The sequence below is a fragment of the Copadichromis virginalis genome, linkage group LG17 (genome assembly GCF_057382275.1).
Source record: "Copadichromis virginalis isolate Kocher_CV1m ecotype Utaka linkage group LG17, C_Virginalis_male_GT1.1, whole genome shotgun sequence".
NCBI lineage: Eukaryota > Metazoa > Chordata > Actinopteri > Cichliformes > Cichlidae > Copadichromis > Copadichromis virginalis.
Window position 1 is genome coordinate 40,696,443 of NC_140634.1, and position 142,930 is coordinate 40,839,372.

The following is a 142,930-nucleotide window of genomic DNA, read 5'->3' on the forward strand; positions in this document are numbered from 1 at the left end:
TGTCCGAACTAGTGGACTGGTCCACCAACCGTGCACCTCAGCAGGTTCAGACATACGGTGAGTGTTCAAGGCAACTGAAGTAATCAGACTACAAAAAGATAACAGGTACTGATAGAAAGAACACTTTGTATAAAGTTTAATGTTCACAAAAACAATTAATAGTTTCATGTTGGGTTTTGCTATACCTGCTTCACACTTTCATTGCCTAATCGTAACATCTACTCTTACCAGAAGAAGCCTTTGTTGCTCTTTGTGATACTAGAAGATAAAACTCACAGCAAGCAGCGTTCAGCTCACTGGTCCAGCCCTTAACAACCGTCTCGTGTTGCCTTGTGGTCCCTTGGGAACTACCCACAAATACGTTACAGTTTCAAATATACAAGCAGCAAGTCATAGTGTTGGATACTTTTTATTCACCAGTTAACTATTTCAATTCACACTGTGACCAAAAACTGCAAATATTTCTCAAGGTAGAGCTAAAGAAGGAGCAAGTGTATATATCATTAATAAAATATAAGTGTGCAACCATGTCTTCAAAAATATATGGTCATAAAATCTAATCATTTCAAAGTGACGATATAACAATGTCTACATGTTTGTGTGTGCATGCCTACAAACCAGATCATGTTTAATTCTGCAGACACAATCCAAATACAGACACAGGAAATGAAAGGTTTTGGGTGGATGAAGCTGATCAGCCATACCATGAACATGTAGGGACAAGTTTTTGAATCCAGGAACAATCAGTGAGCAGCAGAGCAGCGCCACAGTGTTGATGAAAAAAATACAAAGAAGGTCAGAAAGATCTAGAGAACGCACGAGAGAGGAAGTGCATGAGGATAGCAAGGCACCTGGGGTCAGGTAAGACAGGTTCATGGTGGGGGTGAGATTATATCAGGGCTGTGAGCCCGTCCTCGTTTGCAGGGGACGGAGGTGGACAGATGAGGTCAGACAGAAGTCTCCATGACTGCAATAGTTGGGATCTGTACTGAGAGTAGGGAGCCGGCAGGTGAGCCCCCACAAAGGTGGAGGTATGTGCTAAAGACACGAGGAATGAATGCTGGGTTTTCTTCCTGGATGGGCAGGATAACATGGGCAGGACATTTGCAGAGGAGGGACGGTGCAGGCAGGAGGCAAAGAGGAAGACCAGAGTGAAGATTGATGAATGTAGAGGAGGACATGCAGAGGGTTGGTGTGACAGAACGAGACGACAGCAGTTTGTTTTTAAAATCCAAAGTCAATCCATTAACCAAATTTTAATAAGTGAGAGTAACAAGAACTTTAAATGAAGTGTGTTCCTGTGCGCATCATTAAATGATTGAAAACAGCTTATTTTTCCTCTAATCTTTTCCTTATCTGCATCTCAAAAAGAAATACACAACTTCCTTCTTGCATGACTGTTCACAGAGAATATTTGGTCAGTGGCTGAATCCTGAACATCACCGCATAATCACCTGTTTCTTACACAGTAAGTCAGAATAGAACTAATCTCAGGGGCTTTCTTCTTCTTTCCTCTGTTTTTCTTTACAGCTCAGTCTTCTCATCGCTCGCAGAGCTACTGGCAGCTCCACCCTCAGCTTCACCCCTGGAGGCAGAGGGCGCGGTGTCTTTAGGCTGAAACGCCAGTGAGGCAGAATTGATGCAGTATCGCTTCCCTGTGGGTCTCGGACCGTCGTCAAACAGGTGTCCCAGATGAGCTCCACACTGAAGCAGAAAGGAAGAGATTTACTCCTGATCCTGATAAATGGCAACGATATTCTCCACATGACTTTATTTGCATCATTTTGGTGAAAATTCAGTCGCCAAGAACAGAGACTGTTTGAAAGCAGTCTGATTCTGATCCGGTGGCAAATGTTATGCTTTCTAAAAACCCTTCAGCTACATTTTGTTGAGCCTGGGTCACAGTGAACGTAACGACTGGTGAAACATAGAAACATGAGTGCTGTGAGTCACGTTTTTGTGAGTCATACTGAATCTTGGCAAACGTTGATCTGAGAGAAACGATGTGTTTCTGTCTAATTGAAAATAGCGATCAGTAACAGTAACACAGCCTAAAATGATTCAGTGCATGAATACATCTAAGTTTCATCCACTTTAGTGCCCAGTGGGTAGCACCTCGGGCTAACAGCTTGTGTCCCTGTGTTTGTGTGGCTTCCTCCCACAGTCCAAACACATGCAGTGGGGTTAGGTCACCTGGCCCACAGGTGTGACAGTGGATGGTTGTCTGTCTGTGTCAGCCCTGTGACAGACTGACGACCTCGTAGTAGAAGAGTAAACAACAGCTGTTGATGACGAGTTTACCTGACTGCAAGTAGCCTCTACTCTGTGCATCCCATAGGAGAAGTCATCAGCCTTAGTAATGGATTCCTCCTTCATGAGGTCGCTGAAGGATGGCCAACCTGTAACCATGACAGCATCACGTCGTCTAGTAACAACACGCTGCATCATCATCTGTAACATTGTAGCTACGTTTGTCTGTCGGAGTTACTGTGAATCTCTTTTACAGAGTCGGTTGTTTGTTTACATGAAGTGAAACTTTGTTTTCTATCAAACCAGCTCAGAGCTTTTAGTCAGAAGCAGATTTAACGATATTTATTTTCATATTCATGGACCTGAAAACTTTACAACAATGCATAACAAAAGAGACATCCAGCCAAGTGTAATGACCATCACTTCGACATGAACTACGACGCACTACAGCCACGTATGATTGTGTTGATCCACAGTTTAATTCTTTCTGTTCAGCAGCTGTAAAATATTCATCTTGTTTGTCTAGTGGAAATAAACTATAATAACAGAAGTGTTGGACCACACCGTATTGTTATTGATGTGTTTATAAAAGTTGTTCCAACATTTACAAAAGACTGATAAACAAGTCAGAAACTCCTGCGGCTACACGTCTGCCTGTTGTTGACCGTGTCCCACATTCAGCTTGTTTCCTGCGTGCTGTACAGTATCAGTTTAAGGCAGTAAGAGCTCGTTCTTAGCACACACGTAGTTTTACATACAGTACATTCAAATAATCTTTTACATTTTTAAAATGTGAAGTTTAACTTACCTGATCCGGAGTCAAATTTAGAGTTGGAACTACGAGAGAAAATAAAAATGCCATGAAGAAAAATACTGGTTTGTGTCTTATTCGCCATATTATTTTAAACTGTAGTGGCGTGCTACGTCTCCTACTGTCAGCTGTTCTACTGACCTTTACGTTTTTACCCCACAGCCATCAAAAGCTGATGGCGTACTGGCGACCTCAAGTACAAGGTCAAGTTTTCAGAAATTCTTGTGAATGTGACAACTGAAGGAGGAAGTCACCTGGGATTTTCACATTAATACCAAAGTTACATCTACTGAAACTCTCAGATGAGCTTGACCAGAACTATGCTATGATTTCACCTTTATCCCACAGGTGCCCGTGTACAGAGGCTGAGGGGCAGCAGGCGAGTACGTATGCACACGGCAGCACTGAAGCACTGCGCTAACAGTCACACAACAACAGCAGGGCAGTCTTACCTGAACAGGGCCGACCCACAGACGACACAGGCGTAGGTCCCTTCATCTGTTTGATACGTGAACTCTCCACTGAAGGCGCTGTGGAAAAGAACGAAGTGAAACTTCACGACACTGACTTCATTTAGCTGTGATGCACTTCAGTTCGGACCTTTCAGCGCACTGAGGCGACTGTTGTTGGAACTGTGTAAATAAAACTGATCCCAGTCCTGTTCATGTAACTGAACAACAAGAGGATTGATTTTATCTGGTAATAACTTAGATCAAGTAGTAAAACATCACCATAAATGATGTAAGCAATAATCTGTCAGCTGGCAGCAACTATAAGCTGACAGTTTCATGATTTAGTTTCAAATACTGAACGGGTTGAAGTACGGCTTCCAGAGTAACTTCTGTGATTACATCGACCAGGTCACAGTTTTTACATAATGAACCTCAGTGGTTTATTTTGAAAAACTAACTTGTACCTCTCAGTTCCTCTTTCCTGGGTCACATGGTACTGCATTGGTGTGAGGCGCTGTCTCAGCTCCTCCTGTGTGAACCTCAGAGGCCATGTCCTTTTAGTCCTACATGCTCCTGAGAGGTCAGGCACAGAGAGCAACAAGTATTAACTACACTGCACACCGTCATATAAACAACATGAATACATCTAAGAGCAGGTGGATCAATAAAAAACAGATTGTGCTACAGTTGAGATGAATAAGCTGGATTGTTTACACCTCAACAATCAAAATGTTCCAAATGGATTTCTACAAATGGATCATATCCACCTGAGAAGCTCTGTATTTATGTACGAACTGAAGGAAAGGTGCAAGGCTTTTACGGAGATGCTCCTCTGGGTTGACAGAGAACATATGTGCATGTTGGTAAAACTGGCTGTCCAGGAAAACAAAAAACACACTGGCACCATTTCAGACTGCAAGAATCTACGAGCAGGATGTGGTGCAACGTCACAAACAAAATCACTCAGTGCATGCAAGCTGCAAGAAAGCCAAGCGGTGAATCGTTTATCTGTTAGACTAGCAGGTCAGAGACTAAAGACGAGTTACAGTGGTTGCACTCATTTTTCAGCCAAATCTAGGACCTGGCAACACATGAAGCAGCTCTTACAGGATGAAGTTTACTGGAAAACACAAACTGGCACCAAGTCTGTGTTTGTCAAACATCTATCAGTGCAAAATCTTGGAAAAATGTAAAGTCAGGCTGACACACCAGGAGTGTTAAAGTTTTAGTGAGGCAAAGCAGAGCAGGCACACAGCACCCAATCAGTGGACCTGAGGGAAGACTGCAGGACCTCAGAGCTACAGGCTGACTCTTGGTTATTAGATGCAGCAGATTGAAGCCCGACATGGATGTTGGAGAAACGTATTCCACCCAGCACTAGAACCAAACACCCCTTAGCAGGGTTGCAACCAAGGACTGGGCTGTATGAAGAGTAGCAGACAGAGGGTGAAACAACATCACGAGCAGTTACAAACGAACAGAGTCTCAGATGAGATGACCTGATGACCCAGCAGAGAATGTCAGACTGCTACAGTACGAGACTACAGGCAACATCTTCTACAATTTAACAGTCGTTTACAGCCTTAAACATTCATGTACATATGAATTCTCTGAGAGAGGTTATCACAACATGAGCAGGTCTGCCTCGTTCAAGTACGGGATAACATCAACGAGGCTATCACGTTATAATTCAGACTTTCATAAACACTATCATTACAGAAATGTTAACTTAAGTAAAGAACTGTGCAAAACTCGGTGCAACGACTTATTGAAACATGCAAACATAAATGAAATACATCATATACGGCACAAGTGACGTGTACAGAGTGCGACCCCCTTTATTCTCCGCACATCCTGAACGCTCTTAGGCAGTTAATGTCTTGAAGCAGTCTTCAGGAACCCGTCTCTACACTTATCAAAGGACATTACGAGGCTTTCTGGATGTTGACTCCCTTTGATTACGTGATCCCAGACTCCTTTGTGACCAATAATGTTCCATCGTGTTTGAGATCACAGTCGTGCTGCAGACTGAATCCAGTCAGAGGCTTTTCAAAAGATACTTGATGGGGATTATAATCTGACAGTACTTTCCTGCCTTCATTATTCTGTTAGCTTTGACAAGACGGCCAAACACCACAAGTGGACAAACCGCCCCAAACAATGACACAGCCTCCCCCACGGTGTTCTGCAGATGGCTGTTATACCTCATTACTAATGACAATTGAACCAAATATTTCACATTCAGATTCCTCGTCCATGACGCCGACTTCATGAACCGTTACTCAATGAGAGCTTGTCGCTGATTTTCAGCAGAGATCTTGTGTAATATGGTTTACCTCAGCGTTTCTGACACGCTGCTAATACAAAGTGCATCAATGCCTTAAAACTGGTTCTTTACCAGGCTGTCCGTCATCTGTAGACACAATATTGGATTAGATCTTTTTTTACAGATGAACTCAGTGCTGTGAAAACAGATACAAGTTTTCTGAAAGTGTAGAAAACTGCTCACAGATGTTTTTAATGTCAGGGAGGCGCGTGTCGTTCCTTGTAGTGATATTCAGCTGTTGACAACTGTCGCGCAGCCTGTTAGTAGGCCCTCGATTGTGCTTCTGCGGAAGGTTGAGGAGATGTTGGCGTTCAAGCCAAACCTCCTAAGCCTCCTTTAGAAAGTATAAGCGCTGACACACCTCCCTGACTACACTGTCCATGAGTCCTGGAGATGTCCTTGATAATGTTCCTGTCGAGGAACCTAAGCACCGCTGATGTGGGTGGGCAGGTGTTCTTCTCTTTGGTCCAACATCAACTTCTTTGTTTTGCTGACGTTGAGAGAAACGGTTGTTGTCCTGGCACCAGCTGTTTAGTGCCTACACCTCACCTCTGTAGATTGTCTCATCATTGTATTACAAAACATTACAAGACATCCTGGTGTGTTCAAGCCGTCTTTTACATGTCTTGATGCACGCTCAATCATCCAAGTCAATCCCAGAAGGTTGATTCTGTTCATCTGGATGTTTTCAATGGAGAAACGTTTCAGCATCATCATCATCAGGTGACTGCTTCAGTCTCACCTGGCTGCAGGTTTCCAACCTTATAAATAGGGCTGCCACAAACGATTATTTTGATAGTCGACTAGTCACCGATTATTTTTGCGATTAGTCACTAATCAGATCATCATCCATTGGACGTTAAACGTACAGCTTTTTGCACCAGCAGCATCTGCTCTTATATAACTATCATTAGCTTACAGCTTTAAGTGTTTAAGGTCTGTGCTAACTAAAAATAAAGACAAGATGATAGTTTATTACATTTTAATGAAATTTGCAGATTGTTTCGGTGAAGTTTAATAAACTCCTTGCTATCTAAACTATAACAGGACACTGGAGTATATTCTGGAGCATCTCACACTTCTGATAATCAGCTGTCTGCTTGAGGTTTATTCAGCTGTGTAAAAACTATAACTTTAATCTCAGCCAAACCGATTTACTCAGGAACAAATAAAACACTGAAAAAAGCCAAACAATAACATTTTAAGTTATCTAAGTGACTCATATATCATGTTTAACCTGTATGGAGCCCCCCAGGGGACATGGGAGAAAAAAAAATTACGGAGGAAAAAAAAAAAATTAGGGAAGAAAAAAAAAAATTAGGGAGGAAAAAAAAATTAAGACGGACTTTTGCGAGATCTCGCAAAAGTTTTAGCCACATTCTTCGGAGGCCGCCAGCTCGAAGCCGACCGGGAGGTCGAGGCACGATGTGCCGGGAAAGCGGTGTTCCTCCCGGCTGTAGTAGGTCTCGACCTCCCGTTAGCTTCGAGCTAGTGGGTGTCAGATCTCCAAAAACGTCGGAGCTCTTTTGCAAATATGTGATGTCTTGTAAACCGAGCAGGTATCTGACGTTTACACAACTACAGTCACGCCTCAAAATATCTTAAAAGTGTATTTTGTGACCCAGAAAGAGTAATATTAAAACTAACAGCTGCCGCCATTGTTGGAAACTGAGCTGGGCTGCGCTATGAATTCTGGGACACAGCTGCTTCTTCTTCGGGGTTTAACGGCAGCCGGCATGCTTGTACATGCAGTGCTGCCATCTTCTGTTTCAGTCCGTTATTACACTCTTAAATCCTGCTACTTATTCCTGCGTCTTTTGGGATTTTACAAAGCTTCAAACGACGCGTCGACTATTAAATCAGTCGTGGACGATTTTGATAGTCGACGTAATCGTGACTAGTTGACTAATCATGGCAGCCCTACTTAAAAACAGCACATTTGCATAAAGACTGAAACCAGCACCACTGGCTCTTAAACAGGTCATTATTTAGCTCAAACCCATCCAGCACACTAGTCGCGGCTCTACTGTACGATCGGTACTTTAATACTTCAAGCCCAGTTCTGGTGACGATGTTTCCATCAGTGGGTCCTGACACATTAAAACCACAGCACTTCAGTAGCCTACTTATCATCTCTTTATAAATGCTTGTGTTTGCAGCTGACACAGCTGTATGCATGGTTTATGTAGCACTAAGGTGTGTTGATATTTTTGGTCATAATGTACAGTACGTATACGGTATGCTTTTAAGCACTGGATTACATTAGATTGATTGAAACACACAGCTTCTTTGACTAAATAAGAACCACAGCCAACGTTGGTTATATGGATGATTTTACACCTAAACTAACAGGTTACTCTAGACGAGCAGCAGGTACCTAGAAGAGCAGCAGGCAATGCAGGGTGGCAGACTGAGCTGCTACCCTGCCTGAGGGCATGATGCAGGGCCACAAAAAGGCCACGTCTGACGAGGACAGCCATAACAGTCACACTGAAGACAGAGAGAGAGAGAAAAGAGGACTATCATATTTGGATTATTTTATTAACCCCAGAAAACATGCATGAATGGGATCTACTGGCTGTGATTCATAAGTTAAACTGTTTTGAGGTAAGTTCTGTGGGTAAATACTGCTGAACACCAGCATGGCTGCATTTAACTATTTACTATGAATTCTTGTTGAAACAGCTGTTTCGTGGCTGCAGGAGCTGATCCATGTCTCTCTATCACACACACACACACACACTCTCTCTTCTAATACATTTTGAAATTCATCTTGTAAATTGTGCGTTTGTGTGACATATGTGTGTTATAGGTAATGAAATACTTTTTATAGTACTGTGTGAAAGTGGCCTGTAATGTAAAATGGTTACATTATATACACACGTGTGGAAAGCACAGAGTTTTGCTTCAGAGTGGATAAGGGACAGCATTACATACGTCCATTCAAACTGTAAATACAGGTTTCAGCTTAGAGCTCTGGGTGCTCCCAGGAACTGCACACCCAGCAGTGCGAGAGCAGCCACGGGGCTGGTGCTTCATGTCGGGAACGCAGCTACACGAAACCCTCCAACTGTGACAATTCGTGAGATTTTCACCAGATACGTCATGATGGCGACACCTTCGGCCACTAGATGTCAGTTAGGTGTAGCACCGTGGATTACGTCACGAGTGGGATTATGTAACACGCACCACATTTACCGATATTTGCAGCAAGTATGCACTCAGTAGGAAACGAGGACACGCGTGTTAAAGTTATTCCACACTCCCACCCGTCTCTGCCCGCCGAGCATATCCCCATCTTAATATTCGGTCTTCATTTGGAAACTAAATCGTTTCAGTGTTCGCCCCGTTTTTAAAATCTGAGTGTTTTACATTCGTACAGTCCCCGATGGACGAAGACATTCCCGGTTTACTAACAACGCGGTAACGTACCAGCGAGGAGCAGCAGCAGGACCGCGACGCTGACGAGCGGCTGGCGGCGGAAGGAGCTCCCCGTGCCGGCGACTCTTCGGAGCATAAGCCAGCTGACGTCATAGGCAAACAGCGGAAGGTTATCGGCGCAACCAAACATGCGTCCGGGTAAAACGACCTGCACATGTCCAATTATGGCCACGACTTCACTCGGCGACTCCAAGCCCCTCCCCCTTCACGGTCCCGCGAGCTACCGTTCCATAATTCCAACCACGGACGGTATTCCCGGTTTTTCCGGAGTTGTTAAAGCGGCAGCTTTGAATTAAAATAAATAAAATGTATAAACTCTTTCCGTCTCGCGTACAAACGGCAGAAAACACACACACGTGTACAAATATAAAAACTAATAAACCTTTAATATGAGCAGTTTGTACAATTTACAAATCGCATTAAAATGTCTGAAATTATTTGCAAATCCCAAAGTCGAACCACACCCATACAAGAGAAATCAAACTGCATATAATGGCATATTTGAGTTATATCAATACACAGGGTTTACATAAAACATCAGGTGTATGCGTTTAAGCAGAGGAGCCATCACATGAAACACTGACATGCAGCCCCTGTAATCACTGTGGCGGACACGTACAAAAATAGATTACACTGATGCACTAACAACTGGCTGATTTCTGAAAAGTCTTTATTTATGTTGTACACGTCCTGACAATATAAGGTCATCCCTGATGGAGGAAAAGATATTTAACCGGTCCAGCGACATAAGAATATATCAGCTCGGTTGTCAAAAATTAAATAAATACAAGCTTTTGGTTTCATATCAAAAGAAACTGCTACAAAACACCAAATCTCAAGATGTCACGCAGAACTGGCGTTACTCACACTTTAAACAGTTTCTCCATTTGTTAAGCCCGTTACATTATCCAGTAATGCATCACCAGTTCAAAACAATGAAAAGAAAGGGGAAAGGTTTAAGGCACCGTTGGGTCGTCTACTGCAAACTGCTGCAGCAGCCGTTGAGCATTTTAAGTTTGCGCCATCTGTTCAACTTCACACTGCAAAAAGGAAAACGCTCATTGTTCAGACCACCTGGAATCCTTGGCCTCCTTACAGTCTCTGGAATATTTGGACATTAGTATTCTAACCTGTAAAAAACGTGATAGTGCTTTAGAGACAAACCAGTGGTTGTATCAGTACAAGAGGCTGACAGGTGAGGAAACACGATCAGTTCTGTAGGCCAGCATGTAAAGACCACACGCTGGCGCATTAACGACCCAACACGTAAGAGGGGAAACAAACAAGAGAAACAAAAAGATTCGGGTATATAAAGGACTATAACAAGAGACGAGAGCTCCAGGTGAATGTTAAACACTTTGCTATAACAGCAGAGTACTGGGGCGCCCCGCGGGCTGCTGTCCCCCAAATCGAGCCCAAAGAGTGGCTGAAAAACCAAACGCAGCGACCACGACGCGACCACGACGCGACCACGACGCGACCACGACGCGACCGACGCTCCGCTCTTCCAGCTAAACCTCGTGCATCCTTGTACTGCCGAGCGCGGCGTGAAAAATGTGCGCCGAAGGTTTACTTTGAGTACAAAGATGTCGTAAAGCTCGTGCTTCACATATTTACAGCACAACCTAGAAGCCTGTCTTTACTAAATGGTACTAAACAGGTTAAATACACTGTTGTACTGAAAGTTTATGTCGAGGCACGCTCTGCCACATGCAGCCGTACATGGCCAAACGTATTCCATTATAGCAGGACTTTATACTACGAATAATAGAAGACTGGAGTCTCTGCAAAAACCTTAAACATCCACAAGAGCTTTGCTTACTTCTAAAATCTGTGACGTTTCTAATATAAAGAGTATTAAGAAAAAAACAAACACTGCTGAACATCTTCTCTTGCAAATTTCCTGTTTTCAGAAAAGTAAACTGAAACAAATGAAAACGCTCTGCTGTGACACACTGAAGGCTTTCCTGTTATAAAGCAGCAACATCAGACTGGTGCTGTGACGTGGGAGGAGCACACGGTAGGAGGTTCAAACACGAGCCGCCCTCACGAGAAGCCCGGGGAGCTGGCTGAGCGGTGATGCTGCAGGTGGGCTGTAGTGTTCGTGACACTTGTGGCGAGGCCAGAGGCCTTGAGCGGCGTGCTGCAGCCCTGTGCCTGTGGAAAGCGCTGGTGATAGCGGTCCAAGCGTAGATACTTCACCGTCACCAGCTTACCTGTGAAACAGAAGCAATCACTGCAGTGCTCCTCCATACATGAGCCAACCCATCACAGGGTCATAAATCATGAATATGAGCGACATGTATTCCCATAAAGCTGATTCTTTCAATGTTTGTGGCAAACTGGACCTCTAGCAGATGCGTAGCATACGAGGGTTCACCTACAGGTTGCATTTACTTCACTGTCGGCCACGTGCATCGTCACTCAGAAAGCTGGAAAACTATCACGTGAAACGCCTGAAGGACGGGTTTTTGTCCTTCGAGCATCTAAATCATGTCTGTTGATATTTTTGTTAAATTGGTACTGCTGACATAAACCACAGTGATTTGTAGACAGTGTTTCAAAGAGTACAGATTATTGCTTTAAATGTGATTATTTATTAGACTTGATGTTTTGGAGCCTCTGACGGATCCTCCAGCAGTGGTTTTTCAGTCTGGCGCTCGAATCAGTTTTAAATTTTGGTTTTAGGCACAAAAACACTTCTCGACTTGGATCAGACGCAGTTCCCTCTGACAGGCATCCAAGCAGCTGCCATTTTATTTTATTCAATTCTTACTTACAGGCCGACTCTGGAGTCACACTTTAACTTTCTTATGCGTGACACCAGACCGATTTTATTGATAGTATGCTGGTGTGTTTGGGCCTCCGTGACAAAACCATCTCACACTAATAACTTCTGTTTTTAGCCTAACATGTAGCCAGTCTTTGTTGAAGTTCAGTTACTGATATCGATGTTAAAAATCCCCCAAATTAAATTCTCTCTTTTCCGTTTCATAGCCCTACCTTTAATATTCAACACATATTTTAGTTTAATGTTCAAAGTCTTGAATGAGTTCCATCCTTGGATCGCTGTTCCCCTTGTTACAGACCATCCTTACTTACATGGCTTATATCATTTTGTAGGGAAATCCTGCTAAAGCCCAGAGTGAATATCAGAGGCTCCTCAGTGTTGAAGCACAACGTGTCCTGTTTGCTCTCATTTACAGTAGAAACTGATGTTAATCACAGGGTTGACAAACATGTTCCCTTTCTGTGCTCTTCATGTATCACATGAGTAATGATGGCTGTGCATTATAAAACCTTACGTGAGGGTTTGACATAGAAAACTATTTTTTCCAGTCATTCGTATAAAATTCTTCCATGTTTTTGGTTAAACTGAACATGTTCGACAGCAGCACCTGAGCTGTGAGCAGAACTGTTCTAAGGGGGAGATAATCTCGCATCTATCAGAGGAAATCAATCAGGTTATTTGGACGCTGCTTTAGACTCTGTGTGAACTCAATGAGGAGCAAATGTGAGCTGAACATGATTGTATTTCACAGCACGTCACTGAACTTGATCCAAACATCTCAGTGGTTCCTTTAACTGCAGCACGGGAGTAGCATCATGGAGATGATCAAAACTTTGAAAAGCAGCTGTAATCCTGGCTCCTGTTCAGCAGCATCAATACTGGCGTGGACTCTGGCAGCAGCTCCAGCTGCACTTACAGTCCACTTTCATTAGGAGAGTTTTGGGAGATTTACCTACGGTATCTATTTGCTTCCATCAAATTCAATATGATCATTTTTTCTTAAAACTGTATATTTTCTCAGACATTCGCTATATTTCATGTTTTATTGTGAATAACATATCATGTGTGATTTACCATCAAACCAGGAGCCATGAAGCGCCTTGAAGGCTTTCCCTGAGTACTCTGCAGAGAGACACTTGACATAGACGCAGCCCTGTGAAGATAAAGGAGGCGGGAGTGACACGTGCAGCTAACAGCATTAAAGCCAAACTGTGGGCAGGCACAACGTACCTCTCGTGAGGTCTTGTCCACAGCTATATGGACAATGCCATCATTATCGCTGCATTTCTCCAAGATGGCCTCACGAATGGCTAGGTCCCAGTTCTCCCCCACCTCCCTGAAAACATCAGGTAACAAGAGCAGAAAGTCACGTCTGTAAACACTGAGGACAGAAGCATCAATCGTTTGTCACCTCTGTTCCATCAGGACAGAAGGGCGATAACAAACGTGTAGTTCTTAAAATGATATAAAACACCAGCTTCCAACAACTTTCCACCCAAAGCAGAGCTGCTGGACAGGACTTTGCTAAATGTGCAAGGAAATTGTTGCTTCAACCTTTAGCAGGAACAAATAACACGGAGCCAACAGGTCAGCAGACGATGCTCTTAACACGGGACTGCATTTCCCCTCCAACATCTGGACTCTGCAGAAAGTTGTCTGGGAACTTTTGGGAACTTTAGTTCTGCTTTTTATAAAATCGTCCCAGCTTCCACCTGCAGCTGGATCACTTCCTGTCGGACAGACTAGGCAGGCATGCCTCACTCTCAGTGCATCGACACCAGTTCCCCCAGGACTATTTACACTTTCTCCTCCCTGTTCACCAACAGCTGCACCTTTAGTCACCAGCCCATCATCGGGCTCATCTCAGGTGCAGACGAGTCCATCTGTAGGAGGGAGACTGACAGCCTGGTGAACTGGTCGAGTCTCACAACAGCCTGTTTGTAGATATGGACGCCTGGATATGCAGACTCACTGTTTGCAGCTTTAACTGCTTCAACTCTTCTGGCAAGGCTTTCCACAAGGTTTAGGTGTGTGCTCATAGGAATATTTGACCATCCAGAAGAACATGTGTGCAGTCAGACACTGGTGTTGGATGAGAATGCCTGTGAAGCAGAGGGTTGAGGGTGGGGTGCCGGGGGAAGGTTGGCTGTCCCAGCTGACAGCAGTCATCTAATCCCAGTAGGACGGCGGGGCCTGGGAGAGAGAGTAGCGACGGGCACGGAGAAAACGACGAGCGACTGAAAAGCTGCTCCGTCAAGAAACGGTAAATTAAACAAACACCAACAGCAGAGTTGCGTGTCTGTGGTGCCGGCTTTGGGGACTGGGGGCGTTACAGCATGGTGTGCAGTTCCCCGTCTGCTTCATCCCAAAGCTGTTCTCTTGGGTTGGGGTCAGGACTCCAGTTCTTCCACAACAAACTCACTCGTCCATGTTTTTAATGACTTGTTTTGTGTCCTTGGGTGCCGTCATGTTGGAACAAGAAGGGCCCATCCCCAAACTGGGAGCACGAACCTGTCCAAAATGTCTTGGTGTGCTGAAGCACAAAGAGTTCCTTTGACTGGAAGTAAGGGGGCAAGGCCGACTGCTTAAAAACAGCCCACCTCCACCAAACTGGACAATGCAGTGAATGAGCACCGTTCTCCATCCATTAAATGGTTATGGTAACATTAATATCCTAATATTACAATCCATCAACAATTGTTTTCCAAAAAGTCTCCATCACATCCCAACGGTGCTCCATAAGACTGATCTAGTGACAGAACATTAGAGTACAATGAGCTCTGTGACACGGAGTCGTATCCATGTCAGCAACAAGACTGAAGCAGCTGATGGCTTTGAAACGATGCTCAGCTGGTACCAAGAGGCCCAACGTGTGGCGATAACATCAGCCCCACACCGTGTCACTACCACCAGCCTGAGCTGCTGATTACAGGGTCGGTCCGTACTTTCAGAAACAACACATGTTCATCTTTTCCATTTATAACGTACTTAGTCTTGAAAACGTTCTAGTCCTCTACCCTGGGACATCTTTAGTGATGTATGTGATCCTAACAGATCATCAAACATGTAGAAGAAAGAACTTACATGACTGGATCAAACATGTTCCTGATTTTCAGACATGGGGTCAGGCTGTTGGGAGGTGAATTCCTCCGGTCCAACGGAAACGCTGAAACAGCAACATGATCAAACTGTTAACGGGCAGGTGATCGCAGTAAGAACATCTCCATAAAGTTTACAGACTGGTTAACGTGCCATTAGGTCCATCAGCATTTAGACAAACAAGTGGCCTGAAACGCCATCTGATCAACTAGACGCTCTTTAGTGCGTTACCTTTTCCTTGCCAGACTTTGGAGGAGCCCTTGTCACAATTAAGAGAAGGCTGGATCCACCTCCAAACCAGGAAGTCTGCTCCACCAATCCTCTGAGTCTCTGTTCGAATCCTTGATTCATTCGCTGAAAGAAAACTCACGGCTCGCTCCCAAATCTTTTTCATTTTCCTCCTGCAAAACAAAATCCCCAAATCATCAGTACCCCAACTGGGCACAACCCGGAATTTCTCTTATACAATATCCCGTCCATGATGTGGGATACAGACTCATGGAAATGTATCAAATACCTAGAAACAATTAAAATCTATAATTAAATCCAACAAATAACCCCCTATTCCACCCCAGATTAAATGAAGAAATAACAATAATGCACGTCAGAAAAATACCTTCCAAAGGTTACACATAGGGGTGGGCGATATAAACGATATACATTTGGCCAGCGACAGATTTTGACTACACCGCTCTATCGCGATAGCGCATGTTGATGATGTCATCAAGCTGCGCCTGTTTTGGTCGAAAGAATCGCAGCAGCTACAACCATTATCATCTGCAAATGATGGCGGGCGACAGTCACAGCAAAGAGATGAAGCACTTTTGGAATATGGGGAAAGCCAAAAACTGCACTTCCTCCTCTTCCGTAACATTGATTCATTAATGCTGAATCCTCTGCAGCTGCTCTGTTCCCATGTTGTTGCAGTATATTAAACACTAACCTCGTATTGTGGATGAATGATCTCCTGACTGAAGTTTGGCCCGTGTACAGCATCCTGCTATGCGACTGCATTTGTCCCTGACCACCAGAATCCGTCACGTTAACTTTTATCGAGTGGAAAAAAGTTCACCCTCCAGCTTCACTGTGTTTGTTATGCTAACATAGCTGTGTCGCTAGCAATCACGTAGCACAACATTATGTACCAGCTAGTCCAACTTCAGTAACCTGCAAACGTCACTGCTGTTTAGTTTCTGTCTTCATTTATAATGGCACCCAAAGCGCTTTACAATGCCACTATGCATTCACTCTCACATTCACACACTGGTTATTTATGTTGGAAGTGGCAGCAGAGCTGTACGATTTAATTAGTTTCAGAAATCTCTCAGTCAGAACATGGTATGAAATGTTTAGGTGGAAACTAGCGAGCTAACTTCCTGTTAACTTCTAACTCCGTTAAATTTAATAACTTCTGTTTTCATGGATGCCTGGATGTTAAACTTAATACACCTGGTAAAGCAGCAACGCTGATCGTTTTATTAAAGATGAAAGAATTTAGACAGTTTTTAAACTCTCAGTGATGCTGCAGTGTTCGTTTGACTTTGGGACCTGAAGCTGACGGAGTTTTGGACCCAGATTACTCCATGAAGCTCCTCCCTACGGCAGCCGTAATGCTCTGACGATCCATCAAGCTGTGCGGCTTATCAAAGCTGTACTAAAACATTTTTAACAGATTTCTGCCAAAATCGGTCCGAGGTCAGTAAGCACAACCAGAATTCATACATAAGGCCCACTCTCGATTTTTGAGAACATTAAAGGATTTTAAGTGTGGAAAATACGTTATACAGAAGAATATATCGCGATACATATCGTTATATATCGTTACCGCACGTGCTTCAAATTATATCGCAAAATGAGTTACATACTAGTTACACAGTAATTCTACTTATTGATACCTTTCACAAACGGAGAGTTGAGTTTCAATCCAGCTCTGACGTCTGGACAGAAATGTGAAATTTCCTCAAAGACCAACGATGTAAAGTTAAATCTTATAACGTACAAAAAGTTCAGACCCACCTCAACCAAAGAAATTAAAAAATAACTAACTAAATAAATAAATCAGTAATCTGATTACCCGAGGAAACTGCTTTGAGGTCTAACACTAAAGATGGGACTTACCGGTCCTGCGGCTGAACCAGCGAGTCTCTGACGTGCGGGATGGGCAGGTAGGGCTGTAGGTCCTGGTTCTCTTGGCAAGCCTCACCATGAGTCTTCATCACATCTGGATAGGAAGAAGGTACCAAACTCATAAGCAAACACTTCCTGTCTGACATCCAAGTGAATACGGTGCGGTCCTTACCGATGATCCTCTCCACCATGTCGTACATTTGTCTCGTCTCCGCCTCGTCTCTCCTCCAGCGATACTTCACGTAGCACACCACGCTCCACACACAAGCTGCCGCTGTGCAGACAAACACAGCATTCACAGGTTCAAACAGACCAGCTAAACACTGCCTCCACATCTGTATCAATCTAAACTCTGATGGATGAATCACTGAAGCTGGTGCTGCTGACAAGAACGTATTCAGGGTATATTTAGTCATAATATTCGTTTATCCTTGTTTTAAGGAACCATTTCTTATCAATCAGCTGACAACAGAATGTCACTCCTGCTCACCTACAAACTATTTGATCTTTCTGTTTAGTGTCAAAGTTTTTATATCATTTATTGAGAAAAATGCATGAAACAATCATCACCTGTGTGACCAGAAACTTGGTGGGTTTTGCTTTAATAACAATTTGGCCCCATTTTAGTGTCTTTGTAGCAGACCACACTTTAGTTGCCAACAGCAGCTACTGCAGCAGACCATCAAATGATGGCATTAACACCACATGGATCTCACACCTGGATGGGGTTTGACTGATTTCCAAACATCAGTCGAAAGACAAAATGTGTGTTCCTTTACAAATGACTAAAAAATAGATCCCATTAAAAAAAGAAGCTGTGTCTAAATCACGACACACTGCAAAGACATGTTTGATAATTCCTTCTAAAAATGACTCACGTCAGGTGCTCGCCCCTCATTCACAAACCAGATGCAGAAACTGCCCCCGCTACCATGAGGGGAAGGCTTTCTGAATCATCTCGTGAGGGACAGCACCCACCTGCACAGTCCTCATTATAAACTCCATGTTTACAGTTTGTGTAACGTGGTTTATTCACCGACTGCAATGAGGAGGACTCTGTTTATGATGGTGAAGAAGGCTCGGCGGAAACGGCACGTGAAGGACATCTTGGGATGAGTGGACTCCAGCCGAGCGATCTCAGACACCTTAGTCACCGGCTCATCCGGCACCGCTCCCACCAGCCTGCAAACACCGGCACAGAAAGTGAGTGCACGTGTCGCTCTCACGGAGGCAGCGAGGAACTCTTCAAAGAGGCTGAACATTACCTAATGCCATATTCCTGGCCTTTTTGGATGATCCAGTCCAGAGAGTCATTAATTAAGCCTTTAAACGATTTATTTTGAGCCTGCACAGAAAGAAGAGACATGATTCTCATTTATTTTAAGCAATTTCTTCTGATTCACTTAAAGAGCCAGGTGCTATGATGTTTATACATGAAGACTCACATGTGCAAGCACATACGAGTAAGCTGCATTAACCTGGTTACTCCACATGGACAGCAATCAGACTGCTGCCACACTTCGATTTAACTGTGTGATAAAAGATGGAACTGCTGACGTTTCCTATTGAATGTGTTGTTGTGTGGATGTACCAGTAAATACAGCGAGGCCTCATCTATGGACACACTCCGGTTTGGATGATTTGGGTCTCCACAGTCATGCTGGCCTGTAATCACAAGATTAAACTGATGATAATCTCGCTTTAATCCAACTTCCCCAGATCAGCACACACACAACAACGAGCTGATATGAGCGGACAGACCACACAAATGTCACAGACATCTGTTTGTGCTATATGTTTCTGTAAGGACAATAATACAGCCTGTTAGAATCACCACATAATGTCCCATAATGATCATTCTCTGTACTCTGTGTGTGTCTGAAAATTTACTATTAAATCAAATTTCAAAGGAAGTTAAACGATGTAAAAAAATGGAGCAAATATGTTAAAATCTTGTGTTCACATTAGCTGATGTGGTAACTGTGCTGTCATAAATCTGATACTGTGAAATAACCGTTTCCATATACAGTTAATAAAAATTAAAATCATTACCAGCAACAAAGGCCAAGTGGTCATGAAGACTGAGCAGCAGCTTTTGGATCACATCCTTCTGTAAAAAGAAACGCCCGATTATATTAGAAAGTACCAACAAAACTGCACTGATCTGCATATTTATTCATTTTACTGACAAAATCTCTGCAGAGAAAAAGGCCATTACACGCAGAGGGCGTGGCCAAAAAGCAGCACGCCACTCTGAATCTTTCGGTCAAACACAAACACAACAAACATGTTGGGGATTTAAGTTCTTAAAAAACACGTTGTGAAAAGAGTCGACATCATCCCAATGAGCAGAGACGTTTCTGGACAATAAAAAGGAAGAACGACTCTGGGCAGCAGGAAGAATTTCATGGAGGTCACGTTCATGTTTCCGGTGGGCAGTGTGGCAGTGGGAGCTGAGACTAGACGTGGGTTTGTTTTTTAAATCAGTTTCCCAATTCAAATGGATTTTAGTTTGAATAAAGCGTTATTGATTCATTGAATCCTGAATGATTTTCAAGTATAAAATTTGCCAGAATCTCAGGTCAAAGTTCATAAAAATATTTCAACAATCACCAAACGAGAGCAGGACACAAAGACGTAAACACAGAGCGTGGATCGTTCACCCGACGGCACGTCTCAGTGTACCCACAGACCAGTTTACCATCAAAATCTGTTTGATCCTCAGTTACTCTGACACAAAGGCCTCTGCTGTGATGCTCACACCTCTGATCAAGTCTCACAGTGTCAGCTTTGTTTTTATACACAGATATAAACATGGAGAAGTAAGAATAAATGATCAGAATCATAATACTTCTGAGTCAAAACTCCGTGACGAGGCCCAGCTGAGGAGGCAGAGGAATCGTTTCAGAGAGCCGACTGACCCCAAGCAGCGTCTAGATGTGTCTGAGGACAAATAGGATTATTTTACTAAGTGTATCTTCAGAAATGGTGCTTGTTTTGAGCCACGAGCGTACTTGTTGGTGCCAGAAAGTATTAGCACCAAATTTACATGCGTTTTTCTACCTCCACTCAGCAGCCATCTTTAATCCACTGTGGGTAGTTCTTATTTGAAGCATTATCTGAATAAACAGTAGATTCATGGTCATGGTGCCATGTCATCAGGTGTCAGGCAGGTTATCTGACCTGCAGTTTAATAGTTGGACACAGGCCTCTGACAGAAATCGCTCTTCATGAGCTTTTTTATCTGCTGTTTGTTGCAGCTTGGTCAGCTTTAGGCAAAACACTACGTAGGTTGAGATATTCTAAAATAGAAAGCATTGAAGTAGCACTTTTCCACGGTGTTGTTTTGTTTAAGCTGGGAAGTGCAGATACCCCACTTTGCTAATGACAGCGAGTCAACATCTGTCAGAACTTTAGGAACACTGCTGGCGCAGTGCTGTGAAAACATGTTGGCCACCAAACTGATGTGTTTATTTTTGCATGTTTGTTGTGCTTAAATGTTTCAGATCTTATATGAACAAAGATAAACTGAGGAAACTGAAAATGTCATTTTCAGATGATGACATCATGTTTTTAAAAAGCTATCCAACCTACACTGTCACACGCTTGGACACGCCTTCTCATTTAATGCTTTTTCTTTATCTTCATGTGTATGTATGTAGCTAACAAAGAAGTGTAAAACAACTCAAAACATGCTTGAGATTCTTCCTTTGCACATGCTGGTATTCTCCGATGAGCTTTATGAGGTTGTCTGCAACGCTAACAAACTGTGGACGGCGTGCAACTTTGAGGAGTCTAAAATATAAAACACATTTAGAGTTATTTATCAACTTTCTCTTTGCTACATAATTCCATCTTGTTTCATATATTTGATGTCTTCAGTTTGTATCTACAATGAAGAAAGCAGCAAAAATAAAGACAACATTAAATGAGAAGGTGTGTCTTCTGATTGGCTGTCAGTGTGGTTCTATGTAATATGTAAAACTGCCCACTAAGCCTAATAATTGGTGACGCCATGATTTGCAGCAAGAAGTGCAATCGAGCATGTGTGATAACTGCCAATGAGTCGTTGCTATCACTCTACAGGACTTCTGCAGACTTGTTTTTCATGTAGCCACCAAATCTGTTCATTGTTTTTACGGCCTCGATCTTTTTGGTAAGCAGTGGTTTTAGCTTCGAGCTCTCGTGGACGGCATTTTCACCCCATCTCTGTCTTATTGATGCTTCCCTCAGGGCACCAGTAAACCCACTGTAGCGTTCGCATTGCTCACCGCCGCTGATTTTCCTGCTGTTAGGGCGCAAGAAGCCGCTGCAGTATTCTTGTGAACAATAGGTGGCAGCATATCATGACATAAGTGTTGCTATAGGAAGGGAAGAAGTCACAACTGAAAGCAAAGACTTTCCCCGAGTGCCCATATTTCAAACAGCAGTAACAATCCCCTCTGCATACATGTCCATCAGAATGGGACGCCAACCTTGGCTAGGTTGTATTATTAATATTATGAAAACATATAGCTATGTTTTCATATTCAGATGACACCCAGCTTTATCAATCCATGAAATACGACGACAGGTTGTCTTAAAGACAAAGACCTGGGTGGCCTCTAATTTCTTGCTTCTAAATTCATTCAAAACTGGCGTTATTGTACTCGGCCCTGAAAAGCTTACAAACATGATGTCCAACCACATACTTTACACCGACTCTAGTAAAACCTTGGAGTTGTTGTTGATGAGGATTCAATGTGCAAAGTAAACAAATATGCAGGACTCCTTTCTTGCATTTGTGCAATATTTCTAAAATTAGAAACATCCCATCTCCGAATAATGCTAAAAACTGGCTCGTGCGCTTATTACCTCCACACTGGATTACTGTGATACATTATTGTTCAGCTGCCCTAAAAACTCCCCTGAAAGCCTTCGGTTGATCCAAAACGCTGCAGCCAGAGTGCTGTCAGGGACGAGGGCATTGATGATCATCTCTCACACTGGCTTCATGGCTCCAAGTTCATTCCAGAACCTAACTGAAAATCTTTCTCCTCACATACAGGGTTTAAGACCTCATAACAATATCATCTCAACAGAGCACTTCACTCTCGGACTGCAGGCTTACTTATGGTTCATATTTAAAAGTAGAATGGGAGGCAGCGCCTTCAGCTTTCAGGGCCACCTCCAGTTTGGCACAGACATCCTCGCTACCGTTGAGATTAGGCTTCAAACTTTCCCCTTGGATAAAGCATCTGGTCAGGGATGGATCCGGTCACCCTGAACCCTCCCTTAGTTACAGTGCAATAGGCCTAGGTTACTGTGGGCTTCCCGTGATGCATTGAGTGTTTCTTGTTCGCTCACTGTGCTTACACACCTCTCTGTATGTAATCATTATTTATCTATCATCGTTTGCTCTTTTCCACAGTCTGTCACCCTCCCCTGGTTGTGCCAGAGGTTCTTCCTGTTAAATGTTGTTTTTACTTTCCACTGTGTGCTTGGTCACGGGGGGTTGTTGGGGTTGTCTCTGTATACGGTAGAGTCTCTACCTTACAATACAGAGCACCTTCAGTAACTGCTCTTGTGACTGGTGCCATACGAATAAAACTGAATTATTGTTGAATCATAAACACTGTCCTGTACTGAGGCAAGTGAGACTATCTGATAACTCTCCGTTTCTCTCGGTAGGCCGTCCACTCCTGGGGAGTTTCATCACTGGTTCAAGTTTTCTTCAGTTGTGGATAATAGCCTTCACCACAGTTTGCTCCCAAAGCCTGGCTTTGTAACCCTCTTCAGACTGATGGAGGTCAGAGTCTTTGTTTCTTACCTGTTCATACGTTTCTTTAAGTTGTAGTTAATTAATGATTAAACAAGAAGGCAATTACTTTTCAACATATGGCCCATTAGATCTGTATACCTGTGTTCAGATCAAATCCTCATTTATCATCTTGTACCAACTTGGATTATCTGATATCTAATGTCACAATTCAGTTGATGATCTGAAACGTGTGACAAATACACCAAAAAAATAAATAAATCAGCATTGCAAGTTACTGAAATGGTACACACTGTTAATCTAACCATATTTTCTGTGCTGTACATTTGAAAACCTCTTAACTTAAAGAGTAGGGGGAGCCTGAAGAAAGTATTTACTTACATTAGGTGTGTCAAACTCTGGGGGAGGGCTATTAACTGAAAATGAAGAAGAGACAGACAGTCAGGACAATTCTCATAAAAGTTTCCAAAGTACACGGATTGAGAAAAACATCCATAAATTACTTTTTCTGTTAAATATAAAACTGTTAGTGTGTGCATTCGTAGCTTTTGCACATTGTGCATCATTTTAAGTGTAACGTGATTCTTTTGATAGTCACATAATCCTTTTATCTGTAGGGGCACAAAAAACAACTCAGAAATCGGTGGAAGTGAATTTGGAGCGCCGTCCCCGTCCGACTGCTGTTCTGTGCTTGGGCAGACTGACTGTACAGATTCCTGCCAGTCTAAAAATGCTCATCTTTGGATCTGTTTGTATTTGGGAATCTCTCCAACTTTGGTGTTTGTTCAGCAGGAACATCCACTCAAAATACACAAAGAATAAACACTTGAATACATTACCAGGCAATAAAACAACTGCATGCATTACAGTCCCTAAACGTTAACACTCCAAATAGGCAGTTCGCCCAGATACTCACTGACGTTATCCACCTCCATGGCTCCTGAACCCCTCATCCTGAGGTACATGAGGCCCAGCAGCACAAAGAAGAGACACGCCGCTGTGAGCAGGAACATGGACAGGTAGTGAGCGCTAAAACTACCTGAGGAAGCTAGCTCTTCCCTTTTGAACTGCTGGAGAAGCTCATCTTCGGGAGCAGACACGTTTCTCTTGAGCGCTGCGTGGCCGTAGGAATGGTTGGGAGCAGGGGTGTGAGTAGAGTGGTTGCGCCTGTACGTCTGCGACAGACCGCTGTAGGTGGAGAAGTGCGGTCTCAGCTCGGTGCTGTTGCTTCTGGATGCTCCGTCCTCCCCGGTGGCCGGACTGTTTTTACCGGTGTTGCCTTTGTGGTTTTCGGTAAGTGACCTGTAGATGGGTTTCCTTGGAAGTGTGTGACTCCGCGAGTCTCCCAAGCGGCTATAGTCCCTTCTCCTTAAATCATCTTCCTCTTCATCCTCACCTCGACTCCCCCCCATGCTTAGAAAACGACGAGGCGTAGCTTCTGTGTTCTGCCCATCGGTCGCAGACCCTCGATCAGTAACGTCGGAAGATAACGCCACACTGGGGTGGTTTCGTCGAGGCTCCAATCTGTCGCATTCTGGGTCGCCGACGCCAAGCCCACTAACTTCCTCCTCGTCCGAGTCTGAGTAATCTCCAGCTAATTTGCTAGCATTCAGGCGAGACGCCCCGCGACCATTTAAAGAGCGAGATTTCTTTTCCATATCCTCCTCATAATTGTCCTCGTCCCCTGAGTCGTCGTAACGCCGTAGTCCCGCATCGGGACTGGGTCTGTCACCGACTCCCCAGCCCAGTGAGACACGTCTCTCTCCGTTCTGACCCAGGGAAAAATTGCTGCTTGGTGTCGCACTGTGGTCGTACCGACTCTTGATAGCCACACTCGGCGGTGAGGCAGGCCTAATCTTAGGCTGCTGTTGAGAACTGGAGCTTCTGTTCGCTCTGCCACTGGGACCGAGGCCTTTCCTCTTTAGTGGGGTTTCAGCATCAGACTCGTCGGAGCTGAAGCCGAGGAGGGAGGACTTCCGGCCCGGTCTCCTGCTTGTATTCAGGTGCGTGACGTCATGGCTGACTGGCCTAGATGCCACTGTGCTACCGCCGCCAGTGGTACTGTTAATGGCACCGATAGTACGGGTTTTACCAGGTCTTAGTCCTCGCTGCTGTTGCTCCTCGCGAAGCTTCTTGAGTTTCTTCAGGTACACCGGACGAGTGTTTTCAGTAACGGGCCCTGGAGTGAAACCAAAGCGTTTTAATTCCAAAAAAAGCTCCTCATCCGTTAACTGTGTTGACGCCATCTTGAAAAGACCTCGAAGACGGTTCTGTGACGGAAATGACGTAGAGGTGAAGTGGCAACCAACTGGGCTGTGTTCAAAATCACCAACAAGCTGCGAAAATATGTCGCAGACACCCCCTTTATTACGTCGCGGATGTTTTCAAATAATAGTTTGTTTCACTTTTTCTGTGCGCATATTAAAAATCTAATTACTTTTTTTCAAACAAATAGCTTTATTGAACGTGTAAACAAACAAAAGTAACCATCTAACAACTGAAGGCACGGTAACAACGAAAAACATACAATTTCAATATGAAAAATATAAATAAATACAAATCACACAAAAAGGAAAAAGAGTCAGAGAAAACAATCACATTAAATCAAAATTGTTAGGTAATAAAAGTAATTTCACGTCACAGACTCACTGAACCGCTTTACGTCATTCTTCCAGTAATTCCAGTCAGGCTTTGCTTTGAAAAATCTGCATCAGTGAATAAAATATTTTCCAAATAAATTTACTTTTTTTCTCGTTTGTTTGTTTTCTGTTTTTTAAACAATTGTTGTTGTTATTTTTTTATTTACAAATTCCACTTTACTACTCAGTGAATGGAGTAAATGGTCCAAAAAATGAACGAGAACATCTTCAGAGACTGGATGAAGTCCTGCAGCGATTAGAGGAGGCGGCCCTGAGTTTAAATGTCAGTTCACAGAGAAAGAAGTGACATTTTTAGGACACCGGGTGGATAAGACAAGCTTACATCCAGTGCTGGCTAAAGTGAAAGCAGTGCAGGGGGCGCTACCCCCAAAATCAGTGACAGAGCTCAAAGCTTATTTGGGGTTGTTGAACTACACAGCATTCTGATTTTAAGCCCTACAGACAGAGACACCAGGAGATGAGTGTGCAGGGTGGGTGTGTGCTGTGGGGGGCAGAACGAGGTGGACGCCAATGTTAGAACAGCTACATCAGTCACAACCAGGAAAAGACGCATGAAGGGCCTGGGCAGAAGCTCATGTGGTGGCCACATATGGAGACTGACACTGCAGACAAGGTGAAGTACTGCAGTACTTACTTTACGCAGTAAGTACATTACTGTACTATATATGTACTGTATATGTACATACACACACACATATATACATATAACCAAGTACCTGCAGAGGGTCAGGCAAGTCCTGAGGAGGGAAGGAAGGGGACCGGGGACTGGTGAGTGTCAGCACCACAGTCCAGGATGAGACAACGAACATCCAAGAATACATCAGGAAGATGGCCCCAACTGACCGAGTGCTCAGTGAATACCTCAGGCAGCAGAAACCCAAGAAAGAGGAGGGAGACGAGGAACCATCATGGAAGGACAGGCCCCTGCACGGTATGTACCACCGGCAGATAGAGGAGGTGGCTGATATCCAGAAATCCTACCAGTGGCTGGACAAAGCTGGACTGAAAGACAGCACAGAGGCACTAATCATGGCAGCACAAGAACAAGCTCTGAGCACAAGATCCATAGAGGCTGGGGTCTATCACACCAGGCAAGACCCCAGGTGCAGGCTGTGTAAAGATGCCCCAGAGACAATCCAGCACATAACAGCAGGGTGCAAGATGCTAGCAGGCAAGGCATACATGGAACGCCATAACCAAGTGGCCGGCATAGTGTACAGGAACATCTGTGCCGAGTATAACCTGGAAGTCCCGAGGTCAAAATGGGAGATGCCCCCAAGGGTGGTGGAGAATGACCGAGCTAAGATCCTGTGGGACTTCCAGATACAGACGGACAAAATGGTGGTGGCTGACCAAAATAGGCGAGTGGCTCCAGCAGATCCCGGGAACAACAGCAGAGATCTCTGTCCAGAAGAGCGCAGTCCTGGGAACAGCTAAGATACTGCAGGACCCTCAAGCTCCCAGGCCTCTGGTAGAGGACCTCAGCTTGAAGGATAGACCGCCCACAGGGGCGAGCTGGGTGTTTTACATATGTCTTGCAGTCCTGTGTTGATTTCCTGTCATACATAGCACCGTGGTCTTGGAGGAACGCTGTCTCGGTTCACCGTATGCTGCACCACTGTACATGGTTGGAAATAAAGCCACTTGACTTGAAAATATATTTTTGGATTTCAAAACAAAAGTTCCCAGTTACTGTTGAATATGCCTAACATGGTAGCAACATATCCTGGGCGTGTTACTCTGAAGGAAGATTTCTGGGCCTGGATTTTGAACTTCTGGCTTTCGGGTTGTGTTCATTAGATCTATTCCACATTTCTCTACAAGCTTCTCTGTTGTTTTTGCTGTTTACAGATATAACCTATAACTGATTTTAATGATGTCTTACAAGACCGAACAAACTTCAATCATATGTCATGTGTCAACAGATAAAGCCAAACTTAATGCAGGCAAATGCTGGAAATGCATACAGTGCTGTTGTTCATTAGCACACACACATTTACTCAGATCAACAGATTAACAGCTTACTGTTTTAATCAAGTTAAAATGAATCTAACAATCATATGTATACAATCATTATATAATCAGTTTCACACACATAAAGACCATGATTTCACCTAATTGTTTTAATAAAGTCTTTTTCATGTATAGACTTGCAAAAACAAACACAGTGAATTTAAAACAATACCAAGAAGCTCATAAATTAAAAAGTAAATATCACAATTTTATAAATCAGCATGTATTCATCTGGCAGACCATTAACAGAGGGGGAGTGAGTCTGTGGTGACTCAGCAGTAAATCTTATGCATAACAAATTAAAACAGCGGGCCGTTCACAAATGTGCACACAGAGGTTTTGCCTCCTTCCTAATTTTTCTCTTTCTGCGTATTTGTCACACATTTCAGATGATGGACTGCTGTACAACAGTCATATAAATAAATACATTTTAATATTAGTTTAGAAGTTTTTAAATTCTAATTTTATTTAAATTGATGTCATGAACTACTTGACTACACCTAATAACTGCTCGTGTCACCCTCAGCAGCAGCTGCAATCAAGCGTTTGTGATAACTACCAGCGGGTCTTTGTTATCACTGAGGAACTTTGGCCCACTCCTCTTTGGAGATTTGTCATAATTTAACAACACTGGAGGGTTTCAGACATGAACCTGTTCACATCATACCAAAGCCGTGGCTCTCACAGGTTGGGACACACTGCTTTACATTGTGACAGGACGTGTTGCTTTTCTCTAAGCCTACTTAGATCTGCAAAGTTAAACAGAACCTGTGTTTTTCAGACAGGTCCGAGACCTTTTCTGTATTTTCACCTTTATTTCAACGTGATGTACAGTTTATATAATTACTTATCAGCATCGTTCTATGAGCACGTTTGGTTCACGTCGTGGAAAACTGTACTGACAAAATTATTCATTTTAAAGATGTGCTTAGATTTTCTAACAAAGCCAATGTTGTTTGCAAATCTTTGTGTGTGTGCATCATTCAGAATCCAATCAAATTCAGAAAGGAAGTACTGACCAATCAGATTTGTGCACACACACACACACACACACACACACACACGTCTGTGAACACATCTGATTGGTCAGTGTTTCCTTTCTCAATGCTTCCTGCATTTGCATCCATCCAGCTCTCCTTTCAGTGTGAGGCTCTGTCTTCACCTGTAAACTGCATGAACTGGAGCAGCACGACTGGAGAGGTCTGTGTAGAGCTGCTGTTTAAAAGAAATGAGCTGCATTAGGGGCAGACGAGCTGCTCACTGGCTCCATATCAAATCAGGCAGTGTGGCCTTCCTCCACAAAACGACGAGTACTAGTTGGTTTTACAAGACAGAAAAACTGATAATAATCCACAACGCTGGTTAATTTGGGGTTTCAAACAAACAGCAGAGAACAACAGAAAGAGCTTACCAAGAACACACCGATTGTTTTAACAGTTACAAAGGTCAATAATGGGATTTTTGGTGCACCAACATCAACACTCACAAGCATAAATTAATCACAGAACAGGCAAATTGTGGGTTTGCAGCACTCAGTGCTTCTTCATCGAGTCGAGGACGCGGAGAATGTGCAGGAAGAGGTTGACAATGTCCAGGTAGAGGTTAATGGAGGCCAAGATGTGCTCCTCAGGAGAGAGCTGCTTCATCAGCATGCTGGTGTCATAGATGATGAAGCCACAGAAGACCAAGGCCCCAGCTCCAGCCAGGAACAGACCTGCATCGTCACTGTGGAAGAAGAGCTGCAGAGAGAACAGAGCACAAGGGGATTTAAAGTGACTCCCATCGGTTTGCTCCTAAAGCCAAACCACCACTGCTCTGCGTCCACCTCAAACTGTTATTTAATACCATCATCCCTGACGTTCTAGTGATTAGGCTGCCGTAACTTCCCACTTGGATCGAAAGCTTCCTTACAGAGATCAGAGAGCCCTTCAGTCCCGGCCTTGTTCAGCCGACTGCTCTCTGGAAGGAGGTAAAGAACCAGCACACTCCTAACACTGACAGCACCCAGCAGCAGTTTGTGTTTGATTTTACCAACGTGTCTATGTTTTGTTTCATCGTGTTTATAGCCGTGTTCAACTTCAGCTGCAGCACTGACATCTTATCCTATACAAGGAAAAGCAGCAGAACAAAGGCTGGTTTTAAACTTGGAAGTCTTCTGCACTACAAGGCCTTTTATTTCAACAAGCCCTTTACCCCAGCAGGCAAGAAAAAGACCAGCTCTGCAGTTTGCACGCTTCACAACAGGGAAACTACAGGTTTCATTTGTGCACGCCGTCTCACTGCCACAGCTTGCTGCTTCTACCCGTGACCAGTTCACCTACTGTGGCTCAGCAAATGTTTGATGTGGAAAAAAGTCCAACATTACAATTCTCCAACTAAACTTCTTTACATTGGTGCACAGCCCATGTGTAGGCTTAGCTCAGAAATACCATCAGCCCTTTTTCTCTGTAGCTTTCTGTTGTTTGTAACTCGTTGGCCTTTGTTCCTCTTTCATTAGGCCCATGTGACACTGATATCAGGCCCCTCCACTCACCCTCATGAAGGTTCCAATGATGAGGATCCACAGACAGGAGAAAAGCCTGCAGGGATGAAACAGACAGTCCACTTTAGCTGGACTCAGTTTGTCTGAGCTGCACGTCAGATAGTAGGACATCAGTGGAAAGCTCATGTACATTTCTAGCTTCAGATTGAAGGTGTTTCGTGTCGTCACAACTTTCAAAATCTACGAATGTTATATTTATATACTCCACTCATCTCATCTGCATGTTACATCTTGTGTGTGATCAGGCGGCACATTGAAGGAGCTCGGACTGGACTTTGTTAAGTTTCTTTGAAGACGTTTCATCCGAGAAGCTTCTTCAGTTCTCAGAGCAACAGGTGGAGAGTCGCAGATTTGAAGCCCTGTGGGACCCAAGAGGGTCGTGGACCTCCTATTGAGCCTCTGCCCAAAAGGCTTAAAATCTGTGACTCTCCACCTTCTAGTCTTAGAACTGAAGAAGCTTCTCTGATGAAACGTCTTCAAGGACGTCTTCTTAAGTCCAGACGCTTTCCTGTCCGAGCTCCTCAGACTGCGATGAGCTGGACGACTGAGAACCTTCACAGACATTTAAAGAGTCCCATCAGAACACAGAACTTACCAAGCTCCCATTTTGCTGAAATCTCTTTTGGACTGAAAGGTGTAGGCTGTTAATACAGCGAACACAGCACAGGTGAGAAACAAAGCTTGCAGTATTGTGGAGTAATCATAGAAGGTGACTGTGGAGAGAAAGAAATCCCATCAGAGTCTACGGTAGCCTGGAAGGCTGGACACTAACAGAATGCAACTCTAAACACTTACGAGCTGTGGCAACAGACAGCGCCTCCAGAAGAGTCTGCAAGCAACACAACAACACAGCCATTATTAAAGCAGCAGTTACTGCGGCTGCAGCCGCTGAGCAGCTCAAAATGAAAAAGGAAACATGGCAACAAAGTAACGTGGGGAATGTTACAGCATCAGGTTTATGGCTCTGTAACCACAGCTGAAACAGGTCACATATAAAAAGCCTTAAAGACCATTTTACACACACAAATACAAACAATAGAAAACAAGAACATTTTATGACTTCATACCATCTTAGAAACAACTTCTGTCATCTTGTTTAGTTGATATCATCCACCATTGTTTACAGTATGCCTCATCAGTTACTTCATCTATTATACATCTATAGTGAGTAAAACTGGTATTAAACACAAAAGGCCCATCAGTGCACTGATGGGTGTTACTGTCACCTGTGAATAGAGTCTTTTAAAATATATTTACTTGGAAAATTGGTGACGTGTTGAATACTTATATTACCCACTGTTCATAAACAAGCTACTGTTATACGTGTTAGCTTCTCTTCATGGAGGAAATAAACTGATCATTATGATTGTAATTCTGATCATTTGATCTACCAGAGACAGACGAACGTTGCTGATAACAAATGTGAATCATTTTTGCTTCGTGCCAAGGCGCCGACTGAAAGAGGCCACCACCATCGGTAATACCAGGAAAGGCTGAACATGGTCTGCAACAATGCTTAGGCAGGTAGTAACAGGACTCCAGGTTTCCTAGCTGAAGCATCACACTGCCTCTGCTGGCTCGCCTTCATCCCATAATGCACCCTGGTGCCAGGTGTTTCACAGGTAAGTGACGCACACACGCTCAGCCGTCCACGTGATGCACCAGAAAATGTGACTCATCTCTGTGGTCCACTGCTGAGGCTCACGTGCCCATTGTTGGTGCTTTGACAGTGGACAGAGGTCAGCACGGGCAGCCTGCAGCAGCTCGTTCTTGTTAGCTTGAGCTGCAATAACTCATCCATTGGATCAAACCAGACAGGCCAGGCATCGCTCCTCGCGTGCATCAGTGAGCCTCGACCACCCACGACTCTGTCGGTGGTTCACCAACGTTCCTTCCTTGGATCACTTTTTAGATACTGACCATTGCAGACTGGGAACGCCCTCAACAGCTGCAGCTTTGGAGATGCTCCGACCCCGTCATCAAATGTGGCTCCTGTCAAACTAACTCTAACCTTAAGCTTGTCCATTTTCCCTGCTAGTAATATACAAACTTCGGGGATAAAATCTCCACTTGCTCCTTAATCTATCCCACCCACTAACAGATGCTGTGATGAGGAGACGATCAGAGTTAATCACTCCACCTGTCGACGGTCACAATGATGATTGGTGATCATCGTCTCCTGGTGTAAAAGTATGTTCTTATAAAACATTCGTTTTATCACGAGCAGGAATTAGACCACGAATATTCTTGGACTGGGTTCACTGAAAAATGACTCACTGCCCATCACCGTTACTTTCCTGCAGCAGACAACAATTTTGACTGTTATGACAATCAATCAAATTTAAAAAATGTATTCAAGAAACTGAAAACAGAAGAACTTACAAAAGCAAACAGGAGGTAGAGGTTAGCTGGATGTTGGTGCCTGTACACAGCGAGAGCCACCAGAAGAACCAGCGAGAGCAGAGATGAAACCATCACCACAGCTGGGCTGAGGAAGGAACCAGGTCACAGTGAGACAATAAGGAGAACCAAGCTTCATAGAGATTATGTGCAAAACGAAGGATCATTTTATAACAGCAGGTAGCACAGACAGCACGCTGTGGACAGGTGATCAGACTGTACATGCAGCCACTCATCGCCTCTTAACACTTTGCTTGGAAAAAGAGAAATAAGAGCAACAATTTACTGAACCGTGCAAACAGAAGAGGAATTTCAGTTTACAGGCAAAACTGGTTTCGTACAATTCTCCTGAGCTTTAAAGTTCATATTTGGGAAAACCACCGTTCCTCCTCAGCACAGCCTGATGTGTAATAATGTCTTTAAATTAGAGCTGGGCGATAGAACGATAACGATATGTATCGCGATATAACTTTTACTCGATAGAGAAATTAAACTATCGCGATAGACCTCGCCGCTCTTGTCCTCTTAAAAAAAAAAAAAAGAAAAAAAAAAGGTCAGCCAATCCAAATTCAGTAGCGCAGAGCCGAACCAATCACAGCCGCAGCGTCACGTCGCGTGACTTGTTACGTACAGCACAAGTGCCAAGCCGCACGTGTGTTTGTTTGGGAAGCAGCCAGCAGGTAATGGAGGAAATGAGTGTGCCGACTAGAAAAATCAACCGAGCGTGACCGAAGAGAAAACAGATGATGGTTCCAACGCCGGAGAGATTGTCGAACGGAAGAGCCATAGAAGCTCCGTAGTGTGAAGGTATTTCGGCTATTTCAAGTCTGACAAAAAACAGAGTAGCGCGCACTGTAAATTGTGCCGAAAGCAAGTCTGGAAATACAATAAACTGGTGCATGCGTCACACTGTGCGCCACGTTATTGTTTCGGTGAAATGAATTTCTACAATACTGTTAATTCTACTCTCTGCAGTGTTTAAATGCTTACATATACACACAGTTACTGTCCCTCCACACATACGACTCGGTTCTGCTTCTATGCCCCAGCTTTGTTTACTTTTTCCCACCGAGGCTTCTAGACTTCTGATTGGCCAACATTTCTGCACGGTTAGGAATCTAGCGCCACCTGCTGCTTTGGCATGTTCATAGCAGCGTTTTCCTTCATTTCTGCCTTTATGTGTGGACGGGATTATTTTTTAAAACGGAAACGGAAAATCTCCGTTTTCAAAAATACCCGTGTACGTGTGGACGTAGCCTCAGTCTCTGACTGGAAGCGCTAATTCGTCATTCGGCTTTTGTCAGACTAAAGTAACTGTTAAAACTGTTTGAAAAGCTCAGCTATACAACAAGGAGAGATTGAGAATTTCCTTTTAGTTCTCAGTTTATTTGATATTGACAAAAGTTAGTCAGTTTTGTCTGTTCTTCTGTAAAACAAACTAAGATTTATTTTTAGAATTAATATTTTGTTTCTAAGTGGAATTGACAGTTTAGTCTGTTTCGTTTGTTCTATTTTGAAACTTAAACGCTTTAGCGGCTGCCTTTTGTGTAGTTTGCAATATTTGCCTTTATTTATCTGAAAAAGTCTCATGTTCCTTAAGTACATCTACCCTGTTGAACTTATTATGGGAAATAAATATTTAAATAAAAACAAGCTGCTGATTATTTCACATTTTACTTGTGAGCAACGGCACACTTAAATCTTACAAATATAGTTATTTGGCTGATATCGTGATAGATATCGTTATCGCCTGAAATGAAAAAAAACATATCGTGATATGAAAAAAATCTCATATCGCCCAGCTCTACTTTAAATCATCATCAGAAAAATTCCTCCGAGCTCCCTGAAGGACACCCCAAAGCTGCCTCTTTGGACACTGGCCACCTTTAACCTCACACTGTTTCACTTTTCTATCCAGACATCCTGAACTGCATTTGGCAGTTTGGGACCACTGCCATGAAAAATCAGTCGCCAATCAGAAGATTTCCAGATGGTGCTGCACGATGGCTCAAACTCTGAAAGTTCATTTCTATGTTCAGAAAACTACATGACATGAATTTTTGACAGGATGAAATTGAGCCCCAAACCACGACAGAACTGGTGATTTAATAATCTGACGTACTGGCCAATCAGGACACAAAGCAAACACGTTTCTCTAACATTTGTTATCAGCAGTTATTTGAGGCTTTGCTAATATGACAACGTAGCTTAACACTAATCTTGTCTACTTGTTAAATAGTCACCAGTCGTGAGTTAGTCCTTCATGCTCTTCCTGACTCTGCTGAGATCCTAGCTGCTATGTTTATGCTGCTTCCAACAGGGACAGCCACACTGATGAACACGCTAAACACATGTTTTATTCACACATACTGATCGATGCAATGGGGGCAACTCAGGGAACAAACCATGACACTTTCAGTGGCAGACAACCAACTCCAACCCCTGAGCTACGGCCTCCTTTTCCCTGGACTTAAAATGAATGGGGGGGGAATCAACACTCGTGCCTCATCCACAAGATTTACAGAAAACTTGACCTCTGACCTTGAAACTCTGTCACAGGTCAGAGTTGTAGTAAACACACTATGGGATGAATTTCTATTTCGACGTCCCTCCTTCTCCAACGATCACATTCACAAACCTGCGTGTTCAGGTCCAGTTAAAACGTATCTGTATGTGACACTAACGTCGGGACTGAATGGCTACATTTACAATAACTGATGACTGTTTTTCCTTCTTTATCACTGCAATAGAACTTATTTATTTCAACGCTTTTGTAACATTCTCCAGATTAAAAGTGAAATAATAGAAAATATTCTGTTAATTAAATAGCATTAATATTCAAAAATAGAATAGCCAATAAAACCTGAAGGTTGTCAGGCTGGACACTTCATTATTTTTAATATTAATAAACATGTACACCATCATAACATCTTGTTCACAGCAGCATAAAATCCTTTGATCAAAGCAGAGTTTAGAATGCTGACACACTCGATATACTCGCTTTTCTTCACTGCAGCCCTCACACACTCCTTACACGACATCACACACTCCTTTAAAGAATTACAGACACAAACTTACTCGTTCGCTCGCACACTTATCAGTTTCAGATCAAACTGTGCAATCAAAGTAGTTATCCTGTGCTTTTCAATGACATTAGGGTCATTATGGTAATCCCAGGCAAGGTGCCACATCCAAACCTCGTGGCGCTTTTGTGGATCTATACCTGTACCGGGCTGTAATCACAGCAGATGAAGAGTGGTGAATCACACCATCTTTTGTTTATGTTTATTTCATTGATGTACTGTAAGAAGTATTTGTTTTTTGTGTTTAAAGACTAACCATAAGGCAGTGCACCTAAAAGAGCTGTGAGAGATTGTACAAATGTGTAACGTTGCTGTCTATACATTTGCAGCAGTAAAGATGAACTCACAAAGCTACACTGCTTTTGATTCATCTTCCAAGTGTGCAGCATAATGATAAAGCAAATCTAATATTTGCAAGAATATGATGACACTATGATACAACAATATCAACTCTCTGTCTCTTTGAAACTGCACAACACTGAGATAGGAGATTTGTTGGCATCACTAAATATTACACATATTGAGGAGGCGGATTTAACCATTACTGCCAACTCTTGCGTAAACATGGATGATGTAATGAAAGCAGACGAGGAGCTTCCGCAGGAGATAATGTAACTTTAGATTCTCGTGAGAGGAGACGGAGTACTCTCTTTGTCTCCTGTCCTTAGAAAAATGAAACAGACAGCAGCACCTGGTTATATATGAAGCAGCTCATTCTCACCTTGCGATAACAAACTCCTTGATGGTCTGAGAGAACATGAAGAGAGCAGAGGTGGCTGTGGTCAAGATGATCTGCAAGCTCAGGAGGGTGTACACCTTCCTTAGAAAGCCTAATGAACCAAGAAACAGCGTTACAGTAGCTCAAAACCCATCGGAAGCTAACGAAACCAATAATAACTGTGTAGAGGAAAACCGTGAACACGGCCAATGATATCAGTGTTAGCTAGATAGCACGGGTCTGTTACTCACCCATACGGATCTGAACACTGGCCGTAGCAACATTAGTGCCGTAGTTAAAATCGTCTTCGATAGAAGACCGCGGGTATTTTTCACTGCTCATCTTGTTAAACCAGCGTTTTCTTGAGGTGTTCTTGTTTCTCAAGCTACGTAGTTGCTTTACGGAAGAGCAGAGTCCTTTTCTTCTTCTAGATTTTATCAGCTGTTGGCAAACAACTGAATGGTGCATTGCCGCCACCAACCGGTGTGGAGTGTGAACTGCAACGTGGCTCAAAAAACCCCTCAAATCCTCCCAAAGTATTTACCCTCTTTTCAAGGTTCAAGGTTCAAGGTTCTTTATTTGTCACATGCATAGTTATACAAGTATAACACACAGTGAAATGTAGCCTGACACGCTCCTCGACATGTGCAAAAATTGGGGGGGGTGTAGAGGAAGAACATTATATATATATATACACATATAGTATATACATTGTGCATGTGCAGTAGTAGCAGCAAGCAGGTGAATTCTGTACATTAATATGAATAGATATCTGACTATTTTACAGGATAGACAATATAAACATATTTAAAATTAAAGGAATTGAAATGTACATTGTGCCTTGGTTTAGTGTCTGGAAGAGTCCTGTCTCAGTCAATTATAGATGATGTGAGAGGGCGGGTGTGTGTGTTTAGGGCACGGATGGCTTGGGGATAGAAGCTCCTCTTGAGTCTCTCTGTCCTTGCCCGGAAGATGCGGAACCTTCTACCAGATTGCAGAAGTTGGAACAGTTTGTTGCCAGGATGGGACGGGTCCTTCAGTATCTGCGCTGCTCTAGTCCGGCATCTCCTGGTGTAGGTGTCCTGAAGCGGGGGGAGAGCAATCCTGCAGCAGCGTTCTGCTGTACGGATCACTCTCTGGAGAGCTTTTTGGTCCTTCACACAGCTGTTCCCAAACCTGAATGTGGGCAGCCCATGTCAGGTCTGAGGAGATGTGGACACCAAGATACTTGACGGACTGCACCCTCTTCACTGAAGCTCCATTGATGATAATGGGCTTGTAGTCTCTGTGCTGACTCCTTCTGAAGTCCACCACCAGCTCCTTGGTCTTGCTGACGTTCAGCTGGAGGCCACCTCTTTTAAAACTGAAATTAAGACCTGATAACTTTCACTTCTTGAGTCCATTTGCAGTAAATCAATCTATGAAAATGAAAAGATCTAGTTTCATTTTTATGTTTCTGAGGTTTTGGGTCAGTTGTCTACTCTCCACCTGATACTTGCAACAGTGTAATATAACATGTTCCATAGTCTAAGGAGCTTGGAAAGAAAAGCATCTGGACTTCTTTAAGTTGCTTGAAGACGTTTCACCTCTCATCCGAGAAGCTTCTTCAGTTCTAGGGTGAAATGGTGAGAGGTGAAACGTCTTCTCTAAATAATCTCAAATGATTCCTTGAACAGGACAATGAGTTCACTGTACTTAAATGACAACGATGGCCACCAGATCACAATCCAATGGTGCGCCTTTGGGATGTAGTTGAATGGAGGATTTGAATGAATGGCAGACAAATATTTAGCAACTATAGTTATATGTGATGCTATCACATCAATAAGGAGCAAAACTCCAGAATGTTTGTCTTGATGCATGCTCAATCATCCAGGTAAGGAAATCCTAGAAAGTTTATTGTGTCCATCTGGACGTTTTCAGTGGGAGAAACGTTTCGTCATCATCAGGTGACGTCTTCAGTCTCAGCTGACTGCTGCTATAAACAGTGACTGAAACCAGCACCACTGAATGAACAATAGGCTGAGAGGTCAGTTCCTTCATCATTAATGATCAATGCTCATGCAAACTGCCATGACCATTGATCAACAGCCACTGATCAAAGATAATTGATTAATGACAATTGATCAATGGGGAATGGCTGCAATCACAGCATTGTAAGATGGTGACAGATGTACCTTTAGGCCCCCTCCTCCATTCAGAGATGGTCTTTCCCTTTTCACGTAAATGGCTTCCTTGACTCCGCCCTCAAACCAGCGTTCCTCCCTGTCCAGGATGTTACATCCTCATCATTGAAAGAGTGTTCACTGGCCTGTAGGTAGACAGACTGCAGAGTCCTGCGGGGGACCTGATCCACAGGATGGACCAATTTTTGCCACAGTGTGTTTTGGGGTTAAAAGCCACAGAGACGCAGTGTTTAGAGAAAATGCGTCTCAGCTGTTTCAATACTCCGGACACATACAGGATCACGAAGGGTTCCCCTTAGGCAGCAGTCGTCCTTCTTCTCTCCTGGATCAGCTGGGGATTTTTTAGGCGCCTTTCCAGGTTTGACAAATGTCCAGCTGGGATAAACACATTAACTCAGGGCTTCTTTGATATGATGTTCTTCTGCTTCCCTAGCAACTGTATCTATGGGAATGGTGTTGTAGCGTCCTGATGACACCTTGACGAAATGAAATCTTAAATACTGAAATGTATGCTTTGGTTTGTGGTACACGTGGAGTTTAAAATGTTCCCCATTACTGACGAAACTCTCACATTCTAAGAAGCCTAGCCTATCATTATTCACATAGTTGGGTTATTTAACATAATCCCTGGTTCTTTGATAACAGAGTGAGGTGTTTCACTATGGGTATCGCCTTGGCGTGACTGTAGAATATATATAAATATAATGGAAGTGCTGGATATACAGTCCGGCCCAAGTCTTCTGTCAGAAAGACTGCAGCAGTCCAGGAGTTTGGTTAACTGTCTTTAATTAAGCTCCACAGAAGAATTGATTCTTCTGAAGAACATCAGAGCTTGCCAGGCTTAATCCAAATGCAGTGCAGCCATACGTGAACTCGTTGTTGTAGAAGATACAGTTTATGTTACTATAAGCATGGTTTTCTGGAAACAGAAACAGGCAATTCTGTAATTAGTCGAGTCAATAACAACTAAGAAACAATCACAACACATCTACGCAACACAGCAATATTTTACCATGTCCACAAGGGGTCACTGTAGACCATAAGTTGGCTAAATAGCACATCTGACAAGTTGCTAGTAGTAAGGCAAGAACATGGCTAACAACAGTTAAACTAAACAATTAACGATTGAAAAATCCTTTAACCGCTGGATGTAATCATCACCGGAGATTCTGACCACTGCTACTAACTCTTTACTAAATAATTAAATAATTCTACCAACGTGGTATCACTATACTGAGGCACAACGTCAACATTCACAAACAGCTACAGCCATTATGATACCAGTTAACCTGTCAAAGGGAATAACACTTACAGGTTCATTAACACACATGTAATCACACAAAACCGCGTTACAACTGTTGCTGCTTTAGTCTCTCCCTCCCTGAGCACATGACCACTGATGCGCTTATTCCTTTTGGGTGCGCTTGATTCATGCCTCTAGACATCCTGAGGCCAAGACAGAGCAGGAAATTTGACCAGTGACCAACTGCAGAAGCTCCAATGACACCACAGGTATGTCCTAATTCCTAGGCTGCATCCTTCGGAGGCTGCATTTGAAGTCACATCCAGGCGACAAAGGCTGCTCTGAATGTGGCCAACAATTGCGTCCTCCTTCTCCCCAGATTTAAAGGATGGGTTGGGTGTGTCCTTCGTGGCCCACCATATCCCAGAACTCATAGCGCGGCCCAGCCAAGTCCAGTTTCCAAAATGGCGGCAGCTACTTAGTTTTAATATTTCTCTTATTACTCTTTCTGGATCACAAAATAAACTTTTAAGATGTTTTCATGTAGCTGTGTCAACTTCAATTATATGCTCCGTTTATCAAGACATCACATATTTGCAAAAGTGCTCCGTCGTTTTCTGAGACGTCTGTGACCCACCAGCTGACCGGGAGGTCGAGGTTCACTAGAGCCCGGCGAGAACAGCGAACTCCATCGTTTTCAGACCCTGTGGTGACACTGTGTCATTTGTCTTTCCTCCATGAACTAGAGGAGATGCAGACTGACAGAGTGCTCCTGGTGTACTGTAAAATTCTGGAGACTGAACCTTGAACTTGGATTGGTTTGGTTATCCCAACACTTTCTTGCTGTTTGGGGGAGAAGAGACGGGGGACACAGAGTGTTGCTCATGAAAAAAGACTGAACCTTTCTTTTTCCTTTCACCGAGGTGTGATGGCTTGTTCTTTGCAGCAACTGCTGTCTTGGATTTTCTATCTTGAGCTGGTGGGCAGACACAGTAGGCCGGTGCTGAGAGTAGTCCTGTCATGGTTCTGGGTCATTTTGACCCAGCATTTTAATAATAATAATGGATTGCATTTATATAGCGCTTTTCGAGACCCTCAAAGCGCTTTACAATTCCACTATTCATTCACTCTCACATTCACACACTGGTGGAGGCAGCTACAGGTGTAGCCACAGCTGCCCTGGGGCAGACTGACAGAAGCGAGGCTACCATATCGCACCATCGGCCCCTCTGACCATCACCAGTAGGCAGTAGGGTAAAGTGTCTCACCCAACGACACAACGACCGAGACTGTCCAAGCTGGGGCTCGAACCGGCAACCTTCCGATTACAAGATGAACTGCCAACTCTTGAGTTCTTAGGTTTTTGTTTATTTTTACATTATGGATTGTTTTCTGATCCTCTTGTGCTTTGTTGATTATTATTAGGATTCTATGTTTCTGTTTATTGGTGTTTAGGGATTAGTTCTTTGGTTGTGTCTCATGTTTAGTGTAGGTTCAGTTCCGTGTCTAGTCTGTGTCTTTGTGTAATGGTTTCTCGTTTCCTGTTTTATTGTGAAAGTCCGTGTCTCATGTGAGTGTATTCAGTTTTGCCTCCCTTGTCTCGTCAGTTACTTCCAGCTGTGTCCCCCACCTGTGTGTAATCTCCCCGTGTTCTTCTGTGTGTATTTAAGTCGTGTCTTCTTATGTTGTAGTCGCTGGTCTGTCTGGTCGTGCTTCAGCCGTCATAGGCCGCTGTTCACCCGCCTTCATGCTCAGTAGTTTCGTTTTCCCAGTTCAGGTTATCTTTAGTCTGTTCGCTGTTTTCAGCTTGTGTTTTGTCTTACAATAAACCTCCTTCGCACCTCCACGAGTGCCTGCAATTGGACCCTCCTTTATTTTTCCCCACTCGCAGGGACAAGTCCTGTTGCTGAGGTTGGGTTCATCCTGTAATCTGTCATGAACTACTTGCACTGTTTCAATGACTGGAGTGAAGAGAGATGTAACATCATATGAGAAGAAACATTGCTCCCACTGGAAATGTTACAGTCAGATGAACTCAATCATCTTTTTGGGATTTCCAGCATGTTATTGTTCACATTAAAGCAAATCTTAAGCCAAAGAGTTTTCATCCATCAATCAATCATCCATCCATCTTCATCCGCTTTATCCGAGGCCAGGTCGCGGGGGCAGCAGCCTAAGCAGAGAGGCCCAGACCTCCCTGTCCCCAGCCACCTCCTCCAGCTTATCCGGGGGAACACCAAGGCGTTCCCAGGCCAGCCGAGAGATTTAATCTCTCCAGCGTGTCCTGGGTCTGCCCCGGGGCCTCCTCCCGGTGGGACATGCCCGCAACACCTCACCCAGGAGGCGCCCAGGAGGCATCCTGGTCAGATGCCCGAACCACCTCAGCTGGCTCCTTTCGAAAAGGAGCCAAAGAGTTTTTACTTTGGTCAAATTTGTCTTTGTCACCTGTCCATGAGTGCTGGTGCAAATATTTACTAAAATTTAGCATAAATCGATGACACTGATTGTTATGTTGTGGTGGGTTTTTTATACTGAGAGAAGTTCTGGAGACAGTCTTGCAGATCACATATTTTATTATCTGGTAGTTAAAGCTTTGAATTGCACAGCTGTGGACTTCTCTATGTTAAGTGAAGCACAATTCATGATTAAAAGTATATATTAGACAATTGAAAGCAGGAAATATTTGTGACTATTGATGGGAAGATGCTGTGGTTTAGACTCAGCACTCCCCGATTTGTTCTCCTCGTGGTCCTTCCACATGGAAATGCTCTTTGACCTCCAGTCCTGTGTGAGAAAACTCCTGCCTACCTTACAGTTGTTACCGGGCTACACTCAGCTCTGCCTGTCCCTCTGAGTTAACCCTTCACACCCTGAGGTTAATGCTCGGATCCTTTTAATGAAGAGTGTATCAAACCTATTATCGGCATACTAATGTTAAAAAGAAACTGTCAAAAAACACATTTTTTATTTGTTACCACAGATGTATAATCTGCTGCACAAACTGTCTTAAGAAGGCCAATCTGATGGAGGCAATCCAGGACAGCTGGGAGATGACCTCATATGCTCCACCCCGGACATGAAAGGAGAAAACAACAACTAACCAGCGCTAGTCTGTCACAACACTGAAGTCATGAAAATGAAACTAAACTTAAAGACAATAAAAACTAAAATAGGCGACAGGAAATTAACTGAAACCAAACCGAGCGCAAACAGAAAACTAATAGTGAGAACAGTTTGATTAAAACACGAAATTATGGATTTATTCATTATTTTGTTTCTCTTGTGATATCAAATCTGGTGATCATGGCTTGTATCCGGTAGATTTTCCTCAGAGTCCCCCTGTTTGTATGTTAATGAAGGAGATGCATTATTTGTCTTTTGAAAGTATGAATAAATGTAGACGCTAGCACAAAATATACCAAATCATAAAGAAATAAGACTTACTGATTATGGTAAATGGCCTGGTTGTTATATAGCTCTTTTCTGCTCAACATGAACAGTCAGAGTCCTTTAATACAACATGTATCACTTTATACGAGCACCCTTTTCCTATGATTAAATGCTTTCTATCTAACATTCACACACTGATGGATCGGAGACCAGCCTGGGTTAGCAGCCAGGGATCAAACCACCAACCTTCTGATTAGGTAACCTGCTCTACTTTCTGCACTACAATCACCCAAAATTATGTTGAGCTGTCCAAAATGTGCCTGAACAAGTCATATACAAATTTAAAGGAATTAAAACCAAACCAGAATAAAACTGAGGGGGAAAAGTTAAGAAAACAAAAAATAAGTGAATAAAGACAAGAAAAAGAAAACAGAATCTGAAACGAAGGAACTATAAATACTTCAGCATGAGATCATTATTATTATTAACAACAATAATTACAGAATATCATAAATAATAGTTCTATGGAGATTAAAACTTCAGGTAGTTTCCAGGGAGGTTCCACATGTGCCTGTCATGAGTGAGCGAAACCTCTTTACTAGGATTCTACCTGGTAACAGCATGAGAGAAATGAATGATTGGCCCGTGTGGCTGTGGGCTGTCTTACAGCGCTCGCATATCCTCACGCGCTCCACTTTTTTACTTTATTCCAGCTTCGCGAGCGCGAGAGACGAACAGCTCTCAGCAGGATCTGCGACTACAAAGAGAAAACATGAAGGCCGTCCTGTGTTTGGCTGTTATCGCAGCTGTTTACTGCGCAGTGGAGGGGAAATACTGTAAGTACTTTTTTCAAAAAGTCTCCCTGAAATACTGAAGGTTGAGTCCTGTCATTTTACTGAACTTATAAAAGTCTGAACTTCAAGTCAAACGGTTTCTATCCTTTGTGTAAATCTTAATCACGGTTTGGTTAGTCTGTAAGTTTTACGTCATATTTTTATACGTTTTTCAACAAAGACAAAACAAAGCCGTCAGGGAGGGGTTCATAAGGTGCTTTGATTTGAGGAAAACAAAGCTGCGTTTATCGACTCTAAACAGTTTCAGTCCAGAGACGATTCGTTTTGACTGGACAATAAATATGTAAGGAGAAAACCGTCCATGGTGTTTTTAACAGAGTGGAATTCCCCCCCAGCTTTTTGGATTTGGTTTCGATTTCTTGTAAATACATAGAGCGCCCTCAGCTGGCTGCAGGATATTTTAATACAAGGATTTCTCTTCTTACTATTTCTGTCCTTTCATTGCAAAAGTAATTACTTGGTTGTATTTGCTGATATTGTTGAGGACAATCCACTTTCACACTGATTCAGTGTGAAAGCATCAGTATGTGAGCACGTCCCATTTTATCAGGGGTAAATAAATTTGTCGTGTTGGGGATAAAAATACATTTACAGGTAACATATGGGCCACAAAACAAAAACAGGAAAGTCATTCAAACACCAATTCAGTTCTGTTTTCAGCAAGCGAGTCTTTTCATATTTATAGTCTAAGCCAGCGGTCCCCAACCCCGGCCCGCGGACCGGTACCGGCCGCAAGAGTTGAGGCTCGTGTGTGAAATTCATGGTTTTCAAGGTTTTTATCGTTTTTAGTGTTAACTCGGTTTCCCGGGGTCTTTTCATTGTGTTATGAATAAACCTTCTTTTTTGGTTCCGGTACTGGTTTTATTTTGTCGTATTTATCACCTCAAAGGCTGGTCCGTGAAAGTATTGTCAGATATAAACCGGTCCATGGCGCAAAAAAGGTTGGGGACCGCTGGTCTAAAATCATCATAACGAAATTGGCCTCAGACAGGCTGGACCACTTATGAATACTGATCCCTTATTAAGGATATTACTTTCTCTTTCATTCTTGCCTTTAGCTCCACCAAAGACTCAGGTTTACAGCCGTAATCCTGGAAAGTATGGAGAGGAAAATGTCTTGATCTGCCACGTGAGTGATTTCCACCCCCCTGACATCACCATCACACTGCTGAAGGATGGGGCAGAAATTCCTGATGCCAAGCAGACTGACCTGGTCTTCAACCAGGACTGGCACTTCCATCTGACCAAGCACGTCGCTTTTACACCAAAGGAAGGAGAAAACTACGCCTGCAAAGTCACTCATGGGACACAAGAACCAAAAACCTTTGGTTGGGGTGAGTTAAGATAGCCAAAACTATATACAGTCATAAGCATTATGTAGTAACCTCAAATTTAAAAAAATACAAAAGAAAATTAAACATGTTTAATACTTTTATAAATGAATCAGCGGTGAATGAAATTGTCTTTCTGTGCTTTTATGAAATGAATAACCTTAATATTTTCTCTTTACAGAGTCAAACATGTAAACACCAATGGGGACCAAAGAGTGTCACATCGGTCATGTTGTCCCCGCTACCCAACATCTGTCCTTCCTGTACAATCAGAGTCCGCCGTGTAACGTCAGATTTGTTTCTTCTCATCAGAATAATTATCAGTAACATATTAGGTAACAGTAATTTCTCAATATTATTTTGGTATGATGTAGAGATTATAAAAATTTAGGGTGTCACTTTTTGCTGGTTTGCCTTTGACTAAATGGATTTGCTCAGCTGTAATCACAAAAGCCTCGTTTGTTTCACCCTGTTGTAATATTTTTCCATATGTGAGGGGTTCTTTGGCCATTATGCAATAAACTGTTTTATACCTAAATGAGTTTCTCAAATGATAGAATAATGGGTTATATGTATGTGTGTATACATGTATAATAATAAAAATTCTTGAAAATTTCTGGTGTTTTTATTATTATTATTTTACAAAAACCCTAAAATGTATCATTTTATACAGAAATATTGATTCATTTCTTTATGTTGTGAAAACAAATGTGCTGTGTGTTCATCAGGCATAGGTCTCCACGAGTTTGAGAGTCCTGCAAAGTGTCTCTTGACAGACAATCATGAAAACGATCATTTGCGCGAGGCTTTGTAGTCCTGTAAAAACTAAACAAACATCTCACATCCTCCAGCTTCACTGTGTTTATGCTATGCTAACATAGCTGTGTAGCTAGCGATCACGTAGCACATCATTATATAGCAGCTAGCTCAACTTCAGTAACCCTACAAACATCTCTGCTGTTTAGTTTTCTGTCTTCATTTATGTTGGAAGTGATAGCAGAGCTGTACGTTTGAATGCTTCAGAAACCTCTCAGTCAGAACATGCTATATCATGTTTAGGTGGAAGCTAGCGAGCTAACTTCCTGCTAACTTCTAACTAAATGTAATAAATCCTGTTTTCATGGATGCCTGGATGTTAAACTTAATTGTTACACCTGGTAAAGCAGCAACACTGATCATTTTATTAAAGATGAAAGAATTTAGACAGTTTGTAACTCTCAGTGATGCCGCAGTGTTCGTTTGACTTTGGGACCTGCAGAAGATTTGTATGTTATCATAAAAAGCTAGTTTAGGTATTTGGACTATATGAAAATATAGTCCAAATAGTTTTTAAAGTTTTAAAAACTGAGCTTTAAATTATTAGCGGTAATAAAAAATGAGAAAAGCCGACAGTGATCCCTGACTGTTTTTATGGGCTTGTTGAGATTAAATAGAACAAGATACAAAGAATTAAAACACATTAAAAACACAACAGACTTAATAAATGTAAAAAAAAAAAACCCCAAAGAATTACCAGTTGTTGGGGTTTTTTTTACCTTAGTTTTGGGGCGACCTTTGCTCAGGGAAGCGTATCTGTAACCGGAAGGTTGCCGGTTCGATCCCCGGGCTCTCTGTCCTGGTTGTTGTGTCCTTGGGCAAGACACTTCACCTACCGCCTACTGCTGTTGGCCAGAGGGGCCGATGGCGCGATATGGCAGCCTCGCTTCTGTCAGTCTGCCCCAGGGCAGCTGTGGCTACAACCGTAGCTGCCTCCACCAGTGTGTGAATGTGAGAGTGAATGAATAGTGGCATTGTAAAGCGCTTTGGGTGCCTTGAAAAGCGCTATATCAATCCAATCCATTATTATTATTATTATTAAATGCAGAGTACGTTGGGCCCGGAAGCAGGATTCATCATGTCATCACTTAAAGACCAGATAAACTTTTTATAAATTAATTAAACAAATGTAACAAGTACAAAAAATATGGCAACAATTGCAAAGCCTTTTCCAACCCTTCACACAGACACTGCTATCAGGAAAGCTCTACTTCCTGAGGAGGCTGAGGAAGCTTGGCATGAACGCTAACATCACCTCAAATTTCTACAGGTGTGCGATCGAGAGCTTGCTGACGAGCTGCATTACAGTTTGGTACGGAAGCTGCTCTGCCAGCAGCCGGCAATCACTACAGAGGGTGAAGGCAGCAGAGCACATCACTGGCATGAGGCTTCCTGCCATTCAGGACATTTATCTCCAGCGATGCCTCCGCAGAGCACACAGCATCATCAAGGACCACAGCCACCCAGCACATCAGCTCTTCTCCTTGTTACCATCTGGCAGACGTTACAGGAGTCTGTCATCAAGCCATTCGACACTTCAACCACAACACCTAAACACACACAACACAGATGCACTCAGAATCGGTCCTACAGTTTCATAGGTACATTTTACACTCTGCACTGGTCACTTCACTGTTATTAGTATTTAAACAAATAAAAACCGTACTCCATGCAATACTGTACTAAGTGCCACTCAAAATTTGCCACTGCCATGTGCAATATTTCATTTGCCCCCCCCCCCAGCCCACAATTGTGTTGATATTATTTTCATTATCTGTAATTAAATTAAATAAATAAATAATAACTAATTAAATAAATTAATAAATTAAAAGACATAAAATAAAATACAATTCTAACCTAGGGGTTTTCTAAAAGCTTCAGTGCAGAGCCACAGCTTGTTTTTGTCCATAAACTTCACTGTTCACTGTGAGAAGTGAAAAAGGACGGCCTTGTTGTCAGAGATCGACATTTATGAATGAAGAATTTACCCATAATAATGATCACAGTTAAGACATTTTCAAGTTTATTTTTTTCTTAAAGATCCAAAAATACTTTTTTTTGAAAATTCACGTAAGTTTGGAATCTTTGGGAAAAGCCAGTAGTGTACATCGTCCCACGGGGCTTTACAGTGTATACACTGGTAAAATAAATGTTTTGTCATTCAGTATTCCCATCACAGAAAGAACAAGAGTTATTATCAACACCAAAACGATGTGTGGGAAATTCTTTGGAAAGGTAAACACCTGAGAGGATTTTCTAAGGTCTGTCAATAAAGTACAAAGCAGCAATTCCGGGCTGTTGTGCCAAAAAGTGATTGCTCGTATTTAAACTGCTATAAGTAACTTGTTATATTAAATTGTGAAACATATGTCAAATGCTTCCCTCATGGAGGACACAAAGTCACACTGAGCCACAAACAACATTCGTGTAACAAGCTAGAAGGCGCAACCAGTTTTTGGCAGTGACTTTTATATAACCTTTATTTATGCAGTTAAAAAATCTCATTAACATTGAAAATGTCTTTTGTAAGAGTAAGTTGGCCAAGAGGACAGAAGAAATGGCAGCAAATATTACAATAGTTCAGTAAAAATATTTTAAGTGGGGATAAAGGACCGGATTGGTTATAATGTAAGTACAACAACACAGAGTTGTAAAGATACTTGAAAAACTGATAATTTTTTAATTCTATATAAAACCTCTTTGTAAACGCTGTTCACCGAAGTCTGTTTACCAACATACGTAAAGATATTACACATAAAAAATACACGGAAACATTTGTTTTTGGCACAACACCGGCAGCCATCTCAAACATGGCGGCTTATTTGCTCAAACGACAGTGAACAACAACATGTCGGAGTAAATTCCGCCTAGCAACATGACGTTTGGAGTTTCCTATTGGTAGAATTATAGGCACGTGTCGTCTTGTCACGAGTTTGTGCTGCTTGTGTTTTTATAAACGGGGCGCCATAACATGGTTTTGGTGGGCGGGGTTACAGACCCCCTTTTTGTTAGTTAGCATTAGCACTGCCTGGACGTCCCGGTGTCTGTTAGCTAACACTCCCGATGTGAACGGTTTCACTTTCGGTGTGGATCGTGACGCACTGTTGTCTTCTCTCTATCGAGCGAATCTCCAACAGCGATATATCGAGTCGGTCTGTATGTGAAACAATGAAGACGTTTGTGTGTCTCGCCGTCGTCCTTCTGCTGGGACTCACAGGTCTTTCGGCAGTCAAGACCAGTAAGTGATCTCCGGTAACTGAACATGTTTGTGTTTCCGAAATGGCCCGATGTTATCAGGCGGAAGGCGCTCGGGCCCAGTGAAAGCAAAACGGCTTTAAAGGTAGTAAAGTGGAATCTCTGGGAAATGGCAAACAGTAACATACTTACAGTACTTACAGTATTAAACGACTGATAACTTGTACTTAAAGGCGCTGTAACGTTTTACGAGTACTACGAGTACTTCCTTGTTTGGCTGTTGTGCGTGACACACTGTGACGCAGATAATTGCCGTGTTTATATTTAATAAGTTGGTGGAATCTAAATGAATAATTATCATCTGGATTAAATTATTGTCTTTATTTCATCTGTAAGTGAGTGACTGTTTTTGTGTTTGCCAGTTTCACCCAAGGTTCAGGTGTACACCCGCTCCCCCGGACACTACGGGACCGCCAACACCCTCATCTGCCATGTCAGTGGATTCCATCCTCCTGAAATCACCATCGAGCTGCTCAGGAATGACAAAGAGATGCCAGGCTCTCAGCAGACCGACCTGGCCTTTGAAGAGAACTGGCACTACCACATGACCAAGCATGTGCCTTTCACCCCAACCAAGGAGGATGTGTTCACCTGCAGAGTAACTCATGGGGGGAAAAAGAACACATATATTTGGGGTATGAGTGTTTTTCACTGTGTCTGTGTGTACGTGTTGTTTCACAGGTCACAGTACGTGAGGTTAGAAAATATTTTGCTAAATCTTCTTAGTTCTGTATTTTAGTTTTGTACACACATATCATCTGTTTTTATATATTTATTTCTTATTTCAGATCATGTATTTTATTACATTGACTAACATTGTTTACAATAAACAAAACTATGGAATAAAAAACGGTTCAGAAACAGAACAATTACAGAACATAGAACATTGTGCAAGTTCCTAATACTCCATTCATCACTCATTCATATTAAAAGCATCATGAAAAGAAACACGTAGTCATTCAAACGCTCATTAACAAACAAGCCAATAAGAACAAATTTGTAGTCTCAGATGTTGTCCCCTTGTAAAAACACATTTTATATTTTCAGAGACGCTGAAATGTTTTTACAAATGCATCATGTTCATCAGTCAACACTTGCCTGCTTTAAAGACCTTATTGAAGTTTTAAGTTGAAATTGTTGGTGTTTGTAACAGGCGGGGAGTAACCGGCCAGATCACAGCTAGCATAAACATGTTTTGAATGTCTCGTTTCAGAGGCAGATATGTAAGTTCTACACGTGTCCAGCTCCAGGTATGTATGTGCTCATCAGTATTCATACTTCAATATAATGACATTACATTGTTGTGGTGGAGGAGTGTGGCTTGTGTCTCAGCTGCAGAGCTGTGTCTGACAGCAGGGAAGCTACAGTCAAATCATAGCAGTGTGTTTGCAACCGTGCCAGCCACCCTCCCCTGAATCCGCTGCAGCTGACCCACAAAGCACTGAGTGATAGACAATGTTTGTATTATGTTTGTGGTCCCCACAGGTCTGCTCAGCAGGATGGAGAAGATTGGAATATTTCTGGAATCTTGAAAATGTCTAAAGTAATGGATTTGATTATGCAACCGTTTGAGCTTCACAAAATGAAAACACTGCACTTCCACGGGCTCAGACAGCAGCCATCCTTCAGCTTCATTCGTTTCTGTGACACACAGCGCCACAGCAGCGTGCGTTAAACCACTCAATTTTGCGTCTGCTGTCAAAAGTGAACACGAAGTATCAACATCGACAGCAGGCGTCATGTTTGAAACGTGCCCAGCTTACTCCAGTCACGTAGCTGAAATGTTCCCTGAGGCCAAACCAAATGTATTTTCTGTGCCTTATTCTCTTAAAACAGCTGGAAGACAGAACAACCCATAACTACACTTTGCCTTTAACACATCCAGAACGTGTGAAGCACCTGATTTGAAGTTATCTCGAATGATGAGTTTTGGCATCTGCTGTGAAAGGTCTGGATGTGTGTTTCCTACTAGCTGTAGGAAACACACATCCAGGTGGTGTCCGTGGGAGTGTCCGTGGGTGTGGTCGTCCGTGGAAACGTGCAGAAGTTTTGAGGATTTGATTAGTTATGGATTTCTCTTCAGATAAATATTCCTTTAGGAATCTTGTGGTGATCTGAGTATCGACTTTGTGGTGGTGGTGAAACTGAAGTGTTTGCATTGCTCTGATTTTTAAGGTAAATCTATACAGACTAAAGACTTTCATATTAATGTTGTAATAAGGTAATCAATGTAAATATGTATCCAATTTGAAAATGTTTATTTTACTAAAACGTGCTTTGTGTTGAAATGACTCCAAACGTGACCGTTTGCTTGGTTTGTTTGTAACATTACAAGTTTATGAAGTTAACCAGACGGTTCCTGTTTGTTCTGGCATATTTTATGCAAAATAAAACTATATTGGTTTAATTCACATTGGAAGTCCAGCTGTGCACAGCGAGTTATTATAATAGTGATGTTAAACTGTGTCATGTGACCTGGCGTAGAAGAAGTCCTCCTCTCGCCGCCTCCACATCACAGCTAAGAGAGGTTTAAGGTCCTAATATCCAACCTCATAATCTGCTAATATTTATTCGTAAGCAAAGATGAATCAAAATATAAGTTTTTTCACTGTATAAATGAGAAATCAATGAGTGAGAAAATGGGGTGAGAGTGATTCCATGTACTGTTAACAGGTGGAGCTGGTGGGTTCATGCATGGCTGCTCATTTTTCTTCTTAATGGTTTAGCAGGGAAGGCAGCTGGATGAGTTCGGACTGAGCGAGTCCCCTCACCTGCATCGACTACACTCTGCATGCTTGCTGGGTCACACTCATAGTCAGGACTTTTTAACATCAGAGAGCCAAGTCCGACTTCCTGTGTGGGGTTGTGGCCCTGCAGGTGATACATTGTGTATGTTTGAAGCTTGAATTCTTCCGTACATGAGAAAGGTCGTTGTTTCTCACCACTAAACGGTTTGTATTTCATTCTCAATTCACTGGAGAATCCAGGAGAATTCCAAGAAGTGCATGAAAGTCTGATGCTTCGGTGTATTCACGGATCATTTAGTATATTTGGGGTAACGTATGTTTTCACGCTTTATTGACTTTTTGGTGTAAAAAGGAGACCGTGTAACATCTCCACAGAGGAATCTGGAAATGACACGTTTGGATCTAAATTCAGACAAATTCACCAAAACAATCGAGGTGCATTAAACTTTTTGATAGGCACCAAAGTTCTTTATATGATTTAACTACAAGAATAGAAACAGCTGTTCTTACTGACGGACCTCGTGTTTCCACCCACCCCACTGCCTCCACCAAAAGCAGCAGAGCACTGTGCATCTCCTCTCCACCTGTGACCTCATGATCCACCTGCAGGTAGGCGGAGTCTGGACTCTTCGGTAAACACGACGTTGCTCCATGTGTTCAGGTTGCAGGACAGATGGACACCAGCACATCAGTGTGAGGGGACTGCAGGGTCTGGCCTGAGCTACAGAAAACTCCAAACAATCAATAACATAATAAGCTGTTTGCCACTGGCAGAGAATATTTTATATATAAAGTTTATAATAATATAATACAGGGATTATTATAAAGTTTTTACTGGGCACAACCTGCATACTCAGCTCTGCTAACCACAAATATAGCTCTTTATTTCTGAATGATTGGTGCCACGAGGTTTACTGCCAGTCAGCGTTATTATAACAAAGAGCTGACCAAACAAAAATATCCTTACTTATTGTGTAAGGTTACATATATATACAATTAAATTACTGTGTCTAAATGATATTAAATCTAATTTATGAGTGTGAAGCGTCGTAGCAGAGCCCTGCGTGGGATTATTTCCTGCTGCATTTGCTGCACAAACCCACAGCAGGACTCTGCTTCATAGTTTTAGTGAACGGTGTCACTGCAGTAATGAATGCCCGAGGTTTTAAAAGCGCTCTGATGTGATTTATTGTATGTTTACTGTTACTTCTATCAACTTAATATGAACTGTTAGCTATCACACAGCAGCAGCTCTTATTCCAGGGGAATTTCTAATTTCCCCAATAACAAAAACATACTGTGTAGTATGGCAGAGCTGCAGTAACGGGTGTAATTGTAGGATGGGAATCAGAAATGTTCAGACATTTTTATGTTTACTTTTACTTCGTGATTATCAGGTAATTTAAGGTTTTTTAAGTTGTTCAGCGATCATTTAATAAGTGTTTAATAAGGAGTCTGAAGTACAATAAGGACAATCAATGTAGCTGATAATCAGACCACTTCCTTTGGTGGCTCTTTGTCCTGGATCATCCAGCCAGGCTTCACACTCTTCTCCCAGGAAGCTAAAATGCTTCTCAGCTCCACAACTTTCAGTGTTTTAAGCCCATCATTACACAGATGCTTCAGAAGAGGCACTACAGACTGGACACAGCCCTTTTTTAAAGCTGTACTACATGTACACGAGTATTTGTCCCAAGCTATTTGATCGAGCTATTTTTAAGCTCTGTAAAAGAAATCCAAAAAGTTCTAAAAATTCGAGACTGAGGTTCAGTTCAATGCATACATCTAAGTGCTGGGCTCATATTACATAAACGTAAGTATGTAGTCCCATTACTTAAAGGCAATCATCATAGCTTGTAATTACCATTTCCTCTCGTCTGTGTTTCCTGATTCAGCTACAGTCCGTTCATGACGTCGCAGAGACTGTCCACAGTCTGTCAGTCTCTCTTTTGGGTGCAAATTTGGATGAAATTGGGACGATGTTCTCAGTTAAACTACTGGTGCTGATAGTCTAGAACTTTAAGTGTTCACATAATCTGTCCACATCGTCTCATATCTTTACCTCAGCAGCCGCTGTTCAGCTGTAAACAACAGGTGATATTCATGACCTCGGTCAGTAGGGCCCAGTTTATAAAGTCATTCCTCAGGACATGCAGACTGATGTCACTGTTGCTCAGTCAAGCACGACACATAACCTTATAAATAGGATGACAGAGAGGTTTATTTACTTTGTACATAAATGCTTTGTATTATCTTAACAACAGTGTCCTTTTTTAACAGACATAATTCTTTATGCATCAGGCTCCGCCCCCAGCTACCTTCAGTCTATTTTGGATGCTTCCCAGCGTAATGACTTAGTCACTACCAGACATTGACACACGTACTTAGTTATAGTCTGAAATATGTTTACAAATACCGGTAATAAAAGAATTAGTGCAAAAGGAGAATCAAAGCGTGTCAGCCATGTACATTTGATTTGTTTCAGTTTCACGGACATCAAACGGAAACGGTCGTTTGTCGCCGTTTCTTCAAAGATATGACTGGTTAGTTGGCAACTACAATCATACAGCCACAAAGATATCTGCAAAACAAATCATGAATACAAACAATGATATTAGAGTAAAAAAAAAAAATAAACATCAATACTTCAGAAAAAATACATGCTTTTGTTTTGAACTACTCCAAGAAGAAATTCTTCCGGTTCAAAGGTGAGGAGAACCGGATCCATGTTTGTCGGTCTTTTGGGCTGAGGGCTGGCAGCATGTCGGCGATTGGGGTTCATTTCGGTTATACATCCGCTTGTGTGGCGATATTTAAGGTGAGTATCGCTTCATGAAACCTCGCATGTCGTCTTTGATGTGAACATTTACATGTCCTGAAGGATGGCGGTGCTCGATAAGCTGCTGGCAGAGTGAATATAAGTCAATGAATTGTTTCAGTTAGTTCAGTGGGTAAAATAAGGAGAGAGGATTGCATCCAGATTCTTCATCTCAGATTAATAACTAAGCATTTTAAACTGGGACACAGTTTGGTGCTCCGATAGGACATCGATGCCAAACACATGAGAAAACTGAGTGTCCAGTATTGTACTTGGACAACATCCACCTCTGACACCACCTTTAGAGTCCAGCTCCACCCCAGCATGATTTAGAGATGACCTTAAACTCCTGGATGGCCTTCCCGAAGCCCCGCCCCCAACCTTATAGTGTGGACTGCAGGGTCCAAGTGATTTAAGTGAACTTCCAAGAAAAAGGGTCAAATATGCTTGCTAAGGAAACATGAACTAAATATTAGTGGAGTTTATAATGTTCATATTTCAGCTTTTGTGTACATAAAGTCACACAGCTGTGTCAGTGGATGGAGAGGCTGTCCTCTGAGCCCCTGAATGACTGACCTCCATCGCTCAGGGAGAGCCCCTCCACACTCACACAAAACCAACTTTTCGCCGCTTGTATCTGCAATCTAAGTTTTTGCTTTTTTAAAGAACCAGAAATAATAGTGTGAACAAAAAGATGAGATGAACAGATTCATGGCATTTCTCAACAACGATGCGCCATCTGGTGGCAGCATAACATTTAGGACACAACATTTGGGTATCAATAAATGTAAAAGAATTAAATTACATGACGAGTACTTCTGGACTAGTGACATCACTGCTGACGGCGAGTAATCGCGTACATCCCTGGTTGAAACTGTCACAGCTGCAAACATCATATTAAACTTTAGAAAGATTAACAATGCAGCGTCACTCAAGTTCACATGTGTGTAAAGGCAGACGAGTGAATACTGTGCAGTGTAAATCAGACTTGTGCTCCCAGCCTTTGCTTTTTAAAGTCATTAAAGATTACTTTGTTCACGATTCAGACTAAAGGCGCTGACAGGCTGACGCTTGGCCTGCATGCTTGTTACTGTAAAAACTACCCAACTACCCTTTTTTATACAACAGCCTTAACTTGTTACAAAGTGCACAAAGGAACACAGAAACTGCACCCAGGCCACTGCAGCCTTTCAGCATGTTGGGTCTTAAATCCAAGCAAGTTTTAGAAGTTTCACATTTTAGGAAACTTGAAAGCAAAAAAATGAAAACGTTGGAGTCTACCAGGCTTTTTGCAGCTGCGTCATTGCTGCCTTCCTGTAATGGCACATGTAGACGATACAAACTAAGTACCACAAACCTTAATTAGATATTACTTTGAGGAGGCTGAACAGCCTCTTGTCTCCTTTCATTTCACGATTACACAAAACCTTTCGTGACTCTGATTATTAAGGCTCAGTTCACATTTGTGCTGCATGTTAATTTGAGGTTTTTCAAGTAATTCAACAGTAAACCAGTTTAGGACAGTGATGTCTTTCCACTCCAGTCAAACAACAGTCTTATGGCATGTAGTCAAGGTTCCTTGGGCCAAGCTGAACTCCTTAAGGAGCCCTACGGGGACTGAAGTCTTCTCTGCTTTTTCACAAAGATCTGCAGCTTGGATTCATACATGAAATATATGTGGATAAGTGAGCCTGGAAATCAGCTGCTGATGCATCTGAATATCCAAGAGTTTTGAGCAAAGTATATATTTAAGTGTTTCTGAATGTATGCTGCGTGTTGTTTAGGATGGACGGGCTGATGTGGTGGCTAACGATGCAGGAGACAGAGTAACGCCAACTGTGGTGGGCTACAGAGACACTGAACAGGTACGACTTTGGCTTCACTTCTTGGGTTTGTGCCTGACCCATGCACTCAGTCTTTCCTGTTAGCACTAAGGCAAGGCAAGGCAAGGCAAGGCAAGGCAAATTTATTTGTATAGCACAATTTAGCAACAAGGTGATTCAAAGTGCTTTACAGAGACATTAGAAACAAAAGCAAATAAAAAGCATGATTTAAAATTGATTAAAACAAACTAACTAACTAACTAACTAAACACACACATTTCACACCTGTTCGCGCGATCTGAACCCTTATCGTAAGGGGAGCTACCAGTCCTTCTGTGGACGAGCTACTTTCTATTTTAAATTCCCTAAGCATCATATTGGCTTTGCACAATGTCTGTATAGAAGAAATGTTGATGACCAATCAATGAAACATATTGCTAAAATATTTGCAGTGTTAAAAGTAACTGAGAAGTTCCTCTGTTATCACAGGTCACATGTTTCTGTGGTCATGGTCTTGTCATATTACCTTATAGTGTCTAGCATAGATCTGTCTAGCATAGATCTGTCTAGCATAGATCTGTCTAGCATAGATCTGTCTAGCATAGATCTGTGTAGCATAGATCTGTCTGCTGTTTGGTCTGAGGAGCTTAGAAACAAAAGCATCTGGACTTCAAGTTGCTTGAAGACGTTTCACCTTTGCGTCTGTCCTTCTTATCCTCCCTCGCTGGTGTCTGATCTTCTTTTCTGTGCATCTTTGCTGATTTTATAAAAGCCCAATTAGGATAACCACTCCCTCAAATGTTCCCTCTAAGCCTGAAGGGAAAAAGAAGGAACACACATGTAAAGGAAGCACTCAAAACATGCGGCTATCCTAATTGGGCCCAATCACATCCTGGGCCATCTGACCTCAGGAAATCACATGATAGGGTGGGGCCAGGTTTCACAATGAGCTCACCCGAAACTCTGGCTGATTGTGACCCACACCCTTTACACACCTTGGCTCATGTGATTAGAGGATCATCAGGGGTCCTTTTGTCCCTCTGTGGGGGGGAAACTCCCACTGAGTTTAAATCTGGGCCTCTCCACCATCTGACCCTCAAACTGAAGAAGCTTCTCGGATGAGAGGTGAAACGTCTTCAAGCAACTTAAAGAAGTCCAGACGCTTTTCTTTGCAAGCTCCTCAGACTACGATGACCTGGATGACTGAGAACCTTCACAGACACGTCTGCTGTTTGCTTTTTGGGTTTTGGAACTTGGAGAAGATGATTTTTTGCATTGAGGTGCAGAATTATTCTTACATTACTGACGGCTGCTTCCTGCACCTGTGAGATATCTACTGCAGCAGCCTTTTAACCTCTGACCTCTTCTGCAGATTGTAGGTATAGCAGCAAAACAGGGACGGGTCCGCAATGCTGCCAGCACAGTCATCAAAGTGAAACAAGTGCTCGGGAGAAGGTGACACAGCTGACGATGTTTTGTTTGCAAATGTGAAACCTACATCATATTATTGTAATTATTAATAACTCAAAGGAAAAAAAGCAAGATTATGCAGCTCTAACATAGAAAATAATGATGATGATGATGATGATGCTTGTTCAGATTGATTGTATCATCACACGTGGACATCAGTCTGGTTTCTCCTCTGGGAAAAACAGTAACACTGTGGCAGGAACATGGAGGCTCCTGTACTCGCTGCTACATCCAGTCAGACACCTGAGACAGACCATCAGCTGTTACATATGAGAGGATGGCTTTGATCCATGTAGCAGTTGCTCAGTGAGCTCCAGTAGAAAGGAAACGATGTTTTTGAGACAGAAATGACAACATTTGTACTCATGCTGTGATAGTTGTAGCCTGAGTGAGGAAGGAACGAGTGTTGTTATTATTTATTATCCTCGACATCCTGTGGACAGCAACTCATAACTGTGTGTGTGTTGTTTCTTTCTCTCTGATTGAAAAGCTTTGATGACCCAGAGATACAAAGGCACAGAACGGAGACCAAATGTCAGGTAGGTTTCACCAACAACCCTCTGAAAGAGCCTGCAGACCAAACGCCAGGAGATCCACACAGTTTGGATCCTGGTGTTTTACAGATGGCAGGAGGCGGTGCTGAGCCAGCTCGTCTCATTCTCAACACTTCTTCTGTGCTCACAATTTTAAAACGTTGCCTCAGGTCTTGTTTGATTTAAAGCTGATGATCCATTAATGTTAAACAGCCCTGTGTCACACTTCTCCCTCCTGACTACATCCTTAGATCACAGCTCCATTTACTGACTCGTACTGACAGGATCCCTCTGATGTTGGATTCAGTAGATAATGAGTGAATTGTTCTGCAGGGATTTACAGATAACTGCAGTTTGTTTTCTTATTTACATTTTACACATAATCCTAACTACACACTGGCATTACTTACACTGAGAAGCATTATAGCATTATATTATCATTATTCGTTTTTTAGAAGCTGCCTTCAGCGGCACACATGCTGAGATTTAAACTTCCTGAAAATGCCAGTTTATGGTCTGTGAGAGAGTTTCTCTAGAACGATCTGTGATGACGGCACAAAAACACAGTTTGGTTTTTGGAGTCTGAGGATGTTTTGTGTGTTTAGGTTGTCAGCAGAGAAAACAAACCTTTTTATGAGATCACATCAGGACAGCAGCCAAAGTATGTTGCTCCAGAAGATGTCGCAAAGCTCATCTTCCAGAAAATGAAAGGTAAATCTGTTAGTGTGAAAATGTTCGTCATTATTTCCAAGGAGCCAAAGTTGCTGGTAGATTTATTATTTTTCATGTGGTCTTCAGTGATGGTCCTCCAAGCTTTCTGCAGCCTCGAGGGCCAGTGTCCTGCAGGTTTCAGAGCTCACCCTGGCTCAGCACACCTGATTAGTTCATTACCAGGCCTCTGGAGAACTTCAGGATATGTTGAGGAGGTCATTTAGCCATTTAGATCAGCTGTGTTGGATCAAGGACATCTAAAACCTGCAGGACACCGGCCCTGGAGGCTTGGGGTTCCCCACCCCTGCTGTTGGCAAAGTCTTACTGTTATCGCACAACACCGCCCCGAGGCGACAAAAAACGCTTCATATAAGCTTCATACAAACACGTTTTTGTTTTTACAGTTTATATATTTTGACATATTATTTCTGGGGCAACATTGTCAGCTTCTCACAGCGTGTGGTCCTGATAATGTGTCAGAAATTTCCCACCATCAAATCGTCCTCATTGGACATCTGATACTTTTGAAAACTCTCTAATCGACTGACATCAGTTAAGTTTGCATGTCCTGGGCGTGTTAAAGTGTGAGAGCATCTGTCCAACAGCTGAACCGCGTCATGCAACAGAACGATGCACGGCTATTACACAGTGACTGAAAGTGGACTGAGCAGTGCTGTAATAATGTCCTGGTGTTTGTCATGTGGGCTTGTTTCACTTCAGAAGGATGAGATTTTGTAATGTCCTGATACGTAAAGCCTCAGAAATGAATTGTGGGTATTCAGTTTTCTGTAAAGTAATCACCCGACTGATTATGGCTGTTTCCACAGAAACGGCTCAGTCGGCTCTGGGAGGCTCGGATGTAAGTGACGCTGTCATTACTGTTCCCTCAGAGTTTGCACATGCTCAGAAGCGTGCTCTTAGGTAGGTGCATCTTTTTTATGTCACTTTGAAAATATGCATCTGTTTCAGTTTTTAATCGTCACCTCTGTTTCCTTCAGGAACGCGGCTGAAGCTGCAGGGTTCAATGTCCTGAGGCTAATCCACGAGCCTGCTGCTGCTTTGCTGGCCTATGACATCGGACAGGAGTCGCCGTCAGGGAAGAGGTGTGTTTTAGGAAAGGAACACCTCAGATTTCATTATGGTCACTGGTTTCAAACTGACGTGGTCGGCGTGTACCCGAGCCTACATGAACTCTCCTGAATCTAAGGAGGATGGGACTGCCGTTACTTCTACCACCTGATCCAACTGGTAGAATCAGCCTAACATTAGTTTGGGCTCCTTTGTAAGCTGTGTTGGCGAGCAGGGATCGACGCTCCTGCTGATCCGACTTACGGCGCAGATGTGAATGTTGTTTGGAAAAAACTTTATCCAACAACATGTTTAAAAAGCTGGAGCATCTAAAATCCTTGTGGGAGTTCTGCTCGACCTCTTCCACTGATACCTGCTCGACTCCACTCGAGTAGGTATCAGTACCACGATGTCCAGGGGTCGTTATAGCAACCCAGTCCAAAGTCCAGTGATGTCATTTGTATGCAAACACAACAAACAGCGGAGGACACGTTAGGCGTGGTCTCATGAAGGAGACGCTTTCATTACTCAGTGACGCCACTGACTAGCCAATCGGTGGTAGGCTGTCTGCTGATGTCACATTTTTAGATCGGCTCTGATTGCTGGGAACCTCGAAACGAAAAAACTACCGGGTACTACGGCCAAGTGGAAACCCCCCAGAACCCCACCCACAGCCAGCAGAAGTAGTGCGTGCGTCAGCTACCAGCAGACAGAGCAGTCACCGTTTGAATGAATTTTCCATCTTCTTGTCCTTTAGCGATGCGTCCTGTCTCCACAGTCACGTCCTCGTCTACAAGCTCGGTGGGACGTCCCTGAGCGTGACAGTGCTGCAGGTCAATGGAGGAATGTTCCTGTGTCGCAGCGCTCACACTGACCACAGCATCGGAGGAGAGGCTTTCACTCAGGCCTTAGCGCAGCACCTCGCCTCAGAATTCAAACGGTACCAACCGAACATCAGAGTCTGAACGATTTACTGAGAAGGACCAAAGCAACAGACGAACATCTTAAAGATTTTTCTGTATGTTTGAGTCCGTGTAGCTGTCCTCACTGTGTGTGTGTGTGTGTGTGTGTGTGTTGTACAGCACGTTTAAGCACGATGTGAGCTCTAATCCTCGGGCTATGTTGAAGCTGATGAATGGTGCAGAGATGGCTAAGCACTCCCTGTCCTCGCTGGGTTCAGCCAACTGCTTCGTTGACTCCCTTCATGATGGTATCGACTTCGAGTGCAGCGTCTCGAGGTGAGCTGTTGTGTCGACGCACAGATTGTAAGAATCTGAATATTATCGTTGGCTGAGCCTGAGCTGAAGCTGGACGTGGAACGAAACATTTGAGATAAACGTTTGAAAGCATAAAGCTAACGAATAAGAACTAAATGAAATCAATTGAGCAGCAGAATTAAGGGAAAAGTCGTTTGTTAAATGACTTTTCCAAACACACATTATCAGGATTCTGATAACTGAGATGTTTTGTCCTTCGTGACGACCTCTGTGCGTTATTTCTTTCAGAGCTCGATTTGAGCTGCTCTGCTCTTCACTCTTCAACAAAAGCATCCAGCCAATCAAAGCCGTCCTCGAGGAGGCGGGTCTTACACCTCACAACATTAGCAAGGTACGGCGTGCAGGTCTTTACTGATGCACGAGTGATGGCATAGCTGTGTGTTAAATAGAAAAGCCGCTCCTCGATCGCTGCCATGTGTTGCAGGTGGTTCTTTGCGGCGGCTCGGCCAGAATTCCTCGTCTGCAGCAGATGATCCGTGAAATGTTTCCGGATGTGGAGCTTCTCAACGCGGCACCTCCTGACGAGGTCATCGCTGTGGGCGCAGCCCTGGAGGCGGGCCTGCTGGTCGGCAGAGATGGCCTTACCCCAGAGGAAGACTCTGTCACAGTGGATGTGTCTTCCATTGACGTACTAGTAAAAGTACTCAGACCTCAGATAAACATCTTATGTTGCACATGGTCTTTGTTGCATGCACATGAACATAAATGTTTCAGCTCTGCAGAGCTAGTCTTTGTACACTACTTATGTATTTGTACATAATATCATTCGTTAATACTGTAATCGATTTCTAACGGCTTCTGTCTGACCTTTGTGGTGTGTTGGAGGAGATGGATGAGTCTGGAGCTGAGATGTTCACGGTTCTCCTTCCTGTGGGCACACCCCTCCCTGCCCACAGACATCACATCCTCAGGGGGGACGGAAAACTGTCCTCGCTGTGTTTGGAGATTTACCAGCGATTCATCACAGAGCAGCCGGAGAAGCTGTCCAAGGTAAGCACAAACAGACTTCCTGCTTCCTGTCTGCCTGCTGGTGCAAGTCACAGTTTAGGAACTGCTTTAGAAAAACGTCACAACAAGCTGGGAACATGTTGGCCAAAAGTCCGGTGACGTCATTTGTTTGCGACACAAACACAACAGTGGAGGACATGAAGGTGAAAGCATGCTTGTTAAGCTGATGTTAAGCATCTGCACCTTGTTGCCGAGCTGGACAGAGACGTCCTGCAGCAGTTTCTGAGGTTCATCTGAACATGTTTCTCCTCTGATGATATGAGAGAGAGAAAAACTAAAGTCTAAGCAGAGACTTCGTCCTCTCCGTGGCCTCGTGCTCCTCTCAGCACTGATGGTGAAGTGTCTCCTAGAACAGATACCCCGTGTTGTCACTTACCTGGACAAGACCAGGTGCACTATGGGAAGCAAGCCAGAGTTGATGATTTGGCCAATGTTCTCCTGGGAAATCTTGGGTCCATGTGGATGTTACTTTGGCACATAGTACCTCAGCATTCTCTCAGACCACATACACCCTTTCAGGGAAATGTTTTCTCTGAGGTGTTCCTGAGTTTTAGGCTTGGCCTCTAAATTCCTCAGATCGCCTCGGGGGAGAGGTCTGGTTTCTCTGCTTAGGCTGCTGCCCCTGTGATCCAGGATGGATAAGCCAGAGAAAATCATCATTATTATTAGAATCACTGTCAGATTCCTGCTTATGTTTGTGTCTGTGTCACAGATTGTTTTTAGAGACCTGCAGCCCACAGAGGAGAGTCACAGCATTGACACTGTGGTGACCATGAAAAGGTATTTCCTTCCTGGGTAACATCAAGAGTCACGTGATGATGATGATGATGATGTTGTTGCAAACATGTATATGTTTCTTCTTTATGTTGCAGCGATGGCTCCATTCATCTTTCCTGTGTAGAACAGGGCACTGGAAGGTCAGAGGTCGTCACCATAGCAGCTGCATCGTGACGTGTTTTCCAAAAAACAAACGAAGCATGGTCTCAGTGCGATGTTATTTTCTGTTTTTTACCCAATAAACGTATTAAACGTGCGTGTTTCTGACTCTTTGTTCAAACGGACTGCAGCACGTTTGTCGTCATGTTTGTTCTCTGCTGTAGTTTAACAGCAAACATTTGTAAGCACAGCTAAGACTGAATACTTCTGTCAGTTATGATCATCTATAGAGAGTATGTACCTGTATGGTTCATAATGAAAATTGCAAGTCGATGTATCCAAGTTGTACAAAGTGTAAATGTTTAAGTGTGTGTTTATAACACACACGACAAATGCCTGACAGTATCCGCTCAGAAAGCCCGCAGCCTGATGCTGGACTCGAACTCAGGACCTTCTTGCCGCTGTGCTGCCAGGAGTTGTTGTCGTGTCGAACGGTTAAACAGTCTCGGTCCCAATCTCTGGACCACAGCACAGGATGAGCACACGCACGTGTTTCGTTCAGCTTCCTGTAGTTGAAACTTAGATCAGCGTACAGATTACTGCTGTTCGCAGACTCGTTAATATGATTTCTGCTTTCCACAGTTTGTGAAGCAGACAGGTGAGGTGAAAGGTCATGAAGTGTCCTTCTACAAACAGCCAGGGCTTAAAGTGGTCCTCAACAGACCAGTGCACCGACACACCGAGGCTCTCAGCAGGGAGACGAACTATAATTCATCTTTCATCCTTATCCCGCTGAAAACACAACGTCCACACAAACAGGAGGATCTTCCTCTGAGTTCCTGAGCATCCATCGAGATCTTCATCAAATATCAAACTGCTGGAAAGCTTCCACGCTGACAGCATCACAGCTGCTGCACATCAATGATGCAAATTTCCTGCTCCACCAAATACCTCGGGTGGAGCTGCCTAACCTGTTTTGACTGCACTGCCATAAGGTCAGGATTTCTCTCATTGTTTGAGGGTTTATCGAGCTCTTTGCTTGTTTCTTTTTCTCCGCCTGTCCTGTTTGGCTCTTTTGCCATCAGAATTATTGTCTAAAGGCAAAGAACCAACGGATTTACTTTACCAACTGGGCCATCCCAGCCTTGCCGTATTGGTCTATTTGATTCACCTTTTATTGTTTACTTCATTTAATTTTCACTTGCTACACAGACTTGACTGGGAGAAGAAACGGGAGAAAGAAAAACAGGGACGGGGATAAAGGGCAAAAACCAACAAAACCAACAGACAAAAACACATCTATCAATCACCTGGATCACCTGCTGAGAAAGAAAAGAGAGAAAACAAGCAAAAAAAGAGCAACATAATAAACATGATCGCAATAATCTATGTGAATATAACAGTAAATATTAAACATTATTGTGCAGCACATAAGATCAACAGAACACAGTGTGCTTTGAGGTAGGAGCCAAAAAGGGTGTAGTTTGTGGGTGTGATCACCCGTGTGTACACCTGTGAGCATGGACGCGCTTGTTTTTTGTTTTTTAAAAGGTTCCTTCATGTAATAATCTGCTAGAGGGTGTGGGGGGGCCACAGCCCCGTCCTCCAGGGCATGAAGCAGGTATGGAGGAGATCAAAACTCCAGACATCCAGAGGCCCCCAGAACACAAGAGACCAAGGAAGACCAACAGAGGGGCAGCCGCGCCACTGTCCCAGAAAGAGCTGAGGAGAGTCCCAGATGAGGGCTCACTCAGCAGCCGCGGAGCAGAAGCCAGGGGGAGTTGCAGTGACGCGCCCGTGAGCTCCGCCGGCAGCCAGCTGCGCCTGAGTGACCGAGCCCCAGGCCGAGAGGCCGGGGGCACCCCACCTCCGAAGTGGCCCGAGCGAGCCCCAGGCTCCAGGACCCGATAAGCGGCCGCCAAGGAGTGAGCCGGTGTGTACCTGGACGCCCATCCCCGGACACAAAGAACCACCAACGCACCGATGTCTGAGGGAGTCCGCCACCGGCAGGGGGAGTGGTGGTGGGTGGAGATAGGCCTCCAAACCTTGTTTCTTTGCTTGATTCCTAGAAACTTGGTCAGCTCCTTTTGTGTCATTTCTTTGTTTTGAGCTGTTACAGTGTATATTATTAAAAACAGTTTTATTACAGTGTTATTTGTAAATCAGGGTGGAAAATAAGTATTTGGTCACCTCAAACAAGGAAAATCTCTGGCTCTCACAGACCTGTAACGTCTTCTGTAAGAAGCTTTTCTGTCCCCCACTCGTTACCTGTATGAATGGCACCTGTTTGAACTCATCATCTGTATAAAAGACACCTGTCCACAGCCTCAAACAGTCAGACTCCAAACTCCGCCATGGCCAAGACCAAAGAGCTTTCGAAGGACACCAGGAAAAGTATTGTAGACCTGCACCAGACTGGGAAGAGTGAATCTACAATAGGCAAGCAGCTTGGTGTGAAAAAATCAACTGTGGGAGCAATCATCAGAAAATGGAAGACATACAAGACCACTGATAATCTCCCTCCATCTGGGGCTCCACGCAAGATCTCATCCCGTGGGGTCAAAATGATCATGAGAACGGTGAGCAAAGATCCCAGAACCACACGGGGGGACCTGGTGAATGACCTGCAGAGAGCTGGGACCAAAGTAACAAAGGTCACCATCAGTAACACACTACAACGGCAGGGAATCAAATCCCGCAGTGCCAGACGTGTTCCGCTGCTGAAGCCAGTGCATGTCCAGGCCCGTCTGAAGTTTGCCAGAGAGCACATGGATGATACAGCAGAGGATTGGGAGAATGTCATGTGGTCAGATGAAACCAAAGTAGAACTTTTTGGTATAAACTCAACTCGTCGTGTTTGGAGGACGAAGAATACTGAGTTGCATCCCAAGAACACCATACCTACTGTGAAGCATGGGGGTGGAAACATCATGCTATGGGGCTGTTTTTCTGCCAAGGGGACAGGACGACTGATCCGTGTTAAGGACAGAATGAATGGGGCCATGTATCGTGAGATTTTGAGCCAAAACCTCCTTCCATCAGTGAGAACTTTGAAGATGAAACGAGGCTGGGTCTTCCAACATGACAATGATCCAAAACACACCGCCCGGGCAACAAAGGAGTGGCTCCGTAAGAAGCATTTGAAAGTCCTGGAGTGGCCTAGCCAGTCTCCAGACCTCAACCCCATAGAAAATCTGTGGCGGGAGTTGAAAGTCCGTGTTGCTCGGCGACAGCCCCAAAACATCACTGCTCTCGAGAAGATCTGCATGGAGGAATGGGCCAAAATACCAGCTACTGTGTGTGCAAACCTGGTAAAGACCTATAGTAAACGTTTGACCTCTGTTATTGCCAACAAAGGTTATGTTACAAAGTATTGAGTTGTATTTTTGTTATTGACCAAATACTTATTTTCCACCCTGATTTACCAATAAATTCTTTACAAATCCTACCATGTGGATTCATGCATTTTTTTTTCACATTCTGTCTCTCACAGTTGAAGTGTACCTCTGGTGCAAATTACTGACCTCTGTCATCATTTTAGGTGGGGGAACTTGCACAATCGGTGGCTGACTAAATACTTTTTTGCCCCACTGTATGTGTATGTGTGAGGATGTTTTTAATGCTTTTGGTAAATGTTAAATGGAGCGGTTCTTCCATCCATTCTCTTCCGCTCATGTTTACCAGGATGACGAGGGTCTGAAGCCTATCACAGGGCAAGGCTACACCCTGGACAGGTCACCAGTCTGTCACACAGAGACAGACTGGTGAGTCACATCCCCAACCCTAACCCACACCTGTGGGCAGTTAAGAATCACCAGTTAAGCGGTTCATTGGTCAGCTGGCTTCAGGAAAACCGTTAATTCATCGTCATCATCACATATGTAAACGTGCTTCTTTTTTAATTAAACCTGAGAAACCACCAACATGTTTTTCATCCCATAGACTGAAATCAGGAACTTCTCTTAAAATGATTTAACAATCTGCTTCAGACTGTCAGACATGTAATACTGTCTGTTATCCCTCGATAAATAAATGCATTAGGTGTCATGTTTTTGTTTTTGTTTATGTCCTTTACTGTCTTTGTTTTTTACGTTTAGTTACAATGTTTCAGATTTTTAATTAGGACAGAACATCGTTAGTTTTTGTCATGATGCTGTGATGATGTGACCTCAGTGTATTTCTGCACCTTTTCTGTAGAAACAACAAAAAAGACATGATTTTGAAATATTTATATAATATATTGAAACAGACGATTTACAGGTTTCTCTTATAATAATTAGTGATTCTGTGCATTCATCGCACCCTGTCTGAGGATGGAAAACATTCTGACAGACGGGGCGGCCGTTGTATCACTGCAGTCATGATGAGATGTTTCTGATTCTCTATAAGTAGAAAACAAAACCTTCAGCTTTGTCAAGAGTTTCTAGCTTTTAACATCCATCCTCTGGAACAATACGACACTTCAGGATCTTCAGGTAGTTTTGGACCTTGTTGGAGTCTCGGCGAAAGCAGTAGAGGAGCTCGTAGTCTTTCATTAGGCGCCACTCAGCGCTGCCTGGTGCCAAGAAAGCCTCAGGAGACATGAGGCTGCTGACAGAGTTACTTAATATTCCCAACATCTGCATCTGGTGTGAAAAGAACAAAACATATGGATAAGACAAATTGTTTATATTGTTGTGTGTTTACTTAGTTTCTTTCACCCACTTAAGTAAAAAATTACAAAACAAAGTACTACACAAACACAGACAATCTAAACTGTGCATATGCTAGTGCACACACATCAGTGCCTCTGTCTCGCTCTGTCTCTGTTTCTGCCCTGGTTGAATTTTAACTGCAGGAAAATAAGCATTTGAACATGAACATGAACACAGAGCTGTGTGAAGCATCATAGATTAGACTGCTGCCCTTCACAGGCTTAAATATACTACAAGAACATCTGCTGGTCACCGTCAGTCTGTGCTCACATCAGTGATTACAACAGGAGAACGATCTCAAGGCAGCTAGGGTAGTAGTGCATGAGGTCCTTCAACATCTGTCGAACAATGCTCAGGATTGTCTATGAGGCTGTTGTGGTCAGTGCTATCCTCTGTGCTGATGCATGCTGGGACGGCAGGTTGAGGGTAGCAGAGGCCAGTAACGCTGTGGGGACGGAGCTGAACTCCCTTAGGGTGGTGTCAGAGAAGCGAATGTTGTCCAAGATAAAGACAATGTTGGATAACACCTCCCACCCGCTCCATGACGTGCTGGCTAGCCACACGAGCACGCTCAGTGAGAGGCTGAGATTACCCATAATGCACCACTGATCGACACAGGAAGTCATTCCTGCCTGTGGCCATCTCCCTGTACAACTCCATTGAACACACTGTAAACACTGCAATAGTTACATCTTTTCGCACACGCTCTACTGTAAAATAGCAAATGACAAAGTTCACAGGTTAGAGTCAAATGTCAGTCATAAATATTACACCTCTGTAATATTCTTTATATTTATAATTGAGTGATTTGTACATATTAGTGCTATTTCTTAAATTTGTAAATCTGTAACATATTGTATTGTTTGAATAGCTGAGTCTGTTACTGTTACTGTACTGAGCAACTGTAACCATATAGTGTCCTTATGGATTAATAAAGTATTCTGAATGCGATCAAGCTAATCGTTGGTAACACAAAAGCCCTCGTTCAACAAAGTGTCTGAAGCTTGTCAGTGACCAGCTGAACCCTGATGAGAACGAATGTGTGGAAGGATCATCTGACATGGAGCTGACAGAGAAACTCAAACTACCACTGAGAGTGTGTACTGCTCATTTCTTTGGGGGACAAATATTTATTTCCTCCGCTGTGTATGTTTTGCACACACACACACACACACACACACACGCACACACACACACACACGCACACACACACACACACACACACACACACACACACGCACACACACGCACACACACACACACACACACACAGTACCTTCTCAACTACTTTCTGTACTCCTTTCCGTAGCTCATGCACCATATCACTCATTTTAAGAGATTTATTGGAGCTGAAGTCAATGAAGTCGTGGAAGTGCGTCATGCTCTGGTGGAAATGCCACAGAGGGTCCCTCCACGCCACCAGGAGCTTTAGAATCACCTCCGTCAGCTCCTCCCTCTGTAGTGACATACATGTAAATTATGGGTGTGACTTGTACCACTGAGTGTTACTGTAATATCATAAAGAGCAAAGGGAAACAAATTTACAAAATTCTTTATCATTTGAAAGGAAAACATGTTTCAAACAGCTACAATGTTGTTTATGGCAACAAAAGAAAGAACCTGAAACACATGACAAGACTCCAGGTGTAAATATGATGTGCATAGTTGAGAGGGATTAACTTTGAAAAAGGTGAATTTACCGCCATTCTCTGAGCGTTCTCCTTTCCATTTGGGGTGAGGATGTTAGACGTGTGACAGTTGCGACTGACCCGGCCAATCTGATTCTTACTGGGCAGGAAGTAAAGCTCCTGGGAGGACAAACATGAATGAAATGTCAGAGGTTAAATATCATCTAAATGTCAAACGTGCCTGGAGCACAAAAGCAATGAATGACTTAATACGATGTCTTGCTATCTCTGTATCCTTACTGGTGTCTGTCTGTACAATAGATGCGTCTTTATCACACATTCAATTCAGTTTTATTTTTATATGGCGCCAAATCTTAACAGTAAACAGCATAGCAGACTATACATGATACAGATTTATGTTAGCAAGTGTGGGCGAACTGTGAAAACATCTCGTACAGCTCAGTTAACAGTAAAAAAGTTCATCCTTGCATTTAATTAGACTGAAAAACTGTCTCATCAGGTTGGATTCTGCTGTTCTAACAGGATGACTGTGCGTGTATCTAATAAACTGATAATGCAGTGTTTGATTGACTACGTTATGTAAACCTACAATGTCTCAGTTAAAAGGCATCTGCAGACAGAATATCATATCCTCATGTCACAATCAAGCTTGTTCATTAAATATCATTTAAAAAGCTTTTTCTGACGACTGCAATGAAGAAACATACAAACTCAGAGTGAAGGTCATTTGAAATGCTGTGCATTCTGGCTGAGTGTTGGATGACCCGGTCAAACAGGTTAGCCAGGGAGAGGACGTGACACCCAGCCTCGGCATTCGTACAGAGGGGGGCTGCATCCAGACTGGTCGGCTGACTGCAGAACACCAAGCACAACAAACCTACCAAGACCACAGAGACTAGGAGAGACAAAGGACAATTCAAAACATTAGTCTCAACCTGAATGTAATCTATTACTAAAGAACCTACCTTTTGAAAGTGTAGATGTATTTTTTTTATATTTAAGGTAAGACGAAAAATCAGGAAATAAAACTCCACTATAAAGTCACACACATGGGGACGATTGGATTACATGCAGATAAAGACACAGTCCATCCTTTCACCTCCTGTATGCACAATTCTGTTCCTGAAATACCTGATCGGATGTTTCCAGGCATCCTGCAGAGAAGGAGATCCTGTCTTAGAGCAGAGAGTGCAGATGTGCTCCTATTCCAAACCTGAATGCTTCATGTGAGGGTCAGACAGTTTCCCCTTTACACTCTAATATCAAAGAGAGGGAGGGTGGGCGGAGAAACATTAATAGTGATCTATGCTGTGATTTGGGCGACACAATAATAAATAATAAAACACAGTGTTTCAAAAGATGTTTGTCGGTTTTTTAAATGCATATTTGTGACAAACTGTTTTTAATAATATACATTATACAGTGGATGGGCCAGGCTCTTCTACAAAGCTGTTGTCTGTAACAGAGCTACACTGCATGAACTTCACTGTCCTCTGTGACAAAAACTGTTACAACACAATGTTATTTCAAGGTTACAGTGTAGCTGAATTCACTAAGCAAAAGTTATGCTTAATATTTGATAAGAATTTATATCGACTAAATTCAATTCAGTTTCATTTATATAGCACAAAACAAGAATCACTTCAAGGTGATTTAAATGTTCAATAATACTGTGATAATACAGAGACTCCAGTTTGTGCATGTAAATGGAGAGTCCTCTTCACACATTATGGAGTTCCACAGGGTTCAGTGCTAGGACCAATTCTGTTTACATTATACATGCTTCCCTTAGGCAGCATCATTAGAAGACATAGCATACATTTACACTGCTATGCAGATGACACCCAGCTCTATCTGTCCATGAAGCCAGATAACACACACCAATGAGTTAAACTGCAGGAATGTCTTAAAGCAGCGGTCTCCAACCTTTTTTGCGCCACGGACCGGTTTATGCCCGACAATATTTTCACGGACCGGCCTTTAAAGTGTCGCAGATAAATACAACAAAATAAAACTAGTACCGGTACCGAAAAAAAGAAAATTTATTCATAACACACGTGAAAAGACCCAGGAAAACCGAGTAAACGATAAAAACTATAACAAAATAACGCTGAAAACTGATAAAAACCCTGAAAACTATACATTTCACACCTGAGCCTCAACTCTCGCGACCTGGTACCAAACGACTCACGGACCGGTACCGGTCCGAGGCCCGGGGGTTGGGGACCGCTGTCTTAAAGACATAAAGACCTGGATGGCCGCTAACTTTCTGCTTCTTAATTCAGATCAAACTGAGGTTATTGTACTCGGCCCTGAAAAGCTTAGAAATATGGTATCTAAGCAGATTCTTACTCTGGATGGCATTACCTTGGCCTCCAGTAACACTGTGAGGAACCTTGGAGTCATTTTTGACCAGGACATGTCCTTCAACGCACATATTAAACAAATATGTAAGACTGCTTTCTTCCATTTGTGCAACATCTCTAAAGTTAGAAATATCCTGCCTCAGAGTGACGCTGAAAAACTAGTTCATGCATTTATTACTTCCAGGCTGGACGACTGTAATTCATTATTATCAGGAAGTCCTAAAAACTCCCTGAAAAGCCTTCAGCTGATCCAAAATGCTGCAGCAAGAGTCCTGACAGGGACTAGAAAGAGAGAGCAGATTTCTCCTGTTTTGGCTTCCTGTTAAATCCAGAATTCAAAATCCTGCTCCTCACATACAAGGTCTTAAATAATCAGGCCCCATCATATCTTTTAGGATTAGGCTTCAAACTTTCATGGCGGGGTATGCCAGTGTGTTTTGTGAACAGACCCAAAAGCAGACTCAGCAGGAGACGGAACTCAATTTTAAATTCAAATCCCAACAACAGTCACCTCAGGGCGCTTTATATTGTACAGTAGACCCTAAAATAATACACACAGAGAAAAACCCAACAATCATATGACCCCCTATGAACAAGCACTTTGGCAACAGTGGGAAGGAAAAACTCCCTTTGAACAGGAAGAAACCTCCGGCAGAACAGAATGAGGACTTATGTAAACTTTAAATACTCACCTTACAGTGAAGGTCCTTATCTTTAAATATAACCACTTGTCTTCCTCTTCTGTCTTGTCTTTCATCATCTCTGAGTGAAGTGATCTCTTCCCTTATTCTTTATCTTTATTCTTTTCCCTCCTTGAGAAATACATCAGCTGTGCCTTTAGCTAGCAGACACAGTGTGCGACAGGCTGCACACAAACGATTTGTGTGTTTGCTGATATTTGTTGAACTTATAGAAAAGCTCCTTTTGAAATGACCAGACACTCATCAGTCGCTTTGCGCCCCCTCCTCTTCTGTTGGACGGGCTACAAGTCCCAGTCTTGTACCAAAGAGTGATGTCTAACATCGTTGCACAAGTTGATACAGATGCAGTCAAGAGAATTTACCGTGGGCAAATATAACATATATAATAGATATAACATCAGGAAATTACCTGTTTTGCAAGTATCTTTATGACTCTGTGTAATTGTACATACTCTGTCTTCCACTTTATAATCAATATCTCAAAATATCGTTATATTAATGTTATATTCATTGCAAGTTTTGTTGTCCTCTTGGCCTGACCTTTGAAAAAGTCACATTCAGAATAAAGAATATATGTATAAAGTCCCTTTGCCACATAAGGACTGCAGCTACAACTGTGTGACAGAAATGCTGTTTCTGCCTTAAAATAACTTAATAATAATAATAACTGACACGAGATATGTTTGATATCTGTGTCACAGATTATAGGCCAGCAAGTCATTTACAACCATTTACAGACAATCTTCATTTTTGTTGTTCGGCACAACACCGGCCCATAACATGTAAAATTATATTTACTAAGAAAAAAGTAATAATATGACCGATGAGCCTGCAAGTGCATCGGCCCACTGAGCAAATGTCCAGCACGCCAGAAATCTCCCCTCAAATGTCTCAAACCAAAAGTGACCTGTTTTGGAAATCTGAGGAGTAGAAAGTACAGATGTCGGTGTCAGAAAAGAAATACTTAAGTCCAGTTACCTGAAAATTCTACTTAAGTACAGTAATGAAGTATTTGTACTTTGTACCACCTCTGAAACTGAAAAACATCCACACATGACCAGAAGCAGCATGATGTTCAAAGACCTCAGAACATCACCAACATTTAGCAACTTCACGAAACAATAGAGGAAGTATTGTTATCAGATTGATTATAGAGTGAATTGATTATTAATTATATAGTTACCTCTTGTCTTATTCATTTATTACAAAGCTTCTGATACACATATATACTTCTACTTAAGTAATAATAATGATGATTGTATTTATATAGCGCTTTACAATTCCACTATTTCACACACTGGAGGAGGCAGCCACAGTTGTAGCCACAGCTGCCCTGGGACAGACTACGAGGCTGCCATATCGCGCCATCGGCCCCTCTGGACAACACCAGTAGGCGGTAGGTGGAGTGTCTTGCCCAAGGACACAACCAGTGTTGACCAGGACAGACAGAGCAGGGGGATTGAACCGGCAACCTTCCGGTTACAGATGAGCGTCCCAACCCCCTGAACCACGGTCGCCCCCGACTTAAGTAGAAGTACAGATAGGCGTGTTAAAAATTTGGGGTTCAAGCACTGATTCACTGATCCAATTAAATGTGAAAAAGTACAGGTACTGAAATGCACTCAAAGTACTACGTATAAAGTGCTGTTTGAAGGATTTTTCTACCAGCTGTCTTTGTTTGAAGCTAACTGAACCTTGTGCTATATGAATATAATAATAAAATAATATTAATAAAGGAGAATACAGTGGAACCCCGAAATTAATTTGTTCCAGAGGGTCTTTTTCCTTTTTCCATCGCCTTTTGAGTGAGGCGATGCTGGCTGAAGACGAAGTTCTTGGTGGAGGAGGAGGTGGTGGAGGTTGAAGAAAGCATGCGTATGCATGCATACATACGTACATGTACATAACATTATGGAATTTAATTGAATTTGTTTTGATTTTCTATTTTATCTATTTCGTTACGCGGGCATTTTGCCGTACCACGGGCAGAAATGTTGCCGTTAAGTGCCTCCGTAACTTGAATTTTTGGTTAAATGGGGTAAACCGGGGTTCCACTGTATCAACTTTTGCATGTTAGGGTACCTGGGTCGTTGACCCAGTGTGCTGAGTTTTGCATTATTATTGAACTTGATTTTGTCTTTTTTATTATTATTTCTAGTCTTTGGGGTTCAGTGTTGGCGTTTCTAGTCTTCTGGTTTCTGTCGCTGTGTTGCTCTGACTCTGTCAGCTGTATCTCCTTGTCAAGTCTGCATCTCTGTGTTTCCTGTGTTACTTTGAAAGTCTGTCTCATGTCAGTGTTTCTAGTTTTGCTTCCCTTGTCTCGTTAGGTCTAATTTCTCTTAGCTGTGCTCTCCTCCTGTGTCCCATTCCCTCGTTATCCCTCTGTGTAGCCCTTTGGTCGTTTCATGCTCTGTGTTCTGCCTGTTTAAGCCCTTTTAATGTTTCTAGTTTAAGTGAGCTTTCTGTTTTTCTGCCGTGTAGCATTAAATCTGAGTTTGAGTTTACTCCGTGAGTCTCCACTTTGGGTCCACCGATCCTGCCTGTCGCACACAGTACATAACAGGAAGCCTAACATCAGTGGAAAAGAGTCATTTCTGTTGTGAACTCCAGCAGATTTTCTGAGTACAGGTTGTTGCTGGCAGACACACTGTGTGATAAAATGCACAAGGAGAGTTTATGAGTTTGCTGATATTTGTTGAGCTGACAGAAATGTGCTGATAGATATTTGGCATTACCTTCCATGTAAAAACATGTTACTTCCTTTATGATCCCTCTTGTTTTTAACTGGATTATTGAGACCTTAACTTAAAGACACCTGGACTAAAAATGCTGTTCTGGATCCCTCTGCCCCACTTTGACCATGAGTATAGCGCTGTAACCAATGGACAAACTGCATGTTTTGGGTTAAACCTCATGAAATGAAACCATTTTGAAAATGTCAGGAGAAGAAAGTTCAAACCTTTGTGTAAAAATGTCGAGAGCAAAAGTAAAAAGTTTAAAAAAGAATCCGGGAAGAAACACTTACCTGGATGATTGAGCATCAAGACATACCAGAAAATTCCACTGAAGTACAAGTACTTAGTCACCTTAGTGTTACTTAGTGTTACAGTGTTAAACTACAAACAGATGATTTTGTACTGACTGGTAACAACTGAGTTAAGAGATGAAAGTGTGGATCATCTCAGCAACACTCAGTCGGTAATAATGCTAAAACTTTACACCATTATGTTACCGATCAGATGTTACGTCTGACCGTAATATTGAGCTTCTGTCAGATGTTTCTCCAGGATGCTTTGAAAACATAAAAATATGTCTTACAGAACAAGATACACAAAATACAGGACATAAAAGTTTTAGAAAGCCTTTCTGTGAACGTATGTTTGAGGCTGATAATGAGTCAGCTGCGGGGGTCTGAGCTTTTATAATGAGGCAGGTTTTTGGAGCTCTTTAGGTGGTTGGTGTAGATAGAAGTGAGGCCATAAAACCACAACAGTGAACCACAGTGTGATATGAGAACGTAGCTTTGGACATAACAGCTACAGTGACACAATAGCAATAATATACTGTGTGTGTGTGTGTGTACACGTCTGCCACAGATTCACTCAGATGTTTGTTGGTGGAGCTGCTGCTTCACGTGACTCTGCTGCACGTTCACCAACACACTCATGTATACAAAGGGCAGACGGTCTTGTGCTGTCACATTCGGACTGACCTGCAGAGTAACAGGGTGACTATTCGTCCATGCCCACAGGGCGAAACGTAATCGATGGACGTAGCTTTGACCTTTCACTGCACGTCTTTCCTGTGAAGATTAACAGCTTACATTCAGATATTACATTATTCAAATCTTCAAATGAATCTGGGTACAGAAAAATAGCAACCTCTGTCATTAATATTTTGGCAGTATATGTTGTTATTGTCAAAGTTTTGTGGAGAATTGACATGAGAGGAAGAACAGAAGTGAAAAAGTAAACACCAAAGAATTAACTAGAATTAATTTAGTCCAAAAAAAACCAACTAAAGTGTTTCAGATCAAATGTTAGACAAAGATAACACAAAATGCAGTTTCTGAATGAATGCATTTATTTTAAGGGGAATAAAAATCCAAACGCTGATGGCCCCCTGGTGGGCCCCCTGAGCGTCTGTAATAACTGGCAGTGAGTCTTTACAGCTCTGTGGAGGAATCTGGGTCCACTCATATTTGCAGAATTGTTGTAATTCAGCCACATTGGAGGGTTTTTGAGCATCAACCGTGTTTTTAAGGTCCTGCATCAGCGTCTCAGTTGGATTCAGCTCAGGACTTTGACCAGTCTTCATTTGGTTTTTCTTAAGCCAATCAGAGGACGACTCACTGCTGTGGTTTGGATCATTGTTGCAGAACACAAGCGTGCTTCAGCTTGAGGTTGCAGAAAGATGTTGGGACACTTTCCTTCAGGATGTTTTGGTCGACGGCAGAATTCGTGGCTCCATTTCCCACAGAACAGCATCAGGCCATCACACTATCACCACCGTGTTTTGCTGTTGGCATGATCTTCCTTTGCTGAAATGGTATTTTTACGCCAGATGTAACAGGACACACCTTCCAAAAAGTTGAACTGTTGTCTGTCAGCCCACAGAGCATCTCGGGGGTCATCAGGATGACCTTTACGTTCCTGTTGCTCAGCAGTGGTTTTTATCTTGGAGCTCTGCCATGCAGGACACTTTTGTCCAGTTTCTTATGATGGAGCCGTGAACACTGACTTTAACTGAGGCCGGCAGTTCTGTGGATGTTGTTCTGGGGTGTTTTGTGATCTATTGGACGAGTTGTCGCTGTGCTCTTAGGCTCAGCAGCCACTCCTGGGAAGGTTTTTTCCATTCGCGGTGAATGACTCTCACTGTGGCTCGCTGGAGACCCGAGATTTAGAAATGGATTTATAACTTTTTCCAGGCGGCGAGATCTTGATTACTTTGTTTCTATTTTGTTCCTGATTTTCCTTCAATGACCGCATGATGTTTGGAGGATCCTTTGGTCTACTCCACTTTGTCAGGCAGGCTCTATTTAAATGATCTGCTGACTGAGAACAGGTGTGGGTGTGGTCAGGAGTGGGTGTGGCCAGGCGTGGGTGTGGTCAGAGAAACTGATCTCTGCTTTCCAAAGATGTGATGCACCACAGTTGATTTATGTTGCAAGAGGGAGTGACACAGATTTTTCTTTCCTTTAATAATAAACACCTTCATTTAGAAACAGCACTTTGTGTTTACTTTTGTTATGTTTGTCCAAAACAGAGTGAGTGAGTGAGTGAGTGAGTGTGTGTGTGCGTGTGTGTGTGCGTGTGTGTGTGTGTCTCTCTCTCACAAAAACAACAAAAGAACTGTTTTACACAACTTGGGTTTATTTATACAGTTGTTGTGTACTTGGGTCATCTCATGTCATAGCCATTAAATACCCCATGAAAGAACAGATGAAACGAATAATGACAAACTTACTGAACATCATGTGACCAACTCTGAAAGCTACGAGGAACATAAATGCTAATGACCAAAAGAAAGAGTAAACTGATCAGGAGGGAAACCACGAGGTTCTCAGAGAGAGGAGAATCAACACGTCACACGGCGCCAAACAGAAAACACCGAGCTCGTTCAGCGCCGACTCGGGTGGAGGATCTCCCGTACCTGCACAGTCTCTGGTCATGTCAGACTCTTTTATGAGAGACCTCAGCAGAATAGCAGAGCCCACATTAAGGCACAAGATGATACATGCCTCCTTTACACTGCAGAAAGAGAGCAGATGGACAAAATATATCATTTCAAATATGAGTTGACATGCGCTCTTAGGTCACAGCAGTGTTTCTTAAGCATGAAGGCTTCATGACATGGACGTCTTATCTGTGTCTGTGGGGGGCAGCGGCCCAAGCAGAGGTGCCCAGATCCCCCCACACCAGCTATGTTTGTCTACAGTCATTACTGGTTCCTGCTGTTGTGTTTGTTCTCTGTATTTTTGCAACAAATCTGGGATAAAGACGTCTTGATCTGTTATATAATCTTGCATATATGTAATGTGATTTTGAACAGTTGTAAACTTCTGTATGACGCAGACATCGTGACTGATAACTCAGTATCGGTTACGATGGCGTCCATTTGCCGTAGCATTTGTTTCCTGAGCCTGTACTCTGTGGTACCCAGGGCTTCTTGTTCTCCTACCCCGCGCACACACAAACGCACACGCACACACAGACACACACTTACTGCTTAAAGAAGTTCTCTGGTTTTTTGCAGTAGTGACCAAAGAGAGGAAACAGATTCCGGGTCATGTCAAACTGAAGCTGAGCTGCTCCACCATCACTGAAGTTGTTACAGAGGATCACCTGCCAGAGGAATAAAGTTATACACTGAGACACGTTTGTGCTGGAAGCTCAGCACTACAAAACTGACAGAACATCAAGTGTATTTACTGTGAAGTCAAACTGAAAGGTTACATTTAGTTTGGTTTCAAAAATATTTTTGTTTGTTGTTTTTATTTAGGAGCAAATGTCTGGACAGGGAACAACTTAAAGTATTCTACAGTCTTTTACAGTGTAACTCCGTATCGTTCAGAGACGTCACTAAACACATTTTTTTTCTCTTTAAATTTTTAACTGGCAAATTTTCAGAGATCTTTAAATGTGTTGGTCCCAAAAACAGACCAGAGCCAAGAAAGGGTGAGCATTTAATATTTCATTGTTTTTGAAATATTCATGTTCAATGTGGGAAAAAATGGCCTGAAAGTGGCTCAAAAGAACATCTTTCAAACATATATAAAAAATATTTTGACATATGAAACAAAAAATTCACAGCAGGGAAAAATGTCAACATTCAACCGATATATTCAACACGCGGCGTCATGGCAGCGATAGCTCAGTAGGTAGACTGGTCGCCCCATGATCAGAAGGTCGGGGGTTCGAATCCACCGAACAGCTACCCTGAGGTGCCACTGAGCGAGGTCCCTGCACACTGCTCCTGGGCGCCTGCTTAGTGACTGCCCACTGCTTCACTGAGTGAACGGGTCCCACGGGGATCAATAAAGTAAACATTATTCTTATTAAATAAACCAATGCAAAGAGCAGCCTGCAGCGTTTGGTGGGAACCTTCAGCAGTTTTGACTCTTCCATCACACTTCCACACTGAGCAGACGTTTATTGTTTGCACGCTCTGACACAAATCAAGGACAATAACAGTGAGGTGGGTTTAGTGAGCACTGACTGCTTACGTCTTGGTAGAGAAAGTTGTCGAGTCTTTCCGCCAGGCCCTGCCAGGCCAGGTGAAACAGAGAAAAGCCAAGCACCTGATGAAGGTTCAACAGTCTGTCCCTAACGCACAGCATCATGGGACATGCTGTACTGGACAGGGACATGGTGGACTGGTCTTGTTGTGACGGCAGGGACAACCACCTAAGTGAAGAACAGAGTAACAGCTAAAAACTTAATGAAACTCTGTAATGTGGGACTTTGTTATATTTCTTAGTGGCAGAAAAAATATTAAAAGGACTCAAGAAACGATAATAAATAAAAATAATGATCAAAACAACAGATTGAATGTAATTTTATAAAAATAAGAAATATGTCACTTTATTTTGATGATGTATCTGAATAATAGAAATAATGTGAAGTTTTTATTAGTGTTGTCCTGCAAAGCCCCACAGTGTAAATACAGCCAACGCTGGCACAGGCCCGCGAGCATTTCAGGCTTTTAACTTTACACAACAACAGTAACTATTATTATTTTTCCTTCTTTCAGACACAAACATGTGTTATCTGTAGTTATTTACAAGCTCTTGTAAAGGTGGGGGGGGAATATAACCTGGCCAGGTAAATATGCTGCAGTGCTGGATGACACCACAAGGTGGCGCCTCCTTATTTTGCAACATTGTAATGAGTCTCACCTGTTTCACTGTCAGATTTCGCGTGGTTCACCTGGTATTTCTGTTTTCTTGCTGACACATTCAGATCAAACTGACGTTATTGTTATTTTGACCTAAAAATATTAGAAAAATAACCAGATGCTTACTCTTACTACTTATTACTTCCAGGCTGGACGACTGTGATTCATTATTATCAGGAAGTCCTAAAAACTCCCTGAAAAGCCTTCAGCTGATCCAAAATGCTGCAGCAAGAGTCCTGACAGGGACTAGAAAGAGAGCAGATTTCTCCTGTATTGGCTCCCTGTTAACACAGTACCATAACACAGCAACAGAGCACTTCACTCTCAGATTGCTGGTCTACTTCCAGGATATTTAAAAGTAGTATGAGAGGCAGCGCCTTCAGCTGTCAGGCTCGTCACCTTCAGTGATACTACGATATAAATTTTAAGCTTCATCGTACTGTTGTAGATCTACGTAGCAAGTTTCATTTGTTAAAAGCATTACAACTGATGTATGGAATTATATTAAATGACTTTTGACTGTTTGGAAGCAGAAGGACGAAGCGTCCTGCAGTTACTGTGAAACAACATAAGCCCTCGTTTAATGTATACATTTACGATTTGGAAAGCAAAGTTTCCCAAATTAACTATAAACAGTAATTGTTTGACACAAACTGTCGCTGGATTACTTTAATGCACAAAAATAAATCTTTAAACCAGGTTGTGGTTGTGAAGCCTCTGGACTGCTGTCCCGTTAGTCTAAAGCTACACAGATGTCTGAAAGCTAAAACTTGATTTAAATTGTGTAAAACAATACAAAGAATTAGCCTGTCGTCAACAGGTAATTCTCACCTTTCTTGGCAATATGGTTTGGCTTTTTCTTTTATTTCTCTCATGAGAAAATCCAGCAGTCTTCCCAGCATATCTCCCTTTAAACGATCCAGCAACGCTAAGAGACCGTCAAACAGAGAGCCCTCGAGAGAAGCCAGACGACCCATCTCCATGATGCCCAGGCCTCCGGGTACAGCTTCTTCACCGAGTGAGACCGCTGTCTGCTGCAACTGTAGGAAAAACTGAAGAAAGGAAAAGAACCAGAATTATAAAATCTTAAATATCACTCATTGGCTCAGCTGCAACAGGTCAATGCAGCACGATCTTCTAAAGATTTACTTTTTGGGCATCCCTGCATGAATGGAGGGATTTGTGTGTCCCAGTGATCACGGGACTATGTTGTCTGGAGAAATTTGCCTCTGGTAGGGTCTCCCATGGCAGATGGCCCCCACACCCAGGACCAAAAAGCAATTCACAGAACCCTCAAGTAGCAGAACAGTCCAGTGCACCCTACAGGAATGGGGTACCTGGGTCCTACCCTGGAGCCAAGCCCAGGACAGTCTCCAGGGCGAGGGCCACATTGGCCCGGCACCTTGACCAATGTGTCCCGGCCAGGCTCAGTCCTAAACAGCTGGGTCTGACGTGGCCACAGCTTTGCGCTGCACCCAGAGAGACCTGGAGAATAAGATCAGTGACGATACACGTGTCCTCAGTTTGGGAGGCTGAGCGCAGGCTGAGCGCAGGCTGACCATACACCTTTTGGTACCATGGAGGCTGTGAAACGCTCCATCTTACCTGAGAAGGTTAGTCCCACCGACATGAGTGTGGCACATCGGTGCAGATGAAGCTGAAACCATCTAATGCTTGATCGCTGGGTGTTCGGTGAGCCCCAAAATCTCAGTCAGCAATCTCCAGGCCAGAGTGACCCTTGATGGTGAAAGGGCTTATCCCAGTAACGCCTCGGCTCCTTCATGCATGCCAGGACAGCGGACATGGGGAGGGGTGAGTTTCCCCACCGATGGCGATGCCAGGCCGCGACACCTGGGCAGGAGGAATGGCATCCTCCTCATTTTCATCTACAAGGATATCCATGTTAACACTCTTCTCTTCATCTTCTCCGTGCTTCTCCCCAAAGTTGAAGAGCTGGTTGAAGAGAGGAAGTTGATCCTCTGGGGGGGACATGGTCCTCGGGGGGAAGGGGGGGGGGGCCCAGCATGCAGCAGCTGAGCTGGATTCGCCACTGGGCTTTGCTGCAGTGACGCGAAGGAAGGGATCGGCTTTGGGGTCACAGCCACTTGCAAATGCTGCTCCCAGATTCTGCTGGGCATTACGTGGGAGTGTTTGCAGGAGTCGGGGTCTGCTTGCAATGCCTGTGCGTGCTTGAAGCCCATTTAGGCAACGCAGAGGGGATGGGGGTCATAGCTGAGACGGTTAGTCTGCACGCAGCTGGGCAAGGGCGAAACACGACACCCTTAACCTAAACCCACTGGGGTTCATCTGAGAGGGTCCAGCGGCTGTATGTACTAAACCTTCGCTTTGGCAGCTAGCAATAGCCACAAAACCAGAAGCTACTTGACGAGCTCGTTTTGTAACACGCAGATAGCAGTAACACAACACCCACTATTACAACAATATATCAGCTCGACGAATCACAGCATAACAGATGTTCTTGAGAACCAGAAAAACAAGTTCTACCTTGACGGCAGCATCATTGAACAGATTAAGTTGAACAGACTGAGGAGCTCATGGAAAAGAAAGCGAGGATGGCTGGTTTGGGGCCTGGGGCTCTTATAAGGGGGTCAAGGGGACCCTGTGTCCTGGAAGTGATTGGTCCATCTTGGACAGACAAGCTGGTAGTGACGCTTCCATGATTGGTCACTGCTGCTTCTAGTGAGATACGGAGGAAGGTTTGAAAGAGAACACCCACCACATCGTTTCCCCAGTCTCCCAGTATGGTGGAAATGTAGTTGACAGCATTGAGGATGGCACAATAACGGACACCCAGTGGGCAGCGAGACTCCTCCTTCATCACCTAGAAGGGAAACGAACAGAAAAACATTTAAAAACTGACTGGAACTTAAAACTGTTTCTGAAATAGCCATAAAACCTTTCCCAGACTGATGAGGAGAGACAATACTACTGTGACCATAACACACCTAAATGCTCCAGACCGGGACTGCTTCTGCATTTAGGCTTAGATAATAAGATCAACAAAGAGGTAAACATTGTGTTTTTTAATGCCCGTACGTTTTGCCCATCTGGTGCTTAAAGGGGTTAACAAAGACTATGAAACGTGTGCACATGAGTGGGTGCACAGAGCTGTGGTCACCTGGATGCAACTAAACTGGACTGCACTAAGGAAGAACGTGCCTGATAGCCCAGCAGTGGATGGACATCACACTTCATCCACTATGACTGTGAGTGATTACTGTCTCTGGGTAAAAAGAGGATTTTGTTCACTGATTTGGAGCAGATGATGGAGAGATAACCTAATTCCCTGATCTTTCATCTCATTTTGTCAGCTGTTGTTTTGAATCTGAATGTTACCTGAGTGAGTCGTATACGAAAGTCATCCACGAGTTCTTTCTGCAGCTCCAAAAATTTCAGTTGTGCAGAAGGACAAGGTAAGGTCCGGTACCGCTCTAAGTATGGAGGGACGACAGAAATAAAATTATTCAAAAAATGTTTATATGCAGTAACAGGAAATAAGATATTTTATAAACTATTTTGTATCCCTTCCAAACACAGCTCGTATCGTTATTTTTTGATTCCTTCTTCACCCGATGAAGTTGATTTACCAGTATAATCGTTTGCACCAGTATCACTGGTAAGAGTTTGATGCTACAACCATGCTTGACTCTTTATAAGTGGGCCGCACTTTCTATTACAGCTCTGTAATAAAGTGGTAATAGTACGGTAACAGGGGAAAGTTAATACTATGCAAATAAATTAATAACCGCATAATAGCGCCAAATCACAACAACAGTCGCCTCAGGGCGCTTTATGTTGTACAGTAGATCGTACAATAATAGATTCAGGAAAACCCAACAATCATATGACCCCCTATGATCAGCACTTTGGCGACAGTGGGAAGGAAAAACTCCCTTTAACAGGAAGAAACCTCCGACAGAACCAGGCTCAGGGAGGGGCGGGGCCTGATCATTCTGGATTTAACAGGAAGCCAAAACAGGAGAAATCTGCTCTCTCTTTCTAGTCCCTGTCAGGACTCTTGCTGCAGCATTTTGGATCAGCTGAAGGCTTTTCAGTGAGTTTTTAGGACTTCCTGATAATAATGAATTACAGTCGTCCAGCCTGGAAGTAATAAATGCATGAACTAGTTTTTCAGCGTCACTCTGAGACAGGATATTTCTAACTTTAGAGATGTTGCACAAATGGAAGAAAGCAGTCTTACATATTTGTTTAATATGTGCATTGAAGGACATGTCCTGGTCAAAAATGACTCCAAGGTTCCTCACAGCGTTACTGGAGGCCAAGGTAATGCCATCCAGAGTAAGAATCTGATTAGATACCATATTTCTAAGCTTTTCAGGGCCGAGTACAATAACCTCAGTTTGATCTGAATTAAGAAGCAGAAAGTTAGCGGCCATCCAGGTCTTTATGTCTTTAAGACATTCCTGCAGTTTAACTCATTGGTGTGTGTTATCTGGCTTCATGGACAGATAGAGCTGGGTGTCATCAGCATAGCAGTGTAAATGTATGCTATGTCTTCTAATGATGCTGCCTAAGGGAAGCATGTATAATGTAAACAGAATTGGTCCTAGCACTGAACCCTGTGGAACTCCATAATTAACCTCAGTGTGTGAAGAGGACTCTCCATTTACATGCACAAACTGGAGTCTATTAGATAGATATGATACAAACCACTGCAGCTCGCAGGCTGTTTGTATTTATGCTTATTACAAAGAACCTATTAGTGGTAATAACTTACCTGTAAGTGCGACCTGTAAGCGTACTGAGATTGAAAAGCCTCACATTTACTTCTCTAAACAAACAAACATAGTTCTTCCAGGTGCTACTGAAGCTCTTGTTTGTTAAATGAATGTTCAGTTTCCAGCATGTCGTTTCTTCAGACTTCAACCATCCAATCAAATAACTGAGACCAAACGAGTCAACAGCAGAAAAAGTTGTTTGGTGTTGGCACAGAAGATTTGGCAAGTTTCTCATGGGTGCGACAAACATACTCTGCTACTCAACCCACAAACGCATTTTCACTACATCATGGCACCATTTAAAGAAAGATAAAACAGGCTTTCCAACGGCATAGAATTTATTTCCATAAAGCAGTTTACAACAAAGATCATTTCCTTACCTCACCTCTTGCTCTTTGGTGAAATGGTGTTATACATAAGTTAGAATATTATTAAACATAACAAAACAGCTCAAGCTAACCTAAAGCAGACAACGATACTCAAATCTTACCAGTAATAACCTGCAGCAGAGTCATGAAAGTCTCCGCACAGTCTGGAGCCTTCAGATCATCCATATCACTGATGTCCTTATACTGAGAGCTCCAGGCTCTTTCAGCCGAGAGCATGGCATCCATCTTTTCCACTGCCACTGTATGTACAGAGAAAGATTTGTGTCAGTTACTGATCAAACTTGGAGACGATGAGATTGTAATGCAGGCTATCGTATGAAATGAAATCTTACGAGCAACAGTAACAGCGAAGAACAGCCACATGTAGTTTAAAGAAACAATCTGTCACATTATTCAGGATGATCTGGAAGGACTGCAGGGCCTTTATGCTACAATATAAGGTACTGTAAGGCCTTAAGTTTGTGAGGCTATATGTGCGATCAGATCTTTACATGTGTGTCAGTCTCAGGGTCCGCGGATTAGCCGCACTGCTGTCACTGAGTTCTGACCATTGAATAAAATATTTTGTGCAGCTGCTGACACACAGCTGATTCTGTATTTTAGGCAGTACCACACCATCTGAATTCAACAAAGTGGTCCAGGACGTCCTGTTGACTAAATGCGCTCCTGAGTGTTTTTGCTGTTATAATGACATTTAGTCTAAGGCCGTGTTAAAGAATAACCAGGCACGTCACTGCAACGGATGCTAGGACTTAATGCAAATCCTCCAAAAGAGTGAATCGACTTCTCTGGAGTGGATCATGCAGCATTGCTAAGTCTTTGCTGTAACATTAACAGTAATTTTGAGAAACTGTTTAGTAACCTAGTGTCACTGGGAGACAGTGAGAGTCTACTACTGTTAGAAACTTCACCCTGCATGACCGTCATTACGCCGTCGATGAGCAGCATTAATGTTTCATCAATCTCAGTAAGATCTCAGCAATATTAGACCGTGTCCTTCATGTTTGACTGTAATTCACTGCAGTTTGGGTTTTTACAGCTGCAAACCAAACACGTGGTCCAAACTGCTTCAGGATGAAGACTTAACAGCATCACAGTAAGATTTGTTTCGCATATTGACCAAAGAGTTCACGGTGTCAAAGAGGTGAATGATGCAAGAACGTCACCTCCTCTGTGACTGACTCATTTATATGGTGTGCGACACGTATACTCGGGGTTAGCAAAGCAGTCACTTTCCACTGATTGGAGTGATGTAGCAGGTGGAGCTCATTCAAACAAAATCTGAGTTTAGCTCATTTAATATTGAAATAACAGCATAACAAATGAGACCAAGAAAAACGTGGTCTCATTTGGAGCAGCAAAGACCAAATCGTCCTTAAAAACTCACTCTTCTTTTCCATAGTGAGCCACTTCTGTAGGACTGCATCCTCGAGAAGGAGGTGAAGCACACCAGGCAGCTCTGCTGGGTAGGAATGGTTGCTTCTCAGCTCCTTCTCAAATTGCAGCACCTCCTCCACCAAGTGACAGAAGAGCACATCATCATACAGCAGCTTAGAAGCATCACTGGCCACTTTCTCTTGGACTAGAGACAGCAGGCCTCGACACAACTCCACCTACACGAACACAAAGGTACTGCTCAGTTTCAGGAAACAACGAGTTTGCATGAGGCTTCCCTGTAAGCTGCTCAGCAGAGGGTGGGAAAACATTGTAGTGCTCTTGTACAATAATAAGTTGTAATAAATATTAAATCTGCCTCTGAGGTTTGACGTCAGTCTTCTCTGTGGCGTCGCTGAAATAGAAACTGCCCAAACTGCCCTGAGCTCCAATCAAATGTTTACTGTGTTACAGTTTAATGAGCTGTGTTTGAATCTTATAAGCATCGATTATTTCAGTTAGCTGAAACAGTTCTTACTTCAAATATCCTCCTACAGTCCACCTATAGTCACTTTTATGCCCACACTTTAGGAATGAGTGAATTATAGCATAGTAACAGAAAGCATACCTTGGCACTTAGAGTTACCCCTCCTCGGTCCAAGATCGGCTGGATCGTTTCCTCCATGAAGGTGGAGTTGTTTCCCATCCACATGAGAACCTGTGTGAGGTACCATTCTGGCTGAAAATACACAAAGAAGTTTATTTTGGATTGTGATGACAGTCACAAAGCTAGTCTCTCTGATACAGCTTGTTCTTGTAGAAAACACAGGACTAAATAACAGCCTGGATTAAAGTAATTTCACAGGGTAAGTTTATGCAGCCATGACAGAGGGCTCAAGTATTCCTGTTCCAAACAGCACCCAGTTTCTCAGCAGGAGGATGCAACTGCAAAAATACTCTACAGATGACCTGCTAACAATGACGACTGTGACCACAGGAGCAGACAGTTTGAACCATGACAGAAGCACAGACTGCTACTCAGAATCTAACAAACATCCTCTGAACGCTTCCAAGTAAAGAAAAACATGCACAACAACAACTGAACCCACTGGTGAGGACGAGGGGATGCCCTGGAGCTGATCATCATCATCAGCACATGACCCACAGCAGCGTAATTACACGTGTTACCAAACAACACATAACCTTAGCATACGTACATACGATTACTGACATCGCCTCTCAGAGCGACGGCTCAGCTCTGAATACTCCGTGTTAATCCTTTTCAGAATCAGGATACTTTATCAATCCCTAAGGAAACTATGTAGGAGCGAAATTTTCAGCCTCTTCTTGAATCTTTTCGTAAGCTATGCTTTACTCTTGCAGGAGACGTCCTGAATGGATTCGAGGCCCCATCGCCCCCCAGCATCAATAACAAGCTGCTTATTGCAGAAGTTATGACACTTCACTCGCTGATGAGCACCCGGCCTCGGAGCCAGGGAGCGCTCGATCGCTCAAGGCCGCATTAGGAGGAATTTACTGTGGAGCAGACAGAGCGCACTCGCTGTACGCTCCACGCCTGCCTGCAGCGTGTTGTCAAGTGGACGCAGTCTGTGAGCAACTCTAAAGCTTGTGCTGCCGTGAAAGAGCAAAGTTACAAAGCGTTAAACTGAAAGCGAGAGTTAAAAATAATGAAAAGTGTGCACCGCACCCCCATCTGTGCTTTTGGTGAGGTGCTGTCCACGTGCTCGCCAAGGTTCAGAGGATGGTTTGGATCTATTAATCATCCAGAAATCAAACAGCGGTTCCTTCAGTAACTCATATGTACGCTTATCAACAACTAGGATTTCAATATAAAGCCACAGAAACATGACTTCCCTGTAACATTGATCATGACAGCTAATGCGATCCCACCTTAAACTGACAGAACAGCAACCCTGTGATCCGGCAGCGCGGCAGCACAGCGCACATCAAACACTTTGTTCCCTCTTGTGTTAATCAGCGTCCAGACTTTGACATGTTGCTGCCAAACGTTTCAGTGGTCAAAGCTGTTTTCAGTGACCTCTGAACTCTCACCTTACTGACAGAGTTGGTCTGCCGGTTCCCATAGAAGTGGTATTTGAACCTCTTGTTGAGAGGCAACAACATGATCTGGATGGGCAGACAGAGGGGAGCAGGTTTGGACATCTGAGGAGAGGACAGAGCTTCACTGGAGTCCAAAGTCCTCTGAGACAGCAGATCATCACTGTCAGACAGTTAAAGAGCAACGTGTGCGCAGGGAACATGTGTTATTATAAAGACGGCTCTGCACGCGTGTGGTGGAACAAACATTCCTGTTCATGTCTCCACGTGGAGACGGAAAACCATGTTTAAACTTTTAAACAGTGTCCCCAAAACAAGGTCGTCTGAAATTAAAAGGTCTCTTTGGTTACACCAAAACATAAGCATGGGAATGTATATAATGTTAAGAACTTAGTGTGTGAGTGTGTGTGTGAGTGTGTGCGTGTGCACCCATTTACATCAGGTAAATGAAATAATAGTTAAATTATTTAAATTAAGTCAATTTTAACCTCAAATGAAAACATGTCCGATTACATTTTTCTTTAACAAAAATGAAGCCAAAATGCACAAAAAACCACATAAAAACATGCAAAGTAACAGCCAGGTGTTCGTGATCAGGCCACGTGGTCAGAGGGCCCGGTGGCGCCAGTGTCCGGCAGCCTCGCCTCTGTCAGTGCGCCCCAGGGTGGCTGTGGCTACAATGTAGCTGCCATCACCAGTGTGTGGATGTGTGTGTGACTGGATGTGGTGTAAAGTGCTTTGGGGTCCTCAGGGACTGAGTAAAGTGCTATACGAATACATTTACCATTAAATTTATTAAGCCTGCCCACCTGTAGAAACGCAGAGCATTCAGTTTTTTATTAACAAAACTCCATGAATATGGAGGCTGAAGGGACATTTCCCAACAATTTAAAGTCACAAATGAGAAACATGGCAGACAGTTTCCAGTCATCCTAGGAGTATTTACAAGGATACGAGGTCTGCAGGGCGAGGAGCTGCCCGACCAGCAGCTCCAGCTGGCCTTCAGTCTCCTGACAGCTGGGCGTCGGTGTCAGTGACTGAGTGGGAGGAGAGATGATCGGCCAGTGAAGCTGAGTCAGCAGCTTCTCAAAATCACTGTGAAAGAAGAAAATGGATTTGGGTCACATGTCAGGGGACATCTTTGCTTATTAACAGCTAGCTCGTTTTAAAGAATCATCAGCAAATTTACAAACGAGCTGATGATGGAGCGTGTGTCGGATTCATGAATGTGTTTCTGAACTGAAGCAGCCTGGAAACTCCCATCAGGGAGAGGCAGCAGCAGCTCCATATGTTCTGAAATATGTGGTTCTGGTTATTATTTATTATTAACCTGTCACCATGTCTTTAGTCTAATAAGGCACAGCAGCTTTGAGGGCTCCCACCTGGTCAGACGGTCCTTCATGATTTTGTGCCAGAAGCTAAGAGTTGCTTGGAGGAAGTTCTGGAGATGAGAACATCTAGACTGGTTTAGTCCATAATCCAGAGCCGCCATGCTATCCACTGCCCTTATGGCTTCCCAGGCACTGCTGGTCATCAGACACTGCTGAACTGTAGCACTGGAACACAAGACTGCACGTCAGCGCTTTCATTACACCACAGCAGGCACCAACAGGAAGACCACAGGCCATGAACGAGACTCAGAGAGGTGGGACGCCGAGTTACAGAAAAACATAAGCTATGATGTGCAAATCTCACCCTGGGTCGCCTCAATCAAATGACCATTTCGTTACCAGGCCTCTGGAGAACTTCAAGACATGTTGAGTCATTTAGCCGTTTAAATCAGCTGTGTTGGATCAAGGACACATCTGAAACCTGCAGGACACCGGCCCTGGAGGCCTTGGACACCGCTGCCCTGTACCATCAGAGTCTAGATGCATGCTCAATCATCCAGGTAAGTAAATGCCAAAGGTTCTGCTCATCTGGACGTTTTCATTGGGAGAAACGTTTCGTCACGTCTCGAGTCTCAGCTGACTGAAGACGTCTGAAAACATCCAGATGAACAGACTCAACCTTTGGGATTTCTCATCAGTGGCTTGATAAGAGAGTGCTGATAACCAGCCACATGGCCCGTCTCCTCTTCAGTTCAAAGGATGGGGCATCTGTGTTTTGGGGAAAGGATTTCAATTTGTCTGACCTTCACAACAGTTTGCTTCGGTCTGTTTTCCACGAGCTCTGGCACAGAGAACGGCACACTGTGCCCCCAACATGCAGGACTGACTTTTGACGCTGCACACAGACTTCTGCAGATTCTCAGAACCTTTCGATGACATTGTCGTCTGTAGATGATCTAATGATCCAACAGTCTCTGCAGTATTAGGTTGTGTTGATGCAGTTCTGAGACACGCTGCCTTCCTTAGATAATCTTTTTACATCCTGTCACGTTACAGACCTGCTGCCACTTAATAACATTCAAACTCGTTTCAGTGCCGCTCACTTTTCCCCGTTTTTGTTGCCCCAGTACCAACTTTAGAGGTTTGCTGCCATCAAATTTAAAATCAGCAGAACTTGGCTCCTTTCCTTCCTTATTTAAACATCTAATAGATCTTCTGCTGTGAATAAAATACAGATTTATGGGACTTACAAATCATTGCACTCTGTTTTTATGCACACAGCATCTGGACTTTAAAAGACGGCATAAAGCTTTGTGTTTTTAAATTGCTCATAAACAGTGAGGGTGTTACCTGAGCTCCTCTATGTGTTGAAGGCATCTTAGGTATTTCATGTGTCTCTCTATAAAGTCAACCTGGTTACACGTTTGTTCGAGTTTATCCATCCAAGGCTGGGCATCCTGTAGGTGCTGCAAAAAAGAGAAACAGACATTGAAGACGTCCAGTATTTCAGTCTGAAACCGTTTGATAGCAACAATGCTGGACAGCAGCAGAGAAGCGTACAAAGATATTAGGGTTTCTATGCTGTACAGATCGGTCACATTTCACACACACACACTTTATTTGTCTGTATTTGTCCTGTAAGCTCGGCTCCTGTACCAGAGGAGGATCTGCCACAGCATCGTATCTGTTCCTAGAACGGCCTTCTTCTGGCCACACATCTCAGATGTCAGTTTGGAGGTTAATGTATCGGCAACATCGGCACGGCAAGATGATGGGTGGTGTTCAAGGGAATCTCCTCTCAGATCTGGAGCAGGGCATCCCTGAGCTGGACTGAGGTGAAACGCGTGGTGTCGGATAAAGTCATGAATCCATATCCGTGATGGTTCTTTTTCTCGCTCCTGGTCTTTCGCGGGTTTCTGCTGCCTAAAGTATTCACATGAGCACATGATAGATAATAGATAAAGATAATCTCCCAGAGGTGTTCTACTGGATTTAGGTCAGGTGAGGATGGGGTGGGATCAACTCCTTCATCCTCCAGGAACTGCCGGCATACTTTCGCCACCAGGCCAGGCATCGTTGTGCACCAGGACCCGCTGCACCTGCGTGGGGTCTGACTGCGGCTCCACAGATATCATCCTCTCACCTGGTGTTCTGCTCCAATCAGATCTGTTCTCCCGGTCTGGGGTAAAAAGGCTGACTGTGAATGGATTATTATTTATTATTAACCTTTATTTAACCAGGAAAAGTCCCATTGAGATTAAAAACCTCTTTTTCAAGGGAGTCCTGGCCAAGAGGCGACAACATGTTGAAATTACAAAGTTACATACATATTATAAGTAACAATTACATTTTAAAAACATTTTTCTCTGGCTCTCTCAAGCTGGACTTAAAAGCATTTAATGAAATAAGATCTGCTATCTTCCAGTCTTTTTGCATCATGTTCCATGTAAAAGAGGCAGCATAAGTAAAAGCCCTCTTTCCCAGTTCAGTTCTGACAAATGGAACAAAAAAAGATCGCTTGAACGCAGGCTGTAAGAAACAGTACTCCTCCGTGTGAGCAGATCGCAAATGTAGGTGGGCATTTGTCCAAGCAGGGCCTTGTAAATAAAGATGCACCAGTGAACAAACCTCCTGGAGGACAACGAAGGCCATCCCACTCGAGCGTACAGATCACAACAATGGGTCAAGGCCCTACAGTTTGTAATAAACCGTAAGGAGGCATGATAAACTGAGTCAATCTTATGAAGACACTGGGCGGAAGCATTCATGTACAGCAGATCACCATAATCTAAAACAGATTAAAATGTAGCATTTACAAGACGCTTTTTTGTCTCAAAAGAAAAGCAAAATTTGTTTCGAAAGAAAAATCCTAATTTTAGTTTGAGTTTTTTCACAAGATTGTCTATGTGAGGTTTAAAGGTCAGAGAATCATCAATTAAAAAGCCAAGATATTTATACGTGTGCACCACTTCTATGAGGTTTCCCTCAAGAGTGGACACCAAGGGGACAGTTTGAGGAAATCTCTTCATGTTTGAAAACAACATTAGCTTTGTCTTTTCAGCATTGAGAACCAATTTCAGCTCCAGAAGTGTGTGCTGAACCACGTCAAAAGCTTTCTGCAACGATTCTATTGCCTTTTCAAAGTTTGAGCCAAAGGAATAAATAACTGTGTCATCAGCATAAAAATGCATACTAGCATTGGACACATTTTGTCCCAAATCATTTATATACATGATGAACAACAGAGGTCCTAAAATTGAACCCTGTGGCACCCCAGTGTGAATATTCAAAAGTTCTGAGCACAGATTTTCACATTTAATGCATTGAGTCCTGTCACTCAAATAGTTAGTGAACCAGGAGACGACATGTCTAGACAGCCCCAAAGAAAGAAGCCTATGCTTCAAAATGGCGTGATCCACAGTGTCGAAAGCTTTTGACAGGTCGATAAAGAGAGAAGCGCAGTGCTGTTTTTTATCCAGAGCAAGTATGTCATTTATCACTTTTGTGGCAGCCGTAACAGCACGATGCTGTTTTCTGAACCCAGATTGCAGTTTTGAGAGAACTTCATTAGGAGTACAAGAACTCTTTTAATTGCTCACTGATGAGAGACTCAAGGACTTTTGCCAAGACACACAAGTTTGATATTGGCCTGTAATTAGTCAGAATGGCCGGGTCGCCTCCTTTTAATATTGACGTAACAAAAGCAGACTTCCAAACAAGTGGAATTTCTTTATTTTGGATTGAAAGATTAAAAAGGATCGTAAGAGGTTGTGCAATGTAATCAGCTGCTATTTTCAGAAAATAGGGCTCTATTAAGTCTGGCCCTGGGGGTTTCCTGTGATCTAAGGCTTTAAGAGCTTTATGCACTTCCTGGACAGAAAAAGGAGAAAAACCAAAAAGCTCCCCAAAATATGTTTGGGGTTCTGTTCAGGGAGTCATGGGGGCTGCTCCAACAGAGTTAAATAAAAAAAACCAGTAGCTACGAAGTGCTTGTTAAAGCTATTTAAGACCTCAGTTCTGTCATAAACTGGGACAGAATCTTTTAAAATTAATTTTGGAAGAGCCTGTGATATTTTATTTATAGATAAGGACTTAATTACTTTCCCAAATTTCTGAGGGTTATTGAGGTTTTCTGTAGTAACAGATAAATAATATTCTGACTTAGCCTTCTTGATAAGTGTCGTGCATTTGTTTCTTAATTTCCTGAAATCTAACCAGTCAGTCAGGGAATCGTTTTTCCTAGCTTTTGCCCATGCCACGTTGGGCTGATGGATGGACTCTGATAATTCCTATGAAAACCAAGGGTTCTCCCGTCCCTTGACCCTAAATTTTCTGGCAGGTGCATGCTTATTTAAAATCTTCATAAAAATGTCTTTAAAATAAGCCCAAGCCAGATGGATGTCTGGTATCAGACTCAAATTTTCCCAGTTTACCATGGACAAGTCATAATGAAACGCTTGCTCACTAAATATTTTAAAATTTCTTTTACAGATGATACGCGGTTTACATTTAGGGATTTTAGTGTTCCTACTGGTAGCAACTACACAATGATCGCTTAAATCATTACAGAACACGCCTAGAGACAGGAACTTATGAGGGACATTTGTTAGAATTAGGTCAAAGTAGATTTGTCAGGACTCTTTATATTTGGCCTTGTAGGTAGGTTGACCAACTGGCTAAGATTAACAGAGTCACAGAAGGATATTGTTCTACTTTAGCTACAACACTTCCAAATAAAAACATTACTTATTAATATCTCAAGCTATATGCTGTATACTGCTGTAAGTGGGCATTAATGCATAAAATATACTGCTGCAAAACAACTAAGTTAACAGGAACAAAAGAAAAAGCACGACCCAGGCTTCACCGGCAGAACACTGCCTGAAGTCATGCTTCCTCCGGTGACTCATTTCCGTCCCATAGTGCAGTAGATGGCCCCCTTTTGACTTCAGGACTGCCGTAAATGTCACAGATTCAACAAGGTGGTGGAAGCGTTCGTCACAATGATGCTGACATTTCAATATGGCCCAAACAGATTTCCAAGCTGAACATCCATGACGCGCACGGATGTCGTGTTCAAGAAGCCGGTGCGCTGAGGATCGGCATGTAATGTCGCTAAAAGCAGCCATGAAGAGGTTCCACTTTGGTCACAAAGGGGCCGGCGTGGTCACAGCAACACTCAGGTGGACTGTGGCATTTCAACAAAGTATGTTTGGTACTAAGAAGCCCAAAGGTCGTCACACCAGCTTCAGTCTGGTGTTTGCAGGTCGATCTATGACTGATTGGGTTTTACTGTGCATTTTATTATCCAGTTATGCTTTTACTGTACTGGCAGTGTAACTGGGATCATTGGGAAGTGAAGCCCAAACACTACTGGCACTAATGCAGCCCCAAACAATGACAGAGGCCTCACTGAGTTGTATACATGGCTGTATACGCACTGTTGTCCCTCATCCACACTAATCACGACAATCTGAAGCAAAAAGCTCGAACTGGGATTCATCAAAGACACGCTGACACTGATGTTCAGCTCGTGTCACACATCACACTTTCTCCTACTTTCCTTCCTTAAAAATGTCTTTTTGTTTTTCTTTTCAGTTTTATTTCAACATTATCACAACATCGCCTTAGGGTACTTTATATATTTTAAGGTAATGACCCTACAATATTCAACACCCAGTGCATCATGGGAATCCCCGGCAGCCTACGTCTATTGCAGCATAACTAAGGGAGGATTCAGGCTCACCTGGTCCAGCCCTAACTATATGCTTTAGCAAAAAGGAAAGTTTGAAGCCTAATCTTGAAAGTAGAGATAGTGTCTGTCTCCTGAATCCAAACTGGAAGCTGGTTCCACAGAAGAGGGGCCTGAAAACTGAAGGCTCTGCCTCCCATTCTACTTTTAAATACTCTAGGAACAACAAGTAGGCCTGCAGAGCGAGAGCGAAGTGCTCTAATAGGGTGATATGGTACTACAAGTATCAGCATACTTTATTAATCCCTAAGGAAATTATGTGGGTACAGTAACAGAAACAGACTATTTAACAATACAATATGTGACAGATTTACAAATTTAAGAAATAGCACAATAAATACAAATCCCTCAATAATAAACATCACTACTGCAGACGATCTCAGTTGATGCTAGCAGTCGTTAACGAGGACCTGCTTGCTCACCGGAGAGCTGCTTAGCTGACCTTAGCTTCCATCACTGATTACACAACCCCACACAGCATGCTGTGGACTTGGCTGTGAAGAACTCACTCACAGCCACTGAAACACCAACAGATGGGACCGAGAGGATCCTCACTGGTCAGTATCATCGGGCACTGCTAACCTTCTCAGCGTCTATGCACCCACCAACGATTCTCCTGTTTGGGACACTCGAAAACCAAGGTCAGGGAGGTCCCTTATTCACGAGCTGCTGTTTGCAGACGATGCAGCATTCATGTCTGCAGCAGTTAGTCAGCCCTTTGTCTGAGGCCTGCAACAAGTTTACCTTAACCTTTAGCCCGAAAAAGAGAAGCATCATGATCCAGGATGCTGACTCCGGTCCATCCTGAGGTGGTAGACACCTTCACCTACCTTCCATCATCTCTAACTCCCTCTCTCTGGAGATACAAGTGATAGCAAAAACTGCAGCTGTCATGGCTGAACACGCGTGGTATCAAGCTTACATATTTGGCACACTCCTCTATGGCACTGAATCCTGGTCCGAGTAAGCCAGCCAGGACAGAAGGCTGAACAACTGCAGCCTCTGATATCTTAGACGTATTGTGGTAAACACCAACGTACTGCAGAGAGTCAGTACTCCAAGTCTGGGTGCACTGCTCAGTCAGAGTCAACTCAGATGGCTGGGCCATGTGCGATGCATGAACCCGGGTCACATCCCCAAGGACACGGGGTATGGCGAGGTGTGCGAGGGCTCACGCTGTCGGAGGACCAAAACTCCACTTCCACGTTTGGAAACGTGACATGAAGCTGACAGACATCAACCAAAACACCTGGGAAAGCTCAAGAGGCTCGGAGCGCTACCATCAAGGAGGGAGACAAGACAAGAGTACTTTGGCGTCCTTAGTGATGTCACTACCTTGTGCAGGATGTTGAAGGTAAGTTGTTCCCTCTGCAGCAGCGCCTCCAGAGAACACCTGGCGTCCTCGACAGCAGACAGAGCTGCTGAAACTTTAGGAGGCACCAAACTGGACACAGTCAGGACCTGAAAGGCAAAACAGAACTGCTTACATTTCATACTGAAGATTTCAGAGCGTCATGATTGTGTGAACTTTCTACAAACAATAAATTCTATAACTGTGTGTAAATGTGCAAAGTACACGAGTGAGTAACAGAAAGACGAGAGCAGCAGAAGGGGATGACAGCAGGCCTATGGACAACTAAATGTACCGTAAGGGTGTTGTTTGTATTTTAAACGATAAAAACTGGCTGCTTTGTGCACCAGTGACATCATCACACAGCCACAACCATTTATGCTCGCCATCACAAAAAGCATCACCACTCAGAGAGCAGCGCCACATCAACACCGACAGACGAAGAGGAAAAACTGAAAACCCCAAACGTTACATCTCAGACTTTACAGGCCACAGTTAGCATTTCCATCCATACGAGGGCGTTCATGAACAGTTTGTTAATTTCCATTATAAATAACTATAACGACATGTGTAATGGCATTTCAGTGGTGCAGCGTCCCCGTTTAAGAAAATCATAATTAAATTTATAACATCTATTAAATACAAATTTGTTTGTTAATTAGTTAGTTAGTTTATTTGCTTGTTTTAATCAATTTTAAATCATGCTTTTTATTTGTTCTTGTTTCTAATGTCTCTGTAAAGCACTTTGAATCACCTTGTTGTTGAATTGTGCTGTACAAATAAACTTGCCTTGCCTTACAAATAACTATAATAGTAGATATAAATAGAAATAATATGAAAAGCCTATGGGAAATACTGAACAGTGTTATAAAACGTGGGGCTGGACAAAAGAACTACAAGTATTTCATTTGTAACGACCATGAAGAATATGGACGCTGTGACAAACAGTCTCAATGAACTCTTTGTAACTGCTGCACCAAATTCAGCAGAAACAGGCGCTGATCCTGGGAGAGCACAGGACAAACCGGATACACCGATAGACAGAAATCCATATTCTATGTTCCTCACAGCCATCGGTGAAAATGACGTTTTTGAAACTGTCAAAAATGTAAAAATCAGAAATCTTTGGATTGTAATGAGATTGATATGATCGTGGTTAAAAGAGTCATTGAGGCTATTATAAAACCATTTACATACATCTGTAATTTATCATTTCAAACTGGTCGATTTCCAGACAGAATGAAAATAGCAAAAGTTAGTCTATACAAATCTGGCAACAAACACCATTTCACAAACTACAGGCCGGTCTCTTCACCACCTCAATTCTCAAAAGTTCTTGAAAAACTGTTTAAAAACAGACTGGAGAAATTTACACATAAACTACTCACTGAGAGTCAGTACGGGTTCAGATCAAGCAGATCAACATCATCGGCACTATTAGATTCAACAGAATACATCAGAAATATGTGTCTGGGTCATTCAGAGACTTGACAAAGGCATTTGACTCCATAGATCCTGATATATTAATAAGAAACCTGGAACGTTACGGTGTCAGAGGGGTCGCTCTAGATTGGGCCCGGAGTTATTTAGGTGACAGGAAGCAGTTTGTGAAATTAAATGCTCCTTATGTGCACATTGCTTGTGGTGTACCCCAAGGGTCAGTTTGGGCCCAAAATTCTTCAACTTACACATTAACGACATCTGTAAAGTGTCCAAAGTATTAAAAATGGTTCTCTTTGCTGATGATACAAACATCTTCTGCTCTGGTGATGATCTGCAGAACTTATTGGAGGATATGACTAATGAAATAAGTAAAGTAAAATAAATTTCTGGGGGTAAAAAAATCTTAACTGAGAGCTCACGTAAGATATATTCATTCCAAAGTATCATGAAGCATTGCAACACTAAACAAGGCAAAGCAGGTATTAGACAGAACATGCCTTCATGTTCTACTGTTCACTGGTTTCACCTTACTTAAGCTACTGTGCAGAGGTCTGGGGCCACAACTGTAAAACTACATTACATTCACTTTGTACTCTTCAAAAAACGCAGTTTGAATCATCCACGCTGCAGGTTACAGGTTACTGCAGTCTGAAATATTGAAATGTGCCGATCTAGTGAAATTCCAAACAGCACAAATTCTATTCAAAGCAAAAAATAAGGAACTGCCAGGAAATATTCAGAGTATGTTTGTTCTTAAAGAAGTTATAATTGAAGGGGTTTTTGTAAGTGAAGGTCCGTACTGCAAGAAAAAGCTTCAGTGTTTGTGTGCATGGAGTGAAGCTGAAGCAACGTCCAACAGAAAACGGTTCAAAAAGAGTTAAAAATATGATCTTCTTGAACTATAAAGACATGAAAATGTTGAAATTAAGTGAAAGTCTCTAGAAAATGTCATGATGTGATATTATAGCATATCGGAAATCTGTTCGCTATTTTATTACAGATTGTATCAGTACGGACGATGACTAAATACTGACTGATAACTTATGGCAAAGGGGTGGGATTAAAGAAGTGTGTACTTCTTACTCCCTTTCAACACGTAAATGAATCAGAATGGTAGCAATATTGAAATGTATCAACTTTTGTATAGTATCTTTTTTCTCTCGTATTTTCTTTACTAAATGTACCTGTACATTGTTTACATGTTTGAAATAAATTAACAAACAAACAATAATTATTGATACATATTTTAGAATTGTAATACATAATGCCAGAGCGTGCAGGGGTACAATCTGACTTTTCCGACCATATTCAATTTTCCCAAAAGGTTGACAACGCTACGTCTACATAGACAGGTAGGTAGGTGTGTGTGTGTGTGTGTGTGTGTGTGTGTGTATGACATCAAGACCAGGAAGTTCCTGACCATGCATGGAGGGTTTCACCCCAAGTCCAGCACCCTGAGGCTGTATGCTAAGCACAAGGAAGGAGGCCGGGGACTGGTGAGTGTCAGCACCACAGGATGAGACATCAAACCAGTGCAGGTGGTGGGAGACAGGAGGACTCTGGCCAAAACATCTCTGATGGACAGAGTCTCCCAGCCCATGCATGCTGAGCTGCAGAGCTCCTTCAGTGACAGACTGCTGCATCCTCGATGCATGACGGAGCGTTTCTGCAGGTCCTTCCTCCCTGCAGCTGTCACACTGTACAATCAGAACTGCTCCCAACAAACACAGGTTTACATCAATGCTGTAACTTGCACTATTTCATCATCCGATTCACACTATAAGCTGAGTTTGCCTCTTATCTGAAATACACTTTATTTACAGATAAAATGTATTTCATTTTATTTAATGGTAATAACTGTACAGTACTCTGTTTTTGGTAACTACTGTCCTTGATGTAAATATATATATTTTTTAAATTGTGTATGTTTCTGTTCTGTGCGCTGTTTGATGTACGTGTGTTTTTTTCTTGTTGCTGTTACAACCACATTTCTGCTTGTGGCACAATTAAAGGATTATTCTATTCTAAACATCCACGAGTACATCGTGGAGAGGCCACAACCCGCCGTGACCGTCCGTTACAAAAGCAGAGCTAAACCTGGCATCAACAAATGTACAACAAAAGACCTGCATGATGTACAAAACTGTTATTTCTTTGGAAAACTACAGCTCATGTCCCATTATGATCCACTGCTGTAAGAACTCATAATAATAATAAAGATGATTTTAGGTAGTGCCAGAAAGCACAGACACAGTGTATGTTAGGCTGTCTGAAACAGTGATGTGCTCCTGGTGACTTATTTTCACTGCTGATTAAATGGAGTCAGTAACTTAGTAACAACTAACCAGTTTCTGTCTGGTAAGATGAGACGTGAGCTCAGGTTAAATGAATAAAACAAAAACGTGTTTCTAGTGTCCAAAACAACAACAACTGTTCCTGTAATCACCATTAAAAGCTTTACTGGGAAGAAGTTGGTGTGAATCCTTCAAACCACCGCATTAACAAACTCCAACATGAAGAAAAACAAAGTTTTTAGTGATATTTAGAGATTTCTGAGGAGAAAATGAAGCTGCCCGCCGGTGTGTTCAAAGCCACCAGACAACAGGGGTTTAATCCAACAAGTCATTCAAGTCTGTTTTGACAACACTGAGACTGGAAAGCTGGGAGAAAAGAGCCGGAATAGACTCAACACAATCAAAACACTGACTTCTGGCAGTGGCTCATACCAGCGCCCCCCACTGGCTGCCTGGAGGAGTACAGTTTGATTTAAAGCTATAACTGAGCTCAAAACAAGGTTTATACAATCAGTCTTTCTACCATAAATCTAATTTAACTATTAATAAGTGCATAAACTTCACAACAACGCACAAACGTGTTTCTCGAGGACACAGAAATGTGTAAAAATACAGTGTTATAGACGTTTGTTTCTTTACGTCTTACATTTTTAGTGTAAAAATGGAGATATATAGAAACATGCACCGTCATACTGTTCCCACGCCAGTGTCCACGCAACTGCACCACTACTAATCTCATATGTGGGCTTGTGCACGTTTTTACTGAGCTGTGATTAGGACACAGACGCTGGCAGCCCACAGTTCATTCTGTGGGCTGTGAGGTCATTGTGCAAATGTCCTGTTTATAAAGCTGCAGTCAGCTGAGACTGAAGACGCCACCTGGATGATGACGAAACGTTTCTCCCACGGAAACGTCCAGATGGACACAATCAGCCTTTTGGGAGCAATTACAGGGTTGGTTTGTTTGTCTTTAACTGGGAGACTCGGTTGCCACATTTCCCACCTGTCCCGGTGTTAGTGACACAGCGAGCAGGACCGCATCTCACGCATTCTTCGCTGTGTTTCTGTATATATGATGCTTTCGTTCACCTGCTCCTTCAGCGTGTTGTTCTGCTCGGTCAGATGTTCCATCAGCTCACCGACGGTCTTCGGGCACATCAGCTCGGTGTCTCTGTCCTCCAGGAAACCCGCCACGAAGTCCTCCGCAGATAAAGCTTCGCGGTGTGGCGCTGCCGTATGAGCAGGCTGTGAGGAACATGTTGTTATTTCACTCTCTGCTCGCGCTGGCGTTCCTGTTACGGCCGCCGCCATCTTTCCTCTCGAATGCAACGACCGCCTTCCTCGGAGGCGCTCGTGAATTGTATTTGGGTTCCCCGCGGGAAGAGGTCACGCGTGTAGCGGTCACGCGTAGTTACACACATGCCAGGCTTTCATATTAAATTTTCCTTTATAGATTGTCTCACATAAAGGGACGTTACCACGCGTGTCTTGCTCTCTTGTAAACTGTAGCCACTGCTGCCGTATGGCCCGTGTTTGTTTCACTAACACGAGGAGTACGCTGGAGGAGAAAACAAGCCCACATTTGCCTGAAAACGCCTACGTCACAGATGGCGCCGTCCGCTACACGTCAGCACATTCATTCATGGTACCGGGTCCAGTACAGCTGATTGTAGTATCGATACCAAGTCAATGCAGGACCGATACCAATACTATTGATCTACAGACATACCTTATGTAGGGGAGCACGTGACATGACTCATCACAGGTGTGCAGATTCCGAGCACACCTTAATGACCACTAAATCACTGTGATTCTACAATAATAAATAACAATGAAAACACACCTTTCGTCTCCAACACACAGCTCAGGCTGTTTAAACGTGCTGTTGGCTATAAACAAGACACAAGAAGATTCAGACATTTTTCATACTGTTTGTTAATTCACAAAAAAATTATAATTCAGTGAATTTAGAAGATAGAAACAAAGTATCTATCGCACTACTATCGATCCAGTATCAATTCCAGTGTTGTTGTCGATACTATTAATAATTGGATCAATGTGCCGCCTCTAATTCATGTATACAGATGTATAGTGCTGTTTACCTGAGTACCTTAGCACACAGTTGAGCTGTAGCATATTTTTCCATGCATTAGTTAACTATAACTGAATATATGATCGAATGTTATGTTGTCTGTCTGTCAAACTGATCTTCATCTCGATCTTTGTGACCATTCTGTAGAACAGATGTACTCGCTCTCCCTTTCACTTCCTGTCTCTGCCTAATGTTTTTCATGTTTGCGCTTCTATTTTTCACAAACACACGCACGTGTCTCATTGTCATTTTTGAAGTGGATTGTGAAGACCAATATAGGCTATCTATTAATTTAAACACTGGAATGCAAATAAATATTTTTAAAAATGCAAGGAAAACCATTAGCACTGCAGGTGAGCTATTTGTTAACAGTTGTCACGATTCTCATCACAAATTAGCACTTCTGGTGTAAATATCTCATGAACAAGAGAAAGCCATGCAGGTTCATTGTAATGGAAAACTCAGACTGAATACATAATTCCCAAGTCACAATATATGTCATCCACAGCAGTATATTCAATTCAATTTATTTACACAGCGCCAAATCACAACAACAGTCACCTCAAGGTGCTTTATGTTGTACAGTAGACCCCACAATAATACATACAGAGAAAAACCCAACAATCATATGACCCCCCATGAGCAGCACTTTGGCGACAGTGGGAATGATATGCTGTGTGCAGGCAGTTGAAGAGGACCCAAAACGCTGGACTCAAAACTGCACTTTATTGCAGCCTTGGGAGAAATATAAAACAATAACAAACTAAACTGGGAAATCCAAGACTATAACTCATGAGAAAACACACATGACGAGAAGGGAACCAACATTAACAACGCAACAACAAGAACTAACTGACAGGGACTAAAATACACTGGCAGGCACATGAGGATACGAGGAACAGGTGGGCACACAGCTGGGACTCATGGACATAACGAGACACAGACCTACAAAGTAAAACAGGAAACACACAGATTATTTTACAACACAAAACTCAGGGACCCGAACAGAGCACAGAGGGAAGACACAGGTAAGGATAAGAAACATGAAGTAGAAAGTAATAATAATAAACTCAAAGCGCTGGGTCACCGATTCAGGACCGTGACAGGGAAGGAAAAACTTCCTTTTAACAGGAAGAACCTTCGGCAGCATAACTAAGGGAGGATTCAGGGTCACCTGGTCCAGCCCTAACTATATGCTTTAGCAAAAAGGAAAGTTTGAAGCCTAATCTTGAAAGTAGAGATAGTGTCTGTCTCCTGAATCCAAACTGGAAGCTGGTTCCACAGAAGAGGGGCCTGAAAACTGAAGGCTCTGCCTCCCATTCTACTTTTAAATACTCTAGGAACAACAAGTAGGCCTGCAGAGCGAGAGCGAAGTGCTCTAATAGGGTGATATGGTACTACAAGGTCATTAGCTTCCTGTCTGACAGATGCCAAGTGGTCAGACTGGGCAGCATCACCTCATCCCCCGTCACACTGAACACTGGTGCTCCACAGGGGTGTGTACTGAGCCCTCTCCTGTACTCACTCTACACCTACGACTGCACAGCCACTAACAGCTCCAACATCATTGTGAAGTTTGCGGACGACACTACAGTGGTGGGTCTTATCACCAACGGTGATGAGACGGCTTACAGGGAGGTGGTCAGCGCCCTGACCCACTGGTGTCAAGACAACCATCTCACCCTCAACGTCGCAAAGACAAAGGAGTTGATAGTGGACTTCCGGAGGTGCAGAGAAGTACACACCCCCATCACCATCAACGGCGCTGCTGTGGAGAGAGTGAGCAGCTTCCGGTTCCTTGGTGTACATCTGGCTGAGGATCTTACGTGATCAGTACACACAAACAAAACAGTGAAGAAGGCGCAGCAGCGCCTCTTCTTTCTCAGGAGACTGAAAAGATTCGGCATGAGCCCCCACATCCTCAGGACCTTCTATCACTGTGCCATTGAGAGCATCCTCACTGGATGCATCACCACCTGGTATGGCAACAGCACCGCCTACAACTGCAAAGCTCTCCAGCGAGTAGTGCGGTGCTCTGAACGGATAATTGGAGGTGAGCTTCCCTCCCTCCAAGACATCTACAGGAAGCGGTGCCTGAGGAAAGCGGGGAGGATCATCAAGGACTCCAGTCACCCCAGCCATAAACTGTTCAGACTGCTTCCATCAGGAAGGAGGTTCTGCAGCATCCGGTCCCGAACCAGCAGACTGAGAGACAGCTTCTTCCACCAGGCCATCAGACTGCTGAACACGTCATAGACACCTCAGCTTCACTACTGGAACTTCAACATTATGCACTCCATACTGTATATAAGTGCCACTGTTTTGCACAATATCCAACTACCAACCTCTGTATATTTTACATATTTATTTTATTTTTACTCTATTTAATTTGTAAAATATGTGCACACACACACACACACACAGTGGGGCAAAAAAGTATTTAGTCAGCCACCGATTGTGCAAGTTCCCCCACCTAAAATGATGACAGAGGTCAGTAATTTGCACCAGAGGTACACTTCAACTGTGAGAGACAGAATGTGAAAAAAAAAATCCATGAATCCACATGGTAGGATTTGTAAAGAATTTATTGGTAAATCAGGGTGGAAAATAAGTATTTGGTCAATAACAAAAATACAACTCAATACTTTGTAACATAACCTTTGTTGGCAATAACAGAGGTCAAATGTTTACTATAGGTCTTTACCAGGTTTGCACACACAGTAGCTGGTATTTTGGCCCATTCCTCCATGCAGATCTTCTCGAGAGCAGTGATGTTTTGGGGCTGTCGCCGAGTAACACGGACTTTCAACTCCCGCCACAGATTTTCTATGGGGTTGAGGTCTGGAGACTGGCTAGGCCACTCCAGGACTTTCAAATGCTTCTTACGGAGCCACTCCTTTGTTGCCCGGGCGGTGTATTTTGGATCATTGTCATGTTGGAAGACCCAGCCTCGTTTCATCTTCAAAGTTCTCACTGATGGAAGGAGGTTTTGGCTCAAAATCTCACGATACATGGCCCCATTCATTCTGTCCTTAACACGGATCAGTCGTCCTGTCCCCTTGGCAGAAAAACAGCCCCATAGCATGATGTTTCCATCCCCATGCTCCACAGTAGGTGTGGTGTTCTTGGGATGCAACTCAGTATTCTGCTTCCTCCAAACACGACGAGTTGAGTTTATACCAAAAAGTTCTACTTTGGTTTCATCTGACCACATGACATTCTCCCAATCCTCTGCTGTATCATCCATGTGCTCTCTGGCAAACTTCAGACGGGCCTGGACATGCACTGGCTTCAGCAGCGGAACACGTCTGGCACTGCGGGATTTGATTCCCTGCCGTTGTAGTGTGTTACTGATGGTGACCTTTGTTACTTTGGTCCCAGCTCTCTGCAGGTCATTCACCAGGTCCCCCCGTGTGGTTCTGGGATCTTTGCTCACCGTTCTCATGATCATTTTGACCCCACGGGATGAGATCTTGCGTGGAGCCCCAGATCGAGGGAGATTATCAGTGGTCTTGTATGTCTTCCATTTTCTGATGATTGCTCCCACAGTTGATTTTTTCACACAAAGCTGCTTGCCTATTGTAGATTCACTCTTCCCAGTCTGGTGCAGGTCTACAAAACTTTTCCTGGTGTCCTTCGAAAGCTCTTTGGTCTTGGCCATGGCGGAGTTTGGAGTCTGACTGTTTGAGGCTGTGGACAGGTGTCTTTTATACAGATGATGAGTTCAAACAGGTGCCATTCATACAGGTAACGAGTGGGGGACAGAAAAGCTTCTTACAGAAGACGTTACAGGTCTGTGAGAGCCAGAGATTTTCCTTGTTTGAGGTGACCAAATACTTATTTTCCACCCTGATTTACCAATAAATTCTTTACAAATCCTACCATGTGGATTCATGGATTTTTTTTTCACATTCTGTCTCTCACAGTTGAAGTGTACCTCTGGTGCAAATTACTGACCTCTGTCATCATTTTAAGTGGGGGAACTTGCACAATCGGTGGCTGACTAAATACTTTTTTGCCCCACTGTATATATACACACACGTAGACATACATATTTAGTATACACATTCAGTAATATGCATACACTCTTATATTGTACATATATTTATTCATATAATTCTCAGATTTAGCCATTCGTATATTTGCCTGTTCTTATGTTATTGTACTTTGCACACCTCTGTTGCTTGTGAAGCTCGCACACAAGAATTTCACTCGCATGTACCAGTGTACCTGCACATGTGACAATAAAAGTGATTTGATTTGATTTCATGTTCAAGGTTTTACACGCTCCCATCCAGTTTCCATCTTATGTTCTCACGTCATTGTTTTCATAGTTGGTTCATTCCCAGTTTAGGCTTCAGTTTAGTTTCACCTCACCTTGTTTTTCTGTTTTTTGTGTATCTCCGTACCAAAGGCTCGCTTTTTGTGTAAACCTCTGTTCATCTCTTGCGTGTCTGCATTTGGGTCCGCACCACAAACACCTGCGGCTTAGCCGTGACAAATTTCAAACATTTGATAAGGTGTATATGCTCTTTTTGAATAAAATATGGATTTATGAGACTTGCAAATCATTACATTTTGCTTTGATTTACATTTCACACGCAGTGGGAAGGTTTGCCCATATTTTCCAGCTGAAGAAACAAGCTGCTGCTGCAGCTCAGTGCTGGTTCTGATTAAAAAGGTGTCACAGGGTATCACAGTTTGTTTGTGGGGCTGCACAGCCAAAACCTGTCAGTGTGCCCATAATGACTGTGACAACAATGAGCATCAGAAGTGGACCATCGAGCAAAGGAGGAAGATGGCCTGTTGTGATGAATCATGTTTGCTTTTTTCACGTGGATGGCCGGGAGCTTGTGTCACGTGCTTAGGAAACACAGTCTGATGCTCTGGAAACCTCGGGTCCTGCCACCCATGTGGATATTACTGTAGTGCCAGATATCTACTTTATATTTGGATTTACAATTAATTTCATGTTTGGTTTGTAATTCATAGATGCTTGTGAGTTACATAATTGATATTTTCAGGATTAATACATTTGAACATTTAGGTTATGTTTTCGTAAGGTAATGATATGGCCCTGTTTGTGATAAGAATCAAAAGAGGTGCCCATCACTTTAAGCATGTAAGTGCAATGGCAGCATGAAAACCTTTGTGGTTTGGGAAGAGGAGGAGCATGGCCAGAGAGGTTAGGAGTACACAGGTTGTTCTGGATAAATGTCTTATTTTTTGGAACGTTTATGCTTATTTAAGGAGTTTATTATTAAGTCTTTAGTTAGTAATAAATAAAACAATCTTCAAGTCACAATTCAACTGGAAACATTTCCTTTTAGAAACCAGGAACACCCGTCAGCCACAGACTCCTTTTTTGAACATTTCCCTACATGCACCACCTACCTAAACGTTGCTGCAGACCATGTGCACCCTTTCATGGAAACGGTCTTTTTCCTTGGCTTCTTTCACAGTAGTATTATAATCATGCCTGATTGGTATGAGTTCAACCCCATTTACCATATAAATGGTGAAAAAACAATAATTCACAGGGAACGTGTTGATCTGCAGAGAAGGGCAGACCTAAGTGGAAATAAAGTTTATCATATACGAAACGAAAGAAGAAGAAACAGTGTCACTATTATCTGAATTTATTTGGTGCATTGTGAAAAGCTCGTGTACGGAACAGATGAAGCTACGTGTTATCTGGAACGTTCACCGGCACCAGTTTAGTCGCACGGCTGCCAAAAACGAGCCCATCGGTTCCCCAGGCTTGTGACAAAATCGTTGCTTGCATCTTTATCTTTTCTGCGCGTTCGCGCATTTCCTTGAGGCGCGCACAGGATGAAGTGCGCGCGCGCTTGGCACGGAGCCGCGCACTCCAGCCCATACCCGTAGTAAAGCAAAGCTCCAAACTAGACATGGCGGCGGATCCTCAGCCGGACTGGCTCTCCTGCCTTCCCTCTTCTTGGAGTTATGGGGTGACTCGGGATGGACGCATATTCTTCATTAAGTAAATATGACGCGGATACACGGATTTATGGATACCTACTGCTTTTTTCTCCGACGCATTCTTGTTTGGGGTTTTTTTTCGGGTTCTCTGTTCACCTCTCCCTCCCCCGTTTTCTTTCACCAACAGCGAAGAAGCAAAGAGTACAACCTGGTTGCATCCAGTTACAGGAGAAGCTGTCATCACGGGGCACAGAAAAACCCCAGGTAATACAGGATGTTTTTTCTACATTCCTGCGAAAATCCGTGCACGCACGCACGCACGCACGCACGCATCGCCTAGAAAAGGTTATGTGCGCGTCACGGTGGGAAAAAAGGGGCGACAAGTTGCGGGGAGAGCGTGAAAGACGACGGGGGTAGATTTCTTCTCTGCAGCAAAGCAACAGTCGCCCCTCTCCGCTGTCGGACCGTTGCGCACGGCGTCCCCCCGCCATCCCCACCCCACTTACTCCACCTGGACACTTTGCGACACACTTTTTAAAAGTTATGTCACGTAGGCTTTTGCCGATTTCCAAGCGGATTCCCTGCAGTGACATTTGATACATACCCCGCTTTGCTGCAGAAACCCAGTATTTCCAGTCACCACGGCCGATTATAGAACAATGCGCTGCGGCTTGTGCGTCAGCTCAGAGACGATATTGCCCCCAAATTTGCACATCTGCCGTGGGGAGGTTTTTATTGGGTGCATGCACATCAATGGTGTATTCCACCAGCGTGATACTGAGCAGGCAGACGCACACAAAATGATAAATTCTGCAGGAGGGAGGGGGCGGGATTGATTAAAAAGGGCGCAATCCAAACGAGATATTATGCTAGAAAAAGTGTGTTGCTGTTTGATTTGCTGTCTCTGTCACCGTTCCTTATGTTCCTGCTGTCTTGTGTTGTTTTTCTTTCCCTCCCTCACAGATTTACCAACAGGATGGGAGGAAGGATATACATTTGAGGGAGCTCGCTGCTTCATCAAGTGAGTTGGAATGTGTGGCATGGAAAAAACATAGATAGGAAGACACTGATGGATGCAGAGAGGGATGGAGACGGGTTGGGTGGCTTGTCTTGGGCAGTGGGGTGCTGCTTTGTGTGCTTGGTAAGCTCTGAGATTCCCTCCCCTCTTCCCACCTCTTGGCCTGTCTGCTCCTTTGGAGGAATTCCCAAATCCTTCTGTTTAGCGGCCCTGTAATGTGCACACACATCCTTACCCACACATGTAGAAAACTGATGTGACTGAACAGCTCTTCGCCTCTGTCTCATAAACACACTCTCTCCAGTGAAGGGATTTACCCAAGAACAAGTCTGTACTGTTAGTGAGGCACAAGTTTGACAAGCAAGGGTGACTCAGACGCTGCTCCACTGCTTAACAGGCTCTACTTGTTGGTGTGCTGTGTGTCTGTTGTGTATGTGTGCACCCACTCCAGGGTTATAACCAACTTCAGCAACCTGTGAGCTTTTTGCACACACATGTTAGTTTTTTGGTGTGACTGTCTGGCAGCTCTCTGATCACCACAGATACACTTTGATTTTCTTCCACCTATTTTCACACTGACTTTTACTGGAGCTGCTGGTGCAGCTTTACTGGAGCTGCTGGTGCAGCTTTACTGGAGCTGCTGGTGCTATCTGTGGATATTTTGAAAGCAGCAGCTGACACATGCAGTGAGCTAATATAGCCATTCTATAAATAGACCAAACCTGGTGCTCATTTGTATGTATACATGCATGCAGAGTGTACCCAAACACATCTTCAGTGTATTAATGCATGCACATGGACATGTAAACCTGCAAGCACAGTTGCATGTGTTAAGCATTACATGCTTGCACAGTTGGATAACTGCAAATGCAGCCAGAGCATTTTAAAGAGGCTGGGATTAGATCAGGACACATTCAGAGGCAGTACAGAGAGACATGAGTGTGTGATGGTGCTTGAGTTGTTTTTCACATGATAGGAAAGAAAAGAACTCGTGCATATATTCTGGCTTTCGTTGTTTCTTGGGGAGGGCACACGTCTCTAATGTTTTCTGATTACTTACTGACGTTTCGTTTGCTTATCAAGCGTTTCAAGCTGGTGTTTGATACATGCAGCCAAAAGTGTTTATCTAAAACATGGCTCGCTGTGACGAGTGCTACTGATCATTGTAATGGAATCACTACATTGGTACCATCATACTCTAAGTATTATCTTTTGTTTGAATTAGCTCCTGTTGTGTCGTTCACCAGTTGGACCATCTGCAAAATAGTGAAACAATCTAAAGAGTCAAAAAGATGGTAAATGGACTTGTTCTTTACTCTACCTGAGCACTCAACACACTTTATACAACTGGCCTCATTCACCACCTAATCATACAAGCACTTTGTTCTATGCTTTTTCTGCTGACGTGCTTTCACACACACACTCCAGTGGATGTACCGGAGAGCAACTTGGAGTTAATATCTTACCCATTTGGCATGCAGACTGGAGCAGCCAGAGATCAACAGACACTAACTCAGGACAGTGGGACACAGACTCCGATATCTTCAGCTACCTTTCTCATATTTGGCACACAACAAGAAGCAGTCCATGTGGGGAGCATTTTTCACAGCCTATAAATGCCGTGGCCCACCTGGCTAAAGTTGACCACAGCTGGAGCATTTTTTCCCTCAGTTCCATTTTATTTATACAGCACCAAATGACAAGTCGCCTCAAGGTACTTTGCTTTGCAAGGTAGACTCTACAATAATACATACAGTTGCATTGAATAACTTAACCTAATTGTAAACTATAAACAAGTTTAAAAAAAGATTAAAGAATGAAGCAAATGGTGTAACTTACTATTGTTTTACCTGTTTGGCTGAGATCTGTCCAATTATGTATACTAATTACGGACTGCCCCAGCTTAGCTTAGGTCACGCTATGCTTTATTTAAACAAACACTGAAGATTTAGTTACCAGGACAATGCAGCAAATTGTGTGTACCGATATAGCCGTACTGAGCAGGTGACAGGAGGAGGCAAAGTGGTCAAAGTCGGTCATCTCTGGAGACTGAATGATGCCAGTTCAAATGTGAAGTAAGGTATTGGCAAATCGTAAGTAGCCCGTCTAGCTGGTGGGTGCTCTGATAACTCAACAGTGTGATTTATTTTTTTGTTTGTTTTGTTAGAGGACAAAATAAGTAGTGATTACAGGTGGAAAAGCTCATTTGGATATTAGGCCATAAAAAGCAACTTCTGTGCTGTCCTCGAAGTGGCGTGCTCGGCTGAAGGCGAACATTCATGCTGCCACATTCACAGGCTTGAATACAATGAGAAGCATTTGACACAGAGCAGTCACACTAAAGGACACTGCATCATCACCACTTCTTGAAACCCCCCCACATTCCTCTCAAATTCCTCTTCGGTCATTTTTCTATTAGTCCATTATTGGGAGTGTTTTCTCGCAGCTCACGCCTCATCAGTGGCGTTGAAGGGCATTTCTGCTCCCTGAGTTTGTGATGGTAGGTTATTTGTCCTCAGGCTGAGCTTTTCAGGGTCAGAAACCTCCTGCTTGGGTTAATCTCCAAGTTTCCATTTTGAATGTGTTTATGTCCTCATATTTATAATTTAACTCACTTAGGAATTCTTTAAGCCTGAGGTAGAGACATGTTGGATTGCCTGGAAACAAAGTCCCTCTCGTATAAATAACCCTAAATACTTTTATTTGCTTACTTGCATCTTATTTTGGCAGTACTATCAGCTGGGATTAACTTCCTGTTGGAGTTGTGATGCTATTATTTTGAAGAAACGACTTCCTGTATAACTGTTGTCGGTGCAGTTTGGCGACAGTCGGGGAGGTTGGAGGGAGTGTTGTAACGGAGCTTGTGGAAGTTTATCTTGTCATTAGCAGCCCCGTTGATGAGACACAAATTTGTGGTTATAAGTAAATAAGTACATGTTTAAATATTGTGCATGACAGAAACTGTACATTTGTTATGTAGAAGGTTAAGTTATTTTATGTTGTAAAGGTTTAAAGTTGTAAGAGTATAGATTTTAACTTTATTTTCTATTTTAGGCTTTTTCACCTTCATTGTGGGGAGTTTTCTACAAACAGTTTAGAACCACAATGACTGAAAGTCTGCAAACCTTGAGCAGAATATGAGGCAAGCCTCTGGCTTTACTCTCTGCTCAGACTCAGTCAAATGCTACAAAACTAAATGGACAGTACTACACTGTAAATATCTTTATTAATCAGCTATGTACCACAGGCCTTCAAGCTGGCTGTAGTTACACCTTTACTCAAAAAGCATCTCTAGACCCAGCAGTCTTAGCTAATTATAGGCCAATCTCCAACCTTCCTTTATATCAAACATCCTTGAAAGAGTAGTTGTCAAACAGCTAACAGATCATCTGCAGAGGTTTATTTGAAGAGTTTCAGTCAGGTTTCAGAGCTCATCACAGCACAGAAACAGCTTTAGTGAAGGTTACAAATGATCTTCTTATGGCCTCTGACAGTGGACTCATCTCTGTGCTTGTCCTGCTAGACCTCAGTGCAGCGTTCGATACTGTCGACCATAATATCCTATTCGGTCTTTAAATCTGATGTCAGTACTTGTCTGGGCCCAAACTCCGCTTCAGGTCCCAAAGTCAAACGAACACTGCGGCATCACTGAGAGTTAAAAACTGTCTAAATTCTTTCATCTGTAATAAAATGTTCAGCGTTGCTGCTTTACCAGGTGTAACAATTAAGTTTAACATCCAGGCATCCATGAAAACAGGATTTATTAAATTTAACAGAGTTAGAAGTTAACAGGAAGTTAGCTCGCTAGCTTCCACCTAAACATGATATAGCATGTTCTGACTGAGAGATTAATGAAAAATTCAAACATACAGCTCTGCTATCACTTCCAACATAAATGAAGGCAGAAAACTAAACAGCAGTGACGTTTGTAGGGTTACTGAAGTTGGGCTAGCTGGTATATAATGATGTGCTACGTGATCGCTAGCGAGGCAGCTATGTTAGCATAGCATAAACAGTGAAGGTGGAGGATGAACGTGTCCCAGTTAGGTAGGTACTAAACAGTACCTGGTACTATCGCCTAATTGAAAACTGTCATGCTGGTACTAATGGAAAAGGGCTAAGTTTTCTATGTGAGTGCTTTCTGTCTAACACACTCGTACTCCAGTGGATGCGTCGGAGAGCAATTTGCTCAAGGATATTTGGCTTGTAGACTGGAGCAGCCGGGCATCAAACCACCAACCTTTCAGTCAGCAGATGACCTACTCGACCTCCTGGGCTACAGCAACCCTCCCTACTGGGTGCTGCACTGAGGTCTTTCAGGAAAAATACAGCAACATAGTGGAGTTTGTGCTTAAATCCTTGTTTGTTCCTGCGTGGAAAGTCCACACAAGTCCAGATTTCCGAGGACGGGAGGACACAGCTTGCGGCCTTGGGGGCCCGTCACCTCGGGGGCCCGTCACCTTGGGGGCCCGTCACCTTGGGGGCCCGTCACCTTGGGGGCCCGCCACCTCGGGGGCCCGTCACCTCGGGGGCCCGTCACCTTCAGCTGAATTCTATGATACTTCTAAAGTATAATTTCACCAAATTATACCGTTCAGTCGTAATGAATAACCTGGACACTCATGTCACCATTAGGTTTTTGCAGTGCGAGTTTAATTCACAGTATTTTAGTGCATCTGCAGCAATCCTGGTAACCATGGACAGTGTGTGGATGCATCGATGTAGGTCAGACTCTGTGAAGTACCCCTCATGTCTCTTTGAAAGTAAAAAGAGGTCATTCATCATCTTGTGGAACTAGTTTTACAGCATGATCTTACTGGAAAATTGCAAAATAAATGGAAACCTGTTGAGGATGGTGTGCGCTCACAGTCAGCTATCCTGTGTGTGGTGAGTTCGTTCATCCCCTTCTCCTGTTTGTCTCCCACTTTGCTACTGCAATCTTAGAGAGATTTTTGCACTTCTATAAATTGTGAAATGTTGTAATTATGCATAGCATGTGTGAGTGCAAGCACGTCTTTTTTTTTAAAGATTGTTTTTCTGTCTAATCTTTACTCTCAAACCCTTAAACACCAGCAAGTCTGCAGCTGAGAGAAAAACGGGTCCACATTACCGATGCACGCTATTTTTTCCAAGTACCGTCTCTTGGTGTCCGGGCACAACCGGTCTCGATACAGTCCTTTGACTTTTGAGCTGATTTTAAGCATGGTTCTGGCAGTCGTCCTTCCAACACAGTGTGTTTGTTTTGATTCGTGGCCTTCTCAAATGGCGCCGCGCTCCCACAATGCATTGCGGCGTTATGCCAAAGCCCGAGCAGTCCCCCAGGTGCCCAGATGGTGGTGGTGGGTGTAGCAGTAGGAAGGGGTGCAGGGGATGAATCAAACCTATTAAAAACGGATTCAGTTCATTTTCTCCACTGTCATGTCCGTCGTCGTTCCTTACGGCGTTTTTATGCTTGCTGCTTCACTTGTGTCGTGGGTGGTGCGTGTTGACATATCACATTCTGTGTCATGAGATACAATCTTTGTGGCATGTCGGCCAATCGCACAGCTCTTACTTTTGTAATTTTGTGCATTGCATCGCGGTCGTCGGCTTGGCTGAACAGACGAGTGCGATCATGTGGGTTTTTACCTCCATCGTAATGATGATTAGCACAGAAGGTCAGAGACACACAGACGCACACAGAGAGATGTTGCAACTGAAAACTCAAGCTTTCAAACAGTTGATTAATGAAATATATAAATAATTAATTAAATGTCTTAATTATTTAATTATGTGTTTATTTCATTTTAGCACTCGAGGCCCTCCATACCACAAGACTAAGCATCAGGGTTTCAAATGAACTACAGTTCTGTCTGGGTCTTTGGTTGATTATTAAGCTGGAGTGAAAGCTCCTCTTGAAAGCTCCCCTGTGCTTCGAGGATTCTGACTTTAGCATGAGTTGGGAGTGTTGACTCATTCAAACATAATCTTCCAGGTTTCACTAAGGCAGAGTAAACCAGTTTATTAATTATTAATTCATGTACTAACAGAGACTTCCAGGAGTCAGACCTAACATATAATCCACATGTCACTGTTTTACTCCTTGGTACAGTTGTGGACACTATATTTTTCTTTTGTTGTGATTTTAGTGTTTAAATTTCTTTTTGTTGATTTTTGGAGAAAACACAGTCTCTAAGGGGATGTGGTTTTGGGGGGATAACATTTATAGAAATGAGAGCCGCTCCATCCAAAGTGGGATAGACCCTGTCTCTCCCAACAAGACCAGAAATTCTTCCAAGTATTTATACAGCCCACATCATTTTTTTTGGACTTTTTGGACAGCAGTTTAAGGAGAACATGAGGCTAACATGTCACTGCTGGTCAGACTGGAGAGGGTTCAGAGAATAGTACAGTAAGACATTGTTTTAGCAAATTCACAAAACGATTTAACTATTTTAATGTATCAGGTGTCGTTACTGCTGACGTGAACTGTAATTGTATGGAATTTACCATCATCCTTTCACGTTTCGCTGGAAGATAATTCACTGTGGTTGCTGCTGTCTGTAACTTCATATCTCAAAATGGAATCACAAATAAGAGTTTGTTCCAAAACGGGAAAGGCAATTAGAGACATGAACTGGTTGTTTGTTTGCCGGAGATTTCTGTTTAGAAATTTCTACGTCCATGTGCCCAAGCTGCATCCATTGGCGTGTATGAATGTTAGAAATCATTTAGGAAGAAAAAAGTGCACATATGAATGGGTGAATAAGGCGAGTGTGCAGGTAGAGCAATGAGCCTGGCTCATGTAAATGTAGTTGGCATCAGTCTCTGAGCAGACATTCATGTGCTCATCCATAGAGACTTTACATTACATTGGACCAACTTCACATGCACCTGCAGGCAAACGTCAAAGAACTAATAGAAATGATTACGAGGGCCTGTTGTCTCTAAATGTCTGTGTGTTTAGTCAAGTTTAGTCAATAGTAATCAGTGGAAACATCAGATGCACTTGTGTTTACTGTCGGTAGTCAAATCTTTCCGCATTTTACAGAGATAAACATTAGGGTAGGACAGGATGGAGGAACTGAATGAAAGAGAATCGGAGAGTCTAACCTGGAGCTGACATCACGGTGTCGTAGTTATGTCTGGCCACTGTTGCTGCCAGTTTCCTCCTCCTTTCCTGATCCTCTCTCTTTCCCTCTACTATGTCTGTGTGTTGTTGGTTTGACTTGGCAGAGGATCAGTGCTTTGGGAAGGATACAAAATAAACAGAGTAACACAAACTAATCTTCCCTGCTGCTCTCCCACCAGAAAACACAACTTCATGCATGCAGCAGCTTATTCTAAGTAAAACTTCATGACTTTCAATAAGACAGTGAACATGTGCCGTTCTCAGCGTGTAGGCGACACAGGTTTGGACTTGTGTGTGATTAAAGTGCAAATTAAGTGTAACAAACAAGCTGGACTGTGTCCTAATGAGTAGCCATGCTACTGGGTTGTTGTTGTTTTTAATCAGTGAGATATTATGTTTATTCATTGAGTTTGCTGTTTGGTCCTGGCAGCTTACAGGTTATGTTCCCACGAGTCATTTCCACCTGTTAGAGGAATCTAACGGCTGCGACGCGTTAATGTGTGCAGAACCAGTTTTTCACAATTATGTGAGAAACGAGTGTGTGTGGTTTGAGTAAGCAGTAGGGCTGCTTTTCTGTTTGACACCAGCAAGCTTTCAGTTTTTGCATCGACTGCAAACTGCACACAAAATGTGCCTAAGGAAAGCCTTTTATTGGCTGAACTGTTGGGGCAAAATATTTACTTATTAAAACATTTAATATGAGCAAAGAATATTGAACATTACTGTAAAGTATATGACAAATGTTTTAAGGTTCTCTTCTGTGTTGCAAAAAACCCAAACAAACAAAGACCAGTCGTCTCAGTTTTCCACAATCCAGACAAACACTTGTTGTCCTTTGATGAAATTGTTGCCCACAGCAAGTTTTTTTTGATATTTACAAATGAGAGATTTTATTAGAACAGCAAAACTAGTCCTTGTCCATTTCTGGCCCATCAACTCGAAGAAATGATGGTGAAAGATTGTCAGGGAAGGGGCCTGATTTCTAAAATGTATAATGAACTGGTGGCTGCCTCTCCAGAAACGTCAGCAAAGAAGCTCGAGTTCTGGAGAGAGGACTTACAGGAGAAATATTCATATTAATAAGAAATATTAGAGATGCATTTAGAACCAAAACTTTTTCTGCTGGTTATTTATCCAGCTGTCACATAAGGGCTGCTGGTGGCCAACAGAGTGATTGCAGTTGGAAAGAGGTGGATCGACCAAGGATAGAATGGATTTCAGAATTAACATAAACTCTGAGCTTAGAAAAGATCACCACGCAGGGGAGACTTGCCCCGGCTGGTGGAAAATTTGGGGATGATGTTTATTGCTTGGTATTGAATGACTACTTTCTAATGTACGTGTAACCTGCGAGTGTGAGTCATATATGGTGGGAGTCGCACACAGCCCCCCCCCCCCCCCCCCCCCCCCCTTATGGTGATATATGCACTATTGCAGTATGTGTAGTTTGTAGTGTAAGTTCAGCATCTTGTTTACGTTTTAATGGTCGTGTACAGGTGTTATGTTTGAAGATAAATAAACACACTGTTGGAAGAAAAATCCGTTTTCCATATAGTTTTGTTGTTTATCATAGTTAATATTATATTACAGAGATTAATAGATGTAGTAATTACATTTTCCATTTTAGCCATCAGCAAGTTTTGGTCCACCACGATTGGTCAGACGGTCCACTTGATTTGTGCGATTCCTCAATGCGATGTTAGAGCTGAGCAAGCTGTCCGTCTCCATCACTTCTTCTGTTCAACGAGGTGCATGAGAGCACAGTGAACGTAAGGTAGGTCGGTTGTGTTGAGAGATTAGATTGGCCAATACAATGTCAGTAATGAAAAATTAACAAATGGCTTGTGCCGGTACTTGTAGGGCCGATGCAAAGTGGACTTTCAAGCCGGCCTATAGTTTCTAAAATTATATCGACAAGGAAAAAACCAAAAGTATATCGGCCACAAGTGCATGCAATGAGCAAATGCCCGGTACGCCAGATCTGCAGTCCAGAAAAGGTCACGGCTGAGTGATTTTATGATACGAATGAGAAGTTGTGTACTAACTAAGTTTGTAAAATTAATGGGGCTGTATTGCTACTGCCAACAAGGGCTTAAGTAAACTTCTGTCACGACATGAAATGTGTACGGTCCCTGTTGTCTGCCAGTGACATAGACATTGTGAGATGTTACAGCACAGCTGCTTTCATGTTTTGTATTAAAGAATAGGAACAAAGACTGGTGACAGGCCATGAAGGGGATCTGATAGCGTCTGAGTGAAGGAGAGAAGCGTAATTAAAATGTCTGTAGCAACAAAAATACCTTTTAAGTTTATGCAGGTGAGAGGAACAGAAACTGAGGGCTTCATGCTCATGACTTTGGGTTATGGGATCTCATTCATTAGCACTGTTACTTCTTTGGTGACCTCTCTGTTCAAAAGTGTGTCTGTAAAATATTGTTTACTGCAGGATGAACAGGTTAGCAAGCTGTACTCTGGTGGATTTACAGTAAAGAGCAGTGTGTTGGACAGGTTCAATTCAATTTAGTGTTATTTATACAGCACCAAACCACAACAACAGCAGCCTCAAGGCACTTGATATTGTAAAGTAAAGACACTATAGTATTACAGAGAAAAACCCAACAATCATACGACCCCCTATGAGCAAGCACTTTGGCGACAGTGGGAAGGAAAAACTCCCTTTTAACAGGAAGAGGAAGTTGAGGGGAGGAAGACAAAGCAAAGACCCGCTGTGGAAGAGAGGCAGAGATTAATATTGACTAGTAATTAAATGCAGAGAGGTCTATTAACAAACACATGAGTGAAGAAGAAACACCCAGTGCATCATGGGAATCCCCGGCAGCCTATGTCTATTGCAGCATAACTAAGGGAGGATTCAGGGTCACCTGGTCCAGCCCTAATTATATGCTTTAGCAAAAAGGAAAGTTTGAAGCCTAATCTTAAAGTAGAGATAGTGTCTGTCTCCTGAATCCAAACTGGAAGCTGGTTCCACAGAAGAGGGGCCTGAAAACTGAAGGCTCTGCCTCCCATTCTACTTTTAAATACTCTAGGAACAACAAGTAGGCCTGCAGAGCGAGAGCGAAGTGCTCTAATAGGGTGATATGGTACTACAAGGTCATTAAGATAAGATGGGGCCTGATTATTTAAGACCTTGTATGTGAGGAGCAGGATTTTGAATTCTGGATTTAACAGGAAGCCAAAACAGGAGAAATCTGCTCTCTTTCTAGTCCCTGTCAGGACTCTTGCTGCAGCATTTTGGATCAGCTGAAGGCTTTTCAGCGAGTTTTTAGGACTTCCTGATAATAATGAATTACAGTGATAGTACCAGGCACTGTTTAGTACCTACCTAACTGGGACACGTTCATCCTCCAGCTTCACTGTTTATGCTATGCTAACATTGCTGTGTCGCTAGCAATCACGTAGCACATCATTATATACCAGCTAGTGCAACTTCAGTAACCCTACAAACATCTCTGCTGTTTAGTTTTCTGTCTTCATTTATGTTGGAAGTGATAGCAGAGCTGTACGTTTGAATTTTTCATTAATCTCTCAGTCAGAACATGCTATATCATGTTTAGGTGGAAGCTAGCGAGCTAACTTCCTGCTAACTTCTAACTCTGTTAAATTTAATAAATCCTGTTTTCATGGATGCCTGGATGTTAAGCTTAATTGTTACACCTGGTAAAGCAGCAACACTGAACATTTTATTACAGATGAAAGAATTTAGACAGTTTTTAACTCTCATTGATGTCGCAGTGTTCGTTTGACTTTGGGACCTGAAGCGGAGTTTGGGCCCAGACAAGTACTGACATCAGATTTAAAGACCGGATAGGATATTATGGTCGACAGTATCGAACGCTGCACTGAGGTCTAGCAGGAGAAGCACAGAGATGAGTCCACTGTCAGAGGCCATAAGAAGATCATTTGTAACCTTCACTAAAGCTGTTTCTGTGCTGTGATGAGCTCTGAAACCTGACTGAAACTCTTCAAATAAACCTCTGCAGATGATCTGTTAGCTGTTTGACAACTACTCTTTCAAGGATGTTTGATATGAAAGGAAGGTTGGAGATTGGCCTATAATTAGCTAAGACTGCTGGGTCTAGAGATGCTTTTTGAGTAAAGGTGTAACTACAGCCAGCTTGAGCTCTGACTGTTTGTCTGGCTACAGAGCTGAAGAGAAACCTGGGGTTGTTCTTTCTTACTTCAATCGGTGATGAATAGTAAGATGTTCTGGCTTTGCGGAGGGCTTTCTTATAAAGCAACAAACTATTTCTTCATTCTAAATGATGATCTTCTAAATTTGTGACACGCCATTTCCTCTCCAGCTTACGAGTCATCTGCTTTAGGCTGTTTGAGAATTATACCACGGAGTCAGGTACTTCTGATTTGAGGCTCTATTTTTCGGGTAGTTCACGAGTAGCTGCTCTGTGTTGGTACAGGGCATTGAAGAAGATAACAGCACTCTCAGAAAGACGTCTAATGTGATTAAATCTGTTCCTTTTAGGTTTTTTCTTGTTTTTTTTTTCTTTACGTCAAACACTTCCCATGAGGGTTATTAGCTGGGTGGGGCTGAACTACTCATGAGTTGTTTCCTGTGCAGTCCCTGCATAATACTCACTGGCACACACACATCTGCAGCTCACCCTGAGCTCCAACATGGTATTAAATGTTGCTGAATTTCTGAGTGATTCCCTCCAGTCTGTTTTTTCATTTTTTTAATGAACTATTTGTTTGATCACAGCATGGAATAATCAGCTTGGGCTGTAAGGCTTTGCTCTTTTTTTCCTGTTTCCTTGGGCAGAACAAGCTCAAACTCTCGTTATCTCGTAACAACAACTTGACAAATAATTGTCATCATCTTGTGTCCTACCCAGTTTGTGTCTCCATCACATATTTTATCCATGTTCCCACTGGAAGTGGCAGAAAGTCATTCACTTTGGTCTTTAGTCACCAGTTGCTTCCAGTGTGGACCTTTAACATTTATTTATTGTTACTTGAGTGTACTTAATTTTTATGTTGATGTCCTCTACGATATCACAGAAAGATTCAGCAGTAATGGTCAGATTTGGTTTATGCACAGAGAATAGTTAATAGTTGAGAATAAATACAGTACTGTGCAAAAGTTTTGAACCTCTCTCTTCTTTTTATTTTGCACAGACAATGGGACATGGGTAAGTGAAACATGGGAAAAGCAGGTTTCAGGAACAGTTCTCAGGTCCGGACGGAGTTTCCAAAGGGATTCTTTCGCTGTAGGCGGCCTTTATTCCATTCTTTGAAATGATGTCACGCTCACGTATTTCAGCATTGCTGAGGCCTCGGCTCCTGGGAAGACTTTTCTGTTTGCATGTTCTCCCCGTGTCTCCGTTCTCTTGGGTACTCCCACAGTCCAAACACATGCAGTTAGTGGGGATAGGTTAACTAGTAACTCTAAATCGCCCATAGGTGTGAATGTCAATGGTTGTCCTCAACTTTATTAGTGCAAAACACCCCATCAATGTATTTTCACTTAAACAAGCAGCTGTTTTATGTGCATTAAAGTTATATAAAATGTAACAGTGCAAATGCAAATTCCTGTCTGACAGTTTAACCAAAAGGCGTTTCCAGTGGAAACTGGCCGACATATCCTCAGCATAACCATGTATAACATCCACAGAACTTAAAGAGGTTATACACACACAATACGGTAATATTATGTTGAAGCACAGCACGTATCACTCCGCGAGGCTCCGCCTACGATAGCCGTAATGCTCCGACAATCCATCAAGCGGTGCGGCTTCGTAGCTTAGCAAAGTTGTACTGAAACATTTGACAGATTTTCGAGCGCCGTGCACATAAAATTGTTTCCAGGTCAGTAAACACAACCAGAGTTCATACATAAGGCACACGGGATTATAAGCAGGGGTGCACATAAGTGGTCTGCAGGTGTGCATTCGCTGTCAAAATAAAAGACGTGCACCAGATAAGACGTTGCAACGCACGTTTTCGTCCATATAAAAAGCACTGTTTTTGTCTCTGTGCGTTCATAATTTGCTCACCTCCTGCAACCACTTTCCCGAGAATACACGCTTCTTTTGTGGTTCGCTCTCCTTCTGACATTTCTTTGGAGGTAGAGGAACACCAAAGTAATTGTTTAAAGGAGCTTCTTTGACATCTTTAAGAGTTCTAAACAAATGTCTGTCCTCCTCCAGAAAATCTTATGTATGCAAACACGCGTTTTAACTTCTTATCCGGTGTGCGTCTTTTATTTTGAAAGCGCATGTGCACCTGTGGACCACTTATGTGCACCCCTGCTTATAAGGACACTGTCGATTTTCAGAAGAATCAAAGGATGATTTTAAGTGTGCCGTATTTTCCAAACAACACGGTAATAACGACGGCCCGCTAGCATGCGCTACCAAAAATAGTGCTTTGTTGTGTATCTGACGGACGAAAGCTAAACCAGTTCCACACCAGTGAAGCTGCAGCATTTTTACAAACCAGTTCAGGTTCATCTGTTTCATTCAACGATCCACTTTCGCTCTTCTCATTCTGCGTCGCCGCCATGCTTTTTCCGCCATGTGCGTATGAAATCAAAGACACTGCACATGCGTGTTTTATTCTATCGGCATATTTCATTTTCTTACCGTTGCCCAACATTACACCGGTATCACTTTGAACGGTATGATATGGCCCAGCCCTAATTCAGATGACCTCTTCTAGCATCCCCATGGTTTCAAGTGTTTGTGTATTGTTAAGCGTGGTTGTACCTCCACTTGGAGCTGTCCGTACGCATGATTTGCTTAAGAGCGACTCGTCTTAGACAATCGGTGATCTTAACAAAGGCGGGGCGAGTAAAAGCCCAATAGTGCACGGCTGCAGGGAGAAGGATCGCAATGAAGGAATCGAGAAACTGAAAGATTGAATTTCTGATGTGTTTTCTTCTTATCTTATCACAAGTTTTTTTCTGTCTTGACTGATAAGAGTGTCCTGTGTGAATTAACTTTAATATTCTGCAGACTCAGAGCAGCACGAAGGGGGAGGTCTGTGTTTGAGCTTCAGAGCTCCATCACTCAGCTCAGTGCTGCTCATGTTCTCCGTAACTGAAGAATGAAAGTGTTTTGTCATCTACTAAAATAAGTGTTTGGAAAAGTGTCACAGAGTGTGCGCTCTCAGCCAAGGATTATCCTCCTGTTCAGAATAGATTTAGCAGGGTTGATATTTCCTTTTGACTTCCAGCGCTCGCAAGAATAAACCAGTAATTAGCGTCTTTTTGGAACCTTTTATGAGTTAGATTTTCCTATGGCTACGTCACAAAAGAAAAGGTTTGCATATGCAGGACTAAAAACGTGCGACTGAGAAAACTAATCGTAACTAATTTGAACACATGTCAGCGATGTGGTTCACGAGGTTAAGTCTCATCTGCTGGTTTGTTTGCAGAGATTTGGAATCAAAGACAGCTTTCACATTTGAACTCGTGCTGTTCTCCATCAGATCTACAGCTTTCCAACACGTTTTCATTAAGTTTTTGCTGAGTGGCCAGTTCAGCCTGTCATAATGTCTTTAGCAGTTTTTCGCAGTATTGTCGTTGCCCTGTCGGGCATTCAGGCAGAACGAGGGCAGATAGTAGTTTGAAATTGATACCATGGATGTATTTCAGTGACCTCGGGCTCAAGGTCAAAGGTCAAGTTTTCTGAAAGTCTTCTAACTATGATAACTCGAGAGCAGGAGGAGCAGCACGGGCAGCTGCCAGTATATTCCCTTTAATTCCTAGTGTTAGTGGTAGTACTATTAGAAATGATTAGCTTAAAGCTGCCTGATGCAGTGCTGCGTACGTTTATCGTCTTGTTCCTGCTGAGCCTCAGGAAGTGAGGTCAGAGCGGCCTCAGGAAACACACTGAAGAGTCTTACTGTGGCGTTCGTCTCGTTTCTGTCTGGGAGTCGGTGCTGTTTTCCCCTTTGCTGGTTTTCATGGCTTGTTGTTATTTTTGTCCTGTCCTCCTGTGCAGGCAGGTCACAGGGCTGGTTGGCTACACAGAGCATCTGTGTAGTTGCTGCTTTTAACCTTGGTGCGGACACTGTTGTCACCAGACTTTTAAAAATAATGACATTACAGACTGTCACATGATAGAGTGTCCTTGCCAGAGACCTGGTACACAGTTTAACAAGTACTCCCCTGCATATGTGTGGGTATGAGTGTTATGAGGAGTCCTACTGCCTTTCTCTATCCTGAAGATACTCTCTGTAGTATTTTTGTGCCTTTACTTAAAGTAAGAAATGTTTTCATGTGGCTCGCACGTTTGTACGAGTACAAAAGAATATCAGAGCCGGAGGAAAAAAGCTTCCTGATAGATCGACGGGGAGCGCTTTGTTTGCAGAAGTGTTGATACAGCAGCTAGTTGGGTTTGTCAATTAACCGTGTTGTTTGTTTGCATTGTTGCACAGTCCTGCCACATGTTCATGTCACTTACAGGAATACCTTAATAGAAAGAGCAGGACTGCAGTGTTGTCTGTGTTTGTGCTCCTGACTTTAGTTTTATTCATATAGTGCAATAACAGGCACTTTATATTGTACGATCAGAATCAGGAAGCCTCCTATGAGCAAGCACTTGGTGACAGTGGGAAGGAAAAACAGTTGGAGGCAAGTGAAGAGAGACGGGACCAAAGATGGACCAGTGAAGAGAGTCAGAAATTAAGGAAGGCTGGAGTTGGCCTACAAGTAGCCGAGACGGCTAGGTCAAGACGTGGCTTTTTTAGTGTGACAGTTGCCACCCTATGGGAGTGTGTTATGTAGCCCAGTAACTGAGAGAGGAACAGGTGATGTAGTGACTGAGACTGTGCAATAGCCTTGAAATTTGTTGACTTGCAACGACAGGTAAAATAATTCACAGCAACCAGAAGTTAAAGTTATCACAAAATGCAGAAGCTGTTGAAGTGGATGCCAAAGACAGCGTAAAACAGTTAATGATAGATGACCTGACATATCCACTAAATATCTGCAGTTAGTTATTTATGTGCAAAGGGCTTATCCATCCATCCTGTCTGCACACACCCAGGTCCAACTCTGTGCTTTGTTCACCAACCGCCCATCTGGACCTGCTGTTTTTGGCACTTTTGTGGGGAAAACTACATTTGAAGAGTAGAATATGAGTAAAATTGTGATACCAGACGAGGGTTGACTTGTTCTTTTTTCCCCCTCAAAACGTGAATTTGCAGATTAGTGATTAACAAAGGTGCTTCGTAGGAGTTTTGCATGTTTCTCACACGAGAACATTTAGATGTTTTTTCTCTTCTTTACTTGCTCAGTAAGACGGAATCAAACACTGAATGCTGCCGGTGGATTATGTAACGCTTATATCCAACAGCGACGCTTGGATAGTCGAAACTAAGCAGGTAAGGCTAAAGTTTAGACCAGCATGTTGAGTCCGTACTGACCGATAACAGTGTCAGAGAAACTTTTGATGTATGTGGATAAAATCAGCAAACATCAGGAAAATGAATGAAATTCCAAGGTTTATTTCTTTCGTGGGTTTTTTGAATTACATGATTTCAAATCATAATTTTCAGGAATAACTGATCAGGATATAAAATAATAAAGAGAGAATTTCACATAAACATTATAATTTTAAATATTACGTTAACAAATGTGTGATTTTTATCTGAAGAATGTAAATGTATAGTAACATAACAATAATAGCCATAAGTCTGTGAAGGTTCTCAGTCATCCAGCTCATCGTAGTCTAAGGAGCTTGGAAAGAAAAGCGTCTGGACTTCTTTAAGTTGCTTGAAGACGTTTCACCTCTGATCCCAGAAGCTTCTTCAGAACTGAAGAAACTTCTCCCACTTGTTAATATTCTAGTTTAATTTTAGTTTCCTTCAGTGTTCGGCCTGATGGCTTAGAATGAATTAACAGCTTTTACTCGGGTATCGTCCCTGAATTTCACATCGGTGCATCGACACTCTACCTCTCTTTCCTCTCTCAGACTTGTGTCCCACCGGGCTACAGGCAGGATGAATAGGTAATCTACCCAGGCTGGCCAGGATTACCTGATGAAGGGGATCTAAGCTGCTATCTGTGAAGCTCGTGAATTTCTCTTAGTGCACACTGGCAGCTTCCAGGCCTCCTTCACGATGCTAGTGTGTGTTTAGAAATGCTGCTGTTTAACTGAGCGGCTGTCATAGTCAGTGTGCAGGTAGGCTCGGTGTGAGAGAAGTCGTGCTCTCTGACCTGCTCCCCTCTGCACAGCCCGTAAGTGAAGCTGCTGTTTGAAGTTTGTTTGCTGCTACAGTTTCTTCACCACTGACGTAAAATAAAACCAAAGTGGGCGGGTGGTCTCGCTCAGAGCTTAGGAGAGCTGTGTGCGTAGACAAACACCGAAGTGTGAGTTGAGGAGTTACCCTTCGTATCGTCGCACACTTTTAGGAGCCCACATTAAAAGGCAGTTAGAGACCTGCATGAATCATCCACACAGTCACAAGTCTAAGTGGCTGTAACTGTAATTCAGCTGCTTCATTTGGCACTGAAAACAAATACCCAGGGTATAGACTGGATTCAATGTGTTCACACAAAGTTGGTTAAAAACGTGCAAATGTAAGCCGTGGTTTCCCTGCACGTTCACATGAAGAGGGTGGAGCATCTGCCCAATCACAGATAAGGATACGTGTAGAACGGCTGATTTTACAAAAGAAGACCAAAAACTATAATATGAGAAAACACATAAAACCGAGTATATGTAATAAAGCTGTTGCAGACAAATCAGTAGTGTTTCAGGAGAGTGATGGCGCCGTATGAATGTGTGAGCACTTTGGTCAGCAAGAGTGGAAAACAGCTGCTATATTAATAACGACTGTTGCTGTTTGAAGCCAGGAAGGAAAACGTGCACAAATACAGACGGATCGAGACACAGGAGAGTCTGGTGGATTATAATAGAGTAAATTTATTTATTTCATTAAATAAATGTTTTTAAAGTTTAAGTCTGAAGGTTCTCAGACATGCAGGTCATCATGGTCTAAGGGGCTTGGAGAGACAAGTGTCTTGACTGGTTTAAGTTTCCTTCAAGACGTTTCAACTGAGAAGCTGCTTCTTCTGCGGTGAGTGGTGGAGATTTGAAGCCCTAAGTGTCCCCAAGAGGGTCCTGGACCCCCATGTTTGTTGGCTGATTGAGACCTATACCGTTTCCACACCTTGGCTCGTGGGATTAGGTAGAGGATCAATAGGTTGTCCATGAGCTCTTTGGAAAAGCCAGTTTATTTTTAGTTTAGACTCAGTCTATAATCATTAAGTATAAATAGATCCTCTCCTCTAGAATCAGATATAGACCAATAAAATTGCCAAAATGCTTGAAGTCAGCGTGGAACTCAAAGTCTCATCTAAAAAGTAAAAACACTTCATCTTACTGTCTGCTCACAGACGTCTGAGGGATTACACAACTGCTGATGCTATTTTCCACGTAACTGGTAGAGTCGGTGATTTCCAACTCCAGGCCTCGAGGGCCGGTGTCCTGCAGGGTTTAGATGTGTCCTTGATCCAACGCAGCTGCTTTAAACGGCTAAATGACCTCCTCAACATGTTGAGTTCTCCAGAGGCCTGGTAATGAACGAATCACGTGATTCAGGTGTGTCGACACAGGGTGAGATCTAAACCCTGCAGGACACCGGCCCTCGAGGCCTGGAGTTCCCACCGCTGGTTTAAACTGACAGTCCAAACAGTTGTTTAGAAAATATATTTCTTGCTATCAGATTATCACACAGGTGACTGCAGAGTAGACACTGACCAGATGACACCAGTGCCATATATTATCACACATAGATGTTCAGGCAGCTAATCAGTGGAATTAATTAGATATAATTAAAAGTGTGCAATGTTCAGCAACACATACATCATCTGTTTCTTATGGAAAGGAACCAGAGCAGTAATTCAGCTCTTTGTAAATGCAGCGATGAATACTCCGGTGGAGTTATGTCCTTTGAGTTCTTGTTATAATTTTCACCACTGCATGTGTAGGACATACTAATTCAGTCATAGTCGGTGACATATCTCACCTCTGCACAGACGAGCTGTGCTCGGGGAAGAAATGGCTTCATTGGCAGGTTCTCTGTCTCTGCACGACTGCTTCTTTATATTCACAGCTACGGGCAATTTAGAGTTACCGGTTAACCTAGCTGCATGTGTTTGGACCGTGGAAGGAAGCCGTAGAGAACCCACACAAACAGGAGAACATGCAAACTCCAAACAGAAAGACCTGACGGTGGAATCGAACTCGGGACCTATGCAGTTAGTTTATTCGGCCTACTGTTGGAACAGAGCCTTGAATTCAGTGAATAAGCTGTAATCTTTAAATATATGAAATGAAGAGTTTGAGAGCTGTCGGTGTCCTGCTCTCATTTAGAAATAAACAGCAGCACTGAAAGAATACAGAGCAGCAAAAATATTCTAAATTAATTGAGATCATCAGATTTCTGCAGCTTTACACTTTTGCCTTGTTTGCAGTGGTGTTGCATTTGAATGTCATATTCTAATCTCTGTACCCGACTCCTGTGATAGATTCATTGTAAACGTTTGTATTTAACTGAAGTGTCTCATTGTTCTGACAACAAACTGAGCCTGAAGCAGGAAGCGAACAAAAGCTGCTCATAACCACTGTTGTGATTCTTGGCATCTCTGAGTCACGTTTTAGGTTCACTCAAAGCCTCTGTGTTGGACTTGCTGCGTCTTACATACCCGTCAGATACATTTTAGAAAGGTTTTGCTTCAAGGATGGATTTTAGTTTTTAGTTCAGATTAGATTAGATGCCCGTGAATATGAGCGAGCTTTTCAATGAGGTTTTCTTTCTTTTAGAACAGAACTGACGAGTTTAGGAAAAATTGTAAGATCCTAAAACGATCTTCTGGCTTTTAGTCTGTCCAGACATTCCCATCCTTCCAGTTTCCTTCGGGATTAATAAGGTATTCTGATTCTGATCAGCCTCATCTTCACTGTATGTGTACTTCTAATTAGCAAAATACTAGAAATAAGACAGTCTTGATGCTCCGTCATCCACGTAAGTAAATCTCCAAAGGTTGATTCTGTTCATCTGGACGTTTTCAGTGGGAGAAACGTTTCGTCATCATCAGGTGACGTCTTCAGTCTCAGCCGACTGCAGGTTTCAATCTTATAATCAGGACATTTGCATAATGACTGAAACCACCCACTGAAGGAGCAATGGGCTGGGAGGTCGTTTCTCGTTTCTCCCACTGAAAACATCCAGATGAACAGAATCAACTTTTGGAAGACAGTGAATATTTTTTCTACAAATACCATCATTATCTACAAATGCAAAGCAGTACTTTGAGACCTAATAAAGTCTTTGATTTCTTCACAACAGAAAAACCCGATAAAGGACAAAGTGAACATACATACAAATATTAATGCAAGTTGCAAACATAATCTTTTTGAGGTTTACAAACACAGAAATGTATGAAGCACCAGGGTTGAAGTTTTCAGAGTTTTCTTTAGAGAGACTGACATAAATTAAGCAGGTTTGTAACTTAGTGGCACTTCTGTTTTATAAAAGTCAAACAGCTGCACACACAGGGACACAACGCACGCACTGACAAAGTTACATCTTTAGTGTTTTTATTTAACATTGAATTAATTATTTACTTCGAACATACTCATTCTTTGATTTTATATTTTAATATAATCCATCCTCCATTCAGAATGTGTTTCTGTGTGTCTGTAAGGAGGTCGTGGGTAATCTGGTGATCACATTAAAAAAGGAAAGATAAAGGAAGCAGATGCTGAGGAATCCAGTGAATAATGGAAAGGCACAGAAAGGAGTTAAAAGGAGTCGATAAATAAAAGGAGTGGTAGAAAATGTGCCTGTGGAAATGCCCAAAATGTTCCTCTGTCAGATTACTGTCAATGCCTTTAGCTCCATCTCCTCATCTCTCAGTGAATCCCCTGTTTTCTATTGTAATCTGTGCCTCTGCATATATCCTTGTTCCTTTGTGCTTGTCTGGTAGTACTACAGATTCTTCTCAGCCTGGATCCTTCTGTGGGCGTTTAAATATTGCGAGGAGGGACTTCCTTCACTAATCGATTTACATAAGAGGTTAAATCTGTGAGTAGGCAGCAAAACAGTCAACTAAACAGAAGCAAGGACAAGCAATGTCCACATAGTATGAAAATAAGCATGTGTGCATTTGTCTTTATGTAGAAGGGAAGAGCATAAAGGTAAGGAGAGGAGCTGTGTCGTAAGAACAGAGAATCACTTTAGTACAAAGACTGGAGAAGAAGCTTTACTTCCACAGATCCCGGTCTGATCTGGATGCACTAATCTGGTCTACTGAGGTCCCCCCTGCAGCCCAGAGGAGCTGCTGCTAAATGTTTCTGTGCCAGATATCAAGGAACACGACTATAGTTCCTGTATCCATATGCCTTAAGGTCACTGCTGTTCAGGGAGCAGAACCAACACAAAATTACACCAGTGATTTTAATGGATCTGACATGCCAACTGATATAAGGGCAACCCAGCAGAGAAAGGGCTGGGGTGGGAGGGGGGCATCAATATTAAACGCACAGTCTCACAGTTGTACTGGCAAAGTTTCACTCGGGTGTCTGATGTCGAAATGCCAAAGAAAGCAGCAGAATTGCATCTCATTTGGTTTTGACTCCAATACTGAGTCAATCCATGAAAACTCCTGTGTTCAAATTCAAAATTAAACTGCATTACAAAGCATGTCTACAGCTTGGTATACGCCTGGTTTCGGTCATTAGCAGACACTGCACACATTGAATCCCACAGGCAAATGGGAGCCATAAAGAGGCCGCAGCCACCACCAACGACTGCAGAGTAAGGCAATAGTAGGCACTGACAGCAAAAGAAGAGAACTCCTTACCATGCTTGCAGGATTTCACAGAGGATTTCAAGTTCAGCACCCTGAGACTGTATGATAACTGGAAGAAGACTGAACACTAGTGAGAACCACTATCCAGGATGGAAAACAAAGATCAAACCCAGTACATCAGGAAGATGGCCCCAACCGACCGTGTGCTCAGTGAATACCTCAGGCTGCGGAAACTCAGGAAAGAGGAGGACAGTAGGAAAACTAGCACTTGGTACTGTTGCACATCAGGGAGACAGGGCGAAACTTACAATTGTGTATGCGATGTGTGTGTCTGTCTTCATGTGTGTGGTCACCTGCAGAGACCACGTTGTAGAGTCTGACAGCAGTTGGAAGGAAAGACCTGCGAAATCTCTTTACTATAAATGATTGCTCAGTGAAGACGCTGTAGCCCTCCTGTGGTGTCGGTCTGTGAGCACCTGTGGTTGGGCGTCTCCCGTTGGTTCCATGCTTACAGCAAGTACAGCGCTGTGTATCTGACTTCAGCAAGGATAAATCTGTTTTGAGTAGACGAGCTGAAAAAGATGGTGCATGTTTATCCCGTAAGCTTAAATCAGCTCTCTGACAGCATGTGCTGTCCATGGTGCTGATCACACAGAGAGAAAGTGAGAATTTGCTTGGTAAAGGAACCGTATTCATGCAGTGCCTTTTACATAATGGCTTCTATAGAGTTGGGTGGTCCAGAATATCCTTCAGTCACAAAGCTTCACAGAAACATGTCTGAGTGTTCACAGAGTTTAGCCCGTGGAACTATAAAAACCTTTTTCTTTGGTTTCTGGATGATTTTTTCCTGCTGTTTAGTTGGTGACTATTAAACTATGAAGGCTAAAGGATGTCTCAGGATTTATGCTTCAGTGGGAAAATCTGTCGTTTCTGTGTCAAAATTTCTCACCCCTGTGAAACCCTACAGCATGACCTCACAAATATGTGACAGCAGAAGTCCAAATCAGGTCTGTTACCTGCAGTGTGTTCAAGAGGAGCACTGTTACTGAGCTGGGCCTGCTCACGGTGTGTTTTATGACTTCATAAAGAAAGTACATTCATCTTCAATAGAGATTGACAGACCACGTGACTTTCGTGCATTGCATGCCGGGAACTCGTGGCAAAACAATCCAAGTACCGCATCAAATGCAAGCATTTGCAGCACCGCAAAACGTTCCTTCTCCGGTTCCAATAAATTCTTGCTTTTTCTTTGCCCCATTATTAGGGAATTATTCCAATTACTCGATGAATGGTAACAACCAGTGTAACAGAGATGGCAGCTAAATGGCTGAAGTCACAGAGCATGTTTATCATGGTCATCAGCAGCTCAAAGATGAGAGCGAGCTCCAGAGCATGTTTGATTTCATTTCAATCTTTATTTTAGTTTTCTGTTTGCACAGTTGTTTTTGTTTAAATGCTACTAGCACTTTAGTATCTATTACTTAAGATTCTTGAAAAAATAGTTGCTTCACAAGTCTATCTACACCTCACTGATAACAACCTTTACGAACAGTTCCAGTCTGGTTTCTGTCCTCTGCATAGCACCGAAACTGCTCTTACGAAAATAACAAACGATCTTCTTATGGCAGCTGATTCTGGTCTCCTCTCCATCCTTGTTCTCCTTGATCTGAGTGCAGCCTTTGACACCATCTCTCATCCCATTCTCCTTAGCAGATTAGCTTCTATTGGTCTCTCTCATACTCCATTAGCCTGGTTTAAATCATACCTGTCTGACCGCACTCAGTTCATTCAATTAAAATCCTTCACTTCTCAGCCTTCTCCTCAATCTACTGGGGGGCCCGAGGGATCTGGTCCTCGGGCCCCTGCTTTTCATCATTTACCTTCTTCCACTTGGACACATTTTTTGTAAATATAACATTCAGTTCAAATTCAAATTCAAATTCAAATTTTATTTGTCACACACACACAACCATACACAGTATGACATGGGGGTGAAATGCTTGTAGCTGTACAATGCCCGACCATTAAATGACAGAAGAAAAGTTTTACAATATTTACAATTTACTACAAAAATTTACAAATTAACTTAGAAATTTACAGTAAAGAATGTGCAAATAGCAGAAGAGATTATGAAGATAAGGATTATAAATTATAGGAATTACAGGATTATAGGAAATGTGTGGTGGTGCGTGTGGTGACGTGTGTGAGAGTCCAGTCTTATAGTGACGTGTTTGGGAGAGTCCAGTCCTACACCTGGTTCAGGCCCCGAATAGCCTGGGGGAAGAAGCTCCTCCTCATTCTCTCTGTTTTGGCCTTAAGGGAGCGGAAGCGCTTCCCAGACCTCAACAGTGAGAAGAGTCCATTGTTGGGATGGGAGAGGTCCATCATAATCTTCCTAGCTTTGGACTTGCACCGCTTGGTGTAGATGGACAGCAGGTCAGGGAGCTCTGATTGAATGATGCGTTCTGCTGAGCGCACCACCCTTTGCAGATCTCGTCTGGCCATGCCAATGTGTCCAGAACTTTGCTGCCCGTATTATTACTTCCTCTACCCACCACATCTCCCCAATCCTGAAGCAGCTTCACTGGCTCCCGGTTAAATTTCGCATTCATTTTAAAATAATTCTTTATACACTAAGGCTGTTCATCCCCTCTCTCCACCATACCTCTCTGATTTGGTACAGATGAACTTCCCATCCCGGTGCCTCAGATCTTCATCCTCTCTCTCTCTCTGTTCCTTCCTGTCTGATTACAACGGGGGAGGGGCTTCTAGTTGCTCTGCCCCTCGACTTTGGAATTACTCACCCCCCCCGACCTCACAAACATTACTCACCCCCTGACCTCACAAACATTACTTCATTCCCTCAAAACTCACCTGTTTAAAATTGTTTATGTTTAAGGCTACGTCCACACGTACACGGGTATTTTTGAAAACGGAGATTTTCAGTTTTCGTTTTAAAAAATAATCTCGTCCACACATAAAGGCAGAAATGAAGGAAAACGCTGCTAGGAACATGCCAAAGCAGCAGGTGGCGCTATATTCCTAACCGTGCAGAAATGTTGGCCAATCAGAAGTCTAGAAGCCTCGGTGGGAAAAAGTAAACAAAGCTGGGGCATAGAAGCAGAACCGAGTCGTATGTGTGGAGGGACAGTAACTGTGTGTATATGTAAGCATTTAAACACTGCAGAGAGTAGAATTAACAGAATTGTAGAAATTCATTTCACCGAAACAATAACGTGGCGCACAGTGTGACGTCAAAAAAGGCGCACACCTTTGACGCTGAGTTTTCTGCGTTTTTCTCGTCCACACGTAAATGCAAAAACGGAGTTTTAGAAAATATCCACCCTGGCCGGAGTTTTTAAAAATCTCCGTTTTCAGTGACCAAAAACGGCGTTTACGTGTGGACGAAAGGTGCAAACGCATAGAGAAATCTGCGTTTTCAAAAATACCCGGGTACGTGTGGACGTAGCCTAAACCTCTGCATCCTTTTAACTTTTATCTGTTACTCTTATTATTGTTATATTGTGTCTTTGTTGTACAGTGTCCTTGGGTGCTCTGAAAGGCGCCATTTTTAAATAAAATGTATTATTATTATTTGTATTTATTTCGGTTTTATTCTGATGGTCCCATTGAGTAATGTTATTCATATATTTAGTCCATCTTTCCCTCATGTTATCCTATTTCCATCCTGTCCTCATATTGTCTTACATTTTCCCTCAGGAGTTTTATTTATAGGTGCAGATGGTAGGTTTGGTTTGTTTGGTCTCTCAGAGTATTTGAAGTTAAATTGCCTTTGTGTAGAGAATATTGTATGTAAGCAGTGTGGGTTAGTTAAAAGGTGATAACACCAGTTACTGTGCTGACTTGAACTTGTATTTGGGGTATATAGACCCGTACCCCATCATGCAGTGGTTATGTTTGTGGACTGATCCCATAGGCTGTCTTTTTTTATTTAACGATCCTGGGAATAGGAGTCCTTGGCACAAAAATGCTCTCAGCGCAGACCTTTGTGTTCCCGGCTGCAGTCGAGGGTCCGTGCTGAAAAATGCTCATCTTCAATAAGGGTTTGGACTTGGCCTTATTTATACTGTGAATATTTGAGTTTGTGCCTTGATGAGCTGTGTTAGCAGCGCAAGTGGAGCCTACCACATATAAGTGATTTTAAGCTGGTGGCTAACCAGATACCAACCAGTCATTATCTGATATCAAAGAATATTAAAAGACAAAAGGACAGTTCAAATATTTCATCCATGTTTGCAACAACTGCACAGATGATGACTTTCATCATGTTTGTAGTGTGAAGCTTCAGGTGTTTCTCACATTATTTCCTTTCTGTTCATTAGAAGGTTTCAGTTGAAATCTGTGTTTGTAAGACTGTTCTGTCTTCATTGATCTTTAGCTTTTAATCAGGTGATGAAAGTCAGCTTGGCTGCTGAAGATTTGAAACAGTACAGACTTTATTAAAAACAAACGAAAACTATAAGCAAACCGGTTACACAATGGATTGTTGGGCCTTGAACTGATGATAAATCTGAATTAGGGTTTGTTGTAAAAGCTGAATGTGTCCTGAAGGCCAATCTTCAGAGTCTAGTTTTATCTTATTAGCTACTTTGATCATATTCATAAAAGCTTTGTTATTTAGTGAACTGTGACAGTACAAAAATACATTTTCCTGATATTTTAACTTGGAAACTGGGCATATTTTCATCGAAAGATATTAAAAGATTTTGATGTTGACGGCACTGTGCAGAAACCTGGTACTTGACCTTTTTGTCGAGAAAGGTGGGATTGAAAGACACTGACCTCTCTGTTACATCTGAGACAGGGTCAGTGGTCTTTTATGTTAAAAGGGATACAGAGTTTATGTACATGTGCTTTTTAACTGTAAATCATCTTTGATTTGTGTCGCCAATGTGTCGCCAAACATCATCATCCCTGATTCTGAGTAAGAGAAGCTGTATTAAGGATGGTGTAATTATGTTGCACAGAATCACAATTCAAACGCGAATTTGCTTAATTGCTTAATACTGATCAGAGTATAATCAGGTATAAGTTTAACCAATATGAGAATGTAATAATGATTCTAATAACAGGACACTCAGCTGGATACTGTAGCAGTGACAGCAGAGCCATCAAACTCTGGCCAAGCGCTGGACTCATTTATGCCGGGTGAGATTATAAATTCAAGCAGATTGGGATTTCCATTACTTTCTTGATGGATTACAACTTCCATGAGTTCCACAGTTTTGTCCGTGCATTTTAACTTTGAGAAGATTTGGATTTTCACTGCATTTCTGGGGCTGAGTTTCCAGTGGGTGCTGCTTTCCTGCTGGACTGTCATTAAAAACATGAAACACAGAGACGAGTGCTTCTTCAGGCCGGTTCTCTTCTCAGTCTTCTTCCTCTGAAAGATCAGAACAAAGTCAGAATTAGCTCAGAGGAGGTTCATTAGATAAGTCTAATTAACGATCTGATTCTGCTTTTGCTAAATTGCTTTAATAAAATATCCTGAATTTAAAAAGTTTTATCCTGGACATTCCCTTTTTGACCCTTTGTGAAGCAGTAGAGGGAAAAATCTGATTCACATAAGTATAAATAGCTCTCATTGGTTACTCCAGCCCTTTGAAAGTAAGAGACTCTTGGAGCTTAGTTATCCAAGCCACTAAATTAAACCCAGTGCCATGGATCTATAGGGGAGCTGCTGTAACTGTGGCTGGTAGCAGGTCTCCTGTTTTTTAGTTTAGTTTTTCAGACTAAGCAGGGTAAACACCCGGACTCTTACAGACAGTTAGAACCAGGGGAGACCCTCACCAGGGGCTGGAGTGAACAGAGAGCCGATCCAGACTTCCTGTGTTGTTCCACAGATCGGCACTTTCAAACAGCTCTGCTTGCTTAACACAGTTTACAAGTAAGCTCACTTACAGTGAATCAGTGCTGTGTACAAATGTTACTTACAAATAGGGATGGGTATCGATAAGATTTTCACGATTCCATTTTCGATTCTGTTTAACGATTTGATTCTTTATCGATTCTTTTTAAAAAAGGAGAACACTAAAGTCGATTAGCTTAGAACTTCGTTTTATATCTTCTCTTTGAACAAGATAGAAATTTAGGAGTAACATGGCCTTACAAACCCAACAGTGAGATCTTACGAGATCCACAGCCTCTTCAATGGGGTGTCACAGGGTCCCCAGGAAAATAAATTGTAAATGTAAAATAATAAAATAAATATTCTTCTGTAGCAATAACAAAGTACAACATCAATTATTCTGTAGTAATTACACAAGAATATCCAGTAATGTCCCTGCCTACAATTAAACACATTCACTTACCAAAAATCGGGGCATCTGCGGCGGCAGCCTTTGACCACAAACTGAGTCACTGCTCGGTGACATTCGTCTATCCTGGCCTGAAAGGAGACGCTGCCGGCAGACTGCAGCGAGAGCTGCCAGCATCTGAGCCAGACTCTGTCTCATCATGGTCACTAAATGCACAGTAATGGCAGGTTTGTAATAAGGCAGATCGCGCTAACATAATATGCACTGTTAGCTGATTATTTACCTGCCACATTAACGGGAGAGGACGTGCAAACGTTACCGCTGCTGCTGGTTGAGATTCACGAGAGCGGAATTAAAAACACGACATTCATTTAAGGTCATCGCGTGTTTTGTGAGCAAATGCTTTTGCATATTCGTAGTGTTTCCTCCCTTAAATGAAATCTCTACTTTGCAAGTATTGCAAGTTGCCCTGTTGTCATCCGTTCTCGTAAAGTATAATCAAACTTTTGAGCGTTTGAGCTGCTTAGGCGCCATGTTTCCTGCCAGGTAAATGACGCTCCGCAACGTGGTGACGTCATTCGGGGAAACTGGAATCGATAAGGGAATCGTTTGTAAAAATGGCAAACGATTCCAAGGAATTGAAACAGTGGGAACCGGTTCTCAACAAGAACCGGGTTTCGATACCCATCCCTACTTACAAAGTAAGAAAATTAAGTAAAAAGTAAGAAGTAGCAGAACGTGAGTGTGTGTGATCCCTGATTGGCTGATTAAGTTGCTGATAACGCCCCCGTGATGGTTCATGTTTGGGTCACTGTGTGAAGTAAACATCTCGTTGTAGTCGGATTCACACTTACAGATTGTGCTGCTCAGAGTAGTACTTGACATAATGTAATGACTGTATTTAATATGAGAACATATTTCAGCATTAAACAGAGTTGGACTGTAACCTGCGGGCAGTTTAAACTACATGTAGGTTACAGTCGGCCTGTTTTTCACTCATATTCTCACATTAACTCAGAGACAGATGTTCTTCTCTCTGACCAAACGTGTGAACGTTGGCGTGTTTGGTGTGTAAAGTTTTGTGTGCACTTTCATCTGTGGTGGTCTTGTGTTTGGGAAAGGAGTCACGCTCTCCGCTCGCGCACGCACGCACACACGCACGCACGCACGCACGCGCACACACACACACACACACACACACACACACACACACACACACACACACACACACACACACACACACAGAGCTTGTTTTCAAAGAGATAATTACAGGAAAGGGCTTCTTTTGGCTTGAATGCAATTTGATTGCACTTCCATTTCCTCTGCTAGAAATCAAGAGAGTGTGTGTGTGTGTGTGTGTGTTGTCATGGCAACGCACAGAGGCTGACTACTGTAGATTTGTATGACTGATATGTTCAAAACGGAGTAAGTTGAAAGGAGTGTCCTGCCCAGACTGACGTCCATAATTTTAAAGAGACTTTTAATATCCTGATTCTATCTTTTAAAGTCAACGAACATTAAGAGATGATGACATGTTGTAACATTGTTTAACAATGTAGCTGTGAGTTCTAACCTATCAGGCTGCTACATTAAACCAGCTGCTTTATCCAACATGTTTACTTGTTACTTAACTCTTTTCTCATTTCGATATTTTTGTAAATTTCAATGTATTTAGGTTTTGTTTAGACAATACAAGCAAAATGTAAATATCACCTGTGACTTGACTTTCATGTTTTAGTTTCCTGTAAATTCCAGGATTCCTAATGAAACCTCCTGATAGTAGCTGTTAGGGCTGCCACGATTAGTCGACTATTAAAATCGTCGACGACTGATTTAATAGTCGACGCGTCGTTTGAAGCTTTGTAAGATCCCAAAAGACGCAGGAATAAGTAGCAGGATTTAAGAGTGTAATAACGGACTGAAACAGAAGATGGCAGCACTGCAAGTACAAGGATACCAGCTGCCGTTAAACCCCGAAGAAGAAGCAGCTGTGTCCCAGAATTCATAGCGCAGCCCAGCTCAGTTTCCAACAATGGCGGCAGCTACTTAGTTTTAATATTACTCTTATTATTCTTTCTGGGTCACAAAATAAACGTTTAACATATTTTCAGGGAGAATGTAGCTGTGTAAACCTCAAATATCTGCTCAGTTTATCAGGACACCACATATTTTCAAAAGCGCTCCGACGTTTTCGGAGACGTCTGTTACCCACTAGCTCGATAGCGAGCCGGGGGCTAGGCTAACTAGAGCCGTGAGAACACCGGACTCCCGGCAAATCGTTTTCAAACCCACCGCCGTGTTGGGTCTAAACTCAGACCCCGCTGTATCCAGGACTTATTCCCATGAAAGAAAAGCAAGGCAACAGTGTTCGATCGATTTCTTGCGCAAGGGAGGCCTCTCGTCTGTGACCAGCACGTTGAAATGACCACACTGGTGGCCTCCTCTCGCCGCCTTTTATTGACAAACTTCAAACAATAGTTTACAAAACACCTCCCCTTGCAACCCCCTTTGGTTACAAAGACAAGGCACTGTATGTAAGTGTGTGTGTGTGGGTGTTGTGTGTGTGTGTGTGTGTGTGTGTGTGTGTGTGTGTGTGTGTGTGTGTGTGTGTGTGTGTTTGATCAAAGGGTCATAAAACCTAAAAGCAGGAACAACATCCTTGGTCATAAAGAGGGTAGTCTTCCCCCACACCCAATGTATGGTTTACCAAAGATAACACAGTGAAACCATACAAAGGGTAGGAAGCTCTACCAAACATCAAACAGATCTTCAAGTTAGGATGTATCTACAATAAAACCTCCCCCAGCACAGAGTGGCTGGAGAGGTGGTCAGGATCAAAGGAATGGCTTTGATCCTACTGCTTAAACTAAGACTGTACAAATTTAAGAAACACAATGGCAACATTCAACAATTAGACTTAACACGCCGTCTTTCGCTACTCAGGTTAAACATGATATATGAGTCACTTAGATAACTTAAAAATGTTATTGTTTGGCTTTTTTCAGTGTTTTATTTGTTCCTGAGTAAATCGGTTTGGCTGAGATTAAAGTTATAGTTTTTACACAGCTGAATAAACTCAAGCAGACAGCTGATCATCAGAAGTGTGAGATGCTCCAGAATATACTCCAGTGTCCTGTTATATTTTAGATAGCAAGGAGCAGACAGCTGAGTTTATTAAACTCCACCCAGACAATTTGCAAATTTAATTAAAATGTAATAAACTATCATCTTGTCTTTATTTTTAGTTAGCACAGACCTTAAACACTTAAAGCTGTAAGCTAATGATAGTTATATAAGAGCAGATGCTGCTGGTGCAATAAGCTGTATGTTTTACGTCCAATGGATGATGATCTGATTAGTCGACTAATCGCAAAAATAATTGGTGACTAGTCGACTATCAAAGTAATCGTTTGTGGCAGCCCTAGTAGCTGTCCCAAGTTACAGATTCAGTTAAAGTCCGGTGAAAATTTCAGGCCTTTATCTTTAATAGTTTTTGACATATTCCTGTTGAAACATTGCAAACGTAAGGTGTGAACCAATGTGCTTTATTTATTTCACTGCTTGACTGTATAACATGACTGCTAACAGATTCTCATTGTGTCTTTTCATGTCATCGACTCCACCGATCCACGTCCTGTCTCAAGGTAAGATGTCTTTAAATACATTTTCCTGTAGTGATGATGATTATTTTTTCTTTCTGCTTGTTAATCTTTATGATCTCGCTTGAAGACA

General features: G+C 42.8%; 9 protein-coding genes across 14 annotated transcripts in view; 4 read left to right on the forward strand and 5 right to left on the reverse strand.

The window, feature by feature from the left end:
• Positions 1-393: 393 nt before the first annotated feature.
• On the reverse strand, positions 394-9,456 carry msrb3 (methionine sulfoxide reductase B3). 3 transcript variants are annotated; one of them, XM_085437747.1, is made up of 7 exons: positions 9,272-9,337; positions 4,785-4,934; positions 3,978-4,086; positions 3,514-3,591; positions 3,059-3,087; positions 2,302-2,399; positions 394-1,704 (listed from the first exon to the last, which is right to left on the reverse strand). In XM_085437747.1, exons 2-7 carry the CDS (start codon positions 4,858-4,860, stop codon positions 1,525-1,527), a joined length of 570 nt encoding a protein of 189 aa, XP_085293873.1. In that variant the 5' UTR covers positions 4,861-4,934; positions 9,272-9,337; the 3' UTR covers positions 394-1,524. The 3 variants fall into 3 exon arrangements, with proteins under 3 accessions (XP_085293873.1, XP_085293872.1, XP_085293871.1); XM_085437746.1 differs by lacking the exon at positions 4,785-4,934 and adding an exon at positions 8,217-8,329 and having other exon boundaries at positions 9,272-9,330; XM_085437745.1 differs by lacking the exon at positions 4,785-4,934 and having other exon boundaries at positions 9,272-9,456.
• Positions 9,457-9,647: 191 nt separating this feature from the next.
• On the reverse strand, positions 9,648-25,344 carry lemd3 (LEM domain containing 3). The gene is made up of 13 exons (XM_085437744.1): positions 23,972-25,344; positions 23,437-23,471; positions 19,350-19,407; positions 18,889-18,962; positions 18,563-18,642; positions 18,334-18,479; positions 17,470-17,571; positions 17,289-17,391; positions 15,402-15,571; positions 15,156-15,237; positions 13,302-13,407; positions 13,146-13,224; positions 9,648-11,496 (listed from the first exon to the last, which is right to left on the reverse strand). The coding sequence occupies exons 1-13, from the start codon at positions 25,299-25,301 to the stop codon at positions 11,327-11,329; spliced, it is 2,535 nt and encodes an 844-aa protein (XP_085293870.1). The 5' UTR covers positions 25,302-25,344; the 3' UTR covers positions 9,648-11,326.
• A 2,474-nt stretch (positions 25,345-27,818) lies between these two features.
• tmbim4 (transmembrane BAX inhibitor motif containing 4) lies at positions 27,819-36,925 on the reverse strand. Its single transcript, XM_085436679.1, has 7 exons — positions 36,723-36,925; positions 36,475-36,583; positions 32,653-32,758; positions 31,066-31,099; positions 30,866-30,983; positions 30,262-30,307; positions 27,819-29,467 (listed from the first exon to the last, which is right to left on the reverse strand). The coding sequence occupies exons 1-7, from the start codon at positions 36,811-36,813 to the stop codon at positions 29,261-29,263; spliced, it is 711 nt and encodes a 236-aa protein (XP_085292805.1). The 5' UTR covers positions 36,814-36,925; the 3' UTR covers positions 27,819-29,260.
• A 7,064-nt stretch (positions 36,926-43,989) lies between these two features.
• On the forward strand, positions 43,990-46,090 carry b2m (beta-2-microglobulin). Its single transcript, XM_085435843.1, has 3 exons — positions 43,990-44,126; positions 45,203-45,478; positions 45,657-46,090. The coding sequence occupies exons 1-3, from the start codon at positions 44,063-44,065 to the stop codon at positions 45,668-45,670; spliced, it is 354 nt and encodes a 117-aa protein (XP_085291969.1). The 5' UTR covers positions 43,990-44,062; the 3' UTR covers positions 45,671-46,090.
• A 3,196-nt stretch (positions 46,091-49,286) lies between these two features.
• LOC146689989 (beta-2-microglobulin-like) lies at positions 49,287-51,957 on the forward strand. Its single transcript, XM_085436498.1, has 4 exons — positions 49,287-49,529; positions 49,909-50,181; positions 50,760-50,796; positions 51,032-51,957. The coding sequence occupies exons 1-3, from the start codon at positions 49,460-49,462 to the stop codon at positions 50,771-50,773; spliced, it is 357 nt and encodes a 118-aa protein (XP_085292624.1). The 5' UTR covers positions 49,287-49,459; the 3' UTR covers positions 50,774-50,796; positions 51,032-51,957.
• Positions 51,958-54,983: 3,026 nt separating this feature from the next.
• Positions 54,984-64,034, forward strand: hspa14 (heat shock protein family A (Hsp70) member 14). Its single transcript, XM_085435842.1, has 14 exons — positions 54,984-55,111; positions 56,896-56,976; positions 58,307-58,389; positions 58,895-58,943; positions 59,543-59,648; positions 60,476-60,569; positions 60,647-60,751; positions 61,495-61,656; positions 61,799-61,954; positions 62,222-62,324; positions 62,418-62,633; positions 62,819-62,983; positions 63,714-63,781; positions 63,874-64,034. Exons 1-14 carry the CDS (start codon positions 55,055-55,057, stop codon positions 63,950-63,952), a joined length of 1,524 nt encoding a protein of 507 aa, XP_085291968.1. The 5' UTR covers positions 54,984-55,054; the 3' UTR covers positions 63,953-64,034.
• A 4,106-nt stretch (positions 64,035-68,140) lies between these two features.
• On the reverse strand, positions 68,141-71,373 carry prl2 (prolactin 2). The gene is made up of 5 exons (XM_085436189.1): positions 71,352-71,373; positions 70,928-71,115; positions 70,272-70,379; positions 69,848-70,027; positions 68,141-68,502 (listed from the first exon to the last, which is right to left on the reverse strand). The coding sequence occupies exons 1-5, from the start codon at positions 71,371-71,373 to the stop codon at positions 68,308-68,310; spliced, it is 693 nt and encodes a 230-aa protein (XP_085292315.1). The 3' UTR covers positions 68,141-68,307.
• Positions 71,374-78,639: 7,266 nt separating this feature from the next.
• On the reverse strand, positions 78,640-103,535 carry rint1 (RAD50 interactor 1). Its single transcript, XM_085436331.1, has 15 exons — positions 103,046-103,535; positions 98,204-98,329; positions 92,467-92,582; positions 91,168-91,341; positions 90,740-90,880; positions 89,780-89,948; positions 88,335-88,445; positions 87,720-87,945; positions 86,434-86,571; positions 84,541-84,635; positions 83,921-84,025; positions 82,015-82,235; positions 80,513-80,693; positions 79,513-79,631; positions 78,640-79,037 (listed from the first exon to the last, which is right to left on the reverse strand). The coding sequence occupies exons 1-15, from the start codon at positions 103,265-103,267 to the stop codon at positions 78,827-78,829; spliced, it is 2,355 nt and encodes a 784-aa protein (XP_085292457.1). The 5' UTR covers positions 103,268-103,535; the 3' UTR covers positions 78,640-78,826.
• A 6,409-nt stretch (positions 103,536-109,944) lies between these two features.
• LOC146689993 (pleckstrin homology domain-containing family A member 5-like) overlaps positions 109,945-142,930 on the forward strand; it is a 160,993-nt gene continuing 128,007 nt past the window's right edge. For all 4 annotated transcript variants that reach the window (XM_085436293.1, XM_085436296.1, XM_085436295.1 and 1 more), the window contains exons 1-3: positions 109,945-110,049; positions 110,176-110,252; positions 110,952-111,009. In XM_085436293.1, coding sequence (XP_085292419.1) covers positions 109,958-110,049; positions 110,176-110,252; positions 110,952-111,009 — 227 coding nt within the window. In that variant the 5' untranslated portion in view covers positions 109,945-109,957. The remainder of the gene's footprint in view (positions 110,050-110,175; positions 110,253-110,951; positions 111,010-142,930) is intronic.

Excerpts from the sequence above, each read along its gene's own strand:
- b2m (XM_085435843.1), top strand. The coding sequence starts at position 44,063 with ATGAAGGCCGTCCTGTGTTTGGCTGTTATCGCAGCTGTTTACTGCGCA. Across the intron at positions 44,127-45,202 it reads CGCAGTGGAGGGGAAATACT|CTCCACCAAAGACTCAGGTT; the intron begins GTAAGTACTTTT and ends TCTTGCCTTTAG.
- lemd3 (XM_085437744.1), bottom strand. The coding sequence starts at position 25,301 with ATGGCGTCAACACAGTTAACGGATGAGGAGCTTTTTTTGGAATTAAAA. Across the intron at positions 18,643-18,888 it reads AGGCCTCGCTGTATTTACTG|GCTCAAAATAAATCGTTTAA; the intron begins GTACATCCACAC and ends CTTTCTGTGCAG. Across the intron at positions 15,572-17,288 it reads CTGGTTCAGCCGCAGGACCG|GAGGAAAATGAAAAAGATTT; the intron begins GTAAGTCCCATC and ends TTTGTTTTGCAG.
- LOC146689989 (XM_085436498.1), top strand. The coding sequence starts at position 49,460 with ATGAAGACGTTTGTGTGTCTCGCCGTCGTCCTTCTGCTGGGACTCACA. Across the intron at positions 49,530-49,908 it reads TCTTTCGGCAGTCAAGACCA|TTTCACCCAAGGTTCAGGTG; the intron begins GTAAGTGATCTC and ends TGTGTTTGCCAG.
- msrb3 (XM_085437745.1), bottom strand. The coding sequence starts at position 9,410 with ATGTTTGGTTGCGCCGATAACCTTCCGCTGTTTGCCTATGACGTCAGC. Across the intron at positions 2,400-3,058 it reads TAAATTTGACTCCGGATCAG|GTTGGCCATCCTTCAGCGAC; the intron begins GTAAGTTAAACT and ends TCATGGTTACAG. Across the intron at positions 1,705-2,301 it reads TAGAGGCTACTTGCAGTCAG|TGTGGAGCTCATCTGGGACA; the intron begins GTAAACTCGTCA and ends TTTCTGCTTCAG.
- tmbim4 (XM_085436679.1), bottom strand. The coding sequence starts at position 36,813 with ATGAGCAGTGAAAAATACCCGCGGTCTTCTATCGAAGACGATTTTAAC. Across the intron at positions 36,584-36,722 it reads CAGTGTTCAGATCCGTATGG|GCTTTCTAAGGAAGGTGTAC; the intron begins GTGAGTAACAGA and ends TTGGTTCATTAG. Across the intron at positions 29,468-30,261 it reads TCATTGGAACCTTCATGAGG|CTCTTCTTCCACAGTGACGA; the intron begins GTGAGTGGAGGG and ends TTCTCTCTGCAG.
- rint1 (XM_085436331.1), bottom strand. The coding sequence starts at position 103,267 with ATGGCGGCGGCCGTAACAGGAACGCCAGCGCGAGCAGAGAGTGAAATA. Across the intron at positions 90,881-91,167 it reads ATGAAGGACCGTCTGACCAG|TGATTTTGAGAAGCTGCTGA; the intron begins GTGGGAGCCCTC and ends CTTCTTTCACAG. Across the intron at positions 80,694-82,014 it reads AAACCATATTGCCAAGAAAG|GTGGTTGTCCCTGCCGTCAC; the intron begins GTGAGAATTACC and ends TTCTTCACTTAG.
- prl2 (XM_085436189.1), bottom strand. The coding sequence starts at position 71,373 with ATGCCTGGAAACATCCGATCAG. Across the intron at positions 70,380-70,927 it reads ATGACCTTCACTCTGAGTTT|GAGCTTTACTTCCTGCCCAG; the intron begins GTATGTTTCTTC and ends TTGTCCTCCCAG. Across the intron at positions 68,503-69,847 it reads TACAGAAAGTAGTTGAGAAG|ATGCAGATGTTGGGAATATT; the intron begins GTACTGTGTGTG and ends TTTTCACACCAG.
- hspa14 (XM_085435842.1), top strand. The coding sequence starts at position 55,055 with ATGTCGGCGATTGGGGTTCATTTCGGTTATACATCCGCTTGTGTGGCG. Across the intron at positions 58,944-59,542 it reads GAACGGAGACCAAATGTCAG|GTTGTCAGCAGAGAAAACAA; the intron begins GTAGGTTTCACC and ends TTGTGTGTTTAG. Across the intron at positions 59,649-60,475 it reads CATCTTCCAGAAAATGAAAG|AAACGGCTCAGTCGGCTCTG; the intron begins GTAAATCTGTTA and ends CTGTTTCCACAG.